This window comes from Helicoverpa armigera, chromosome 29, assembly GCF_030705265.1.
Source record: "Helicoverpa armigera isolate CAAS_96S chromosome 29, ASM3070526v1, whole genome shotgun sequence".
NCBI lineage: Eukaryota > Metazoa > Arthropoda > Insecta > Lepidoptera > Noctuidae > Helicoverpa > Helicoverpa armigera.
This window is the reverse complement of record NC_087148.1, coordinates 1,759,207-1,903,385: the sequence shown is the minus strand read 5'-3', so window position 1 is coordinate 1,903,385 and position 144,179 is coordinate 1,759,207. Positions and strand designations below refer to the sequence as shown.

At 37.0% G+C, this 144,179-nt stretch overlaps 5 protein-coding genes across 14 annotated transcripts; 3 read left to right on the top strand and 2 right to left on the bottom strand.

Annotated features, from left to right (window-relative positions):
• Positions 1-5,571: 5,571 nt before the first annotated feature.
• Positions 5,572-14,302, top strand: LOC110378526 (uncharacterized). 2 transcript variants are annotated; one of them, XM_064042690.1, is made up of 7 exons: positions 5,572-5,875; positions 8,343-8,475; positions 8,880-9,009; positions 9,436-9,530; positions 10,023-10,046; positions 10,608-10,844; positions 11,598-14,302. In XM_064042690.1, exons 1-7 carry the CDS (start codon positions 5,808-5,810, stop codon positions 11,691-11,693), a joined length of 783 nt encoding a protein of 260 aa, XP_063898760.1. In that variant the 5' UTR covers positions 5,572-5,807; the 3' UTR covers positions 11,694-14,302. The 2 variants fall into 2 exon arrangements, with proteins under 2 accessions (XP_063898760.1, XP_063898761.1); XM_064042691.1 differs by lacking the exon at positions 10,023-10,046.
• Positions 14,303-19,502: 5,200 nt separating this feature from the next.
• LOC110378518 (sphingolipid delta(4)-desaturase DES1) lies at positions 19,503-42,051 on the bottom strand. 6 transcript variants are annotated; one of them, XM_064042763.1, is made up of 8 exons: positions 41,769-42,051; positions 31,007-31,183; positions 25,631-25,770; positions 24,665-24,878; positions 22,440-22,505; positions 21,905-22,050; positions 21,207-21,370; positions 19,503-21,160 (listed from the first exon to the last, which is right to left on the bottom strand). In XM_064042763.1, exons 1-7 carry the CDS (start codon positions 41,848-41,850, stop codon positions 21,230-21,232), a joined length of 966 nt encoding a protein of 321 aa, XP_063898833.1. In that variant the 5' UTR covers positions 41,851-42,051; the 3' UTR covers positions 19,503-21,160; positions 21,207-21,229. The 6 variants fall into 6 exon arrangements, with proteins under 6 accessions (XP_063898833.1, XP_063898832.1, XP_063898836.1 ...); XM_064042762.1 differs by having other exon boundaries at positions 19,503-21,370; XM_064042766.1 differs by lacking the exons at positions 24,665-24,878; positions 25,631-25,770; positions 31,007-31,183; positions 41,769-42,051 and adding an exon at positions 24,383-24,488 and having other exon boundaries at positions 19,503-21,370.
• Positions 42,052-43,584: 1,533 nt separating this feature from the next.
• Positions 43,585-48,796, top strand: LOC110378513 (small ribosomal subunit protein eS1). The gene is made up of 7 exons (XM_021337799.3): positions 43,585-43,746; positions 44,051-44,147; positions 44,780-44,865; positions 45,603-45,698; positions 46,539-46,686; positions 47,930-48,091; positions 48,630-48,796. Exons 1-7 carry the CDS (start codon positions 43,685-43,687, stop codon positions 48,771-48,773), a joined length of 795 nt encoding a protein of 264 aa, XP_021193474.1. The 5' UTR covers positions 43,585-43,684; the 3' UTR covers positions 48,774-48,796.
• Positions 48,797-59,745: 10,949 nt separating this feature from the next.
• LOC110378521 (scavenger receptor class B member 1) lies at positions 59,746-89,653 on the top strand. Its single transcript, XM_064042633.1, has 12 exons — positions 59,746-60,087; positions 67,120-67,211; positions 69,380-69,543; positions 77,078-77,216; positions 80,806-80,921; positions 82,012-82,111; positions 83,331-83,458; positions 84,682-84,802; positions 85,292-85,442; positions 86,575-86,725; positions 87,347-87,443; positions 87,786-89,653. The coding sequence occupies exons 1-12, from the start codon at positions 59,838-59,840 to the stop codon at positions 88,002-88,004; spliced, it is 1,728 nt and encodes a 575-aa protein (XP_063898703.1). The 5' UTR covers positions 59,746-59,837; the 3' UTR covers positions 88,005-89,653.
• A 1,788-nt stretch (positions 89,654-91,441) lies between these two features.
• Positions 91,442-130,678, bottom strand: LOC110378514 (anoctamin-4). Of its 4 annotated transcripts, none has more exons than XM_064042675.1 (26): positions 130,404-130,678; positions 115,252-115,538; positions 114,593-114,723; positions 113,379-113,528; positions 112,699-112,731; positions 109,310-109,480; positions 108,806-108,913; positions 108,287-108,421; positions 107,646-107,822; positions 106,651-106,802; positions 106,047-106,149; positions 104,864-104,971; positions 104,076-104,281; positions 103,353-103,519; positions 102,927-103,003; positions 102,509-102,649; positions 101,796-101,960; positions 101,202-101,345; positions 100,412-100,581; positions 97,647-97,786; positions 96,983-97,142; positions 96,437-96,482; positions 95,890-95,995; positions 95,218-95,393; positions 94,147-94,327; positions 91,442-93,545 (listed from the first exon to the last, which is right to left on the bottom strand). In XM_064042675.1, the coding sequence occupies exons 2-26, from the start codon at positions 115,526-115,528 to the stop codon at positions 93,430-93,432; spliced, it is 3,540 nt and encodes a 1,179-aa protein (XP_063898745.1). In that variant the 5' UTR covers positions 115,529-115,538; positions 130,404-130,678; the 3' UTR covers positions 91,442-93,429. The 4 variants fall into 4 exon arrangements, with proteins under 4 accessions (XP_063898745.1, XP_063898746.1, XP_063898747.1 ...); XM_064042676.1 differs by having other exon boundaries at positions 114,602-114,723; positions 130,404-130,677; XM_064042677.1 differs by lacking the exon at positions 112,699-112,731.
• Positions 130,679-144,179: the final 13,501 nt, after the last annotated feature.

Genomic DNA, 144,179 nt, shown 5'->3' with positions numbered 1-144,179 from the left:
ATTAAGAATAGATACGCATGCTTGGCAAAACCTTTTGATGCTAGTAATATATTGCAGTCAAAGTGACTTGAAAATGCGAAGTATCGAATTTACGGACAATGAAAATCAAATCCATTGCCACTACGAAATACTAGGCAGTATGGTCGTAACACTTTAGCCTGCCCTAAGGGCAAAACAAACAGGCGCGTTTTTTGAATTTGGAACATTACACCGCTCCAGTAATGTTGAATGACAAAGCAAGTTTATCAAATACTTTATTAAGTGAGGTAAATATTATTAAAAGTATTTAATCATATTTTGTCTTTCAAGAGGCGGAATAGCCATAAATGTGTTTGCCTACAGAGGTTTAATTTAAAGATCAGCGGCAAAGCTGAGAACTACCTATTTATCCTGATTTTTATTCATATAACATGGTCACCCTTAATGGCGACGTCCTAAGGAATATGGAAAAGATGATTTTTTATCAGATATTGAATACATACAATTTTCATTTGTGCATGTATATTTAGTAGAAATTTATACTAAATGTTAGTGTCTTTATTTTGTTTATTCCGTTCCGATTTCAGGTAACTCAAGCATTTTCTCATTTCAGAAACGTCAGGATTGAGGAGCCACTTAAAATACCTTTTTTTACAAAATTCACTCAGTTTTACTACTTTGTTTATGTACTACAAATTCAGACACACTTACTACTAAATGTTTATGGGGTGTAATTTGAATTTGCCACTTACGATTCATGGGCATGGGCGTAGCCAGCTTTGGGTTCAGGGTGGGGCAGCAGTCAACTTATCCCCGGGGGAGGGCGGGGGCCCTCCGATTTTTTGTATCTTGAGCCATTTTTTTATTATTTAGCAACAAACTAAAATTTACAGATTTTAATTTAATGAGATTTTTGTGACTGCATTCTCTTTACTAATTTCTGAATTTTTGGTACAGTACTACTCAAAGCTAAACACATGTCGGCAGTTGTTTAGATAAGCAAATGCAAAGAAAGAAAAACTTGCCTATGCGGTTTCCAAATACGCGAGCGAAGCGAGCGCGAAATTTTTATCGGACTTAAACCAAATACATATTACGTAAAAGAACAATGTCAGGTTTCGGCCCACCCAATCAACTTTTAAAACTAAATTCTCACGGACACAAAGTTCTTTACTACAACAATTTAAATATAAAATACTAACTTCTTATAAAATATTTAATTGTTATCTAGAACATTTCCAAAAAAAAATATCATTTTGTTTATCGAGTTCAGGTTTTTCGTTCGAATAATTTGGAATAGTTAGTTTTGAGAAGTTCAGTGCAAAAGTGGAAAACATAGAAAAGTTTCTGACATTAAACTACACAAAAAACTGTAAGAATTTTCACTTTACATGAAATATTTTTATTGAGCCTAAGTTACTATGGACGTCTGACATTGTTCTTTAGCCCAAACGTACTTAACTTTTTGTTTGTTGACAAATGCAAAAATACGGGCATATAGTTTCTGAATACGCGAGCGAAGCGAGCGCGAAATTTTTATCGGACTTAAACCAAATATTACGTAAAATTTAGCAAAAACATACTTAACTTTTTGTTTGTTGACAAATGCAAAAATAAGGGCAATATAGTTTCTGACTACGCGAGCGAAGAGAGCGCGAAATTTTAATTATTTTTAAGACTCAAAACCAAAATTACGTAAAATGTAGTAAAATGTAACGACACACCCGATAGGTATACATACGTCCATGCAAAAACCCCCGCTCGCATAGATAAGTCGATAAAAATAAAGTTAGATAACGTATAGCAACGTCGCGAAGCTAAGCTTTGCGGACCACTTGGAATGCCTCTAGGGACCACCACTGGTCCGCGGACCACCGGTTAAGAACCATTGTGCTAAACGATCGTTCTATTGTACAAGGGCCCGATTCCCCGAAATTTTGATCACATATACCAATTCCATCTCTTTCAATGCATTATTTTTTGGATTAGATGGACGGCTCGGCTCGCTACGCCACATAGCACCTATTCTTTTAGGGAATACGGCTCGCTTTCAAATGACGCGCGCACCGCGCACGTCCGGGAAGTCGAGCGTGCATGTTGTTTTGATCGCGCACTTTTCAAAGTCGACAATTTTTTTTGTGCAATAACTTACGGATAGTACACATGATTGTTGATGTTGTTAGTTACAGTTAGTAAAAAAAACATTGTTTAATCAGACACCTTATAGGTCAGAGCCAGGACCCAGGGTGGGGCAAGTGCCCCAGCTCGCCCCACCGTGGCTACGCCCATGTTCATGGGAATTCACACTTTCATTGTATGGGTTAAGGTGCCACATTAAAAGTATTGTATCTTCTTAAATATTAAAGGTACTAATCAATATTAATCTATAATAGGGAAATATTAAAACTAGGTATCAAAATATTCATCCGCATCGTTGTCAGCTGGGATCGTGCCCAAAAGGCTGGCTGCATTGCCACGCTGGATGGCAATGCATATCCTTTGACCGAAGTATAGGCCAGCCCTTTGGTCACGAGTGGACTCCACTAATCGCTTACTAATTTCTCGAAATAGTCTGTGGGCACTTGGGCCCCATGGTCCCAGGGTTTCAACCCCAAACGGCTCAAAAATGCAATTGCCGGTGAGGTTTACATATTTGTGCCGCTTGAGGTTTTCCGCGGCCGCAGCAGCTGCACCGACACAGCTCGCCGTACTGGGAAGGTGGGAAGGTGCAAGGGTGTCGACGCAGGTTGCGTCCCACACCAAAGACCTTCCCATCTTCCAAGGCATTATAGACATCCCGTCTGGTCTCTTGCCATCGTCGCGTGCCAAGCCTCTGGGTTCTAAAATGGCTGGCACTCCGGCGGTGACGAGAGCACGACGGATAATGTCATTTATGCTGGCGTGTCGTGCCATGCGACCAGCACTTTTGCTACAGGAAAGACCATGGTGCCCAAGGCGGTCCACAGATTCACCGCACTGGCAGCGATGCGGAGCCGCAGTGGGAGCGCCGAGGCGTAGGCATGTAGCGAGCCGGAATGTAGTGTCACCCAGCATGGTCCCAACGCTGGGTGACGGCAGTGCGTGAAGCCATAGCCCTGACTCCCACTCTCCCACAGCCAGTAGGCGGGCACGCTCAGCAGTATTGACAGATGTTTCAATTAGTTTATTTCTCGTCAATCTGCAGAGCGGTTCGTCCCACTATCTCTGGGAAGCCGGGTTTTCAGGGAAGGCTGTGTTTGGGCAAGCCACTTTCCAGGCGTTCATGCCATCAGTCAGACACGGCACCTCAGAATCGACCAGTGAAGGGGCTAAAATTTTTCTGGTCAACTCCTTAGTGCCGCAGACCGAGGATAGGAACGCCGGCAGACTTAAACTGGAAATTTTGCGGACACCGAGGCCACCGAATCTGATCGGAAGGGTGGCTTGAAGCCACGCTCGGTCGTCCAAGGCCAAATTAAAAACAGATGTAAGAGTAGTACGGATAATTTGGTCAATTCTGTCTAAAAGATGTGGCTGCTTCCATAAGGGAGAGGAGCGAAGGTTGTATATAAATTTTGGGCCAAAACAACAGTATTTTACTAAGGTAAAAGCCGAATGAAGATTAATTTTAAAAAGTCTATCCGAAATGTCATTAAAATTTGAAATTTTGTTATCTATGAATGTTGTGAAACTTTCTTCCAAAATAGGTGAACCTAGGAGGTGCAATGATGTTTCGTCCAGAATTTTAATTTGAGGTGCTATGACATTAAATTTTGATATGATTGTCTGTCTGTCCGGGATGTCAGGAACAAAAATTTCACATTTTGATAAATTTAGATCCAGTCCAATCGAATGAAATTTTTCTTTTAGGAATATGAGGTCTTGGTAAACAGTTTCACTATCTCCTCCTAGGGTCCAGGAATTAAAGGTACTGGAATTAAATTTTTAGTACTCATTGCGCTCAATTACTACTAAATCATACAAAATTTTCAAGAATGTACATCGTATACTTTCTGTGTTCCAACGTGGCTCCTCAGTCCAAATATTTAGATTGAGGAGCCACCCTTGTGTTCATATAACTTTTGAACTATTATACTACAAATTCCAAGATTGAGCCTACAATACTTTTTAACTTACTACTAAATAAGTACAAAATTTCATTAAGATACAAAAAGTGGCTCCTCAATCCTGATGGACATCAGTTTGAATGCAGTTGACACGACTGCAATAGCTAAACTGCAAAACGTGCAGTCGGCATGTGGACTACTTGGCCACGTTCACACGGCGATTATTTTCCCGTATACCGTATACGAGTAGTAGTAGTGACAACAGAATATGTGAAAACTTGAAATTGTTGCACGGCGTTCATACGGGAAAATCCCGTGTTCGAGAAATATAACTTAAAATCGTATACGTGAAAAAATCGAATCAAATGGTCGCCGTTTGAACGTGGCTTTGAAATTGATAACGTGGATTGCAGTTGACATGTGGTCCGTCTGTCTAGCTAGGCTAGACTCTAGTCTAGAGCTTAAACACACCGTCACCAACACGAAAATAATTCAATAATATACAAGACATTTTTATTACTTTTCGAACATTACCATTTTTACATACTTTTGGACAGAAATACTCTCAAAACTTAAAAATATATCTTTTGTGTCTAATCTTCTGGATTCTCCCTTTGAATCTCTAGCTTTGTTATGTCTCCGGAACAGTCGGTCTTGCTGGGCGAAAATATGTACTTGTAGAAACAATCGGTGCAGAAGATGTGGCCATAGTAGGTTCTTGAGTGAGAAGGAGGCGTATGGCACACACCTGCGAAATAAAATAAATTATTTTAACACTGCTCCTATCCTAAACTATAATAACTAAAACTAAATAAACTATAATATATGTGTATTTGTATTTCTATGGGCCCTAGTTGCCTGAAATAAAGGAATAAATAAATAAACCTGTATGTAACTTCTGTAAGTTGTAAGAAGTAGCTTTATACTTATAAATGAAAAGCTAGCCTTTCTAAATGCAAAACTGTCTATCGCGCGTTCATACCCATAGTAAGGGATAGCGAGGTGGACTGTAGACGGCGAGAATGTTTCACGTAATGATTTTGCCGATTTTAAATCGATCGATTCACATCGTGCACAATCAATATCTTTTTAACCACTATATGTTGATAAGAATACTAACAGCACAATCCACAATTTGTCCTATAGTTATTATACAAAATCTTATCATCCTTTTCATTTTTAGCATTGCATCGTACGTCTTGAGAAGTTATTTCTTCCATTTTACTAAAAAAATATAATCTGAAAAAATGCTTTCGCCCAGCAGTTTGAAAGTTGATTGACAGTTTAATTCAAATTGTCAAATTAGCGTATTTTTTATTTAACAAAATAAAAATTAATAAACGGCTTGTAATACCTTTAAAGCATTCTTCACAAATCAAACTTTTGATAATTAACGGTTTGGTCATTGCTATCTTTATAAACGTTTGCAGTATAACCCTACTAATTTGCGTGAACAAGTTCTATTTCGGACTTCTCTCTCTAACTTATGTATCTTCCATTACTACTAGCGCCAATTATTTGAATCTTTCTTCCGATACGTTTTGTTGGGTAATATTCTAAGTTGACAACGGAAACTAGCAACAAACAATTTTCAGGCGTGGCTTTTTACAAGAAAACAGATAATTATGAATTAAATCGTGTCTTAAATAAGTCATAAGTTAGCTATTTTAGCTGGATATTAAACTAGGATTGTTCTAAATGGTGAAAACACAGTGAAACAAGTGCCTGAATACATTAATAAATAGGGCGTCGACTGCAGTAGTAATATAACGAAAAGTAAACATGTACGGAAGAAAAACGCCTTCGACTTATCGATCGACCCCCTCGGTATATTCACATTATACCGGGAAGTAAGTATTTCAAGTTAAAAGTTACTTATAAGATACACAAAAACGTCTTATTAGAAACTTGCTCGGTTCGTAACGAATTTGTCATAGTACGACAGCTCGAGTTTGTTTTGAAAAACTTTCCTACAAACTTAATAAAAGTTTCGTACTGCATCAAAATTATAATAACTGTTATTAATTACCGATATTATTGGTACAAATATCGTAACTTTTTAACTATTACGAAGGTTCAATGAACTCTTTATGTTGTCATTTTACTAATTATTTTGGATGTAATTTACTCTTTGCCCTCTTAATATAAATAGGTATATTACTTACCCTTCTTTCAGTAGCTCTAAATCTAAGCAGGAAGTAAGTTATCTATAAAGCTAAATCAACAGTTTCCAAAGATACAGGCAACACCTAGTTTGGGGACAATTGCCATTACTTTAATCATAAGATTTCTTAACATATAATAAAATTGTTGATCAACAAAACTCTTATCATCTCCCAAGCCTTTTCACAACTATGTTGGAATTAGCCTCCAATCTCATTGGATGCAGCTGAGTACAACCCGTGCCGATAAAGAATGGGATTAGAAATCGCAACAGCTGTATTCAACTCTCGCTCATGTGCTATAGTGTATGAGCAAGAGGTAAATACAGCTGTTGCGATTTCTAATCCCATTCTTTATCGGCACGGGTAGTACCAGTGTTTTACAAGCAACTGCCTATCTGATCTCCTCAACCCAGTTACATGGGCAATACAATACCCCTTGGTTAGATTGCTGTCAGGCTTACTGGCTCCTGACAACCCGAAACTTTTGCCAAGGATTTTAAATAATACCAGGACCAACAGTTTAACATGCCCTCTGAAAGTCACAGTCATTGGTGTCAGAGATATTCTTAGAAAGTACATACAAACTTAGAAAAGTTGTATTGGTACTTGCCTGACCTGGAATCTTACCTGCACACTCATACTTGAGAAGTTTCTTTACCCACTAGGCCACCACAACTCAACAAACTTGATTGTTATTATAAAAACAAATGAGTGTTCATTTGTTTGTAGTATGGCTTTATTGTAGTTCTAATGAAGAATAAAAGAAATTCAATTGTTGTGATCATAATGCTAAGTATTATACTTAAATAGTGATAACAGGATGCCTTATCTTCATTTCAGAACAAATACAAGTAAAAAACACGTTTTCTGTGTATATCGGGTGTGTCGTACCTAATCACATTAAATCCTATCACATATACTTTATGATATTCTATAGCGAATTGTAAAAAAATTAACCTAATCCATTCAGTGGTTTAGAAAAGTCATTTTTCGTTTTCATAATTTACAACATCATGTGTAAATCAGAGATAAAGTTAGGAGTATTGAATGTTTTGACCAGTTGACAGCTGTCAGTTTTCAAGGGAGAATTTCAGTTGTTTGTAATGACTGACTCTTATATGGTGTTCTAATTCTTGCAGATTGTTATTCTATTTACTTTGTTTGAAAAAATTTGCTAATCGATATATTAATCAATATATTAATGTATTTAATTTAATGTGATTAGGTACAACACACTCTGTATAAACTTCTTCTTATCGAGCGGGCTGTAGGTTTCATCACCTAACAAGCCCTGGTGTCAGAGTTTATCTACAAAACAAATAAAATATAAACTTCTAAAACAGTTTATTATAAAGAATTGGAATTAGTATCTTGTTTGTATCCAAATCCGTTGGAACCATTTGAAAAATCTTTCACTTTTTGAATATGTCCCAGTCAATGGATAACATAGACTATTATATTTTATCCAGGTATGGTAAATACTCAGCATGTAAGAAAAATCGTGGAAAACAGATAGTTTGTTCATATATGTAATTGAAAATATTTCATACCATTCTTAAATTTTCTTCCTCCTGCCCTGGGGTTGGTGCAATATGACATCCTCTTCCATTTTCCCTATCACTCGTCATACTGACACTCACTCCCTTCCTATTCATGTCATCTTTCAGGCAATCCATCCATCTTTTCTTAGGTCTTCCTCTTCCTCTCCATCCATCTACATTCATACTTAGCATACCATGCTTAAATCAAGTGTAATTTTTATAGGGTTTAAAAAAATGACACACAATACAGTAGTCTTACCTACTTCCTCAAGGAATTACTTACTGCATACAGAAGAAAAACCGGCCAAGTGCGAGTCGGAATCGCGCACGAAGGGTTCCGTACCATTAAATAGAAAAGGAGCAAAAAAATAACATTCGTTGTATCAGAGCCCCCAAAATATTTATTTCTCCCAGTTTTCAGTATTTGTTGTTATAGCAGCAACAGAAATACATCATCTGTGAAAATTTCAACTCTCTAACTATCACGGTACATGAGATACAGCCTGGCGACGGACGGACGGACGGACAGAGGAGCGAAAACAATAGGGTCCCGTTTTACCCTTTGGGTACATAACCCTAAAAAGTAGCCTATATCTCTATTTTTGTTTCAGATCTTCAACAAACCTCCGTTCTTCGAAGTCAGTGAGATCGCTAAGATTGCCGTGGTATCAGAAGCCTATACTCCATGATGCGTTCTTCTTGGATCTTCAGAGAGGATCGCTCCTTACTGGATTCTTTACTCTGGTAAGTTTGAAAAAACTTGCACTTTTAGAATAGGTAGAATATTTTTATTGGCATTGAATTTAGGGATATAAGTTATAGATTGTTACAAGATTGGTTTATTCCCTAGTACAATCTACCCTTTGGAATGCAAAAGATAATATAGTTTTGTAAATATACATCATCATTTGGTATATGTTTGGATACTATTTCATTTTATATAATTCAAATAATTTATTTCTTGTTACTCCATATTTATAGTATTGGTACAACTTAGCCTATATTACCTAGGAAGAGTGTAGCTTTCCAATAGTGAAAGAATTTTTCAAACCTGTTCATTAGTTTCGGAGTTCAGATCGTTAGGGTTCAGATTCAGGATATAAAAGTATTATTGAATTAAAAATTAACATAATTTATTTATATTCCAGTTCATGGCCTTATTCACGTTTGCGGAGAGCATCTTCGATTTGTACTGCTTGTACATGGCAACACCGGGGTTCACTCACACCGGGTATTATGTCATCAGCTACCAATTTGTCTACGTTGGAAGTCCACCTGGTAAATATATTAGTTTTCATATACCTATATTAAGTAAGCAATAGAAAAAATAAAATTTAGGAATATTCATACAAATATGAATAATACTATATTTATATATTGTTTGCCGAGCCTTTTTCCAACTATGCTAGGGTCGGCTTTCCTGGATGCAGCTGAGTACCAGTGTGCCACAAAGAGTGACTGCCTATCTAACCTTAACCCAGTTATCTGGGTAAAATTTGCTTCACCCACATCCCTGGGTAACTTCTTACCATACTCATTAAAAATATAGCTTGTTTTACTCAGGGATGGTCTAGTCTAGTTTTCTAACAGTGAAAGAATTTTTTAAATCAGTTCTATAGTTTGGGAGCGATAAGGGTACAAAAATTTTCTTTTTATTAGCTTAGATATGCAATGCAGTTTATTAATTTTATGTATTTTTTCCAGTTCGCAACGTTCTGATAATATTCGCGCTGTTTTCATGGCTTGGTTCCGTCGCTGTTCTCGTTACAAGTATAATACTCATCAATGCTCTTAGAAAGGTAATTATTTATTTAAAAATAATAAAAAGTACATAGCAATTAATATTAAAGGTTATTTCTTGACAATAACTTACACAATTAATTGATTCTTTTTGCAATTTTCGTGTCACTCTAAATGCGAGATTTCACCGCAATTTCGTTATAAAGATTAATTCAATATTTATAGTTCTCGCCAAATTCAATGGCGGTTCGCAGCTAAATTCCGAGAAGTGCCTAAAAGTGGTTTCTGCGTAGCTTTTGTCCGTGACGACATAAAGTTTAGCGAGAACTATAGCTGTCAATGTGCAATCATCATAGCTGTAAAATTTTAATTACTTATTGATTATATATTTATGTAGACAACTAAAATAAGCTTATTTTACTTATTTATTTTAAACATTTTTACTAAAACATATTCATTTTTTTTTTTTTAAATTGTAATCTTTCTAAACGTTTTCATCATTCAATCACTAATTCATTGATTCGTTCACCATTCATGCGGACATCCTGTAGTTAGTAATGCAAGGTAAAAATAAGGTAAGTTCAGCACATAACTCCGACTTTTCTTTCAATTTAATTTTAATATTTCTCGATATCTTTTTAATGTGAAAATATATTTCTTGAATTGTAGGAACTTTCAGAGTTAAATAAAGTCCTCAAAAATAACTGTTATTTATTTCACCACGCCTCATAGTATATTTTAGGTAATTTTTTCTTTCTCATTTTAACTCTGGTAAAACAAGCTATTAAAAATATATGTAAAATACATTAACTACATATTTGAACTAGATTCCATCAGCGGTTTCACCCGCTTTCGGGTGTAACTATTTCCCGCACATGGATAGAAATAGCACTAACTGGGGTATCTAACTTTGGAAAAAAATCAAAACAGTCCCTGATAATTTCAATAAAACAAAAAAAAAAAACTGAATTTTTATTACATAAGCATAGAAGAACAGATTTAAGCTTGTTTGAAAGAATTTATTGTAACGTCTTAGATAGCATAATTCTTACTTTATTTACAGTAACTAACTATACCTATAGTAAACCTATTATTTACTCACACACATATTATAAAATATTTTTTTCTCTTTACAGGAATACGAAAAACGCATAGTACCCTGGCTGTACACTTTCGGCGTATTCATTATCTTCCGTCTCATAGCGTTCATATTCGCCTCCATAGTGAACGACATGATTTTCGCTTACAACGTTATAATGTGTCTGTGCTGGATTATTTTCTGTGCCGTCGGCATGTATGGCTGGGTGCTGGTATATAGCTTGTATCTAGAGCTAGCCGATTTAACCAAGCTGGAAGATTTGGCTCATTTGAGGGTAAGTTTGAAAATTTTATTATGTATTTTTAACCAGACAAGCAAGCGCAGCGTAGGACGTCCACCAACTAGGTGGACAGACGACCTTATAAAGGTCGCCGGAAGACGCTGGATGCAGGTCGCCTCTAACAGGTATCTGTGGAGATCTAAGGAGGGGGCCTATGTTCAGCAGTGGACGTCCTATGCCTGAGATGATGATGATTTTTAACCGATTTCAAAGAAAGGTGGTTTGTCTTTTGATGGGGTGTCATCAAATGACTCCCGTTGTGGGTGCAGCGTGAGGGAGTGTCAGACTCTTACTGACTAAAACCCATCATGTTCCTTCTTAGGCCTTTTATGTACCAGGGTCGCGGTAACTCGCGCGAACAATCCCGGTGTGCAAGGAGCAAGCAGTAAAAGCTAACTAACTAGCTTCTGCTATCGGTTTCATCCATGTCTTGTGAGAATTTGAAAGCAGCATTCTTTGATTTTAATGGGCTATGTGACACTGGAACAATTTTAACATCTGAATTATTAATAGTTCCTAAGATTAGCGCGTTCAAACATTACATAACGTTAGTATAGATTATTATAACATAATTCAAACTCTTATTTTGATGTTTTAAATTTAAATTTTCTATATCAGAGTTTTTGTTTGTTCCATGTATGTAATGCTTTAAAATACATATAAGATTTAAAAAAAATCCTTATTAGTTCATAATTGTTTTACCTATCATAATTTAACAAATAAACACCTGCCTATTTTCTTTCACAGATGGGTACAATGGCATCTCTAAACGCGTCCCTCGCGGGGTCTCGGCCCACGACCCCGCACAGCACGGTGTCCACCATGCCGGCCTCGCAGATATGATGCGAGGCCCCGGACCCCCCGGACGAGGCCACGCCCCTCGCACACGCGCACGAGGGGGGCCTTGAGACACCCGTGTGAATTCGAAAAGATTGGTATAGTTTATTGGTAAATACTAACTAAGATTAGGCAGATTTTTTACTATTAGAATCGCTCTAGCAGGCAGTAAGAAATTGATAAACATCTTTGTGCGCGAACACAATCATGCTAGCTGTGTACTCGCACGTTTTTTATTTATCTTTTATCTGATTGAAATATCTATTCTTTTCTATGTAAAATTTTCAGCCTGTATAAAAATCAGCCCTTAAAAAGTTATTCAGTAGAAAATTTATGTACGCCAAATAACTGTAATGTTTGCCTTTTATAGTAGATCTTGTAAGTCTACAATTTTGTACTTTATGTATTATTTGCATCCAAAAATATAATGTCTAACCAACTGTCGCTCGTCTGAAAACACTAAGGTGATCCCTAGACGATCTACTAAATTGCGCAATGAATTTTAGCGCTTAAATGCACAAAGTTATTTTAGGCCTAGTGGCCGACTAAGTTTGTAATAATTTCAGTAAAATGCAAATTATTTATGTAAAATGCTATTTTAGTAACAAAAAAACTTTTTTAAACTAACAATTCGCTCGGATGTTTTAAGAGGGGTATTCAATGGTCCAAACATGGCAACTTAATCTTATAATAATTATAATTCTAGTATAAGCAAAGAAAACCTTAAAATTATGATCAAAATATACTCTATGTATGAATATTGTCAAAAAATACTATCTGTCCCGCTTTCAAGGCAAAAGTACTGAACCGATTTAAATTAATATTTGGTACTCAGATAGCCGAGAGCCTAAAAAAGGTGATAGGCTACTTTTTACTCGACAGCGGGAAGTAGCTACCTGGGACACGAGTAAAACCACGGGTAACTGCTAGTTAATAATTTTTGGGTTTTAAAGGTATACCTTTAAAACACCGAAGAAATATATTTCTGCCTTTTAAATTAAAAAAGGTATTCTGATTATTCATTGATAATTCATTGTTTTTTCTTAAAAATGCCCTTATTTAGTATAGATTTTCCGTCCTTTCTATATTTTATAATTAGTTTATTTTTAGAGCCGATTTCTCAAACACCAGATAACTTTTATTTGAAGAATAATGTTTGACGTTTTGACAGCTTTTATATAGAAATATATATTCCTCATATATTTTGTATAGAAATATATATTCTCCATATATATTCCTCAGATATAAGTTAAGTAATTATTGAAAAATCGGCCCTCAATCGAAATATTTTAATGTTAAGAATCTCATTATTACTGATGTATATTTTAGTCTTTATGTGATGTTGTTTATATATATCATTTTATTATGACTCAATTTTATATTTGTATAAACATAAGAAATACATTTTATGCAACGCGTATGCATGTTATTAATAAGCCTTTAATAAATTAAGATCTGTTTAAAACTAAGGAATTTTAGAATCACATTTTTGCGTTGTAGAATGAAAATGCAATGACTGAAATTATGAAATCATGCAAGATTAAAGATTAGAAATACTTTATAAATGCAAAATTAACTCATATCATGAATATTTTTAAACTGATCTAGAGCAAAACTTGTATTTTTAATAAGCGATAAGATTTATATAGAACGCACCTTAGCAATACAATAATACTACATTTACGATGAGTTGCACCATTTAATTATAACGATAACCGAACCATTTTCAGTTGTCAAATCGCCGATGTGACCAATGGGCGGCAAGTATACGGCTGGTTATGGTTTGATGTATAGTATGATCAAATTCGCCTGATCTCTCTCCGGTGGTGCCGGATTGTCGTCCCATCGCGCTATGAGAGTGAAGGAATAGTGAGTGCACCTGTGTCCAAGCAAATGCTCGTGCACTATAATATTTCCTGCGCAGTTGCCTGATCTCCTTATATGAGAACAGCCGCCGATAATTGGCTTGTTAAATGGTGCAACTCAACTTATATTACATGTTTAACTAATTAATAATAATTTGTGTATAATAACGACTGCCTCTATGCCATAAAAAGAAAAGTATTACAATCACTGTGTGTGCCTTTTTATAGTGCCTTGAATTTAAGCACAATTTTTGTATATGTATTTTGAAAAGAAAAGTATTTTGATAGAACGACTGAGTGGTGACTAACAACCAGTTTCTTCATCAAAAGTAAAAGCCAAAGTAAAGTCATAAAGTAAAAGTAACGGTCAAATTCGTTTTTTCAAGGCTAAAGTGACAGCAAAACTAGTAGAAAGAATGAATTTGACCGTTACTTTTACTTTAGACATTACTTTGAGTTTTACTTTTGATGAAGAAACTGGCTGTCAGTCATTGTAAACTTATATTTTCACTAGAATTTTACACATAAGTTCGCTGCAATTAACCTAAATAATAATATTTCTGAAAAACCTGAATTTATTTCGGCTTATTCTGGCATCAAATTGTAACATAGCCTATGCATTATGTAACATTTCTGACTAACTTAGTACGTAGAATAGTTGACTCAGTTCCGTCCAATGAGCATTTTTTACTTTACTATAAATAATATTGTACCTACATATTGTGTGGAATAAATTTTTAACTAAGAACTGTCAGTTTTTCTTTTACTACTTTTTTTATTCAGTACTAATTTTTTAATCACTTTGGAACTACTGTCCAGATAAAATATAGCCTATGTTACTCGGAAAGAGTGAAGAAAAAATTGCGCATCGTTCACGCCTTTTTTCCATCTCAATTTGCGACAGTGTTTTTTCATACTGAAACCGGAGGCCCCATAGTCATTATCATATATTCAGTACCTATTTCCTGTAACAAATTAGATGAATCATTACCATAGGATGGTAAATAAAACAAAAAATAATGAAATATATATTTATTACAACAATTTACATAAATTCACGTTTAGAAATATAGATCTTTTTACAATAGGGATTCATGCAATCATTTGCGCTTGTTTACGTCAATTTTCAATTTAGATTATTCGTTTTAATTGATTATAAGGGTCAATTCACACTGAAAGAGCAGCGGCCGGCAGCGGCCGTAAGAGCACGGAAAATGTAAGAGCGCGGCGCGATGCGGCGCCGCGCGGCGCCGCGCGGCCCGCCGCGCTCGCGCTCAATCCCTTGCAATTACGGCCGCTGCCGGCCGCTGCCGGCCGCTGCTCTTTCAGTGTGAATTGACCCTAAAAGTATTTAGAACATAACTAGGCTGACTAAAGTAATATTTTACACAGAAAGTAATATTTTTAGTACACAGAAATGGCTAAAACAAATTAATAATTTCAGCAAAAAGTATAATTCAATTCCATTTGAAAATTAATTCCAAGTACACCAACAGCATACACATAAATTTTTTTAAAACAACTTCTAACTGAAAATCGTACGTAAAAATTGATAATAAACAGTTGTTTTAAGAAAACTGACGTTTATGTTGTCGGTATACATAGGATTTAAACTTCCCTTTTCTTTAAAAAAAAAAAAATAATATCTTAATTATCACACAAATAAAATTCTTCATAGTACAAACTTTTATCTAATGCATTTTCCCGTTTCCGTGACATATCCAAAAATTCTTATGGCAGAGAAATATCATGTATATGTCATCTGTCTAGCCTTTGCTCAACTATGTTGGGGTCGGCTTCCAGTCTAACCGGATGCAGCTGAGTACCAGTGCTTTACAAGGAGCGACTGCCTATCTGACCTCTTCAACCCAGTTACCCGAGCAACCCAACACCCTTAGGTAAGACTGGTGTCAGACTTGCTAGCTTCTGACTACCTGTAACGACTGCCAAAGATGTTCAAATGACAAAAATTGGGAAAAGCTATATGAAAAAGATTTTAAAATAATATTATTAATACCTCAGTTGACTATTCAGGTATTTCGTTAAATGCTATATATTTGGAATTGATGATAATATAAAATTAGATTAACTTATGAATAATACTAAAATAATTTGTGTTACCATACCAGAGAATGGACTGAGCAAAAAGCACGAAATTTCTATATACCCAGTTTAAAAGATGTGGGAATCCGGGGCTAGTCCTAGTTGTCATCATCATCGGCCTATGTTGGGGTCGGCTTCCAGTCTAACCGAATGCAGCTGAGTACCAGTGTTGTGCATGGAGCAACTACCCATCTGACCTATTCAACCGGGACAACTCTCTTATTTTTTTACTTAAGAGGGCTATCACAAACTTTCGAGTTTTATACGAGTTTTGATGCGTCATTATGCTTTGGATATAGTCACAAAAAAAAAACAAAAATAAGATTAAGAAAGTTTGATCATTTATCTTGGGGCTGTTTTCAATAAATATTTTAATTTGTCCACGTACATCAGTAAAATCTTTGTCTCTGCAAAGGATGTTTCATAAAATGTTGCTTTTGGGGATCTTTTGATGCTTCAGTACTCCGAGGATATAGCAATTTAACCATTTATAAAAATGTTCAAGATACAACTATATCTTGTACTTGTGCTTGCTTACACCAATTTATTACAATTCATACAGTAATACACCAAAAATAATTCTATAAAACTGAGAGTTACTGACAATTTTCCGTACAAAACTATATTTTTTATGTATGAAAGTATGATCCAAATTCAAATAAAAAATATTTAATAATTAAGGTGGTATTGTTATAAAGCTTGAAAAAAAAATGGCCTATTTAAAAGTAAAACAATATTTTAAAATAATTTTTGTTTGCAATGCAAAGAATCAATATAAATCTTGTGACGCGCGGTGTTCAACTTTAGTCAGCGCCAAGCGCTTACCGAGGAGGGCCGTATCGCTCGTTGTTGCGCCGCGTAAACTCGCCGGAGTTCGAAAAATATAGCGCAACCTACGCATCTAACACGTTTTGATACTAGTGAGTTTTTAATTTATTTATTAGTTATAATGATCTGATTCAAATGTAATATACATAAGTATTAGCCCATGATATTCTAATGCGAAAATGTTATAGATTGGGTTCTCTTTTTTTGATGTTGGTTATATAGAAATATGTACGTAAATGTCATCGTCGTTAGTTTCGCTGCTATAATAATATTATTGGATATCTTTGATTCTTGCAGGATAATGAAAACATATTTAATTCAGATTATCAGACTCAATCGGATACAAGTACAAATAATATGAGAAGTATTTTTTGTCACTGGCGACAGACATATTTGTTTTAATAAACTATTTACATTCCTAGTTTTTATTGTTGCAGGAAAATGAAGATACAATACATGGAAGACGAATTATAGATTTTAGTTTTTTTATAAATCAATTACTTATACCTAATTGATAAACATGGTGAAAAGTTTGGTTGTCGATTAAATAATTTAAAAATTGTAAACGATTATTTGTTTATTGTAACTCAATCGAGCTATTCTAGGTTATAAAATTCATCAGTACAAATAATATTTCATAAACTATAAAACCAATAAACTATTTCGGAAAAAAAGTGGCAAAGTCTCAAGTTTGTTTGTGCCGCGTGGCGGTCCGCAGGTGTGCGTTGCGTATTTCACTAGACGCACACGCGCGCAAGTGCTGCCGGCTATCGTCTAATTTACCTAAACCTGAGCGATTCGATTTTGTAATAGCGCTCTTAAGTTTCCTGTAAATTTCGGCTGTTACCTTGCATTACTCAATATCTACCTTCCCTAGATAGCTTTTTCTCCGGTCGAGCGTCAATTCATTAAGGTCAGTATTGCGCAGTCCGTTCTCTGTATCGATAAATTATGTTTAAAATATAAAAAAACGACATTATAGTTACCTAAGCATATTACATGATATCCTATGAAATCTATTTGTGAAAAGCAATAAATGTAATGAGGTTTACTTTATTTAGGAAATGCGATTTCAAAACATTCGCGCTTTAAGAATCTATCATGTACACTAAGAACGAAAAATTATGAAAATATTTACAAAAATATAAAAAAAAGTGAAAGCTTAAAAACAATTGGTTTGCGGGGTCACGGGTTACCCCATCAAAAATCATCAAGTTAATACTATAATATATATTTTTACATAGTTCTGTATATGTATAACAAGTTACAATATCCAAATGTACAATTTTATTATCACTGGGGTACTTTAATACCCATATTCCTGTAGTATGCTAATTCAAGGATATTCTAAGCATGGTTATAAAAAGCTAACTTGTTAGGGTAAGATATACCCCCGTACTTAATTCTTATATGGAAGGGAAATACATGAAATATTGTAGGTATTAGAAATTATATACACTCAGCGGCACGGAATTTGGCCCAAACAAACACAAGTAGATATCAGCCCAGATAGCCGTTGTAAATTCTAATTTCATATGACATATTGTCAGTAATTTCGTAATTGTTAATTAAAATACAGAAAAATGTGTGTCTGTTTAATTTTTGTAACACTAGAAACAGATTACGTTGTTGGAACACAAAGCAGAAAGTTAAGTTTAAATTCAGATAGAAATTACCGAAGAACTAAGCACGTTCCAAAAAAACTAATGATTATGATCGTTTTTTGTTTCTCTTTTATTCACAATTTGATCTGAAAATTACCCTTACTGCAGCTCAAGTTGCTCAAGTAGTGTTGCTAAGACGCCAAGGGCGTACGCAGCGGAAGATGGTTGAAACTTTAAGTGCACCGCGTACATGTAAAAAATATGCATAGAAAATGTATGACCAGACTGGCCTTTACACAAAAAGACCAGAAAGTGGCAGTGTAAGGTGTTCGTCGGCGCACGACGACCGATTTATCGTACGTGCAATAATGAAAAATCGGTTTCTCACTGCGTTAGAGATACGCCAGCCTTTGCAAACAGCAAGAGAAGTCAACGTCCGTAAGCACACAATAAGAAGAAGGATGGAGGAACGGGATCTGCGTGCTCGAAGACCAACTCGAGGCCCGGAACTTCTCCCGCACCATCGCATAGCCAGACTTAGGTTTGTAAGAGAACATGCAAATTGGACGCATGACCAATGGAGTAAAATTTTATGGACCGATGAATGCAGAGTCGTCTTAAGAGCTCCAGAGGGCCGTAAATGTGAATGGAGAATGCGCGGAGAATGGTTTCTTCCAACTACCAAGCAAACAGTCGGTTTTCATGGTGGGTCCATCTTGGTTTGGCGAGGCATAAGTTCAGAAGCCCGTACTGATTATTGGTTGTCGAAAGTCGTCTGACAACAGTGCGGTATATTGAAGAGATCCTTCAAAATCATGTTTTACCCTGTCAGGGATTCATAGGAAGGGAAGAATTTCGTTTAATACAGGACAATGCTCGACCTCACACAGCTCTTTGCGTAATCGATTACTTGTTCGAGGTCGGTATTCAAAAATTGGACTGGCCTGCAAGAAACCCAGCCTTGAATCCTGTAGGACATGTTTGGAACATGCTTAAAAAACAGGTCCGAGCAAGTCGTAACCACCACGAACTCTCAGTGAACTGAAAACGGCGCAGGTGGCTGCCTGTGAGGAGATCTCTCAGGTGGAGATAAAAAACATCATTCAGAGCATGCCAGATCGTATGCAGGCAGTCATCAGATCAAGAGGAAGAAACACCCATTATTAAAATTCGATAACTTTCTGTTTTGTTAAAAATGTTGAATTTAAAAGTTTATGGTGATTATTGCGGTAAAGGACTTTGTTTTGTAACTCAATGAAACTTAATGAAAATCCTCACAATTCTGTTGTTTGTTAGTCATTTTCTTTTGGAAAATGAGTAAATTAAACAATTTTAAAATAAAAAATCAGATTTTTCATTTAAATAATGGTTATAAGGCCCAAATGTGCTTGGGCCAGATTCCGTGCCGCTGAGTGTATAATATATATTTTTACATAGTTCTGTATATGTATAACAAGTTACAATATTCAAATGTACAATTTTATTATCACCGGGGTATTTTTATACCCATATTCCTGTAGTATGCTAATTCAAGGATATTCTAAGCATGAATATAAAAAAGCTAACTTGTTAGGGTAAGATATACCCCCGTACTTAATTCTTATATGGAAGGGAAATACATGAAATATTGTAAGTATTAGAAATTAATGTAAAATATTTTATACACAGGGTCTGTCGTTCACAATCACATTAAATCCTATCGCATATACTTTATGATATTCTATTGCGGATTGTAAAAAAAATAACCTAATCCATTCAGTGGTTTAACCACATGAGTCATTTTTCGTTTATATAATTTACAACATCATGTGTAAAGCAGAGATAAAGTTAGGAGTATCGAATGTTTTGATCAGTTGACAGCTGTCAGTTTTCAAGGGAGAATTTCAGTTGTTTATAATGACTGACTTTTATATGGTGTTCTAATTTTCGAACACTTTTATACTATTTACTTTGTTTGAAAAAATCATTTTTTTATTTCTACGTATATATTTTTTTTATTTCTGTCAATCGACATATATTAACCAGTATATTAACGCATTTCATATAATGTGATTATGAACGACACACCCGATATACATATACTAGGATAAAATTAATATCATGTAAAACATGGAACATAATCTAATAACAAAAGTACGTTTTCAAAATATACCTTAACTTTACAACAGTTATTTTAATTTGTTCAAATAGGTACATAAATGCTTTCAATTTATATCTATAATTTTTTTCTGACTCCCAAAATATTTATTTAAAATTGCCCCCAAATTTTCAGTTCATATAAAAATGTGAAAAACACCCCAAGCCCACAGATTTACAATAGTAGAAAAATAATAATGATAAGTTAATATCCATAGTAATTCTACCTAGAAAAAAACATTGTATTCTTAGAAGAAAATTCTGCATAATGTTATGATTATAAAAAAACAAATGTATTTCTATACAATTACAACTTACTTTAAAATAATAATACATAGCGTTCTAATTAAATCCATAATTTAATAAAAAAACAAGATCAACATTTAGAATTACTGTTTGTAGTTCATAGGTGGCGCTTGCGATGCGAAATACACATAAAGGTGTTTTTGTTAAGTTTGTGTGTAAAATAGTTGATAAAAAAAAAAACGTTTTATGTATAAGCTACATACTACATGTAATAAAATTATGCCTTACCACATCTGTTTGTTAGTGATAAGCTCAAAAACTACTACACAGATTTTCATGCGGATTTGATCATTAAGAAGAAAAATTCAATGTTCGCTAAGAACTTTTTCAGACATATTTGTTCAGGATATACTCAAAAACTACTACATGGATTTTCAAGCGGCTTTCACCATTAAACAGATGTAAGATTTATAAACCATACAGTTTCTATACCTTGTAGACTCAACACAAAATTTTAAGAAAACTAGCATTTGTATTGCAAACAATGTTTTTTTGCCGTAAAAGATACAAATTCCCACCAACAGATGTCACTATCCTAAAAAACATCGCAAGCGTCGTCTACCAACATCAAAAAACAAAACACCACAGACTACACAAGTGTTGCCAACATAACAGAATTAGTGTTGCCAACCTAACAGAAGTAATGTTGCCAACTTAACAGGAGCAATGTTGCCAACCTAACAGAAGTAGTGTTGCCAACTTAACTGTCGAGTCCCTTGTGTTTTCTCTTCATTCGGGCATAAGGTCCGATATCAGGGTCCATTACGAAGTCGTATAGGACTTTGGACCAGCTGTCGTGGTGGGGTAAGTTGTCGTAGAATTCCGGCGCTATGCGGCGTACCTGAGAAAGTGGGAGAAATATGTTAAAAATGTGGGGAAATAGTGCTATGTGGCTATGTTTTTTCAGGAAGGCATATAGATTGTTTCATATAGATTTTCTTTATTTGGCAACCAGATAAAAAATAATCATAATGACAGATTTGAAGATGGCCGCTCAACTTTACCGATCGATATATGTATAGATATATTCTTTATTATGTACTCCAATTAAAATTACAAAGAAAAACTAAATTTTTAAAACTCCTAAACACAACAGGCGATTTATGTAATTCGCCTTATTCTCTATGGAAACATGTTTTTTTTTTGGTTAGTGGATAAAATGTACAAAAACGAAAAAATTACCATTTACTTAGTAATTTCATAATTCTTAAATTTTGAAATTTATTTTTCATCACTTGTGTGGCGAAAGAGAACTGGCCTTTGAAAAATAGAACTAGCAGGAAAATCATCGATCAATTAAAGCCCTGCAAAATTACGAAGTTTATCATATGTATAGCCAGGTAAAACCGAGCTTAATTACTATTTTAACACGTACCTCAGGTAATTTACTGCCAGGCACGGCCGGGAAGTCGTGGTGCTCATTGTGGTAGCCCACGTTGAAAGTGATCCAATTCAGCGGCCCGTAGTACGAGTAGGTTTCATAGCCTTTCTTGAACATGTAGTGTTCGGCAACGAAATGGCCTGGAAGAATATATAAAAATATTTATTGCTAAGAAATACATAGGTACGTAAAACTATGGATTACTTTATTTGAAATATTTATTGGTACTTCTTTTCCTGGAATCATATTTTTGAAAATTGCTCTATATTACTACGTTTTCTTTGGTGTTCTATTAACTAGTTAGTTGAGTACTAGTCTATCATAGTCGTTAGGTAAATCACCTTAAAGTAATGTATGTCACTTTAATTTTTATATGGTTTCATGTATAACACTTCATGTGAAAAATTTGCTTTTTAGCACAATAAAAGTATTGAGTTTCACTATAAAATTACCGCAATTTACGGGCCCGTGACATTTGCATTTATTCATTTGAGTTTTATGGTACTTTTAAATAATATTTAATACGAACCTGCGACTGGATGAACGCCCATAGCCATCACAGCACCAAATATAAGATAGCCAAGTGCTTTCCATCCTGAAAATAAATGGTACAAATTGAAAAAAAAAAATTAACTCTTAAAGTTGGGTAGGTTTATTTCACGAAAGCGGTTGAGCTACACATGTGTGTGTAAATGTTTTTGTAGGATGTGGGTGTTGCTCTATTGTTATCAGTGTCTTCATTTTTCACCTACAAAACATCGGTCACCGATTTTATTGGATATATGACTCGGCGATTCGGCCACTACTGAGCGCTTCCGAGCTTACGCATACAAATACAATGAGAATGTACTATTACACACACAGAGGTATGGCTAACCCGCATCTATACAATATACAGTTTTCCCTAATATAAGTAGAATATTATAGGGATGCTATGAACAAAGATAGACATCAGATTGATACCTAGAAATCCCACATAGCAAAACAGACTTATCTGGGAAACAAAAAATATCCGGAATTGATGTAATATCACGTTAAACTACATTAAAATAATTGTTTAGATTAGATATTAGGAGGAAAACTTTTCCTTGTTATACCAAAATGTTGAATATTCTGAAAGTATTTATTTGGTAGGTTTTACCTATACCTAGTAGTCATTTGATTATAATATGTATTTATTTGATTAGGTATTATATAGGTATCATTCTTGACACGACTATTTACACAAAAAGATACTAAACAAATACCTACTACTTAAAATAATGATTCATTGAATTATATAAATTCAATGAATTATATATAATCAGTAATTTGTTTAGAAACTGAGATTTTAAATAAAAAATCAAGATTGTGTATCTTTAGCTAAGTGCTTATTCAAAAAAACGTAAAAGTAATACCGATCTTTGCAGCCGAGTAAAAAAAGACCTAATATTGCAAAAAATACGCACCAAACAGCTTAATGATAATAGCATCGAAGAACAACTGTATAACCAAGTTGATGAGCTCCATAGGCGTGGGGGGCTTAGGTCTGACTATCAGAGGTCTGAAGCTGTAGAAGAACGGCTGTAAGAACAACCACGCCAGCTTGCCACCGGTCGTGCAGAATAACTTAGCTTCTAAGAGCGTGGGGGGCTTAAGTATGAGACCGTCTTTTTAAGTATGTACTAATAGTCCAAAATATACTCACCAAACAGCTTAATAATAATAGCATCGAAGAACAGCTGTATAACCAAGTTGATGAGCTCCATAGGCATAGGGGGGGCTAAGGTCTGACTATATTATCAGAGGTTCGAAACTGCAGAAGTACTCACCGAACAACTTAATAATGATAGCATCGAAGAACAACTGTATAACCAAGTTGATGAGCTCCATAGGCGTGGGGAAGGTCTGACTATCACAGGTCTGAACCTAGAAGGACCTATTTAACTACTAATATTGAAAAATTACTCACCAAACAGCTTAATAATAATAGCATCGAAGAACAACTGTATAACCAAGTTGATGAGCTCCATAGGCGTGGGGGGCTTAGGTCTGACTATCAGAGGTCTGAACCTAGGCCCTGTTTAACTTCTAATGTTACAAAAATTACTCACCAAACAGCTTAATAATAATAAATAGCATCGAAGAACAACTGTATAACCAAGTTGATGACTTCCATAGGCGTGGGGGGCTTCGGTCTGACTATCAGAGGTCTGAAGCTGTAGAAATACTCACCGAACAGCTTAATAATTATCGCATCGAAGAACAACTGTATAACCAAGTTGATAAGCTCCATAGGCGTGGGGGGCTTAGGTCTGACTATCAGAGGTCTGAAGCTGTAGAAATACTCACCGAACAGCTTAATAATTATCGCATCGAAGAACAACTGTATAACCAAGTTGATGAGCTCCATAGGCGTGGGGGGCTTAGGTCTGACTATCAGAGGTCTGAACCTAGAAGCTTTTTAACTACTATATAGTATAAAATACTTACCGAATAATTTAATAATGATAGCATCGAAGAACAGCTGTATAACCAAGTTGATGAGCTCCATAGGCGTGGGGGGCTTAGGTCTGACTATCAGAGGTCTGAACCTAGAAGCTTTTTAACTACTATATAGTATAAAATACTTACCGAATAATTTAATAATGATAGCATCGAAGAACAGCTGTATAACCAAGTTGATGAGCTCCATAGGCGTGGGGGGCTTAGGTCTGACTATCAGAGGTCTGAACCTAGAAGCTTTTTAACTACTATATAGTATAAAATACTTACCGAATAATTTAATAATGATAGCATCGAAGAACAGCTGTATAACCAAGTTGATGAGTTCCATAGGCGTGGGGGGCTTCGGTCTGACTATCAGAGGTCTGAAGCTGTAGAAGAAAGGTTGTAAGAACAGCCACGCTAATTTGCCACCAGTCGTGCAGAATAATTTTGCTTCTAATAACGTTGGTAGATCAGTGTCTATGACTTCGTCTCCTTGGTACTGAAAAAAAAAGGTTTTTATTATTAGGGGGAATTGTTATTTTATTTTTGTATATATATTGTAAGTGTAGGCTTTTATTTATGGTGACAACTGTATCTTGCGTAGCAGGGAAATACATTAGAGTTCTCATTAATTTAACCTACAACATATTTTACATAAATATATATAACTAGCGACCCGCCCCGGCTTCGCACGGGTGCAATGCAAAATATACCTATTATCAGTGTTTCTCTACTATATTATGCATTTATTATACATACAAACCTTCCTTAAGAATCACTCTATCTATTAAAAAAAACCGCATCAAAATCCGTTGCGTAGTTTTAATCTAAGCATACATACGGACATACAGCGAAAGCGACTTTGTTTTATACTATGTATTGATGACAAATTGAAATTATAATAGCGAGTTTCATTCCAGCTTGGGGAAATACCTTTAACTTTTCTAAATTAGTTCTTTCTAAGTATATCTTGGACACCAATAACTCAGGAAAGGTGAAGGAAAACATCTTGAGGAAGCCTGGAGTTTGGAGTCCAGTCATTAACTAGCTGATTAAAAGTTCCTTCTCTGTACGAGAAGATTCCAAAGCCAACACGTGAGATAATAAAAAAGGCTGAAGATGAAGAATTATATTTATTAAAAAATATCCTTCTGAAAAGTAGACATGATGAAAAGCCTTTCTCAGCCGTTATACCCATAAGAAGTAACAATTTTTCTCTTGAATAATTAAGAATGGTTTTAGGAAACTTACCCTATGATGTTCTAAATGATATTTCTTAAAGCTGATTGAAACTGGCAACCCTATGGGGAGATTAGCGAAGAAGCCAAATAGCCTGTTGGCTAAAGGCCGGTTGTGACCGAAGGCTAAATTGTGGGCTATCTCGTGAATTGCTGTAACAAATAAAAAAATATTTATTAACACTTTTGCATACATCATCATTATCTAAGTATGCTTTTCCCAATCTATTTTGGGAAAAAGATTTATAAAACTTGTGTGTAAGTCATCATCATCTACGTATGCTTTTCACAATCTATGTTGGGGTCGGCTTCCAGTCTAACTGGATGTAGCTGAGTACCAGTGTGTCGCATGGAGAGACTGCCTATCTGATTACCTCATCCCAGTTAACCGGGCAAACCGATATCCTTTGGTAAGTTTTCAGATTCTGATTACCCTTAATGATTACCAAATATTTTCAGACTTCTGGCTGTCATTTGTAGACAGTAATAAGGCTGATCATAATGACTTAATGACGTAACTGTGCTAATCGCATGATTGTAGTCCCACTAATATTATAAACGTGAAAGTTTGTATGTATGTTTGTTGTTGTTTGACGGATGTTTGTTCCTTTAACACTCAAAAATTACTGGATAGATTTTGATGAAACTTGAAAGTACTAATAGCTTATACTGATATCAGAATAACATAAAGGCTACTTTGTATCTATGAATGAGTAGTTCCTGCGAGTAAAACAGCAAGTATATTATAGTTCTAATTATGAACTGCGGTTGGAATCTCCTTCTAAAAATAAATCCATTAAACACACAGTTTACATAAAAAAACCTTATTGAAAACTCAAACTCAGAATCATTTATTCAAACTTGGCCACAAAACAGCACTTTAGAACGTCAAAATTTACAAAAGACAGCCCCCAAAACGCCCACCCTTCACCACTTCCTATGTGTTTTTGCTGGGAAGAAGAAGTGGTGCAACAAACTCCCCAGCAACGCATGTCTGTCTATCTATAGGTTAGAAGATCAATAATGTTTTATGACACAAAGGTATGCAATGACTGCATTTCTATATTAATATTATAAAGGGGGAAAACTCAGTAGTTTTCTTTGTTTGTTTGCAATTAATTAACTCAAATCTACTGGAACGATTTTAAAAAATCCTTCACTGTTTGGAAAGCTACACTCTTCTCAAGTAACACATAGGCTAGAAGTTATCCCGGTACGAACAGTAGCTCCCACGGCCTGCGGACGAAACCGCAAGAAAACGCTAGTCTTACATAAAGATATACAATGACTACTTTTCCTTAACAAAACAAACTTGTAAAAACGTTACACACCATAATGAGTAATTCAAGCGACCTTGTAGCGACGTTTGCGCTAGACGAAAGCGTACGTACTAATTCACTTCGAGATGTCAACAGTGGAAAATTTTGTAATATCAGACGTTGATTTTTTTCAGATAAATTGAATTGCTGAAATTGAAGCGAGAAAGACTCGCTCACGATATATTTCTGGGCATATTTAGATGGTACCGCCTTAAGAACGGACAAAAATCATAGGTATCTTATGTAAGAAGCCCTCTCAGATATCTATTTAATTCTAGATTTCAATATTTGTTGTACAGCGGAGGCAATAAAATTTTAATTGTCTAACTATCACGGGTATGAGATATGGCCTGGTGACAGAGGGGCAGCGAAATCTTAGTTAGTGTCCCATTTTATTGCGGAACCCTAAAACTACTGATCAGATTGGACTGGAATGTGCCTGGATCAATTCGATGAACGACGAACATCAAGTCCATCATCATCATCCTCCGAGCCTTTTCCCAACTATGTTGGGGTCGGCTTCCAGTCTACCCGGATTTAGCTGAGTACCAGTGCTTTACAAGAAGCCACTGCCTATCTGACCTCCTCAACCCAGTCACCCGGACAACTAAATACCCCTTGGTTAGACTGGTGTCAGACTTACTGGATTCTGACTACCCGTAACGACTGCCAAGGATGTTCAATGACAGCCGGGACCTACAGTTTGACGTGCCTGTAAAAACAGTCATTGGTGTCTAAGATACACTTAGAAAATACATACAAACTTAGAAAAGTTGCAACGTCAAGTCCATAGTTCCATCCATCCATCATCAGCCTATTGCAGTCCACTGCTGGACATAGGCCTCTCCAAGTCCATAATTCCCATGAATTAAATCAGGATATGAGTAAAATAGCAAGTAAAAACGGTGCTAACGTGACTATTTCAGTAGTTATAAACACTGATACATACATATTACTAACAATAGAAATACGATAAACTGCTGAACTTAATGGTTTCCACGCACGAAAGTTACTAAGCGCCCTTGAAGAGTCATGGACGGTTGTATTACATGCATAATGAATGAGTACTAGACTTAGGTGTACTAAGGAGCTTGTGGCTAATGGCTAAGTAATAGCCACATAAGTCGATCGATCACAAGGTTATGCAGCGGTCAAAAAGTGACCATCTTATCATGACGAGTCCCACCGTGTTTTTGAAGGCACGTTGAATTGGTAGGTGTCATTACTGTCATTTGAACACCTTTGGCAGTCGTTAGGCAGAAGCGAGAGTTTAGCACAGGTAACTGGGTTGAGGAGATCAGATAGGCAGTCGCTCCTTGTGGCACACTTGTACTCAGCTGCATCCGGTTAGATTGGAAGCCGACACCAACATAGTTGGGAAAAGTCTATGCACAGATTCTACGTACTAATGGATTGTCAGTCTTATGGGACCAGCGGGGTCTATTTTTAACCAAGATGGGTCTTTTCTATTTATATTTTAATAGTCATAGAAGAAGATAAATTAGCCAATGAATCAACAATGTATATTGTGTTAAGTGTGGTCGTCAATAAGGCCGTATATAGATAAGGCTATCTATGAACACCTGGTATCCTTGGAAATTCATCATTGATTTGATAATGAATCACACTATGAGTAAATGATTGACATGGTTCCTAGGCTTACAATCATCATCATCATCATTGCCCTTAACCCAATTTTATTAGTGGTCGGCGCAGCATGTTTTCTCCTTCCATACTCTTCTATCTGCCGTCATCTCACAAGTACCATTCTTTCTAGCCATGTCGACTTTCACACAATCCATCCATCGTTTCTTTGGTCGTCCTCTTTTACTATATCCATCCACATTCACGCTCATCACCTTCCACATACCATGGTCCTTATTCCTAGCTCTCTTCAACTTCAGTGGGGCCCGCCAGGGCCAAAGCCTGCCGGGGCTGCGGGATTGTTCGAAAGAGTTACCGCGGCCCTGGTACATAAAGGGCTTCAGAAGAAACATGGTGGGTTTTAGTCAGTAAGAGTCTGATACTCCCTCACACTGCTAACCTACAGCGGAAGGGATCATTTGAAAATTTCCCATCAAAAAAGGCTATGCTCACTCATCAGAAAAACAAATGATTGATGCCAAAATTTTAAATTGTCTTGATGAGGTCATACTACGGATATGTGTTAGTAAGAGATTTTGACATCTTCAAGATTGTGAAGACATATAAGCGGATACAGACAGATTTCAACAAGATACGTGCACGTTCAAGATTGTGTATATTCACAGCGGATATAGATTTCAGATGGCTGAGATAAATATGAGATAAGGGGCAGACACATACTATGGATGAATATGACTTTTTTTAGCACAGAGTCAACAACCGGACTCAAGGTCAGCCTGTTAGTGTCAAACTTGCTGAGGAATTATTCCAAGGCTCCAGGAGGAATATGGATGGGCTTTGACCAGCAATGACACATCTCAACACCTTACGGCTCAACGAAAGATGCTATTTCGTTAATATTAAATCTATACGTCTGGTATAGGCTCCCAAACTACAGAACCGATTTGATATATTCTTTCACTGTTGGAAAGCTACACTATTCCTAGGTGACATACGCAATATTTTGTTCGGGTACAGTAAGTAGTTTCCTCGGGATGCGGGTGAAACCAAGGGAAACAACTAGTGTAAAATACGAGGCACTTTTCATAGACCATTAAACCCCTAAGACTTTGTGTGCAACCACATTGTTTGCCCATAACGTGCAAGTTACACCATAGGGTTCCACTTAGCTGATAAAGTCATCGAAATGGTTATCTGTAGTACGCTTGACATCGTTCACTTGAAATAAATATATATTATTATCAGAAATGAAAACACCTGCATAACAGCGGTTTCAGACTAGCCGATCATAAGGTTAAGCAATGCTTGGCCCGATAGGTACTATGTCATGACGAATTCCTCCATGTTTCGGAAGGCACATTAAATTGATGGGTCCCGGCTGTCATTTGAACATCTTTGGCAGTCGTTACAGGTAGGCAAGAAAGTCTGACAACCAACCAGTCTTGCTTAAGGAGTCGTGTTGCTTGTGTAACTGGGTTTAAGCAGTCGCTCCATGTGGCACACTGGTACTCAGCTGTATCCGATTAGACTGAAAGCCGACCCCAAGATAGTTGGGCAAAGGATGGGCAGATGATGAATAATATCATCACCATCATCTATGACAGCCATAGGAAGTCCACTACGGAACATAGGCCTCCCCCTTAGATCTCCACAGATACCGGTTGGAAGCGACCTGCACCCAGCATCTTCCGGCTAATATAATATACTTAGAGGTAATTCTTAATACTTCCTGAGGACATCATAATATGTATATCATTACTTATTTCAAGTATTTTGAAGCAAATACCATCATTATCATATTTTAAAGTATTCATTCTGCTTATTTCCTCTCCACACGGCACAGATAAGATATGGCCGGTGTTTCACTTCAAGTGGCATGATTACCACAATTACTTGATTACGAATGAAGTATGAATATCTAGTCCTTTGCTAATGGGAATCTTCATACTTCAAGTGTTTTGACTCATTGCTAATAACTTATGGACACTCAAAACCTGCTTTCAACCAAATACTGACTAGTCCACTTGTGTCTTTGGGGAACTACCGAGCCAAACAACAACTTTAGGGGTATGATATAACCGTTTTTTGATGCAGTTAAAACAGTCAGACTGTGCCTTTTTTACTGTACTGCACGGGTTATTCTATACAATATAAATAAGTAAGTTGCTGAGTTCCTTCCTCCTAGCATAAACCTCTTTCAAGGGAGGTGATGAAGGACGTGGATTTTGGGGTCTGTCTTTTTTGTTTCCCTTAAAAAAGTAGATCCTACCGTTTCGGCCTACTTAGTACCAGTTTGCAATACATATCTTTCCATTTTTGGAGTTAGCCCTTGGTGTTAAGGCGTCAAATGGTAAACACCAACCCGCATTGAGCAAGCGTGGTGATTAACGCTCAATCCTTCTCCGTGTGAGAGGAGGTCTGTGCCCAGCAGTGGGACAATAAAAAGGCTGTAACAGTAAACTTACCTAACATAAGTGAATGATTAATAACTCCTCCGAAGCAGTATGCTACGACCAGCATCACGGGCCAGCTGAGCTGAACCACGAAGGGTAGCGAGATGATCTGAATGAGCACCATGGCTGTCACCACCCATTTGAAGTTCGGATCGTAGCCAAACAGCTTCTTGATCTGTGGGTATTTTTCTGTGGACAAATAAAACAAAAATTGGTTACTTTATAGACCAGCCATGTAATAGTTCTTGTAAATGGTGGATCCCGTCTGTCAATAGCATACTTTGGTAGACGTGACTGTAAACCAAATTATTTTCGTCTTAGGTCCTGTAGGTTGGGGGCTGCGGGTTGTTCGAAAGAGATACCGCGGCGCGGCCCTGGTACATAAGAGGCCCACGACGGAACACGACGGTTTTTAGTCAGTAAGAGTCTGACACTCCCTCACCACTGCTAACCCACAGCGGGAGGGGTAATTTGATGATTTTTGAAGTCGTTAAAAAAAATGGTCCTGTAGGTTTTTAAAACATCAATGTTTTAGGTACCACGAATGACGGCAAACAACTTTTTATTTCTAAAGTGAAGTATTTCCCATTACTTTGGGCTCAATTTTCTACAGTAAATAGTATTACCTGCCTAGTGCCTAGCCAGAAAGTCTGATAACCAGTTTTACTAAGAGGTATCTGATTGCCCAGGTAATAAGGTTGAAGAGGTCAGACATCCAGCCGCTTCATGTAAAATATTGGTACTCGTCTGCATATGGTAAGTCAACCCCGATATCATTGGGAAAAAGACAGGCAGTTGGTTGAACACAAGATTTTCCTACTCAACAACAATAAAAAAAGTTACTATCGGTATTTTCCATAAAATATAATATAACGTGTATATATAACAGCCTTGCCATAAAAATACTATAAACCTAGCATTTTATGACGTACTTTATAGTCCAGTCAAATTAGACATTTGAAGTTACATAAATTCACAACAAGCTGCAATTTACCAATTTTCAGCTTCTTGTAAATAAATGTAACTTGACACTCATGTTTAGGGTTCTGTACCCAAAGGGTAAAAGGGACCCTATTGTTTTAGGTCCTCTGTCCGTCCGTCCGTCCGTCTGTCACCAGGCTGTATCTCATGATCCGTGCTAGTTAGAGAGCTGAAATTTTCACAGATGATGTATTTCTGTTGCCTTTACATATATACATACAATTACATAGTCTCGGGTTCGATTCCCGGGCCAGGCCGCTATCGCTGTATGAGTTTTAGAAACTTTCACAAAGCAGCCCGGGGCCTGGAAGTTGGTGATTGATACACCCGTGCATCGGAGAGCACGTAAATGTCAATCCGGCTTGTGATCTCTCTCCGGTGGTGTCGGATTGTCGTCCCATCGGGCTATGAGAGTGAAGGAATAGAGAGTCCACTTGTGTCTGCGCAAATGCTTGTGAACTATAATGTGCTTCGAAGCTGGTTGATGACAAGTCAATAGTAAATCTTTCCATCAAACATTTGGCGATCACCAACCTATTAGTTGTCGTGTCCTGTAATTGAAATGACCTACTTTACCCTCTATAGCACATTCCAATGGTACATGAACTGTTAATAAAGATAATATTTTATACGATAAAAGAATTACATAATGTTGGCTTTGTAAAGCTGATATGGTATATTTTTGATGATACAATAAAAAAATATTTGATTTATCTTGTGGGAGCTTTTATTCGTAAATTAGCCCGTGGGTGTTAGGTTTTGGTCCAGGGTATTTGCTAAATCTACGGCCGACGTCCTAGCCGATTGTCGGCCACGGTTGTTCTCTTATAAGGATATCAGACAGCTGCGCAGGACATATTATAGTGCACAAGCATTTACTTGGATACAGTTGCACTCACTATTCCTTCACTCTTATAACTCGATGGGGCGGCTCATCTGCCTAGCCAACTATGTCGGGGTCGGCTTCCAGTGTAACTGGATCTAGCTGAGTACCAACTGTTCAAGGAGCGACAGCCTATCTGATCTCCCCAACCCAGTTACCAGGGCACCCTATACCCATTGGTAAGACTGTATTTCAAGAACTAAGACCCATATTTGCATATTTGACGCCAATCTGTCACATGTTACAATCGACCCCTGTTTCAACGTACACCTTTGTCTCTTAACAAAACATAATAAGTTAGCATATTTCTCGTAGCACTACTAATTACTTGAACAGAATACTTCATTACTTACTACAGTTACTTTAATTGTCCTAAATGAGAATCAATTAGCAGAATTTAAGTAGTAGAATCTTTGACTGAGCAGTATTTATTTGTTTGTAGAAGCTTACAACGAATCTTAATTGATGGAAGATCGTCAATGCGCGAAAGATATGTCCTTATGTAGCACTAGCGGTTGGCCCGAGGTTTCACCCGCGTCCCGTGGGAACTACTGCCCGTACCGGGGTAAAATATAGCCTATGTTACTCGGGAAGAGTGTAGCTTTCCAACAGCGAAAGAATTTTTCAAATCAGTTCATTAGTTTCACTGTCACCGCGACTGTTCGCGTCACTCAAAAACTGCTGAGCATTTCATGCCTTTTATCACTATTATAGTTACCGGCACGGATATTGAGCTCTCGGCGGAAGAGTGGGGATCGCTTTGCGCACTGTACACATAAGGCAATAAACTAATAAATCGCTTCTGCGCAGGTGAAGGTCAGGGCTTAATACCCGTGCCGATATCTATACTTACTCATGCATGAGGAAGTTACCTATTTATTATTTAAATTCAAGGAAAAACCGGTATCTCGAGTCATTGTTGTCACAGCTTAAAAAGTCTACTTCTGGACTGCTACCTTCCCCAAGCTGGGGGGATTTGCGCGTACTCACCGCGCTGGTCATGCGTGTTCTAACTACTGTGTGGACTTGTTCTAAACTATAAATCTGGTTCTTCTAACCTAACAGACAGACATGTGTTGCTGGGGAGTTTTTTGCGCCACTTTTTCTTCCCAGCAAAAATTATAAATTTAAAAAAACCCCCGACCCAAAAAAACTACGCAATAATTATGACAAAAGGTTAAAAACGCTAAACCCTATAAAAAGCAAAAAATAACTTTTAACACTACGTAAACTAAATTTTGTCGTGTCGGGGGACCGCTCTAATTCATTACTTTAGATACGTGTTTTTTTTTTAAACGAATGTTGTAATTAGGTAGGTACCATTTGATTTATGTAAGTATTTATGAAGGTAAAAAGCGGTCCCCCGACACGTCAAAATTTAGTCTACGTAGTGTTAAAAGTTATTTTTTGCTTTTTATAGGGTTTAGCGTTTTTAACCTTTTGTCATAATTATTGCGTAGTTTTTTTGGGTCGGGGGTTTTTTTAAATTTATAATTTAATTTTATTTCACGCTTTTTAAAGGAGCTAATTAATTTTTCCTTCTTTCATTTAATTTATTTTATCTTAAGAAGGGGTCGCTATATGCGATCTCGGCTAAAGGAAGCTGTTTAACAATCCTCATGACAAACTGGCTCTGGGAGAATTGCACAGATTGAGAAACAATAAAGATTAACCTTTGGACATTCTAGATTTTCAGCAAAAATATAAATCGGTTTATCCGTTTCATTCCGGCATTCCAGGGTTTCATCCGCCACATCCCATTTCCAGCATCAGGTTCTCGTCAATCAGAAACATGAAGAGAACTCGTCAAGACAAATTCAACGAGCCCAAACTCGATGGGTTTACTAAAAGGCAGTTCAGGGTTACGTCTCCTACCTTCGTGCCCTAACAGCAGACCAGCTCAGTGGTTCCAAAAGACATTAGTGTTTCAAATTTCAGATCCCACATATACTTGCAAGTAAACTGAGCGTGTAACATTCCTATCACATCTAGCAAACGAGCTGATGACCTTGAAGACCTGAACCGATTTCCACCAAACATAGCTAAGAACACTCCTGACTGACATACCTTTTAAACAAAAAAAACCGCATTACAATCGGATCATCCGTTTGGGAGCTACGATGCCACATACACACACACACACACACACACACACACACACACACACACACACACACACACACACAGACACGTCAAACTTATAACACCCCGTCGTTTTTGCGTCGGGGGTTAAAAACAAATAGGAAGTGGTGAAGGGTGGGCGTTTTGGGGGCTGTCTTTTGTTTTTGACGTTTGAAGTTCTAAGCCTAATTTCAATAAATGTTTTCGAGTTTTGTGTATCCTGAGTCATGAGCGCAGTGCGGTATATTCTAGGTTTGCCTAGTAGTACCTATCCACTTACCTATCTCAATAGATAATTATCAGGTGGTATTTAATTGTTGTAGAAATGCTTTATCGAAACGTGACTGCATATCTTCTGTATCAATAAATAATTAATCACGCGTTTGATAAACTTGGCGCATAAATGACGTTATCAGTTTTACGTGGTCTAATTATTTTTTCCCTAAACCTACTATCGGACGAGACTGACCTGTAGGTCTCAGTGATTGCAAGCAATGCCTGGTTTGGGGTTTCTGGTCGGACCGTAAAGCATAGTTTTAGAATTTTTCACAAATCAGCCCGGAGTTTGGAAGCTCGTGGCATTACATGTCATGAAAAGCCGGCGTCCCCGAATGCTTATGCTACTCAGTAGCAGTCGTTACAATTCCACGTCGGAGGCCGTCAGGCGGATTTGAGAAAACTCTGACACTAGGGCTTGTTAGATGGTTACCTGCAGCATTTTTCGAACCTATAGTAGCCAATACTATTTCATTATCATCTACCTTGCCATTTTCTAACTAAGTTGGGATCGGCTTCTAGTCTAACCCTTTGCAGCTTAGAACAAGGGTGCGACAAGGAGCGACTGCCTATCTGACTTTAATTGAGTAACCCGGGCAACTTAATACCCTTTGGTAAAAGTGGTTGTCAGACTTTCTGGCTAGGCAGGTAGAAAATTGAGCCCAAATCAGGAGAAATACTTTATTTCAGAAATGCAAAATTTACCGTCAACTGTACCTAAACCAATGATGTTTTAAAAACCTACAGAATGTCGAAAATAATTTGGTTTACCAGACATGATAGCTTATTAGTACCATCATAATCTTAAAGATAATACTTATCAGTTATTTGCCTATGAGTCATAAAACCATCGCACCTGCGTGATATCTATAGTTAAGTCGTAAATAATAAACATACTAGTGGTTTTCCTGTGAAAATGTCTGATTAATCTACTCAAAATATGTCCACGAATAGTAGGTAGGTACCTATACCTACTATGATATAAACAAAAGTGATAATATTATTGTTGTTAACTGTTTTGGTTACCTATAATATGTCTGCGTCATTATGATGATACTACCCATTTTCCGTAGGTCAGGATCTGAACTTAACGTTTCGGCATATTTTTTTTATATTAAAATTCAAATTGATAACCAATATAATAAAGAGGAAACATTTTTTGTTCCTTAGAAGCTCTGAAACTACTAAACTAATTTGAAAAATTTTTCACCTTTAGAAAGCTACACTCTTCCCGAGTAACATAGGCTATATTTTATCCCGGTACAGGCACTAGTTGCTACGGGGCGCGGGTGAAACCGCGGAAATGGCTAGTATTGATAATAATACATCGAAAGACTAGAGGCGTGTAAATAACAACAAAATAATAATATCGATAAATGTCTACGTGATTGATGACACGTTAAATAACCAATTTCGATAAAAATCGGATAAAAGTATTAACGACAATAGCGTAATAGGTATATATGTATATTTGATTGTGTTACTACATACTTAGATCAAAGAAAACGCGTCATTTTGTTCCAAATTTTAACAGACGAATCTTGAGCTCTGACCTTCACCTGCGCAAAAGTAATTTATTGGGTCCCTTTTGTGGTATGAAGTGAGGCGCGGGGGCGGGCTAAAGGGGTGATTGGCCCGCAGTGCATCGCGTCATAGCCGTCACTCGGGATTGGTTCTTTGCTAATAAATCACTTCTGCGCAGATGTAGGTCAGAGCTCAACATTCGTGCCGATAACTATACTTAATCCCAGTACGGGCAGAAGTTCCCCCAAAAAACTGCAGGGAATTGAATGAAGTCAGAATGTGAAGATAAATTGATCCTTATTACTAAGAAGTCAATGTACCCCAAGCTACAAATAGCATGACTAATGCTATTACTCCACATTTACTAAGCACTTACTAACTGGTTAGCTGCTTGTAACAAGTTAATATAAGACAATTTAGAAGCCAACAGCTAATTAGAGCATTATTCACAACTATACACATGAGATGAAATGTGTATGACTGTGTTGGATGGCACGTTAAACTGTAGGTCCCGGCTGTCATTGAACATCCTTGGCAGTCGTTACGTGTAGTCAATACTCAATACTCAATTCTTTATTGCATTCCACAATGTAGGTTTAGGTGGTAAACATTTGTAGGTAACAATTATGGACCCTGTCGGGCACAGCAAAAGATATTCTTAATATACGTATGTGGAGAGGACTTTACATTCAAATAACTTAAGTATAATTACAATTCAACTTAGTAGTCAGAAGCCAGTAAGTCTGACACCAGTCTAATCAAGGGTATTGGGTTGCCGCGGGTAACTGGGTTAAAGAGGTCAGATAGGGCAGTCGCTCCTTGTAAAGCACTGGTACTCAGCTGAATCCGGTTAAACTGGAAGCCGACCCCAACATGGTTTGGCAAAAGGCTCGGAGGATGACGAATCACAGCTATACATGTTTTACCAAACGAATGCGGATGAGCCATGCTTGTGTGTGTGAATGTGTGGAGAACAGTACAACAACCTGCCTCAATCTGCCAAAAGAGATTGGGTGTTTCTGGGCTATCGGCGGCCAGAAATGAAATTAGTATCAAACAATAGCTCTAGTAATAAGGAATAACTTTTACCATGGACGTTATCCCGTGGGACAATTAGGAATATAGATATTCGCATGTTTGTGCATCAAAAATGTATGAGGTAAGACATTCAATTATGGCCGCTGATAGCCCAGGGTTCATAGAAATTTGTCCTTTGTCGTTTCTTCAATCTTCTACCAGGTTGTTCAATTGGTAACATTTTACAGTGACAAGTAAGTTGACCTGCTGGTGTCTGCACATGCATACCGTCTTTGTATGAATAGGAACCTCAACCACTACTCCTGAGCTTTATATTTACACACACAAGTAAGCCTCACTGGCTTTCATGAAATAAAACATCTATATTTAAAAAAAAAATAGTGTATGTTTGGTGGAAATAAATAAATAAATAAATATTGAGACTATATGTATATCTATTGAACGACTTATCTTTAAAATGTAAACACTGTAAACTTGAGATTTCTACAGAATTTTATGTACTGTATCAATCCCACCAAAAACATTAAATGTAAAAAAAGCCAATCCTCTACGCAATTCCTCCACCGTAAAAAGTTTTGAGATCGCATAGAAGCCAAGTCCTGTTCAACTTTATTTGTAATAATAAATCAATATTTTGTGACCATATCAATAGTTTCGTTCACTTTACAATAATATTGACTTGGCCATGAGCACAATAAACTACAAATATAATACAGCATATCTTGGAGAGGTGAAAGTCAATCATGAAGTTTAATATCACAGAATTAAATACTTTTAGTTTTTTCAATTGTTACTAAATGACCGACAGTCAGTATCATCCAAAATCATGAACTGCACATTTACTATGGCGCATGTTTGGTCCATGGTGATCTCAAATTCCAATCAGTCCAATCGTAAAATCATGTCCATATAGAATGTATCAATTCAATGGTATTTGCACATTATTTCAGGGAGCGACTATTAACTTGTGCTCATGGCCAAGACAATATTATTGTAATGTGAACAAAACTATTGATATAGTCACAAAATATTGATTTATTATTACAAATAAAGTTGAACAGGACTTGGCTTCTATGCGATCTCAAAACTTTTACGGTGGAGGAATTGCGTAGAGGATTGGCTTTTTACATTTAATGTTTTGGTGGGATCTAATTTATTTTTTGTAGGTCTCCTTCTTCTCTAAGTATATAACAAATTAAATTAACTTACATGCAACTAACTAAATATATAACAAACTAAATATGTAGACCTAAACTAGCACGTAAACAACATTTTTTTTAAATAAATTAAACAATTTCGAAATTGTCGAATTTTTTAATCGAATATCTTTTAGAATAAATGAGATTTATTTCAGAGGTAGGTGGCGCTATCACATGAAATTGTTTTTTTTTTTTAACTAAAAACCGTAGCGCGATTTAGACCAGGACAACGCCATCTATCGAGCGAGCATGCAGTATTTATCGCACTGCATTAATATGAAAGATTTTATCATTATTCATTTTATTTTAATGTAGCTTTTTTATTCATATGTATGTATATTTAATACATAGTAACAATATACCACACTACGTAACAATAAAACAAATAGTAACATTTTGTACATAAATAAATAACAAAGTTATCAATGCAGTCAAAATTCATACACAATGTTCTTGAAAAACCGCAAATATAAATTTGTTTCCTATTTTTTTATTAAGTTTTAAGGTTTTTATAATTTTCCCTTTATATGTAGCTAATAACCTATCTTGGTGCCAAATTTAAAGGTTCTAAGTTTGCTAGAAGTACCTTAGACTTTTGATGATCGGTCAGTGAGTGAGTCAGTGACAAAATGGTGTAACTTTGATCGCTCATAACTCGTAAACTATTTATTCAAATTGCTTGTAATTTTGGGACTGAGCTTGTTCTAATACTTACTCTTGGTCATCGAAAACCTAAACTCCTAGCTTTGTTCACATGGAAGATACAGGGGGCTGAAATAGCCGCGAAACGCTTCGAGAAAAGATGGTACGGCCGTGCCCGCTTTGCTCGAGTCTTGGCTGGGGCACTGCCGTGCCCTCAGATTGTGAGAAAAACTACATGATTCATTTATTTTTTTACTTCATTCCTAAGGCTGTCATTTCTAAAAATACTGAATTATAAATAATTTTTCTGTGTGAAATTGAAATAGACTACCGAATATCATTTTAATTTTTACTTATTACATATAGAGGTTAAATGTGTGACTTTGAAGCTGAAATTGCTGAAAAACCGGCCAAGTGCGAGTCCATTATTTACAAAATGAGCAAAAACATTACGTTTATTATATACGAGCCCCCCAAAATATTTATTTTATTCTTGTTTTCAGTATTTGTTGTTATAGCGGCAACAGAAATACCTACATCATCTGCGAAATTTTCAACTGTCTATCACAGTTCATGAGATACAGCCTGGTGACAGACAGACGGACGGCCAGAGGAGCGAAAACAATAGGGTCCCATTTTACCCTTTGAGTACAGAACCCTAAAAAAGAATGAACATCTAAAATCAACTAAAATTGTTCTTACATACTGAAATTACTAATATAATAATTATGTGTTCAAAAACCAATGTTTCCTATAATCTAATCTACGCTTGTAGCCACAGTCAAATTGTATGTAAATTACTGGGATAATATAGAGATATCTTTCTTTATTGTTAATTAATGTATTAGCATAGAATTGCTTGGCATGGAGCCATATCTTCACTTATTTGTGAAATTATGTTTATCTATTTTTTACAAGTTCAAGTTTAATAGCTGAACTGGTTTTGATGTATTTGGTAGTACAGGTCTTAATTGGGTTTAATTTACAACTAATTAAGTAGTGATTAACTACATTTTGTACTATAAGTAAGTAAGTGTTTAATTTTATCATGAACAGACAGACAGACATGTGGGGGAGTCACTAGTGTATTAATATTTTATGCTATAAGCTTAAAGTAGCTACAGAATTAACTATATTAATAAAGTGAAGAAGAATAATTTTTTGTTTGTCTCAGAAAATACTGGACTGATTTGAATATTATAATATTCACTATTGGAAAGACTCTTCCTGAGTAACATAGGCTGCATTTTATCCTGATATGGGCAGTAGTTCCCACGTGGCACAGCTATAGATGTATACTAAAATAGACATTTAAGAATCATTTATAGAAGGTGATATGGAAGATAGTATCTATTATATTTATGAAGTAGTTGATAATATGTAAATGATGTTTGTCTCACCTCTATGGTACAACAAACCTGTTTGGTCACTTTAAAACATAGACTATTGAGATAGTAAGATGAGTTGTGAATTTAATTTCATAAAAAGACATGAAAAAGTGTATAAAAAATTATTGGTAAAAGACATGCAATGATGTGTAAAGCAGAGATAAAGTGTAGGAGTATCGAATAATCATATAATATCAACAAATGGATTGAATATTGAGACTGGCTTAATAGCCATACTACCATTACTGGCTCAACTATCAAACCTAAATGCATGCTATCACTTTTGTTGCTATCCAAAATGTATTCAGGACATATTAACACCTACATATTTATTTATTTCACATGAACAAAATTCAGGGTCAAAGTGATAAAGAATATAATTGTATGCAAACTATTATGTCAATATTACACAATGTTTTATCAAATTAAACATCGTACGGAACTAATTTTAGTCCACATTTCGGCAAAGGGGCGTAGCTACCGTTTGTAAAATTGTTATTGAACGTTTAGTTTCTAATTTCAAATGCATTAGAAGTAAATAAACTACGAAATATTTGTAGCAAAAACTGTTGCTGACCAAAATTTTAGGCCGTGACCTTTTTTTTCGTAGATTTCGTCAACTGCCTAAGACAACGCCGGGCAGCCTAGTAAGTCGCTCATTATTACTACATGTACGTGCATTCAAAGAGTTTCTATATATGATACGTGACGTAATAACGTACCTAGGATTATTTTCCGGCGGCTCGCATGAGGTTCCTCCGTGTAAACCCACTCGAAATCTGTTCTGGAAACCCGGGCACCCATTTTTGATACACTATTTGATACTGTTGCTTCTAGAACTTTAGTTTGACATCACACCGCGCACGATTTTAAGCGTCACTCCCTATTAATTTATAAGGAGACGGTTTAACACGAAATTATAGCTTTTTAACGAATTAAATTCATGCGACACGACAGCTCTCTGTCGCCGCGGTTGATTGATTGAATGAATTGATTGAATAGTACAAGAATGATATGCGGAAATGAACGAACTGTGAAGAGCGAGAGCGAGCGATGTCTAGAGCAAGGAGGTGTTGATGGGGAAATAAATCATCGATAAGTCTTTATTTTAGTTTATCCTATCCACATTATAAACGAAAGCTTATAATTTCGTTTAGAAGAAGAAAAAACACATTAAAAACGATGTATTTATCAAGAGAAATAGAAATTGGTAGTTGACATTGTGTTGAAACGTAGTGTAGGACGTCCTCAGGCACGGTGGAGTGATGACTTGCGCAAGACGGCTGGCAGGGGCTGGATGCGAGAAGCCGAAAATCGATCTCAGTGGCGTGCACTTGGAGAGGCCTATGTCCAGCAGTGGACTGCGATAGGCTGATGATGATGATGATGATGAGTTGACATTGACAACCTTGACAACGGTGCCATGGGTCATGGTTTTGTGTCAATAGGTCGATGACCCTGGATGCGATCCGTTATTTTTCGCGTTTATACCGTAAAATAATAACTTTCCTTTGCAAAAAGAAAACTTTTCAGTCTAAAAGTGGGGGTCTAGTGGATGCATATATGTTTATTTAGCCACCTACTTCTATGCAAGTAAAGGTATTTTTTGTTTTGCTTTTCAGTGCTTTTTGAAGTCTTTTTTTTTAAGTTAAAAATTGTCAGGTTTGTGAGTCGGTTAATGTAGCTACCTATAAAACTTTAGAACTGACAAATAGGATATGAGGAATAAAACAAAAATCGATTCAGGCCAACGAGATAATCACGTACACAACATAGATGGAGGTCGAACTGCGAACCTCCTTTTTTTAAGTCGGTCAAAAAGGTTGATTATGTACCTACGTTGTAATTAAATCCTCTTTTGCAGGTATACATGCTACTCACTGACCTCTATATTTACCACTGGACAGGCTGTTGTCAACGTGCTTTTGTGCCCGTTTGATAATTGCCATTTTGGCGCTGTTAGACGTAGCGAGTGTTCGTGGTACTAAAATTATTTTACAGTGAACCAATGAACAAACACGTCTCTCACAGCCATTTGAAATTATACGTCAAAATTAGTTCTGTGGACACTCGCTTAGACGATATTGGCGCTTCAAATGGGCACAAAAAAATTTCTGTCAAACGTACGGAACAGCCGGTCCAGTGTGTAAATATAGAGGTCAGTGATGCTACTGTTTTAAAATAACAGACGTCATTACGTCAGTCATTGATGGGATTCATTGATGCATGGTGTAAAAATACGATGAAAACCTTAGTTCTGTAAGATTTTCTTATTTATAACAAGTTCTGGTAGATTTTCAAGCGTGAGAATGCAAGGTGAGATGTTGTCATGTTGTTATTAGTTTTTACGACTATTGTAAATTTTGTAATTTTGTATAAGTAACATTCAATACTAAAGTTAACTACATGTTAGAATGTTAGAATATTGGTATGTTACAAAGAATTTTCTCCGTTGTCACGAAAATAATTTATTTTCCACTTAAAGAATCGTAATTCGACTATTACTTTGAAAAAGAGTAGTTGAGCAAAACTAAATCGACTAAAACCATTGAGCACTCTATATTGTCTTTGATGCTCTAGGACTCGCATTCGCGCATCCATAAACAAAATAAAGTCTTTCTAAAGTTAGATAGTGAACATGGCGGTCGGTAAAAATAAAGGCCTCTCGAAAGGCGGTAAAAAGGGTGTTAAGAAGAAGATGTAAGTCTACAATAAACCTCAAATTAAGCACGCAATATATCAATCTTTCGGTTAAAATTATTTCCAGACTTGTGTTAAATGTGATGTTACAAATATTTTCGGATATAAGTTCCATGTCTCGTGTCAGGATGTTTTCATATTACACCGTGGTTTTATTAGTGGTGCACTCATTACAGTGTATTTCTTTAGTTATTGCTCGTGTTGTAAAGAAAATGGCATGCAGTAATATATATTTCTTGTACAGTGTGGTGAGTTTTTTTAGTTGTATAGTTTGAGGTTATGTTAAATTGTTTTTCGTTTTCAGTGTCGATCCCTTCACCCGTAAAGACTGGTACGATGTCAAGGCACCGTCTATGTTCACCAAGAGACAAGTGGGAACCACCCTTGTCAACCGTACTCAGGTATGTAAACTTTTCTAACCTCTTGACCTAGGCTGTAAAAGTTCATGCCTTGTGCTGTTACCGGTGATGAAAGTAAAGTGCTTAACTGTGGTCGTTTCGGCGGCAAAATCCACGTTTCGTGCTCTAAATCGAATATTTTTGTATGTATTTAATACCACATGTGCTTGAAAGTTTTGAAATGGTTCATATACCTTAAAATCATGGTATCACCTCATCCTTTTATAGTGCATAGTCCCCAAATCTATAAAAATTACTGAATAAAAAGTGGATGACCAAGGTTCTCAAGAAAAACCGGAAAAGAGGTGTGTCCATTAATTTCTCAAACAAAAAGGAATTGTTATTGTTTTATCAACCTAAACATGTGGTATTTAGCATTTCGGTACAACAAGTAACAATATAATTAATAGCAACCTCAAAACGCCAGTGTAACAGCTCAAACATGTACTTTTACAGTTGTAAAAGACAAAAAATACAATTTAAAACCTATATGATGATCCACCTAGCTCGCAATGATAAATATCTGATGAAAACTTATGTTCCCTTTTGATTTACTTCTGAAAATTCTAATCACACTTTCCAAAAATTTAAATATTGTTAAAATTGTGCTAAAGTGTATAATAATTTTGTTTTAGGGAACTAAAATCGCCTCTGAGGGTTTGAAGGGCCGTGTTTTTGAAGTCTCGCTGGCCGATCTTCAAGCTGATACTGATGCGGAGAGGTAGGTACTTATTTGTTACCATATCTGTAACTTTTTGATTTGCTTATGGTAGTATATAATCATTGGCAAGGATATTGAGCCCTGACCATCACCTGTGCAGAAGTGATTTATTGCCTTAATTAAGTGTTCAGTGCGCAAAGCGATCCCCACTATTCTGCCGAGAGCTCATTATCCGTGCCGATAACTATACCACTGTATAAGGAAACATTTGTGAAAGGGTCCTTCTAACCTAGTCTGACATGTGTTGCTGGGGAGTTTGTTGCACCACATCTTCCCAGCAAAAACATAGCTCTATGTGCTAAAAGTGCTGTTAGTAGCCTAGTTTGAATGAATGATTTTCAGATTAGAAGAACACTACTGATTGACTAATATTTTCAGTCTTTATTAAAAACCATAGAGGAAAATCATATATTGTAGGTATTGTTAACTTGCAAGAAGTACAACAGATGAGTTTCAAGTCTAAAATTGCAATTACTCACAACTTCTTGAGTTAAAATTACTGCAGTCCAGCTATATGAAGGAATACCATATGGTCTTCATATCGTTTTAGTCTGCAGAAAGCATATGCTGCCGCACTAAAGCGCCTCTGTATTTTATATACTTTGGTACCTTGTGTCGTTGCTACAAACCAATAATTCAAGACCGCCAGGATAAGATGCAATTATTATTATTAGTGAAACAATTATATGTGTACAACTTTAACTATGTACTATAATTTTAACATTATTGTTTGTCAGGTCTTTCCGCAAGTTCCGTCTGATTGCTGAGGATGTTCAGGGACGCAATGTGCTCTGCAACTTCCACGGTATGGACCTCACCACTGACAAGCTCAGGTATGTATCATTTTTGTCCTCCTAGCTACCACCAGCAGTTTCACCCGCTTTCCTAGGGTACTGATTTTTGTATCCAGACAGAATTGCCTATGTTACTTGGGGATTGTGTACCTTCCCAAGAGTGTGAAATAATTTTTCAAATTGCTTCAGTTCTTTTGGAGTCTATAGTGGGGTACAAATGAATAGTTTCCAGTTAATTATGTTAGTATAGTTTGATATCAGGGTTCTTTGAACGAGTTGTAATTTATACCAACAAAGTAGACTATTTCCATATTCACAGTTTAATTTTTAAAGTCCTTGTCAATGATAACTCAGAAATTCACGCAAGTCGCTGCTCAGAAGTTATTCGTTATCGCCATTAAGTTTGGCGCGTAATACTGCAGTCCAGCTATATGAAGGAATACCACATGGTCTTCATATCGTTTTAGTCTGCAGAAATCATATGCTGCCGCACGAAAGCGCCTCTGTATTTCATATACTTTGGTACCTTGTGTCGTTGCTACAAACATCTATCGAGAATTCCTGTCAAATTTCAGATAAATACGAGTTCTTATGAAATGTGAATAGTTAGGTGCACAGTTCAAAAGCGTTGTTCTCATGGAGAAGAATCATTAAAAAGCCAAAATTAGACTATTTTCTGCCCCCGAAATGGCCGCTCGTAGAAAATGGCATAGTATACAAAGTTTCGGAGCAATTTTTAAAGACAAGGCCTTTCTAGATGCTATCAACACACATCTAAAAACAGTCCAGTAAATCCAGGGACTACCCCTTATAACCTCATAAACTTTGCCTCTTTACATCAATAATATTAAGCAATATTAACAAATTCCTCCTCAACAGATGGATGGTCAAGAAATGGCAGACCCTCGTGGAGGCCAACATTGACGTGAAGACCACCGACGGCTACCTGCTGCGTGTCTTCTGCATCGGATTCACCAACAAGGACTCGCTGAGCCAGCGCAAGACCTGCTATGCTCAGCACACTCAGGTTGGTTGAATCATCAGCATTTTTACTGTCCCACTGCTGGGCACAGGCCTCTTCTCATATAGAGAAGGAATTGGTGTTTATCATCACATTTTTGAGGCGTAGTCTATGCTCAAATGGGGTAACTAGAATCAACAATTCATTGAGTAGGCATTTACCTGAAGGTTCACAATCTTGACAGGACTTTTTTACACAAATACATATGTTTAAAAATAATTACTGCTTTAAGTAATGATTGAATTGACAAAGTAATTGTTATTACTGTATTTACATAGATTTTTAGCTACATGTTATTTTTAACATAAGTTTCTTATTAAAGAGTGAATTGACAAAGTAATTGTTATTCTATTTACATAGATTTTTTGCTACATTTTATTATGTTTCAACTGAGTTTATTAATAAAAAGTCATATCAATATTGTTTTCCTTTAGATAAATGCGTACTCAAATGGAGTATACCTTCCACCAACTGGTTTCACCCGATATACCTTGAAATACCTTTGTCTTTGCCTTTGTCGTTTTAATGCTGAAATATTTTTTCAAATCGGTCCAGTACTTGCTGAGATTATACAAAATCTTCAGCTTTACACAATATTAGGAGGATTATATTAGCACATTGAAGCAAACTCTTCACAATTTTATGAGGATATTTTCGCAGTCTGCACTATAAAGGGCCTAGGTCGCATTCTTGCTCTTTATATCTGCATCCCGCCGCTGCGTACATTATTGGGGCTTGCAAGACCACGATCGCGGCTTTCGGGTCTGTCTGTCTGTTGGCTATTCGTGGTCTTGGTACAAACACCCTCAAATATATTGTGTTATATTGTTTTTTGCATGCAAATGTGTCTTGTTTTATAGTCTTGTTATGTATATGATATGCCTATTAAGTATTTTTCATCTTTAAAAAGTGCTAAAAGGAGGGTAAAGATCCAGATAAAAAGGTAGAATTGAGCTACCATTTACGACTGGTAACTTTCTGTGTTAAACTCAAAACTAAAACTTCAAAAATCGAAATATTTGTAATGTTTAACAAAAAGAGTTTCTACAACAATAAAATCAGCCTGTAAAAGTCAAACCTGTAAAATTCGCGATGAGACTGCCCATATTATGTCACATACTTAATGTAGTTTCTTAGGAATCAATCAAAATTGTAGTACATAATGTTATTTGTACATACAATTTTTCATTATACATACACATAATACAAAAACCCAATTATTAAAGCATATTTATCCCGTTCTACCCAGGTCCGTGCCATCAGGAAGAAGATGTGCGAGATCATCACCCGGGACGTGACCAACTCTGAGCTCCGTGAGGTCGTCAACAAGCTCATCCCCGACTCCATTGCCAAGGATATCGAGAAGGCTTGTCATGGCATCTACCCGCTCAGGGATGTCTGCATTAGGAAGGTAGGTTGCAGTAACTATTTGGAGTATTTTCGAAGGTTGTGTTGGGTTGATAAGTTGGCATTTTTTTTGTAAATTTATAGATAGTTTTGTTAGAAATTCTTAGGACATTATAGGGGTATTTTGTCAATGCAAAATTTGTTGATTTTTGTCACGCGTTTGCGATATTGGGATTAAATATTTATTTAAAGATGTTTGTCTATTAAAATTTTTGTATTATGCTTACAAAATAAACTCGTTTTTCTGTACAGTATTATACAATTTCTAGTAAAGCCTAAGGTATAAAAGTATCGCCTGTACTGACTATCGTTCAGTTTTATTAGTCTATAAAGTAAAAAGAAACTGCTTTATTTTGTAATCTGCAAGACTTATCAACTCAACGAACACCATATTCAACCACAATGATGATCCACCTAGCTCGCAATGATACACACCTGATGAAAAATCTTGTTCCCTTTTGATATTATATCTGAAAACGACCCCCCAACTATTAATCACCACTACCACTGATCACCAGTCTAAAGTAACTCTTAATCACCAGGTCAAAGTACTGAAGAGGCCTCGCTTCGAGATCTCCAAGTTGATGGAGCTGCACGGAGAAGGTGGTGGTGGCAAGAGGGGCGAGGCTGGTGATAAGTCAGAACGCCCCGAGGGCTACGAACCTCCGGTCCAAGAGAGCGTTTAAGTTAATATACGTTAAAAACTGAATTTTATGCGTTTTATTTCACTGTTTGCTATCTGTAGTCGTATTGGCGGCCATGTTGGAAAAGGTGAGCATTTGTTTTTTTGTTGTTCTTTTTTTGAATTTTGCCGCCAGAATTTTGTGACTTGAAGTATCCGCTACCAAAAAGTTCTAATTAGCTTTGCAATAGACGATTTTTGATTGTATCTCCACGATTCCTAGGAAAAAATGCTATTTTTTATTACTAGTTTTCTTGAGTAGTTTGAAAGAAACTATTTGTAAAATTCTGGAGGCAATTAAAATATCAAATATATGTTTTTAATATGAAATTTTTATAATGATGATCCACCTAGCTCGCAATGATACATACCTGATGAAAAATCTTGTTCCCTTTTGATATTTTGACTGAAATTATTTCAATAATACATGATTGTTAAAATGTACCAGTATCACTTTTCTTAACTTATTATTTTGTTTTACAGGAGGATATGGTGCCAAAGCTGCTATCACAACTCTTTAGTGCTTCTCAGCTAAAAATGTCTTATCTTCAGTTTTTAAATGAATATATCTTTGAAATTAAACTACTGCGTTTTTATTTAAGTAATACCTAGAGAACGTTTAGATAATTACTATTTTCAACCGCCTAAACAGGGGTATTGTGTAAATACTTCGACCATCGGTGGCAGGCCCCTTTCAACCACAAAAATGCCCTTTTCTATGAGCCGTTGATTTGTAGCCGGCTGATCTTGTCTGAACTTTGCAATGCAGTTCTTGACAAATAGCCTTGTCTGGGTGTTCCGAATGCCTCTGGTAGATAGTAATTTGACAATCACAAAGATACCTAGGTATCTACTAGTAGCTGTCAATTTTTTTGAGGTGCTTGTGGCTAAAATGCTACAGGAATAAATACATAGGTAACTGGAGTAAATATATATTTGTTTAGATTAAGGACAGGCAAAGTAAATAGGGGTGCGATCGAGCGTCAAAAGTCTAAAATAGTAGTTTGGCTACTCGACAATAGATGGCGCTGTTAGATATTTTTTACGCTCGCGTTTTAAAGTTCGGCATCTCTGTTATTTAAATGAACAGTTTTCCATGGTTTACTTCCATTATGGGGTTAAGATTTTTTTCTATAAAAAAATCTTATATAATCCCGGATCCCGGTTTTCCGTGTTTACAATAATTACCAACCAACCTCCATAGGTACAATAATTATTATCTGCATGCTAATAACTAGCTACCTATTCCTCGGTTATAATTCAAATACTTTTTTATAGAAAATAAATTGATTGTCAGCTTTCCGTGTTTTCAATTATTAAATAAAATACAATAGCTAATAATTATATCTTTGCAAGTGTGTATTCCATTGTGGTCCACTGATAAGAACTCGATATTAACATAAGTATGTCATTAATAAGTAGTCGGTAGTTGTCAAGTTTTAATTGGTTAACTTAAGTGTATAATTGAACTTAATGCTCATCACGCATTAGCTTATAAAAACAACCCTACACTACATTTGAGTAGGAGAAATAATCTTGATAAGTACGACTTTTTAAACAAATAGATACATATTAAGCAAATGAACGACCACTTAAAATAATTATACAACTGTTATCAATGTCATTGATTTTTAGACACAATTTATTTTCAAATAAATCGGCGCTTTTCGAACGACAAACGACAGCCCCCAAAACGCCCTTCACCACTTCCTATGTGTTTTACTGGGAAGAAGAAAAATAAAATTAGAGTCCTACATTCATCGACTCAATAAACAAAATAAAAGATACCTATAAGCTAGCTATATATGTTATTAAAAAAATAATAACGATTTGTCAAACAAGTACCTCATTACGAATTATCCGCGTTTTGCTAAGACAGACAGATATTACAAATTGTCGCATATCACAGGGTCTAAGGAGGTCAAATTATTTATCATTAATTTATCTGTTCCACGCAATTATAATCTGTAGTTTGTAAAAACTATCATCCGACAATTCGAAGAAGTATTTTTTTAGGAAATCACGTTTCCTATTTATTGTTTTTTAGTAAACGAAAGATACTTTACAGGTTATTAAACTTGAGTTTTTCTGCGGTAGTCAGAGACAAAATGAAAAATATATCACTATGGTTGAAATGTTATGATATGCCCCTTTTCATCATCATCATATCAGCCAATTGTCGTCCAATGCCGAACCTAGGCATTATACAAATTTGGGCCTACGAATGACATATCCTTAGAAACCTTTAAAAAAAAATCACGTTTACGAGTTAATTAAAATCTTCCTTAAATTAATTATTTACACCTTACGTCTTAACTAATAGTTCATTTACAAATGGATGTTTGTTTATTTTGCTTTAATCTATGAAAAAAAAGTTGCTCTAGCTAGGCAGTGATAGGTGCACAAATGTTCAGAAGCCTGTAAGTCTGACAACCAGTCTTACCAAGGGGTATTGGGTTGCCCGGGTAACTAGGTTGAATAGTTCAGATAGGTTGTCGCTCCTTGTGGCACACTGGTACGCTGCATCTGGTTACACTGGAAGCCAACCCCAACATAGTTGGGAAAAGGCTAGGCAGATGATTAAGGGAACAAACTAGAGCAAAAAACATATGTCGTCAGGACATCATTTTGCGTTGCAAACTTCTATTTCTAAACTCACGTGGTGACACGTGAACTGTCAAAAAAATTAACAAAAACATTGTTTTTCTAGCTTCCTTTATTATTGTCCTATGTTACGACCTCTGTTAATAATAAGTAAGCGAAAATACCACGTAAATACTAATTAGTTATTCGTAGTAAGTGAAACCAAAAAGTAGGTATAGGTAAGTATGATTTCAGAACGTTAAACTTAAGCACGTGATTGTTAAAGCTGCATTTACATTACATTGGCCTGGGGCCCGATTCTCCTAAGTTAATAAAATGTCAAAATCGAATAGAAATTGAATCGCAATATGATCGCAATAGCAGTTTTAACCATATCGGGCATTCTGCTATTAATAAAGGACCAATTAGTGAATTATTTTGGTGATTTCGGTCTATACGGTAGTTTGCTCTACAATCATATTGCAATCGTAAATCATTTGCAGACAAAATGATTCATTATTGAATGACAGAAAAGGATAAAAACCGTTTATTTCAAATGCCACATACGCATCAATCGTAATTGAGTCGTGATTGGATCTCCGTCGAATGTGAATCGTATGTCGCTTAAGTAAAATTAGGAGAATCGGGCCCCAGATCTCTCCCCGGTGGTGTCGGATTGTCGTCCTATCGCGCTATGAGAGTGAAAGAATAGAGAGTGCACCTGTGTCCAAGCAAATGTACGTGCACTATAATATGTCCTGACTAATCTCCTTATATTAGAACAGCCGCCGTGGTTGAAATCGGCCTTGGAGGTTATTATTATTATTCAGTAGGTACACATATGAGGATAATATATTTTTATATTTACGTATAAAGGCAGGCTTTATTTTATCGATACCTATGTAGTAAATAGTTCCCGCGGAAACAGTTTATGCTACTCCCTGTAAAACTATTTAGAGAACTTAACAAGCACCCCAGCGGGGCCCTGTAGGGCCTAGGTCTGCCGGGGCTGCGGGTTGTTTGAAAGAGATACCGCGGCGCTGGTACATAAAAGGCCTACGACGGAACACGACGGTTTTTAGTCAGTAAGAGTCTGACACTCCCTCACCGCTGCTAACCTACAGCGGGAGGGGGCATTTGATGATTTTTGACGTAGTTAAAAAATAATAAAAAAAGGCCTTAACAAGCATCTCTGAATTTCAAAAATTCGCGAGGTTACAATATAAAATCATCTTAAAATGATTACCTAAACGTTTAAGTTTTTCATTCATTATGTCATATTATTAATACTTAAGTTAAGAGTATTGGTTTTGTCCGCGTCATCATAGAAGAATTACGTCTCAGTTTAAAAAAAGCGGCCAAGAGCGAGTCGCAATTTCGTGTTTAGGGATCTGAACAATTAAACAGTTATCTATTAATGGATTTACACGGCTTTAACAATCAATGAACATAGGTAAGTCTTAGAAAAATAAAAGATAGCCAAACTTGATATAACTTTTTACTGAAGAGATCAGCTTAAAAAGAAAATGTGGCAAAACATTTTGTCAATAAAATAAGAAGAATAACTGAATTGAATCTCTTTTTACAGACCCATTTCAGGCCCATTTTTACCGACAACTTTAAAGTCTGATTTTCGTAACGTTTTGAGGCCCTTTTCTTAAAACAACTGTTCTAAGAAGTTATATTTGGGCCTATGCAGCAGTTCATTTGTTTACTATGTATTTACGAGTATGTAAAAGTCCTATCAAGATTGGTTTTCTTCAGTTAAGTACTTACTCAAATGGAGTATAGGTAGAGGATGAGAGCTCTTCTAAGTACATCCGATGAAACTTCACGGAACCCCAAAAATTAACAACTTCAAGTACACAAACACGACATAAGAAATACACAATAGTTAATACGTAAGTTAGTAAGAACTACTCACTAATAATAGACCACATGTTCTTATATCAGACGTATTTGACCTTCAGGTCGTTACGGGTAGTCAAGCCAGTAAGTCTGACACCAGTCAAACCAAGGGGTATTGGGTTGCCCGGGTAACCCGGGCAACTAAACTCCTTGGTAAGACTGATTGTCAGACTTTCTGGCTTCTGACTACCCATAACGACTGCCAAATAAAAGACAGTTACAATATTATTTTTAAATCGTCTCAAAATAGTGAGACATATTGCATAAGTGCTTATTTCTCATACTTAACCATTAATAGCGGTGTAATTTTTACAAGGTCCAGTAAATTTGTATCGTCATATCCGCTTATTAAGCTAAGTCAGTCCTTGTAAGTAGTTATCACGTAGAACTGATTATTTGCCATCACTCATTGAAAACAAAACTGAAGATTTTTTCCAATGGTTGCTAACTAATTATAATATTGAACTGAGTACCTACCTAAGTATAATTTTTAGGGTTCCGTACCCAAAGGGTGTTTTCGCTCCTCTGTCTGTCCGTCCGTCCGTCCGTCTGTCACCATCCTAATGATATACAAGAATGACAATGATATAAAGACAATGACAATGAAGGCTGTAGGTATCTCATGAACCATTTTGAACTATTTTGTTCATTAGTTACATAGTCATCATCATCATCATCATCATCATCTCAGCCATAGGACGTCCACTGCTGAACATAGGCCTCCCCCTTTGATCTCCACAGATACCTGTTGGAGGCGACCTGCATCCAGCGTCTTCCGGCGACCTTTATAAGGTCGTCTGTCCACCTCGTTGTTGGACGTCCTACGCTGCGCTTGCTAGTTAGCTTTAGTTACTATGTAACTAAAGCTAAAGAAAGAGACGCACATAATTCCTTTTGAACATACATAAAGACCAAAAAAGAATTTTAATCCGAAAAACTACCGGGTATAGGTACCTCAAAACGCATTCTACAGCCCTGTAAGCCCTAAACAAACATCAATGGGTCCCAACAGGGCCAAGGTCTGCCGGGGCTACGGGATCATTCGAAAGAGTTACCGCGGCCCTGGTACATAAAAGGCCTACGACTGAACACGACGGTTTTTAGTCAGTAAGAGTCTGTCACTCCCTCACCGCTGCTAACCCACAGCGACAGGGGTCATTTGATGATTTTTGACGTCGTCAAAAAGCCCTAAACAAACAAATTAAAATCTACAGAAGTTTTGTACCCTTTTAAAACACAGCGTGAACATAATCATCCGATGAATGAATGACGGACGAACCGACAAATGATTAGATAACACTTCGGAAGTAGCCCCTCTCTCAGTCGATGTCAGGGCGCTCGCTACTTATGTGTAAACAAGATAGAATTGTTATTATAAACTAGTATGTTGAAATTATAAGAGTTAATAAATAATCTATGCTTCTAAACTGATATAAGTAATGAAGAGGGAACATTTTGTATGTTTGTGGCTTCGAAAAGATTGAATCGATTTCAAAAATTCTTTCGCTGTTGGAAAACGACATTCTTTCTGAGTAATATAGGCTATATTTTAACCCAGTTCGGTCAGTAGTTCCCACGGGACGTGGGTGAAACTGCTGGAAATATAGAAAAACGAACTAAAAAATAGAAAATAATTTTTAATGAATTTAAATTAAGAAAACAGTGTTAAAAATAGTGTGAATACAAAAAAAAATATATTAAAAAAAAAGCGTGGGGTGCATGGTGTCAATAGTTACAAATATTTTATTTATTATTTATAGTTATAAATATTTTTGACAGATATGAGTACAGTGATCTTCATTTCGATAATATCTTAAAAAGCACCCCACGCTTTTTTTAAATATTTTTTTTTTGTATTCACACTATTTTTAACACTGTTTTCTTAATTTAAATTCATTAAAAATTATTTTCTATTTTTTAGTTCGTTTTTCTATAAAAAGCGTGTTTTTTAGTTTTTTTAAACTATTATTTATTTTCTACTTTTTAGTTTGTTTTAAAACTATTATTTGTTTTGTAGAATTAAAATTCTCTTTAGTATACAAAAATTTGTCAATATTAGAGAAAACGGCTAAAGATAATTATTGGAAATGAAAATTATCATCGAGTCCTGCCTTATCGACTGTAGAAAAAAATTCTAGAAAATTTTAATTAATTTTCTTACCTTATCGACTATAGATGAAAATTATATAAATTAACAAAAATCATATTTTGCAAATTGAAAAGCCTAGAAGTCGGTGTCTAATGGATGTTACTAAGTTAATTTTGCCACTGACTTCTAGGCCGATGCACCTAAAATTAGTTTTTTGCTTTTTAGTGTTTTGGGAAGTCGGTTTAATTTTTTCGTAAAGGTTATTTATTTAAAGCTTTACAGTGATACGAATAGTTGTCACTATCCATACAAGTGGGAAGTTCTTATCAATACAAAGAATATAAGTCCAAACGAAGTATTTTACAAATTCAGTTGTCGAGTTCCCTCGACTTTCTCTGGTCTCCATCATCAGGTCAGCTCCAAACCTTCACTGTTGCATAGGTCTTGTCAATACGAATAATTTAAGCCCAAACACGAGGTAGTTTACATATTCAGTTGTCGAGTTCCCTCGACTTTCTCTGGTCTCCATCATCAGGTCAGCTCCAAACCTTCACTGTTGCATAGGTCTTGTCAATACGAATAATTTAAGCCCAAACACGAGGTAGTTTACATATTCAGTTGTCGAGTTCCCTCGACTTTCTCTGGTCTCCATCATCAGGTCAGCTCCAAACCTTCACTGTTGCAAAGGTCTTGTCAATACAAATAATTTAAGCCCGAACACGAGGTAGTTTACATATTCAGTTGTCGAGTTCCCTCGACCCTCTCTGGTCTCCATCATCAGGTCAGCTCCAAATCTTCACAGTTGAATAGTGCTTTTAGGCGTACACCTGAGTGTCAAGTTTTTACCCTATGTATGCCTACAACTTTTGAAGGTTGCCCTCGATTTCTCAGGGTTTCCATCATCAGATCCTGACCTGATGACTATGGGACCAACTGGCATCTATTCCGAGTCGAACAAAAAAAGAATCACGTAAATCGGTCTATAAACCTGGGAGTAATCGATGTGTATGTGTAACCTCCTCCTTTTTGGGAAGTCGGTTAAAAATGGAATAATTTTATCAAATTAGTGTATTGTCATCGGTCCTCAATAAATCTACAAAGTTTGAACGAAATCTGGCCGTTTAAAGTGGGTCAAAATCGCGCCCAAAGAAGTCGGTTACAAACCTACAAACATACAAACATACAGGTGAAGCTAATAAAAAGCGTGTAAAAGAGATAGTCATTAGTAATCTAGTAAATATAAATAAAACTCTGCCTGTCTGTTGGCTTTCACACTAAAACTCATCATCCTCCGAGCCTTTTCCCAAACTATGTTGGGGTCGGCTTCCAGTCTAACCGGATTCAGCTAAGTACCAGTGCTTTACAAGAAGCGACTGCCTATCTGACCTCCTCAACCCAGTTACCTGGGCAACCCGATACCCCTTGGTTAGACTGGTGTCAGACTTACTGGCTTCTGACTACCCGTAACGACTGCCAAGGATGTTCAATGACAGCCGGGACCTACAGTTTAACGTGCCATCCGAAACACAGTCATTGGTGTCTAAGATATACTTAGAAAGTACATACAAACTTAGAAAAGTTGCATTGGTACTTGCCTGACCTGGAATCGAACCCACGCCCTCATACTCGAGAGGTTAATTCTTTGCCCACTAGGCCACCACGACTTTTTCACACTAAAACTGCTGACTACTAACTTAGGTACCCAGATGACCTGAGAAGGGAGAAGCTACTTTTTAAATAAAACTACGGATTTTATCGCGGTTATATTAATATTATTTAAAAGAAATCGAAAATATTTTATGTAAAGCCACATAGAAACAATAGAAACTATTTATTTATTATTCAAAGCAAAATAAATCATCTATTGTTTAAAGGAACTGGGCATGATATTGGTTACCGAACAACTAAGGTTACCGCTAGGTCTAAAACCGTGAAATTTGGCACAAATGTTACTTTTAAATAGCTTAGATAACTTCACTACGAGGGACTTTATAGAAATTCCCAAGGGCACTGCAGTCTCCTTATCGAGTGAGCTGCAGGTTTAGGTAATCACCTAACAAGCCCTAGTGTCAGTGTTTTCTCAAATCCGCCTGACGGCCTATGACGTGGAATTGTAACAACGACTGCTACTGAGTAGCATTCGGGGACGCCGGCAACACGTGCCCTCCCAGGCACGGGGGTGTAGCATCACCAAGTTCTAAACTCCAGCCTGCTTTTCAAAAGTATCTAAAACACACAAATTTGGGTTGCAGGATCGGTCAGGATTCATGTTTTCGGAAAGCACGATAAACTGTAGATCCCAACTTTTATTTGAACATCTTTGGCAGTCGTTACGGGTAGTCAGAAGCCAGTAAGTCTTACAACCAGTCTTACCAATGGGTATTGGGTTGCCCGGCGAACCGGGTTGTGGAGTTCCGATAGGCAGTCGCTTCTTGTAAAATACTGGTACTTATCTGCTTCCAGTTAGACTGGAAGCCGACCCCAACATAGTTGGGAAAAGGCTAGGCAGATGATGAGCCGTTTTGGCTGACAATCAGCCGAGACGGTATTACAAACTCAAGTAGCGGTCAATGCCCTAATGACCACAGCCACGCATTGGTCTATTGCAATGCACTAGGCTAAATTGTTACATCCTGTCAGTCGGTTCTAACCACTAATATCTAGAAATGCACCTAGATCAATGATTCTTCAAGTTAAGAAACGTCTCAAGTGTGAATCTAGACAAGTACGAGTTAAATCTACCAACAGGTTCGTTTTTTCAAACTTTCAGTTTTACTTTTTGGACGCCAACATTTTCAAAAGGCAGCCCAAAACGCCTTCACTACTTCTGTGTTTTTGCTAGGAAGATGAAGTGGACAAAAAATCAACCTGGGTTGATTCCAGTTTAGGCAAGTGCCTTCAAATGTAACTTTAAGTTTTCAAATCCATAAGTAGTTATCTATCTAATTATTAGATTCTAATATAGTAAAAAGGAAACATTTTGTTTATTTGTTTGTACCCTAAAGGCTTTGAAACTACTGAACCGATTTGAAAAATACTATCACTACTGGAAAGCTCTTTCCGAGTAACATATGCTATATTTTATCCCGGTGCGAGCAGTAGCTCACACGGGACGCGGGTGAAACCGCGAGAAAACGGCTAGTATTGTATATGTCGATATGGGAATTCATGCCTGAAATAGATGGATATTAATAAATAGATAAATAAATAAACAACATCTAACGCAATTACATTACCTGAAATAACGACCCAAATCTGTGTATTTTTTCTATTAACAACCATGGTCCGATTTCATGAATAGACTTATCTATTCGTCACCGAAAGGTCATAACAAACGCGTATTTTATTTGTTATTTACATTTATCTCATTGTCCCAAAAAATTTTAATTAACATGCAAACTGACAAAACAATGGAATTATCTTGTGGATATTTTGACGTTAAGGCATCATTTAATAAAATATGTTCACTATTTCATATAATAAACATGAAGAAAAAATGCTTTAGCCATCATCATCATCATCTCATCCATAGGACGTCCACTGCTGAACATAGGCCTCCCCCTTAGATCTCCACAGATACCTGTTCGAGGCGACCTGCATCCAGCGTCTTCCGGCGACCTTTATAAGGTCGTCTGTCTACCTTATTGGTGGACGTCCTAAGCTGCGCTTGCCATACTCCATAGAAAAGAAACGTAAACTAAGGTGCATTTTTTTCAGTGTGGGACAACCCATCCTAAGTTAGTTTGGAAGAGATCACTAAGACAAAATCAAAATGTTAAAATCCATCTTCTGGTCTACTCGCTGTAGCAAACAGTAACAAATTGCGTGCGAACATTTCTAAAATGTCAACGGAATTGCAAACCTTGTTCGCGAACAATTATAACGGAATCTCGCTCTCCATAATATAATATTACACACATATAAATATTTATGGAGTATAGCTCAAGAGATAAAGTACAAGAGTGCAGACACAGGTGCACTCTCTATTCCATCACTCTCATAGCTCGATGGGACGGCAATCCGACACCACCGGAACAAACTCTTCGTTAGCACAATATTGTCTTGATAACAGTGGATGATTATTACTGCCTTAAAATACAGAAACTTTGTAAAAACACTATCCTTTCAAGACAAAAGACCTGAAAATCAAACCCAGACTCCTCTCGCCAAGAGCTTGCGACAAACACAGCAACAACATTTGCGTACTTAAACAGAAATTTTCTTACACCTAACTTTTTCAGCAAAATCCCCAAAGAAAAACACATGTCAAATCAACATTAAATACTTAGCTAAAATTAAGTTACTTACAAAAATCTGTACAAAAACTCCCGCGCACAGATAACCCATTTAAATCGTTACAAAAAATAAGTAAAGTTTACACATTGATAACCTAACTGTTTGACCCTTTTATCGCCAGTAGCTCTCTAGCCTCCGCCGCGAACACACGCCTCCCTATTAAAAATAATGTACTAAAATTAATCGCGAAAAATGGAACACAATAATTTAGATAAAACGATGTCTTCGACTCCTATGCTGCCTAAAGAGAATGGTGATGAAAAAATGGTGATTATTACTCCAAGTAATGGGGTAGGGAAGATTTTGATAAGAGAGGATACAATTTTGACGAATTTGCACGGCTGTGCGGGATGTGGTAGGAGTCAGTTTACTTGTGGGGGGGTGAAAAGCCAGTGGTCGGTTCTATGTTGGGGAAAACAGCCGGAAAAGAAGTATTATTGTTGTAAGTATGCTTTTGTTTTTAGTTTATAATTGGGGTTGTGAAAATTGGGTCAGTTTTAATAGATGTTAAGTTTTGTGGTGTAAAATGTCAAAGGTTTTGGGTTCCTTAGCAGTTAACTTACCGATTTTCTAACCAATTTGAAACAGAAAGAGTTTCTTATTTTTAACTGTGTTTCTATCCAAACATAAACCATTGAAAGTTTAAGGTCCGTATAACTATAATACTCAGCTGAAAATCGCATCAAAATCGCTTCAGTCAAACGTGAGATAGTCGCACAGAAACTTACTGGTCAAACTGAGAACCTCCTCTTTTCGAAGTCGATCAAAAATTGCCTGTAAACCCAAGAAAATTATTGGAATATTGAGAAAACTAGATTCAACCAATCAAATAGGTCCAAAACTATTAACATTACCAATATTCTAATCTATTGTCTTGCTTATTAAATATAGGAATTTGACATTAGATACTTGTATCATATCGGGTGTGTCGTTCACAATCACATTAAATGAAATGAGTTAACATACTGGTTAATACATGTTGATTAACACAAAGAAAAAAGAATATACGTAAAAAAATGAATTTTTCAAACAAAGTAAATAGAATAAAAATGTGCGAAAATTAGAAACCATGTAAAAGGCAGTCATTACAAACAACTGAAATTCTCCTTTGAAAACTGACAGCTGTCAACTGATCAAAACATTCGATACTCCTAACTTTATCTCTGCTTTACACGTGAAGTTGTAAATTATGAAAACGAAAAATGACTCCTGTGGCCAAACCACTGGATGGATTAGGTTATTTTTTTTACAATTCGCCATAGAATATCATAAAGTATATGTGATAGGATTTAATGTGATTGTGAACGACATACCCTGTATGTGACTAAAGTCAAAATTCTATCTTCAGTTATCAACTCAATAGATAGATTAAATATTGGAAGCGACCATAACACGAGAAACATCGGGTATCAGTCAGTATAACATATCTAAGTGAACCATAAGTAGTTATATTTGACCCTAATTTATTGCCAGCAAGTGTACGATATTATTATTAGGTCTTAGTGTCCTTATTGGCGATACAATTATACAAAGTAACATTAAAATGTTTCTTAGGCATCAAATTAATCTAACAAATATTAAAGAGTAACCATTTTTTGTTCATCATCATCTCAGGCATAGGACGTCCACTGCTGAACATAGGCCTCCCCCTTAGATCTCCACAGATACCTGTTGGAGGCGACCTGCATCCAGCATCTTCCGGGGACCTTTATAAGGTGCTGAGATTCCTTTAGATACCTTTAGAAGGTACGCTGAGATGATGATGATGATGATGATGATGAACCATTTTTTGTTAGTTTATACCCGGCTTCAAAATCACTGAAACGATTTGAAAAATTATTTCACTGTCAGAAAGATACACAATGAGAAAATATGCGAGGCAGATGGTGGTAGGTAATAAGCAAGTCATATTTCAAGTACCTAAAACAATTAAGATCATTAAAAAACATTTATAAAACATAACCTACGACAATCAAATACTAAGTAATAATGTCGTGGTTTTAAAGCACCAACCTTTCAAGTACGAGTGTCTTACTTAAAGTATTTTGTTTTATTTCAATTAGGCCTATGAAAGCTGTTTCGAAACGTCAAACTAGTTGCACGGTTCCAAAACGTTGGTCTTGTGAAGAAGAACCGGCAAGAAACTTCATAGACAGTCTTTACAAAAAAAAAAAAAAAATATAATAGTTTTCAAGCTCAGTTGAGGAGGTCAGATAGGCAGTCGCTTCATGTAAAGCACTGGTACTCAGCTGATTCCGGTTAGACTGGAAGCCGACCCCAACATAGTTGGGAAAAAGGCTCGGAGGATGATGATGAGTTTTCAAGCTTTTAATGATAAAGTTCTAGGTACAATAATTATGATATACTCTTTATTATAATGAACCTAATATGAGGAATATACAAGGGATTTCCCGACGTTTCAGCACTATTCACACGCAAATTGGCACACCCTGTTACCTGCTAAGTTTCATCAAAATCCATCCAATAGTTTTAGCGTGAAAGAGTAACATTCATACCGACTGTTCTCGTTTATAATATTAGTAGGAAATAGGAGAAGCATAAATAATCAGAAAGATTATGACAGTTATAATTTCAGGACCTATCAAAATTCATTGCCTGTTTTATTAAGTTGGTTTTTATGACAGCATTTTATGGTCACAAAAGCTTTCTGTTTTGTTTAAGTCTTGTACATACTTATATTCGCTTGCAGTAAGATGTCTAATAACCTATATCTACATTATATTCATATAAGAGTCGAAAGTTTGTTTGTTTTCTTGAACTTGCTCATCTCCAGAACAGTTGGATTTAACAAAATCTTTCAGCATTAGATAACCCATTTATTTATGAAAAGCTAAAGCTACTTTTTATCTGGGTACATGAAAAAGTTCGCACGGGACGCGGGTAACCCATTTATTTATGAAAAGCTAAAGCTACTTTTTATCCGGGTGCGAAAAAAAGTTCGCACGGGACGCGGGTAAAACCGCTAGTAATAAATAATAATGTAGATAAGCAATGATTTCTAAGTACAAGTTAATTATATGCAAACGTAAGATAGCATAGTAGTTAGAGTTAACTATAGCAGATTGGGAGGTTCAAATTCCGTTCGAACAACTCTGATGAAACGTGGGAGAAGAGAAATAGAGATAGATATAGTTACATCTCTTTTTAGGCTTTAGAATGATTCACTGAACTTCACTACTTGAACTAACTCAATAGATATTTATGTGGTTTTCATAAATATAGAGTTTTATGAGGAAAGCTTAGATGTGCTTGTCTATAATTGTTTTGTTGAACGTGTATCTACTGTAAGACGACTGAACCGATCAGGGTGGAATTTTCTAAAGGTTTTCGCACTTAAGTAACTGCTTCCTTAGGGAAAAAACCGTCTCCTTGGTGAAAAGTATCTCCATAAGACATAACATCTTAATTGATTCATCCGTTTAACCGTAAAAGCGTAACAAACTTATATTGTCACTGATGTATCTTGGCAATAACATATTCTTAAGCTGATCTATCAGAATAAATAAGGCAAGGTACTCTTTATCCATGTGCGGCCAATAACTTGTTCCCCGTGATTGCTATAATTAGTAAAAATAATAAGGATTTATTAGGGTAATCCTGACCGATTGTAAATTAACGGTGATTTATTTAATCATGCATAATGTTGACAAACAAAGGAATTAGGTTACTGTGTAATCCGAGCTAAGTATATGCAGAACAATATTTAATTAGGGTTGCCATCTTCACTTATTTCGCCAATTCATTTTTATTGTAAACTAGCCGTTTTCCCGCGGTTCCACCTGCGTCCCGTGGGAACTACTGCCCGTAAGCCGATAAAATATAGCCTTAACTATTCGGGAATACCTTGACAACAACAACAGATCGGTTCAGTAGTCTCCGAGCCTTTACAAACAAACAAAAAATGATTCTTTTTTATTATATTAGTTTATAATTAGGTAAATGCGAAAGGAACTCTCCCATTATGTAAATAAATCTCGCTAAACGGCTGTACCGTTTGAGACTTGAGATGAAATAAGACAGAGAGATGTAGCATAAACTCAACTACGTACTTACTTTTATTTTCAAGAAAATATTTTTTTTAGATATTTGAGTTCCTCATATCCAGTGAAATTAAGACAGCCCTAAATAAACTGCGTTTGCTTATGCTAAACATGATCTTTGACATACCACGTGACGAAGCGATGTCAATAAACTCCAATTACTTTATTTTTGTAATGCTTAACTATCAAAAACATAATAATGTCAATATTTGTGGTTTCATGAAGTTTTACACGCGTTTTGAGAGACTTCTTTCACGTTCTCGGATAAATTATTACCTTTAATAAATTATAAAGCTTCGGCGTCCGCCCGCGTAGAGTTCGGTTTTATCGCGTTTCCAAGAGAATTCTTCAAAGTCCAGGGAGAAAAACTATCCCATGTTCTTTCTCAAGGTCAGCTCTATCTTTGTACCAAATTTTATTAAAATCAGTTCAGTGGCTTAGACGTGAAAGCGTAACAGACAGACAGAGTTACTTTCGCATTTATAATATTAGTAGGGATTAGCGATCCGTACCAACATTGCTACGTATAAATGAAGAACCACTCGACCGATTTTGTGCAAACTTCACATAAATCATCTACTAAATAGTCCAAACAAAGCCTAAATATTTGGTTTGGATAAAATTACAACGAAAAGTGGCATTAATTTTGATATATTTAGATATTACTCGAGGATAGTACCTACAGCTTTTAAACAGTGAAATAATTTTTCGAATCGGTCCGGTAGCTTCGGAGCCTTTAATGTACAAACAAATAATATAATGTTTCCTCTCCATTATGTTATTAGTTTTGATGAATACTAATTTCCGCTAATTTAAAGTTATACTTTAGATATAATTATATCATGAACTCCATACAAGTAATATCAAATCCCAATCTCTAGTAATGAAAACAACATGTCTATAGATACAATATTGGATCCAACGGTAGGTATATGAGTTTTCTTAGCGCTGATAAAAACTGTTGCAAGTAAAATAATCGTAACAAGCGCCGTTAAATAATAACAAAATTAAACAATATTACTTACAAACAATAATTATCTACCTAGTATTTTCCCAATTATATTGGGGTCGGCTGCCAGTCTAACCGGACGCTGAATACCAGTGTTTTACAAGGAGCGACTGGCTATCTGACCTCCTCAACCCTGTTACCCGGGCAACCTGATACCCCTTAGTCTGGGTAATTATAATAACTTATAAAAACAATATCGTACGACTATTTTTTATCAGCTGAAATGCTGAAGGTCAGAATATGTGTAAATAATATGATTTGTATGAAACTTTAGTCCGACTTGCTCTTTGGACACTAGATTATAATTTTTTGAATACTGTTCCGGGTTCTAAAGTAGGTAACTATATAACAAAATGATAAGTAAAAGTAAAAATTTATTTCAAATAGGGCTATGAGAGGGCTTTTGAAATTTCAAGCTAATTGCACGGTCCCAAAGAGTGGGTCTCATGGAGAAGAAATGAACATTAGAATCATTATCATTTGTAGAAACACAGCTATGATAAGATGTTCCATCATGAAGTTCCAGTTCATATCTTCCGGCTCCATCATCAGATCAGTTCAACAGTACCATATTATTGTACAGTCTACAGTCTACAGAACTACATGTCGATAATTTCATGACGCTACGATCCTTGGAAGATGACTGAATTAGTTACCTAATAAAAGCTGGTTAATATTTAGTAACCTTCAAGCAAATAAACAAATTCGTCAGCTTTTTACTAACAACCAGCGATTTTTCCGCATTTTCACTCGCATCCTGGTGTGATTTTTCTCGTACTGGGATAAAATATAGCTTAGTCAAGCATAGTGTAACTTTTCAACAGTGAAAGAATTTTCCAAGTTTCGGAGCCTTTAGGATAGCAACAAACAAAAAATGTTTGCTCTTTATTAGGTACTAGCTTCTGCCAGCGGTTTCACCCACATCCCGTGGAAACCTCTGCACGAACCCGGATAAAAAGTACCCTATAGCCTTCCTCGATAAATGGGCTATCTAACACTGAAATAATTTTTTAAATCGGACCAGTAGTTCCTGAGATTAGCGCGTTCAAACAAACAAACAAACTCTTCAGCTTTATAATATTAGTATACTTAGATATGTATAAGTAAATAGATTTAGTAAGATGTGGTATTGTTAATAGATATACGAAGTATATCATTTTTTTCATTACTGTTTTTTTTAACTATGTTGCTGTCTATATGGGTCCATAATTGTACTGAAGCTTTAAGCCTTGTATACCATCATAACACACATTATGGAATGCAAATAAATTAATATGAATAGGTAAGTCGATAACAATTAAAGCTCTTGTTTGTGTGTTTTTCGCCTTCATAACTATTAAAAGTCAAGTCCAAAGTCTTACCCCATTTTTTAAGACAGCTTAAATACCAGTTAATTTGGGTTTTTAAAATCCACTAGCTGAGCTGTTATTCCACGGTATGAGTCACACTCAAAACAAATAGTTCGACCAACACGGAAATAATCTTTAGTTCCTAGTAGGTACCTAATAATATAAATGCTATCTGCAACACTTTTATGCTAAAGCAAAACAAAAGAAAAACACTATAACTAAAACGAAATAATTCATCCCCATCGCTGTCAACTGGGATCGTACCCAAAAGGCTGGCAGCATTACCTCGTTGGATGGCTATGCTGATCCTTTGTTCGAGATAATAGCCAGCCTTCTGGTCACGAGAAGCGTCAACCAGCCGCCTAGATAGATCTTGAAATAGGGTGTGGGCATTCGAACCCCACGACCCGAGGATCTATGAAATGACATTTGGTACTCAGATAGTTTAATATCTGAGAAAGGTCATAGACTCCTTTTTAACTGTGATTCTCCTAAGATGTGGGTGAAACCACGGGGTACAATTAGTACTGATGATGATGATTCGTGGTGGCCTAGGCCCAAGCAACCTCTTAACTACGAGTAGTTACTTACGTAATTTCTATGTACGTCTTAGACACCAATGGCTGATTAAAGGATGAAAGAAAAAAAATCGAAGAAACCTAGGACTATAAAGTCTAAAATCAGCAACCCGCATCTCTCGCATGTGGGGATCAACGCTCAATCCTTCTCTGTGTGAGAGGAGGCTGCAGCCCAACACTGGGATGATAAAAGCCCTATGTTCAAGATGATGAAATATCTATGGACATATGGAATTACCTTTTTTTTTTTTTAACGACGTAAAAAATCATCAAATGACCCCTCCCGCTGTGGGTTAGCAGCGGTGAGGGAGTGTCAGACTCTTACTGACTAAAAGCCGTCGTGTTCCGTCGTAGGCCTTCTTATGTGCTAGGGCCGCGGTACCTCTTTCGAACAACCCGCAGAAATGGAATTACCTGCATTCTGACTTTATGTAGGTGATGGACATATTATTTAATATATTAATTTCTTTGTTCCAGTATTACTGTTAATATCTACAACGTTCGTGCTGAGTATGATCGGGACGATATTCTTCTGTTTTACGAATACAATCAACGATGCTATTTTGTCTGTAAGTATGTCTGATTATTAAAAAGCTTTAGCTTTAAAGCATGAATTCATGTGGATAGATAAGCGGAAAGAAAGGTTGGGCGAAGGAAAGCTGTATGGATTACCTGAAGGATGACATGTTTAAAAAGGCTATCAAAATAGAAGGTTAGCGTCCATTCACGGTTTCATGTCCTAAAAGAACTAGTTCTCAGACTCGGATAAATATGCTATATAATATATAGCCTATGTGCTACTGTGATACATAAGCTTTAGGCCTGCTAAATTTCATCAAAATCCGTTCAGCCAAGGAGTAATACATACACATACATCCTCACGAATGTTATCCTTCGTTAAGTCTAGCTTTTTCCCAACCATGTTGAGGTCGGCTCCCATCCAACCAGAAGCAGCTAATTAATTATTTTAATACACACTGATACCACCACCTCAAATATCTGACCACCCCCACCTCGTCATCCTTTTGCCCCTTCGTATGACTATCCAGCTTCTGGCTACCCATAACGCTTGCCAAAGACATTCAAACAACAGCCAAGACCCACCAATTTAACCTACCTTCCGAACATAACAAATAATAATAATAATAATAAGCCCCGCAGGGCATCTGAGGCGGATGACGGGGAGTAGCGACCCCGCGGGGCTATATATCCGAGTGCTCCAGGGAGAGTATACTGTCCCCCATCTCCGGCTTGCCGGAGTGAAGCATGATGGGGGATAGGTCTCCCACCTCTTGGCTTGCCTTCATCGGCCGGTCAGAGTGGAGTCGCTAGAGCAAGGTTAGTCCTGCTCGGAGGGTAGGTGCCTCGTGGTAAGTGGCGAGTGGGCCGGTGATGCTGGACCCACAGGGAGCGCGTGATCTGCGTTTAAAGTCCGCCGAGGTATCCTCACCCTTCTCAGCCGCTCATGTACCTGTTGCCCCCTTGTTGCGATTTAGCGACTGACTCCCGGGGGCCCAGTAAGTGAGTTGGCGAGTCTCCACCTGCCATTTTTACGTGTATTTATTACATTGTTATCGGCAGGTGCCATAGTTCCCGTAGTTTCCCCATTCCTAGTCCATTAGCATCCCATCACAATAGCCCAAGTAGTTTTCATCCATAGTTAGCAATAGTTTAACCCAGAACCGGGGATTGTCCTTGGGTACATTTCTATAGTGTATACAGGGATAATCGTCGGTTTTGTGTCACCATGTCATTAAAGTTGTCTCAAAAAGGCTTCAGCGTGTTGGCTTCGGCCCCACGTTCGCCTCCCAAAAATCCGGGACTCTGTAGTCCCGAGGTCTGGAAGAGACATACATTTATAATAATAATACCTGTTGCCCTCTTGTTGCTTTTCAGTGACTGATTCCCGGGGGCCCAGTAAGTGAGTTGGCGAGTCTCCACCTGCCATTTTTACGTGTATTTATTACATTGTTATCGGCAGGTGCCATAGTTCCCGTAGTTTCCCCATTCCTAGTCCATTAGCATCCCATCACAATAGCCCAAGTAGTTTTCATCCATAGTTAGCAATAGTTTAGCACAGAACCGGGGATTGTCCTTGGGTACATTTCTATAGTGTATACAGGGATAATCGTCGGTTTTGTATCACCATTTCATTAAAGTTGTCTCAAAAGGGCTTCAGCGTGTTGGCTTCGGCCCCACGTTCGCCTCCCAAAAATCCGGGACTCTATAGTCCCGAGGTCTGGTAGAGACATACAAGATAATAATAATAAAGTTTATTGATCCACAGTTACATTAATGAGTCACGTTTATAAAATTAAAGTAAATTATTACAAATGTTCGCTGTAACTTCTCTATTGGAGACATTTTCATAGGTTCTGTGGTCCCCAAACTAGGCGCTGCCTGTATCTTGGGGACCTACGTTGTGATCACATGACAGTTTATACAATTGAGTTTTTCTCTAGGTCAGATAATGTTTACTTTGTAATGTAAGAAGTGGACAATCAGAAGCTTATAAAACTATATAACGAATATAAAGTGAGATCAAAAACTTAAACATAAAAATAGTTGTCTTTCTCTGAACAATTAAAATTAAATTAAATGAGATCAAAAACTAAAAACATAAATTGCTTTTTCATGCAAACAAATTGTGTCTCTCTGGACAATTAAGTACAGGATAGGAAAAAATCTTAAAAAATAATAATAATCAATAAAAACCCCTTTTCTATTCTTTCTCCAGAGCATGGTAATCCGAAACAATTCACTGGCGTACAAGATCTGGAGGCGGCCTGATGTCCAGCCGTTGATGAAGGTCTACCTCTTCAACTATACTAACTGGGAACAGGTGAAGGATCGGGAGGAGGAGAAACTGAAGGTTGAGGAGGTTGGGCCTTATGTTTACTCGTGAGTATTTGGTTATAGTTTATTGTGTAATGATAAGGATCAAATTTCACTCGACATATTGCAGTTTGAAAGAAAGATGACATGAATAGGAAGGGTGTGAGTGTCAGTATGACGAGTGACAGGAAAAATGGACGAGGATGACATATTGCGCCGACACCAAGTAAAATTGGGAACAGGGCAGGAGGAAGACGATAAGGATCAAGTTTTTGATGGTCTTTATTAGTTTTAAGCTGTATATCTGATATATTCTTGCCAAAGATAATGGGGGTTGAAAGATAGCACGATTCGAGGGCCCAAATTCGCTGACAAACATAAAAGTCAGTTTTCTTAAAACAACTGTTTACGGGCTGCTGGGGACTAAAGACTTTTTTGGTGAGGTTTGGGAAAATTGAGAATTTTTTAACGGTTTCACCAAAAAGAACCTTGAATGTGCTCCATGAGAAGAAAAAATTGAGTCCTCTTATCATACATATCTTATCTTATATATAAAAATGAATTGATGTTCGTTAGTCTCACTAAAACTCGAGAATGGCTGGACCGATTTGGGTTATTTTGGTTTTAAAATGTTCGTAGAGGTCCAGGGAAGGTTTAAACGATACGAAGTTTGTTGGGTCAGCTAGTCTACTAATATTAAAATACTGAAAGTTTGAAATTGCCGATTTGAAAAAATCTATGTTGAAGAAGGCTTTAGGCTACTTTTTATCCAGACTGCCAGAGCCTTTAGGTAGCACGAGTTTTTTGAAAGATAGTAGGTATAATAGGTATATGCAGTATATAAAATAGAATATAATAACAACAATTTCTAAAACATTGATAACTACGTAAACAAAGCAAATTAAAACAAAAAACATATGTTCAATATTAGCCTTGAAATGAGCCATATCGAACGGAAGAGATATCGCAATTTCCCGGGTTCGATGCTTTCCCAGTGTAAAGTCCAAGCAATTGTGCCGAGATTTTTTTCAGGCGATATTTTGTATGGTTTTTAAATTGTCATTAAGTAAGTAGTGTTTTGCAGAATACGAGAACAAAATACTTTTCAAAAATACCTCTTTCCAAAATTATGTGCTCATTGACAGAACATTAACACTTTTCAGTGTTAAAATAATTAGTTTGAAACCTAATTATTTTCAAAATAAATAGTAGTTTATCATCGTCCCAAACATCCCCTCCGATTCATACTATTAAGCTGAAGAGCTGGTTTGCCTGAATGCACTCATTTCAGGAACTAGGTATAGGACCGATCTGAAAAATTTTCTCAGTATTAGATAGCCCATTTCTCGAGGAAGGCTATAGGATTCCTTCATTTCCTATTTTTATCCAGGTGCGCGAAGTAGTTCCCACGGGATGGGGCGATGCCATGGGACAGCGCCTAAGCTTTTGCAAAGCAAGAATGACGTTTTCAAAATATTAATTGCATAAGTGTTATTTTTTTGTTCTTCCAAAGTCTTTAGATAAACTGAATGTCAATTACTATCTTAAAATATTTTAATTAATATTAAAAGTAATCAATTTTATATAAACATATTTATTTTTCTTTTATCGTCAGACAAGAGAGGTGATTGTATTTTTCAGCTAGACAGTCTATAATACCTATTTATAAAGATAGTCTTTATCTAAAACAAAAGGTCTTTACCACGCCCAATTTTCAGCATTTATTTGTACTAGTAGGTATTTTTAAGTCAAAAGAAAAAAGGAAAGTGGCGCCGGTATCAGAAAAACTGCGTGGAAACCGGCTGTCATTGTATGGGCATGTGATGCGGAGGAATGAGAGTCATGTTGTGAGTAAGGTGATGAGTATGAATGAGGACGGATATAGTGGAAGAGGAAGACCAAAGAAACGATGGATGGATTGTGTGAAAGTAGATATGGTAAGAAAGAATGTTACTTGTGAGATGACGGCAGATAGAAGAGTATGGAAGGAGAAAACCTGCTGCGCCGACCACAAATAAAATTGGGAAAAGGGCAGGAGGATGATGATGATGATGAGGTATTTTTAAGTCGTGGTGGCCTAGTGGGTAAAAAACCAACCTCTCTAGTATGAGTGTGGGTTTCATCCAGATCAGGCAAGTACCAATGCAACTATTCTAAGTTTGTATGTACGGTAGACTGCACATCAGTGGTAACTGTCATGCACCTTAACTCAATAGTAATAAGTACGATTTTCCTATAAAACTGTTACCACTGACCTGAAGTTGACTGTACTTTCTAAGTACATCTTAGACACCAATGACTGTGTTTCAGACGGCACGATAAACTGTAGGTCCCGGCTGCCCTATCTGACCTCCTCAACTCAGTTACCCGGACAACCCAACACCCCTTGGTTAGACTGGTGTCAGTCTTACTAACTTCTGACTACCCGTAACGACTGTCAAGGGTGTTTAATGACAGCCGAGACCTTTCTAGTCTATTTAAATAAAAATAAGTAGGTAGGTACATTTTGACTTCATGGTTTTTTAACCTATACCTATCTCAAATGCAAGGACCGAAATTCTAAGAAGAAATAACAAAATATTGTGCAATAGATATATTCCGCATGACGCAGCTTAATTTAGACAAAAAATAAAATTTTCCGTTAACTATACACATATACTATAGGTACCTGTCTCTATTTCAGAAACGAGTTCAAGAAATGCAAATCATGATTTAAAAAATCACTGCAACTTATCTTAATTGTTATTAATTAAATTAGGTACCTAAAAGCGAGCGGCCCGGGATTCCATGTATATTAACTAGTAGCCGAAACCCATGTTTCGTGGGAAGTACTTCTAGCATACGGATAAGAAGTAACCTATAGCCTTTTTTATTGACTTCAAAAATCATCAAATGACCCCTCCCGCTGTGGGTTAGCAGCGGTGAGGGAGTGTCAGACTCTTACTGACTAAAAACCGTCGTGTTCCGTCGTAGGTCTTTTATGTACCAGGGCCGCGGTAACTCTTTCGAACAACTCTCAGCCCCGGCAGGCACCCACCACCATACTTAAGCCTTCCTTGGTAAATGGGCTATGTAGCACTGATTTTTTTCTAATTGGTCTCATAGTCTCACAGATATTAGAGAGTTCAACCAAACGAAGCGTTTGTTTATAATGTTACTAGCGACCCGCCCCGGCTTCGGTAACAGTATTTTTATACAATTTAATGGATGTTATTATACACATAAACTTTCGTCTTTAAACATTTGTCTGATAAAAAAAAAACGCATGAAAATCGGTTGCGTAGTTTTGAAGATTTAAGCGCACAAAGGGATATAAGGACAGAAAAAGCGACTTTGTTTTATACTATCTAGTGAAAATTAAACCGTATCACTCCTTAAAAAGCACATGAAAACCAGCTCAGCAGTTTGCAAGTTTATCGCGAAACAGACAAACGTGGCGTAGCTTTGTTTTACAATACAATAAGTATCTACCGTCATTATTGACAATGTATGTGATCTCCAATCACGCATACATTACATGTTTCGTCTCATTTCGATAAGAGTTCGAGATAAAGTATTTTTTTCACAAGAATCACGCCATTTAGTTTTATTTGTTGGCAAACATTTATTGGCAATGTCTTGACAGTTAGTAGTTTTTTTAACGACGTCAAAAATCATCAAATGACCCCTCTCGCTGTAGTTAGCAGCGGTGAGGGAGTGTCAGACTCTTACTGACTAAAAACCGTCGTGTTCCGTCGTAGGCCTTTTATGTACCAGGGCCGCTGTAACTCTTTCGAACAATCCCGCAGCCCCGGCAGGCCTTAGTCCTGCTGGGAACCGCTGGGAGACAGTTAGTAGCTTAACTGTAACTTGCACCATTTAACGATAACCGAACCATTTACATTTGTCAAATCGCCGATGTGACCAATGGGCGGCAAGTATACGGCTAGTTATGGTTTGGTTATCGTTATAGTTAAATGGTGCATCTCACTCTAAAAGTCGGGGGATTTTTTTTGTCAATGTGACAATGTCATTGCCTGCTTAGTGGATAAAACCAGCCTCTCAAGTATTGGGTATATAAGGGGTCGATTCCAAGTTAGGGGAGTACTAATGTAACTTTTCTAAGTAATAAGTACTTTCTAAGTACATTTTGAACACTAATGACTATGAGTGAATATGAAGGAAAACATCTTGAGGAGTTTTGATTGAGCGTTAATAACCACGCTTGATCAATGCAGGTTGCTAATTTGTTTGTGATGCACGTTTTTCTTATTTTATGTCCAAATTATTGTCTTTCAGTTACTTGTTCATATTTATTGTTTTATTTTTATTTTTCTTTTGTGTGGTCTATCAATCATATTCTTTTAAATAAATGTATTTTCTTTCTCTCTTTCGTACTTAGTTTGATAAAAAGTGAATGTAGATATATATGAAAGCACGCGTATAGTTAATTGACCCAATAAACATTCGATACGCATATGTACTTAATGTTTTCATTCATAAATAAGAGATTCTATTATCTACGAACTAGTGAACAAAGTCTACAATTGTTGCTAGTTTTGCATTTAATTCTAATTAAGTACTTTCATCATAATTAATGTTACGTCATTTAAGTATAAAAGGATTTTCCAAATACATCATTATCATACAGAGAAGGATTGAGCATTAAAAAGTCGTTGTCTCTTAGTGGGCAAAGAACCAACCTCTCGAGTATGAGGGCTCGGGTTCGATTCAAGAACCAATGCAACTTTTCTAAGTTTGTATGTACTTTCTAAGTATATCTTAGACACCAATGACTGTGTTTCGGATGGCACGTTAAACTGTAGGTCCCGGCTGTCATTGAACATTCTTGGCAGTCGTTACGGGTAGTCAGAAGCCAATTAGTCTGACACCAGTCTAACCAAGGGGTATTGGGTTACCCGGGTAACTGGGTTGAGGGGGTCAGATAGGGCAGTCGCTCCTTGTAACACACTGGTACTCAGCTACATCCGAATCCTTGGAATCGAATCCACACACTCGTACTTGAGGCTAGGGCCAACACATTTCCAAATTCTTTAGTGACGTTTTTGTTCATGTAATTCATCATCTGCCTAGTCTTTTGACAACTATCTATATTGGGGTCGGCTTCCATTCTAAACAGATGCAGCTGAGTACCAGTGTGCATATTTGACCTCCTCAACCCAGTAACCAGGACAACCAGATACTTCTTAAATTTCCATAAATTGGAAAGGGAGTTATTAAATAGATTTAAGGCTAGGCAAAGTAAGGTGCAGGAAAACATCTTGAGGAAACCAGGACTATAAAGTCTGAAATCAGCAACCCGCATTGAGCAAGCGTGGTGATTAATGCTCAATCCTTCTCCGTGTGAGAGGAGGCTGCAGCCCAGCAGTGGGACGATAAAAAGGCAGAAGATGATATGGATGATGAGGCTAGGCAGATGATGGGTTTTTAATTATTTTTGCAACACTTTGTAAACAATACGTATTCTTACGTAGTACATAGATAGGTAAGGTGCACGTCGTTACGTCAATTTTAAAGTCTATCCTAGGTAAAACGTCAATGTCTAGTCTGGTGACGTCACGAATTCAAAGTGTAAACTTACATGATAACACAAATTACTGGATGTAAACATTATACCTTGTTAATTATCTAGATATTAATTAAGCGTCTTCCGTGTTTCGAATGGCACGTTAAATTAGTGGGTAGTGGCTGTCATTTGAATATCTTTGGCAGTCGTTATGGGTAGACTGACAACCAGTCTCACCAAGGGGTTTCGGGTTGCTCCGGTAACTGGGTTGAGGAGGTCAGATAGACAGTCGCTCCATGTTGCATACTGATAGGTATCCATTTGCATCCGTTTAGATTGGAAGTCTACTACTCTAGTACTTTGGAAAAAGCTAATTAGATAATGAGTAACGATTTTAATTAAGTCTAGCCTGAAAGAAATTCAGTACCTAAGTATTAAAACTACAGGTTACCTACTACAGGTATTAAAACTGCGAAAACGTCAGTTCATATAGAGCTTAAGGGATACACGTACAGCAGTTTTATATTTATACCTTCAAAAACCTGACACTCATCCACCTGTGATAATTTCAAAGTCAAAGTCAAAGTTACTTTTAAGATCTTTATTTACCCTTGTACAATGAAGACTAATTGACTTCGAGTTTCATTCAGGGTTCGTCGCTCGAAACTAGTAGTAGTAAAAGTCACGCCTATAATGTGCGTTCAAAACGCTAGTCTGAAACAGTTCTTACAATCAATAAATTCGGCCTCCCGCCACGCAATATACCCCCACAGATGATCAACTTTATGGCTGCTATAACAAACATTATATTCGGCAGTCTATTATCTCCAATAACACTCGAAATAACGATATATTGGTTATTTTTAGTACGCACTGAGTATCATAAATATATATAATTACTTTTTATGTGGAGAGTAGGGACAACGAACCTTAAGTGGCTTATGTGTCAAATTCTTACAAAAACTAGGTATAATGTAAAACCCAACTTTGCCTAAAGGTACGTTTCGAATGCTAGCGGCCGCCCGCACATGCCGCGACTGCATGAAGTCGGCCGGAGCTGCACTACCGGTTTGTATGTATTTACATGAAACCGTTTTGGATCGAAGCGGCAGCAGCATGTGCAGTCGCCCTCAGATATCGACCGATTTCATGCAATCGTTGCAAATGCGGTCGGCAGTTTTAGTCGGCAGCTAGCATTCAAAACGCAGCTTCACTCCTTCGGAAAAAAATAAGAACGCTTCTTTATTTCTGACCTCTGTATGTTCTATTTTATCCGAGTGAAAGAAGAAGGTTCCGTGTGACGTAGGTTCATTAACTATTTATTAATAAGTACATTATTTTAATCAAAATCAAAATCTTTTTATTTCGCATAGGCCTGTGCAGGCACCTATGAAACGTCACATTAGTTGCACGGTTCCAAAAAGTTGGTCTCATGGAGGAGAGCCGGCAAGAAACTCCATAGACACTCTTTTTAAAAAGTAATACAGTCACAGTACAAACAGTCTATTTCATAACATATAATTGTAAGGACTTTGGATACAAAATAATGACCTACCTGAATTATTTATCTACATGCCACCATGAGCACGCGAGCTTTTGATTTGCAACCCCTGTCATTGTTATTGGGTTGCCCGGGTAACTGAGTTGAGGAGGTCAAATAGGGCAGTCGCTCCTTGTTAAGCACTGGTACTCAGCTACATCCGGTAAGATTGGAAGCCGACCCCAACGTAGTTGGGAAAAAGGCTCGGAGGAGTATGACCTAGGGACTTTTGAAAACGGTCTCTTTATAAGGAACCATAGCTCCGTTTCAGCTTTACGTTATTTTTGTATATGTCGGCGTCAGGATCCGACATCGTTAAAAAAAACAAAGGGGTTCTCACACAATCACTTGGTTTATTCCAATTAACACAGTATTAGTCACTACAATTATTTATCCCGAATTTGTGGGAGGTGTGCACTCGGCAACGGTCGGCGAACGAATGACCCGAGTCGTGCGCCGCTTTATATAAGGTCCACCGTTGACAGATCGACGGTTGACACATCGACGGTGGCGCCATCATATATATATACATAACACTATATTTCTTGTTTCAGACAACAGTTAGAGCGAGTAAACATAGAATTCAACGGGGACAAACTAAGTTTCCAAGAGAGAAATCATTTTCAATTCCTAGCTGACAAGAGTAATGGCGCCCATTTTGACCGAGTCGTTGTGCCAAACCTGCCTTTATTGGTAAGTTTTAATCCTTATTTGCCTAGCCTTTTCCTTAGAATATAAGTCTTCTTTTAGATTCCGCCGGGGTTGCGGGACTGTTCGAAAGAGTTACCGCGGCCCTGGTACATAAAAGGCCTACGACGGAACATGGTGGATTTTTAGTCAGTAAGAGTCTGACACTCCCTCACCGCTGCTAACCCACAGCGGGAGGGGTCATTTGATGATTTTTGCCATCTTTAAAAAAAAGGATTCTTTCTAGAAGGGTGCTATTAGATGACCCCTCCCGTGACATCCTGTGGGTGCAGCGTGAGGGAGTGTCAGACTCTTACTGACTAAAACCCATCATGTTCCTTCTGGTCTTTTGTGTATCAGGGACGTGGTAATTTTTTTAAATAATCCTGCAACATCTGTTACTAACGGCCGGTTCACGGCCGGTTCACACATGTCTCCGTTTTACTGTTCCGTTTTATCGTGTACGTTTTTTTTTCGTCGATGGCGTATGTAGTTGTATGAGTGACTTCACACATGGCACAGTATTCTGTAAACAGTAAAAAATATCGTTCCGTAAAAAAATTACATTCCGTTTTGTCATCGAATACTGCCCTGCGATTCTATAAAATTCGATCAACAACTCGCATTTCACTTCGATTCGTAATGTCATTTCATACTTTAGGGGAGGTAGGGGAGGGATGGGCACTTTTTCACATTTATTGCATAAAAAATTCAGATTTTACAGATAATCAACTTTTATTGTCATTTCTTATGTTTGGCTAGATAAAATCAAAGAACTATCCTAAAAATTACAATCAGTTTCAACATTACGAGATATTTAAACGGTTTCAATAAAACCGTCGACACGTCAAAATTTTGTTTAGTCTGACATGCTTTAGTTGGTACTTACGTAGTGTTTAAAGTTACTTTTTGCTTTTTATAGGGTTTATCGTTTATAACATCCGTTTGGGAGCTACGATGCCACATACACACACACACACACAGACACGTCAAACTTATAACACCCCGTCGTTTTTGCGTCGGGGGTTAAAAAGAATGGTTTGCGACGGGAAATTCTTAAAGATTTAATATAACGAGCAATACAAGAGGTATCAAAAGGTTAAAAAATAAAATTAACAGCTGATAAATATGGAGTCCCTAGATCAAGTTGGCAACGGTACCTGAAACAAGATTCTATAAAGGATTTTTAGCGCAGATTTATAACCTCACAAATTTTCACTGAAGAAGAAGAACAAAAATTTACAAATTATACATTACATGGTATGTCCAAGCCTCCCTACCATAGGGAGCATTGGACACTTTTGACTTAGTTTATAAAAAAAAATCGGTAAAAAAACTTAACTAAAACGGTTTTATCTTATGTGCACTGAAAACTAGAAAATAAAAAATAGTTACTTACCTGTCAACCTACGGTGGTCCCGGTCATATTAGACTAAAATAAAAACGTGGGGCCCATTAACTATTGCTGTAGTACCTCTGCTAGAGGTATAATAGGTGTGGATTGCATCGACTTACTATAATCGTAACTGGAGATTTTGACAATCAATCATTAATAATAGAAAATACACATACCTTTCATTAGTTTTCTCTTTATAACGATCCGAAACCGCAACAAAATATTTAAGTACTTTTACGAGTGTTTGTTCTTGACAACTCACAGAAATGACAGAAAGTCTATGGATGAACACCGTTACCAGTCGGTAACGTAAACTACCCAATAAAAAAAAACTATGATCAAATCAGAATAAAAGGACCCCCCTTTTATTCTGATTTCATCATGTCTCCCAACTGCCCATCTCTCCCCTACCTCCCCTATAGATAGACAGATTTTGGCAGATCTGTCAAAATCTCGACTTTAATTTAGTTCAACTTGTCAACACGCTCGATAGTGAAGCGCTAGTGTAGTTTGACAATGTCAATCACGAAACTTTAAGGTAGAATTCCGTGGGTCGCGATTGTCGCAGCCGCGCGCGACAAAAGTCAACCTATGAAAATGTATGGCACCGCTGCCGAGGGACGCGACAGTCGCGCGCGGACGACGAATTTCGTGAGCCGCTCGCGGCCGTACGCTTCTCAACATGGTCTAGCGCTTAATAACATCTATAGAATTTTAGTAAAACCAGAATTAAATTGTTGACAATGCCGCTAGCAGCTTACGAAATTCGTCGGCCGCGCACGACTGTCACGGGCCTCGGCAACGGTGCCATACATTTTCATAGGTTGACTATTGTCGCGTCCACGGAATTCCACCTTTAGATCGAAGTCGAAGTGAGAGTGATGTCGAAGTGAGTTGTGATATTTTATAGAATCGACATGCTGGACGACGGAACAGTAAAAATATACGGATACGTAGAATTTTAACGGATAGATACTGTGTGCGTGGCGGGCAAACTGTAAGTAGATCTTTGGGCCATAAGTGGATGCTGCCAATATAACGATAGTACCAATACAACGTTGTATACCACATAAACTCGCAGTATACCGCCGCTATTCTACAAGGATGGACGGTCCATCCTTGTAGAATAGCGGCGGTATACTGCGAGTTTTCTGTTCACACATCGCATCCAGTAATGACGGCAATTCGTTGAACGTTATACGGTGCCTATGTGTGAACAGCGCATAAATTTATGACGTATCCGTTAAAAACGTACCAGTAAAACGGACTCCCATGTGTGAACGGGCCGTAACCTGGCATCCAGTTTGCTACTTAATATATCAGTATTTTACAAGAAACAATTGCCTATCTGATCTCTTCAATCCAGTCACCTGTGTTACCCACTAGCTTTATTTGTTGTCAGACATACTGGCTTTTGACTACCCGTAACGACTGCCAAAGATGTTCAAATGTCAGCTTTTAAGTAACAAGGATAATTCATTCCAGATATTATAAATACTCATATACTTATAGTAATTTTTACTGAGCAATATATAGCCTATCTTATCAGCTGTGTTGTTAGCGAAAATAACACACGATATGAAAGTTTTTATTACATAAAAAACACTACTAATTTCACGCTGTCTTACCCACGTCCTGGTGGTCGAGAAACGAAACTTCATCGAAATTGGATTGGCCATTTTACATGCAAAAATAATGTAAGACCCCCGTGCCTGGGAGGGCACGTGTCGCCGGCGTCCCCGAATGCTACTCAGTAGCAGTCGTTGTTACAATTCCACGTCAGAGGCCGTCAGGCGGATTTGAGAAAACTCTGGCACTAGGGCTTGTTAGGTCATTAAACCTGCAGCTCACTCGATAAGAAGACGGACTTATTACGGACGGAAGATATTTATAAATGACCGATTATCTTAAAATTTATCTACCTTTACCTTGCCTTTTGTTCCTACTATGTAGCCTAGCCTTCCAGTCTAACTGGATGCAGCTGAGTAGGTACCAGTGTTTCACAAGGAGCGACTGCCTGTTTGATCTCTTCAAACCAGTGATCCTGGCAACTTCTTGGGAAGACCTACAGTTTATCGAGTCTTCCAAAACACGGAAGACCTCGTTATGACAAGATGGTCGTCACCATGGACCGATTCGCGCTGCTTTATACTGCTATAATTTCCATAAGGTTGTTGTAAAGCTAAACTTCTGTTTCAGGGTGTAATCTCGAAAGCCGTGAGCATGGATATAAATAGTATCGCTCAGATTACTCTGAGTTCTGTCATGAGCTATGCCAACCACCCCGAAGCTTTCCTGACTCTTCCAGTGCACAGGTGATAATTTTCTAGGAGTTTTCCTAAGACAGCCGCTTTGGAAACCACGAATCTTGAGCTCGGACCTACATCTGCGCAGAAGTGATTTATGAGCAAAGAACCAATCCTGAGTGACGGCTATGACGCGATGCACTGCGGGCCAATCACCGCTTTAGCTCGCCCCCGCGCATCACTTTATACCTCAAAAGAGACCCAATAAATTACTTCTGCGCAGGTGAAGGTCAGAGCTCAAGATTCGTGCCGATGACTTTAATAACTATACCCGTTCCTTTTCAAGACCTTTCTTATAACATGATCCTCATTCCTTCACATCACATGATGCCTGATCATGATACACTTAATATTTTATTCACCCAGGAATTTTGGAGTGGAGCTTATATATATGTATAATGTGATACTTCTAGCTTCTAGTATCTACCTATGTATTTGTTACTGCCTCGTTGGTCTAGTGGTCGCAAGTGCGGCTGCTGTGCTCGAGGTCTCGGGTTCGATTCCCGGGTCGGGCCGAAATCGCTTTGTGGGTTTTCTTAAACTTTCACAAAGCAGCCCGTAGTCTGGAAGTTGGTGATTGATTCACCCGTGCATCGGAGAGCACGTAAATGTCGGTCCTGCGCCTGATCTCTTTCCGGTCGTGTCGGATTGTCGTCCCATCGGGTTATGAGAGTGAAGGAATAGGGAGTGCACCTGTGTCTGCGCAAATGCTCGTGCTCTATAATATGTCCTGCGCAGCTGGCTGATCTCCTTAAATGAGAACAGCCGCCGTGGCCGTAATCGGTCGTTGACGCCATTATGTATTTGCTAGAATATACATTTTCTATGTCCTATACTTTTCTGTGGTTAGAGCAATGGTCACCGAACCACACTGTCAAACTAATGGTCCCGATTTTCCCAACTAAGTTGGGGTCGGCTTCCAGTCTAACCGCACGCAGCTGAGTACAGTGGACTGCACATCAGTGGTAACTGTCATGCACCTTGACTCAATAGCAATTAGTACGATTTTCCTATAAAACTGTTACCACTGACCTGAAGTTGACTGTACCAGTGTGCCACATGGAGCGACTAATCATATGAAGTGTTTGTTTTTATCCAGGTTTCTTTGGGGGTACGATGACACCATCATAGACACTGCGAAACCCTTCCTAAGTCTTGGAGGACAGCTGAAATTCGAGAAGTTTGGTCTTCTTGTTACGGTAATTTTATTTTATCACTTACCTGTTTTTTGAGAGAAATTCTTTCCGGTCTCAAAAGTCATCATCATCCTCCGAGCCTTTTTCCCAAACTATGTTGGGGTCGGCTTCCAGTCTAACCGGATTCAGCTGAGTACCAGTGCTTTACAAGAAGCGACTGCCTATCTGACCTCCTCAACCCAGTTACCCGGGTAACCCGATACCCCTTAGTTAGACTGGTGTCAGACTTACTGGCTTCTGACTACCCGTAACGACTGCCAAGGATGTTCAATGACAGCCGGGACCTACAGTTTAACGTGCCATCCGAAACACAAAAGTCTGCATATATATTCTGATGCAGAGACTATATTATGCTCAAGTTTCATCCAAAGTTTAGGCGACAGAGCTACATTCTTCTTTAGATTATCTTTCAAAATCGATGGGTCCTGGATTCGATTACCGGATTGGGCCGAAATCCGTTTTTCATGTTCAGAAACCTTCACAAAGCATTTTGGAGTCTAGAAGATTGCCTGGGCACACGATGTAGCCCTTCTTGTCATATGCTACAGAAACTTTCCAACAGTGAAATATTTTTCATCCCACCATCTCGGAAAGAGTAGTTTTACCCTTTGATATCTGAGCGCAAAAGTCGTTTTTATCCTCTAGAGCGGCAAAGTGATTTGAATTTAGAACATCGTGTGCGATACTACATTTGTGACAATCTTGATAAGACTTTTCAAACAAATACATATTTAACAAATAAAATACTGCCTAAAATAATTATTCAATTAATTAAGTATTTTTTATTATTGCTTTTACACAGATTTTTAACGTCGTTTCATTTTTAAAGTGAGTTTTCAAATATATGAACTTTAATAGGTACATCTTTTTAATTTGATACTCGTATGTGCGCGCCATTTTGTTTTTTTGCATTTAGTAATTTCCTCGATGAGGTGGGATGAAAAGTTACGTGTTGCACTCGAGTGCAAAGATTTTTCACCTTGTGCTGTTTTGATTCCCTCGCTATCGCTCAGGATTCTAATTATTGAAACACTCGCTACGCTCGTGTTTCAATTTTAGAATCCTTCGCTTGCTCGGTCATTAAAATTGAGCCCGCGGTTAAAAAGCAACTTTGCACTCTTGTATAACAAATAACTATTTTCACATCGATTCAGCAGTTTCTAAGCTCCTTAGCGTACAAACAAACAAGCAAAACTCCTCATTATTATCTTCTTTTTTTCAGAAAAACGGCACTGTATCTGAACGTTTTACAATCAACACTGGTGAGAATGATAAAGACAGGATGAATATCATTGAAGAATTTGATGGCCACGACCATCTCTCATTTTGGGGAAGCACGGAATGCAATAGGTAAGCTATCTTTATCTATATTATACCCCAGACTCCATTAACGCAGAGTGGAGTAGGTTTTAAATAACAAATAGTATTTTTCCACTGAGGAGCACTTTAGAGTCGACGAATTCTCTCAATTTGATATAATTATTTACTATAAGTAATATACTTAACTGACACCAATGGCTGATAAAAAGGTGAAGGAAAACATCTTGACGATACCTAGACTGTGTAGTCTCAAATCACCAACCCGCATTGGGCAAACGTGATGATAAATGCTCAATTATTCTCCGTGTGAGAGGAGGCCGCAGCCCAGCAGCAGGACGATAAAAGGCTGTAACAGAAATATACTAAAAATTCTGTCAATGTTTAAAGTCTCTTTTGAAGTTATCAATATCCAGCGGAAAAATCACATTTGTTGCATGGGAGCTCTCTAAAATATTTGTTTCATTTTAGTTTTCTGTATTTGTCATAGTGATGATATGAATAAATACATAAATTGTGATTTCAACTATCTTTCATGGAAATTCAGGGGATTTTCTCTTATTTACTTACTTGAATTAAAGAAAATCCCCTGAAATACTTAATTAACAGGATTTTCTTGTGTATCCATATAAATGTGGCAACTTTGAATCATCTAAAGTCAATGACTACTAGATATACATGTTAATGAGACTAAATAATTACGACTTATCAACATTTTGTAATGCGCATACATCTTCAAGTCAATGGGTTATCTGAAACGATAAGGCAAGCGCCTTTAGCTCCTCTCAGACTTTAAAAATATCGTGTAATTTCAATAATTGTTTAATTTAAATGGCTTATAATTTTCCATGACCAAATAATCTATACCTTACCTACTTAATATTATTTGATTTTTGGTTGTTTGTTTGCACCCTAAAGGTTCAGAAACTACTGAATTGATTTGAAAACTTCTTTCTCTTTGGGAATATACATAATTTATTATAAGCTATATTTTGTACGGGTACCTACAGGAAGTGGTTTTAACGGGACGCGGGTAAAACTACGGGAAACGGCTAGTAGAATTAGTGCGTGCAAAAAAATAAACTCTTCAGTTTTTTGTATACATATGTATATACCTAGTTATTAATGTTCTAGAGTATATATAGTGAGTGTTTGTCCATTTGTCCTCTTAATTTAATTTATAATTTCAATGTATATTATATACCTACTATAGATTTTAAATGTAAATTAATAAATAATTATGTTTTTTATTTCAGTATCGAGGCGTCAGACGGTTCAATATTCCCTCCTTCTCAACTGGATAGGAATAGAACTCTGCACGTGTTCTATCCCAACCTGTGTAGACGGCTGCCTTTCCAATACGAAAAGACCGTTGAGGTAAGCAAAACTTCGAATTGTAGATTAAATAGGTAAAGTCAAAATTAAAGAATAGATATATGGAAAATTGGAGACTATAAAAACATACCTTAAATACACGCTTGTTTACACCAATAATTATCAAAGATTACCTACTTAGCTCCCGCCGCGATTCCAGCCGCGTGCCCAGGGAACTACTTTCCGCAAAAGGATCGTTTAAAACTGTTCATAAAAACAATGCAAAAACAATTCTGTCTATATGTCGCGTTTTTCATCAAAACTACTGAACTTATATTTTTGTATAGACGGAGTCTCAAACCTGAAAACGGACATGCCTAAACTAGGTACTTACTTACTTTTTACGCGTTTGCAGAGTGTTTTTCTGCTAGGATCAGTTAGTGCTATATAATCACAATCATCAATAATCTAATACAACTAATATTTTGGCCTCTGAGAACTAATTAAAAGTGTATGAAATCACGAACTAATCAACATCCTTTCCTTCCACAGATCTCAGACGGCATAGAACTCTACCGCTACAGAATGCCACTCGACGTGTTCGACGATCCGGAACACAACCCTGAGAACCAGTGCTACTGTGAAATAGACACGGCCACCTGTCCTCCTAGGGGCGTCATTAATGTGACTGATTGTACTATGGGTAAGTTTATAAGTCTGAAAGAATGTGGAAAATTTTGTACAGCGCCATCTGTTGTTGAGTAGCAGAACTAATAGTTCGGATGAAAGCTTTTTGTGAGAGATGAAACGTGGCAAAAAATTGCTTAAAATTGAGTTTGCAACTAAAAAGAATTGTATCTAAATTGGTTCTGCTGCCTTAAAATTTAGGTGCAAACAGACGCACGTACCTACCTACTCTTTTGGGGGTGTCTCAATTTCTTTAGGAATTTGTATGTAGTTTTTGGTGTGTGTTATAGTTATCGGCACGGATATCGAGCCATGACCTTCACCTGCGCAGAAGCGATTTACTGCCTTATTGCCTTATGCATACGGGTGCGCAAAGCGATCCCCACTCTTCCGCCGAGAGCCCAATATCCGTGCCGGTATCTGTACTTGGAGATACTTGCTTGCTTTGCTTACTTTTTTTCAACACCAACACTTTTTAATTTTACGGGAACTTTATTTTTTCAATTTTATTTGGATTAAAAAATCTATCTATATAATACATAGTATAAAACAAAGTAGCTTTTTCATGCGGTTTTGTTATCAGATAGAGTGTTTCAAGAGGAAGGTTTATAATGTGCAATAACATACATCAAATAGTGGGGAAATAATGTTACACCGTGCGAAGCCGGAGCGGGTCGCTAGTAGGTCATCATCCTCCTCCGAGCCTTTGTCCCAACTATGTTGGGGTCGGCTTCCAGTCTAACCGGATTCAGCTGAGTACCAGTGCTTTACAAGAAGCGACTGCCTATCTGACCTCCTCAACCCAGTTACCCGGGCAACCCGATACCCCTTGGTTAAACTGGTGTCAGACTTACTGGCTTCTGACTACCCGTAACGACTGTCAAGAATGTTCAATGACAGCCGGGACCTACAGTTTAACGTGCCATCCGAAACACAGTCATTGGTGTCTAACATATACTTAGAAAGTACATACAAACTTAGAAAAGTTGCATTGGTACTTGCCTGACCTGGAATCGAAGCCGCGCCCTCATACTTGAGAGGTTGGTCCTTTATCCACTAGGCCACCACGACTTCTAGGCCACCACGGGTCATCACGGGTCGCTAGTAGGTACCTACATAATATTCATCTCAACGTTTTCTCGTTTCAGGAGCCCCAGCACTCGTATCCTTTCCACACTTCTACCTGGCGGACCCTAAACTCCGCGAAGATGTGATTGGTCTGAAGCCTGACCCTCTCAAGCATGACTCCTTCATTGACTTGCATCCGACCCTCGGCATCGCTCTTAGTGGAAAATCTAGGTAAGATATTTTACACTACACAAGTTGTTCCATCCGCATCCAGTGGAAAAATTTTCCTGTACCTGGATAAAATATATTATAGTCTTTCCTCCCCACTCAGAGACATTTAATGATTACTTAAGTCACTCCTTAATGACGGAATGTCATACAAATCCTTCACTAAGGAATGGCGTAAGTAATCATTAATATCTCTGAGTGGGGAGGTTTGTCTACCGGGTTTAGTGTTGATTCTGAGCAGTGAAAGATTTTTCGAAACAGTTCAGTAGTTTCGAGTATGTTGTGTATAAACTATCGTCTTTGTACCTTCGGAACTTCTTCAATTCGATAAATGGGCTATATAACACTGCCGTTTTTCAACAAACGATCTGATATTAAGTATCATCATCATCTCAGCCATAGGACGTCCACTGCTGAACATAGGCCTCCCCCTTTGATCTCCACAGATACCTGTTGGAAGCGACCTGCATCCAGTATTATATTATATTAAGTATCCTATGACTTTAATTATAATTAAATTCTTATGTTCAGAAACCTCTTCGTCTCTTATTTGGTGGTCTAGGTCTCTATCCAAGTTTCATAGTTTATAAACATTCAGTTAACAAAAATGTATTTCTTTGACAGCATTCAAATCAACATACAAGTGAGGAAAAGCGACATGTTTTCATCTGTGAAATATCTCGACCAAGGACTTATATTGCCTGTGGCTTGGATTGAAATGGTAAGTCACACTTCTTATCGCTAGATGGCGTTGTTACAAGATTACGATAACGTTTCTTGTGTCTGTAACTACATTTGTGAAAATAGAAGTCGCTTTAGTGAAAAGCTTCTTTTTTTCAAAAACCAAGTTATACTGCACAACAGCAAAGCAGTGCATTATAGTAAAATCATATAATTTGTTGACATAAAAATGCATTCATGTATATGTTATGGCATTGACGCTTAATTTAAACACACTTTCACACTTTTGAACATGTGACATCGTCTATTTATCAGTAAAACACATTAAATTATTTTAATAAATTATTTAAGCAATATCTAACAACTGCCTCCTCATTTCCAGGGTGTAGAAGAGCTACCAGAAAGCCTACGTTCCCTTGTCTACCACGGTACATACTCTACAGCAGCCGCCCAACTAGGTCTCACAGTAATATGCGTAGTAGCTTTCATAGGCTCCGGCATATGTCTTCTCTGCACCTTCGCTCGTAGAAAACAGAAGCCTTGCGCTACTCTAAAAGTTAAGATACCTACGGAAACTGAGTTAAAAAGTCAGGCTTCATGAGATTGTGAAAATTTAAAGTTTGTACTAAGTGTATGAATGAATTGCTGTTTCAAATTTCGGTAGCGGCCGGATTTTAATATCATATCTATCTAAACGTGGATTTCAATAACGGATCCATCCATCTTGGTTCAGTAGAAGGTTGAATTTTGTCATTAACTTCATATAAATGTCTTCAGTCTCTATTAGTAAAACGATGGATAGATCGGTTATGAAAATCTTTAATTAAAGATAGGAATTTTTACATATTAGCCCCTTTCTAATGTCAAATTTCTATCTCAAGTAAGCGAATTCATAAATAGATATGTTATTGAAGTCCGCCATGAAAGATTGTCGTGGCCATATTGAATTATCACTTGGCGCCATTTTTGACGTTTCTTGCGCTTTAGTTTAAATAGTGAATATATGTCATTAATTAATGTTTTTTTGCGATTTATTTACTACATTGCTATGGTAAAAATGTTGATAGTACTAATTTTACGGTTTAAAATAATTACTATTGATTTAAAAGCATATATAACGTCCACGAAGGCCGTCAACTCGAGTGAGGTAGTCAACAGCGAGTCTTTTTAATTCTAACTAATATTATAAATGCGAAAGTGTGTTTGTTTGTTGTATTTTTAAGAGAAATAAATGTGAACAGATTTAGTCCCATACAACTTAGTGTACTGTACAATTTATATCTCTAGTTTGTTAAACAATAGATAGATACAACATTGGGAATGATATTTAATAGATGTTAAATGAGATTCTGAAGCCAGTCATAGACAAGTTTTTTATTCTTCTGGGAAAAAATCATCAGAAAAAGTTTTGGTTAATCCGTGGGAAACGAAACAGCTCTTAGAAAATACATATTATATATATTTTTATTTATTACAATCAAATTAATATTAATGTTTTAATATTTTCTTTATCAATAGCAGGCATATTATAGGATTATAGGTATATTTTATGTTTCTATATCTGAAGTAGATCTGTTTTCATACCAAAACATTATGATAAGATTTTTTTTATAAAATGTATATTTTTATTGGTTAATAATAGAATATTGTATCTACATTAAATTAGGATTTAAGTGAACAAAAATGACATATTTTTATATTAAAATAACAATATTGCCGTTTATTTTGCTTAGTGAAATACTTTTATATTAGATATATTTATAGTTTTGTTTGAAATGTAAGAACTTATGTGATCTGATTGTAAATGATTGAATTTAATATAAAATAGATTTTAGGCGGGACAGCTGAACGTTTACTATTAAGTTTTATTTTTTATATAAAAAAAATCGTTAAGTTGCATCATTCAACTATAACGATAACCGAACCATTTTCAGTTGTCAAATCGCCGATGTGACCAATGGGCGGCAAGTATACGGCTGGTTATGGTTTGGTTATCGTTATAGTTAAATGGTGAAACTCTCTATGTAGGCATAATTTTTAAGGATTTGAATCTCCAGACAAAAGTAAAATCATACAAACGAAAATATACCTTTAGATAACAAATATTTTGTGAGTTGACAGCTGTCAATTTTGCATTTTTTATACTAACTGACAGGACTGTCAACTGCACTGAAAAACGGTAAGACCTTATATTGGTGTATGATGTATAATAGTTATGCTACTCACCACTGGATGGCACTGTTTTCTACTTATATTATTAGTAATGACTAGGAATTGGTACACATGTTACCGGCCGAACCCGATTTTAGGGCAAACCAGTTTTGCCTAGGCTCAACTAGTTCTTCCTATAAGCGTTAGGATTAACTAGTATAGCCTAGTCCAAACTAATTTGTCCTACAAGGACGGACCAGTTTAGGCTAGGCAAAACTAGTTGATCCTGATATAAGTACGCACACTCTAGGATAAAGTGGTATTGCCTAGTCAAAACATATACATATCTAAAAGTCTAAATAAATAGATGAACTAAATAAACTACTCCGTGTTTAGAAAAATAATCATCTTTATTAAACTATGATTCGTCGTTATGGATAAATTGATAATACGAACAATCATACTACATATATGTAGCAAACTAACAAATAATAGGTAAGTATTTTTTTTTAATAGAAGCAATAATCAAATCTCAAATTAAAATTGTTGTCGCTAAAAGTTATGGTAATACAAACAATCACACTATAACAAATAGATAATACTGTTTTTTTACGAGTATTATGTTAATTATTAAAATTGTTATTTATTTTTACTCGATTTGCTTTGGTGGCACTTAGAATTGCAGAGTATCATTGCCTTCTTGCACTGGCATCTGTTTATGGAACAGTTCTTGTTGCAGCTGAATCTCACAAAACCTTGGCCTGATCCAACAGAATGTTTCGTAGCTGCAGTTCTCAACGATATTTCAGAGTCTTGGTTAACATTTGCTACCTCTAAAAATTTTTGACTACAAATGCCGAATTCTGATCTAAAAAAAAAACATATTAGTTACTTTAAAATATCATTAATGATCTACAAAGATAGATAAGTAATTGAGAGAAAATAATACCTGCAATATAGAGGTAGTTTCTGAAGTACACCGTGTTTGGTGCCAACTTTGTATAATTCTTCATCATTTTTCTGAAGAATAACTCCAATGATGTTTCTGAGATCACCTTTGTTTATTGTTTTGACTAGGCCATACCAGTTTATCCTAGAGTGTGCGTATTGATATTAGGATCAACTAGTTTTGCCTAGCCTAAACTGGTCCGTCCTATCGGGCTTAGGACAAATTAGTTTGGACTAGGCTATACTAGTTAATCCTAACGCTTACAGGAAGAACTAGTTGAGCCTAGGCAAAACTGGTTTATCCTAAAATCGGGTTCGGCCGGTAACACATACATTTAAAACGAATCATTATTTATATTTTTTTATATAAAGCTAGCTTGTTGTTACCGTTTTGTACTAATAAATATACAAACAATAATAAATTTAAAAAATCAATAGTAGTTGAAAATTAAGTCATATACTTTTTGGCTCAATCTCTTTTTTTTAAATAGAAAAAGGTAAAATATTTCATTACCAGTAAAAGTCCATAGGTGAATGTTAGTATTTTGTCATAAAATATTTTGTAAAAATTAATTTAATTAGGATAAAAATTAATTATTTGTAATGTTTTAAATTGATAAATGAATGAGAATTTTTGGAGAAAATAGATATTTTTAAATATAATGCTGACTTTTATTTAATTTTTCCTGACCTCTCTCCGGTGGTGTCGGATTGTCGTCCCATCGCGCTTTGAGAGTGAAGGAATAGTGAGTGCACCTGTGTCCAAGCAAATGTGCATGCACTATAATATGTCCTGCGCAGTTGGTTAATCTCCTTATATGAGTTCAGACTTCAGTCGCCGTAGCCGATAATCGGCTAGGTAGGAGGACATCATCAAGCCACGGACTCAGTTCTTCGACACACATGTCATGATATGATAATCTGAATAAAAACGACATATTGGAAACAATATAATTTAATAAAGAATTGAGTATTCGCCCACAGAAAGATTAACAATAAATCTATACTTAAGTAGAGATTCTCTTACTGTCTACTGAAATAACTAATATCACATATATTTGGGACATTCACTTGATAAATTATTTCTTAAGTATCTAAGTCAGAATATTTCAGAAGGTGACTATTTGACAATTATGATTTTCTATCCTGAAACCTGATAAAAATAGTTTTTTGAAAAATATTGACGATATAAAGAATAGTAAATAAGTATCGTAAAGTTTTCGGATACACATTTAACAAAATCCTCCAGTAAATAAATAATGATTTATAAAATAACCAACGTGACATTTTTCAAAGGATCGCGTTGTCATAGACCCCAGAAATGATCAGAATTGCCAGTAGAATGTTAACAGCTCGTAAAACCTTTCTGTTAAGTTTTTTCTTTTTAATACCTATTTCAATTTAATTAAAATTCAATTGAGTGTTTGCGCATTTATCACGTTGTATAAAAACTGTACAGATTCCTTTTCATGACGCTAGGTGGCGCCATTGTGCACGTTCAATATGTCACCATATATATTTTTTCTCCTTAATAACTAATTTATCGAAGCCAAAATTAATGTCCAAAAATATATAAGAAAAAAAAATTGTTTAACTTTATTAAAGTTTAACAACTTCTTTTTGCAAATGTTATATTTTTCAACGTTAACTTTGGCTTCGATCTTAAATGACTAACTTAAGTTTATTTAATTTAATTATAAATAAATTAACTATCTAAGACTATTTTCAGGCTAGTATGACCTTACAGTGTGCAAACATTTTTAATTTTTTCTTTCTCAAATCGGATAAAAGATATATTATTTTTGATCCATAAAATATAATTTAGAAATTATCCTTGCCCGATATTGTTCATAAGTGAGATTTTAAGAAATAAAAAACAATATAATAATAACAATAAGACCAATATTTTTGGTAATTACATTTTGTTATATTTAGGTGTATATTTTTAATTTAACAATAACAGTCATACTATCCTACTAGGTAATTGGACCCTCAAAAGTGCCTTGTCTTAAATCTCTGATACCCGACTAAATCCCTACCAACTATAATAAGTCAATAATAGTAACTCGATACAGATCCATTTAAATGCGATTTTTCATTTTATTCTTAACAACTATTCCATATTTTTCACACGTTTTCACTAAGACTCAAGTTCAAAGATGGCCGAAGCATTCGTAGTCGAAGCCCCCGATTCGGTTAATTACAAGCAATTTTCGGGGACTTCAGCTACAGGTGCTTCGATCATTGGGGGCCTAAGCCACGGACAAAGTTCACCGACAACATAAAAGTCAGTTTTCTTATAATAACTGTTTATTTATGAAACTTGAATGTTTTTATAGTAAATTGTTTATTGTTAAGAAAACTGACGTTTATGTTATTGGTGAACTTGGGCGTAAGTGCCTACACATTTTTTTACAATCAAAAAGCATTTCATAATGTTACCACGAGTAGGTAAATATATGTTTATTTAAACATTTCATGTCATTTACTCAAGAATTACTAAGTCAGTTTTTATCTTTGTTAGAATATTGGACACTTATTTTTAATTTTCTTTTATAAACTAGAGTTCTTGATAACTTCAATGGCGGTCACAAAATTTTAGCTACATCTCCCATACTTTCGCTGCCGCCACTAATTGGTTTCTGCGCAGGACTTGCGCAGTGTTCCGTGACGACAAAAAGTTTGGCGAGAGCAGACGATACTGCGGGTTCCCATTTTGTATGATTTTGACATTTTTGTAAAGAATTTTCTTCAACTTCTTGATTTTCTAGTATGTTTAGTTACTTTGTAAAAAGTCTGGCTACTTTATATTTGTCTGAAGTTTTATTTTTCATCTGCGTTTTTCTTTGGTGTAAGACTTTAGTACTTATCCAATATACTTATATATGTATTTGTATATAAATATACCCCATGTACATAAGCTACTGTCAGTGCGTGATATGAGGCGACACGGGTCGTTGCGCGACGGCAACGTGCGCGTCGAGCGTGTCGGACGCGCGCGACGTGCGCCGCAGCCACGCGCCGCCCACGCCGCGATCCGGAACTGAATATACGAAGAATTATTAAAAGGTGCCATCTATCAATACTCTATTCGTTTAGGTTGGTAAAAAAAGGCAAACAATCTTGATATGACTTTTTGTATAAAAAAAAACTTAAAAATAAAATAGGACGAAAATTCTGTTGACACAATAGTTATTGCCACTATGTATCTGTGTATCAAGATTGTATACCTTTTTTTGTGTTAAGAGACAATTAAATTCCGCAATATTACAATTAAAAAAATTGTGGCTAAAAATCGAGGACAGGTTTTAAAAAACGCAAAGCAGCCCGGAGTCTGGAAGTTGGTGCATCAGAGATCACGTTAATGTTGGTCCTGCTTGTGATCTCTCTCCGGTGGTGTCGGATTGCTGTCCCATCGCGCTATGACAGTGACGGAATAGAGAGTGCACATGTGTTCAAGCAAATGCTTGTGCACTATAATAATATTTCCTGCGCAGCTGGCCTATCTCCTTAGAGAGTACTACTGTACTGCCTTGGCCGGTCTGGATGCCATAATTATTACATATCTTCTTCTACATTAGCTTTTCTATTTTAATACACAAAAATGGATTAAAAATCTACAATTAATGACTTTTAACCCTTACCTGGTCCACTCTCACTCTTCTGAGTAATAAGCTGTCTATATTCAGTAGACAGCCGTCTTCTTCCATGTTCATACTTAGCTTCCTTAGCTAACAACGCTTCTCTCTGCATCTGAGTCCTCAGCTCACTTGGTACGTCGGGAATGAAGAGTTGCATCAGGCCTGTTAGGCCGAATACCACGTGCTGTGAAGGTAAGAAAGAAATATACGACTTGCCTAGCCGTTTAGCCAAAGTATGTTGTTATCGGAGAGCACGTTAATGTCGGTCCTGCTTGTGATCTCTCTCCGGTGGTGTCAGATTGTCGTCCCATCGCTATGAGAGTGAAGGAATAGAGAGTGCACCTGTGTCCAAGCAAACTTGCGTGCACTATAATATGTCCTGTGCAGTTGGCTAATCTCCTTACATGAGAACAGCCGCCGTAGCCGATAATCGGGTAGGAGGACATCGTCAAGCAACGGACCCAGTTTGATCGACACACGTATGACATGATGATTGAATATGTCGGCGTCAGGATCCGACATCGTTAAATAAAACAAAGGGGTTCTCACACTATCACTTGGTTTATTCCAATTAACACAATATTAGTCACTACAATTATTTATCACGACTTTGTGGGAGGTGTGCAGTCGGCAACGGTCGGCGAACGAATGACCCGAGTCGTCCGCGCGCCGCTTTATATAAGGTCCACCGTTGACAGATCGACGGTTGACGCATCGACGGTGGCGCCGTCAAATATATATATATGATAGCTTATAGATCTGGCAATAATCGACTAGGATGGCATTATTATTTTTTAGTGATCGGTTTCCAGTTTAATTGTGTGCAGCTGAGTATCTGAGCACCACATGGAGATACTCCATTTTTCCATGTGTATCTTAGACACCAGTGTAACTGACTAAAAGTGAAGGAAAACGTCTCGCCCGTGTTGATTAACCACTGAGTAAGGAAGGAGATGCCATAATGCAGGTAGGTCAGGTGCCTCCTATCCTACTAGGTCCAATGGATACGTAAGGTAGGCATGACCAAAACGATCTGTTACGAGTAAACTACTGAGGAAAGAATATCACACTTACCTCAAAAACAACCACAAACGCCAGTCTAGCAGCGAACACATGCCAGTAATGAGGAGACAAGCCGTAAGGGTCTGCATGGTCAGGAGGGTTCCTGTAGCCGCGATACGCGCACACCGGAGGGTCTTCCTCATTCTCATCAGCTCCCCAGTCTTCGCGGTAGTCTGATGTGTTGAATACTAGGGGATATCATGGGATATGTTTATTTATTTATACTCCTTGCACCATGTACAACCTTCACACCTTAAGCATTCTCTGTCAGTTTTTAAATGGTGGTGGGGAAATAGATTGATCGGTGCAGCTCGACAACGTAACAGTAAAGACTCTTGTAGATCACTAAATAGTGTCTCTCGAGTCTCCTTGGAATCGTGCCCCTCGTTTGAATTTCCACAAGAAAAGGTCTTAGGTCTAATTAAAATATTTTTGTTTGATATTTACTAAACCCTAACAAAACTCTCTACACGAAATTACTCTGCTAAACGAAATTCTTATTTACATAGATATTTACATTACTGCTAAACTACGTTTCAAAAAAAATCTTCACATTTCAGAAAACAAGTAGGTATAGTAAGGGGTTGTTACCTTTACGGAAACATGTACAAGAACACAAATGGCTGACAGAATTGAAAAAAACCTGCAGTTTATTAAAGATAAAAAGACCAATGTTAAACTTACATGATAAGGAATGATCGATGTACCCTGCTAACGTGTTATCCGGTGAGTACACATATTTGTACACCATGCGCGGAATAAAATCACTGGTATACGCTATCACGAATGCCTGTAAGGAGAAGAAATAACAAGAGATATAAAATCATTATTTGCCTAGCCTTTTTCCAACTATGTTGGATTCGACTTCCAGTCTGACTTGATGCAGCTGTGAACCAGTGTGCCACATGGAGCGATTATCTGACCTCCACAACCCATTTACTTGGGGCACACGATACCCCTCGGTAAGATTGGTTAACATTATAAGGATTTTTTTTGTACTCCGAAGAGTCAAAAACTACTTGAATCAATTTGAAACATTTTTTCACTATTGGGAAACTACACTATTCCTGGGTGACATAGGCTATATTTTGTCCGGGTCTGGGTATGGGAAGTAGTTTCCACGGGGCGCTGATGAAACCGAGGGAAACAGCTAGTATAATAGTTTAGTTAGGGTCTAAAAACTGGTTTTATTTAACTACTACAAAATGGTTGTGCATAAATTACCACTTACATTTGAGACGACTGCTGCATATGTTATTCCTTTCAGAATGCCGTACCTGAAATAAACAGTTTTGAAATCTACAGTGAGACTATAATAAAATATGTGGTTTGAAAACACGCTTTTATAAATGCACGTCAAAACCAGAAAGTTCCAATTCAAATCATCCGGCTCCATCATCAGATCAGTTCGACAGTATAATATTATTGTATTATCATCAGAACTACATACAGCTGCCAATTTACATGTCGATACGATCCTTGGAAGATGGTTAAATTAGTTGCCTTAGATTCCATTACATAGTTACATACATATCAACCTAAATTAATTCTAGTTTCAGTATTTGTTGTTATAGCGGCAATAGAAATACATCATCTGTGAAAATTTCAGCCCTCTAAGTATCACGATACAGCTTGGTGACGGACGGACGGACAGAGTAGCGAAAACAATAGGGTCCCGTTTTACCCTTTGGGTACGGAACCTTAAAAAAGATCCTCAAAAATTGAGAACGCCCGTTTTGGGAATTCGGTTAGAAAGGGCCGATGATGAAGTACTTACCAAGCGCCAATGTCTTCTACTCTTTCAGCGAGCGGCCTTCTTGCTTGAGTGACCATCTTGTAAGCATCCAGGCGTATTTCAGCAATGTTGTTCAGGAGAGCGAAGAGTGGTGCTAGGGGGAACGCCGCCACGAAGAGAGTGACGAAACCGTATTGGAGGACTGGAAATAGATGGAGATTTATTTGGTTAAATTACTAGCTTCAAATCGCAGTTTCATCTGCATGTCGCAGGAATTACTTCGCGCACATGGATAAAAAGTATTTTATTTTTATGTTATGTTTCTTATGTATAAGCTGTATTACTACCAAGTTTTATCAAAATCCATTGAGCATTTCTCCGGTTAAATTGAAATTTCGCGTAAAACAGCATAGCACTAGCTTTCTCCAGCGCCATTTACCATATTGGGATAAAAAGTGTCCTATGTGCTGTTTTTAAGCCATACACACCATAGCACAAATTTTCAGCCAAATTGCAGCCGTTCTAAAGTTATTGAAAGAAGTACTTATTTGTGATTTTTCTTCTGAATTAAGCTTTTACTTGTAAACCCTTTTCCTTCTCTGTATAATGTGCATATAAGTAGTCATTCACACAAACCAGTAAATCAAACATATGTATTTACTGATTTCGACTTAAAGAACTTATACATATACTTAGATATACTCACTCATCTCCAAATATTCATCGAACAGTGCCAGTCTTCCAGGGTCTTGGAGGTGGTAATCCTGTTCCCATGCCATGTGAGGCTTGCTCAGGTCTCTGGTCACAGCTCTGTGAGACCTCTGACGCCACCAGTTGTGGAATTTCCTGATGATGAAGAGGATCTTGGGTTAATAGAAGGTAAATGTAGTAAAAGTATAGGGGTCCGAAACTATTGAATTGATTTGAAGAATTATTTTTACTGTTGGGAGGCTACAATATTCCCGGGTGATGTAGGTAGGCTATATTTTATCTGGGAACTGGAAATAGTTTTCACTGGACGCGTGTTAAACATATAACCTCCCGCAAAACGTAGTAAATGGAGTAAAACGTAAGCTATGTCCTTTCTCAGGTTTTAGGCTATTTATGTACAAAATATTTAAATCGGTTCATATTTTTTGGCGTAAACACGCAACTGATAAAATCACTGTTGCATTTGTAATAATTATTTATTTTTTATTTATTTATTTGTATGGAATGTAGGTACAACAATAATGGTCTTAGCTTAAAAAATATAGTTCCAGTACATTCTGCCTGTTGGCATACAAATTTTCTTACAATTATAGATTAGAGAAATCTTAAAATTCTAAAGTAGATACTTACAATTAAAAATAAGATCATGAAAACTAAATTATAATAACTGAGAAGAACAATAGGTTACAAGTCATCATTTAAAAAATCTGTAACGGAATAATAACATTTCTTAGTTAGCAGCGCGGACAGGAGGTTTTTAAATTTTCTCAGGGGCTGATCTTTTATGGAATTCGGTAACTTGTTAAATATAGTAGGTGCCATACCAATAATGTTTTTCTTAGCCAATGTAGTGTTATACTGGCCTTTGTTCAATAGATTCCTATATTTTGATCGCATGGCTGTAGTTCGTGTTCTCGTGTTACTTAATGTAGGAAACAAATCGGTGTTAGTTTTAACGAAAATAGCTACTTCTAAAATGTAAAGGCAAGGAAAAGTTAAGATATTGTGTGTCTTGAAGATAGAATTAATAACGATCATACCCAATAAGTGTGCAGCAATTTTTGTAAAAATCACACTTGATAGTTTTTTGTTCTCCATAACCCATATTTATGAACTTGCACGAATAAATTAATATAAGTAAATGTTCAACGCGCGATTAACGGTTTCTGTCTGCAGACGGAAAATAAGATCGAAATTGTTTTTATTGGTCCATTGTTCTTGTACAGTCGGCCAAACAGATTTATAAATCTAAATGTCTACAAGAAATGGGCAAGTTTCTAAAGTGTATGCTTGTTCCGCTACTTCGTTAAAACGACTGATTAAGGTAAAAAGGATGGATATTTTTATCAAAAGCTATACGAAAGAGACAGTTTTATGTTACTCGGGACAAAATATATAACCTATGTTAGGCTATATATCCGTTGGACTATAATATATCTGGCTACGGTGAGAAGTTTTCTCGACCGCGGGTGACATCCACACGTCATCTTATCAAAAGAAAAATAACCCGCAATAATATAAGATCCATAAATTAAAATTTAATAACCTTTAAACTTACTTTTTTTGCTGATAAACTACTGGCCAAAACAATAGACACCTTTGTTTTGTTTGAACATAAAAATAATAAATATTTTGATTGGTTTGTTTATAAATACAACAGCATCCTCAAATATTGAGCATGGGAACGGATTCGTTTGTTTGTTTATCACTTTTTCAGAGATACGGAGATAGGCTTATCAAGGGAGTGGAAGAATTTTATTTCCCTCGGGGCTTGGGTAAACGGCAGGGAACAGAGCAGCCATCAAAAAACGTATTGCTATTAATTTAATGTAAATATATATTTAATGTAAAGGTTATTATGTATTCCATTTCACCTATTTAAATGCGATTCACCTACTAAATCATTGTTTCACCCACAAAGACTAGTTTAGTTCACCATAAAGTGTTTCATCCACTAAACGCATTTCACCCACTAAAATGCGTTTCAGATACTGCTGCCTAAGTTAATGCTGAATTGGACCTGTTTGGCACGTTTTTAAAGCGTTTTCCCCCCTTTTTGCATTTGTCCCTATATTTGGTGTTATTTTCTCTCTTAGTTTCGCTAGTATAGAGACACACACGCACACACACGTACGTACGGGTATCCGAGCTCGACGAAGTTGTTGACGAATTGCTTGCCGATCATGATGATGGCTAGTTGTATGCACAGCTCGGAGAGACACCCGGCCGGGTCGCAGATATCGCCTTTCAGCTTCAGGAATACTGATCTTCACCCACTTCACCCTCTATAGTGTGTCCCACCGGTTATAGTGTGTTTCACACGCCATAAAGTGTTTCACCCTCTAAAGAGTGTTTCACCCAATGTAGAGCGTTTCACCCACTACAGTGTGTTTAATCCACTACATTGTGTTTAATCCACTACATTGTGTTTCACCCACTATAGGGCATTTCACCTACCAGTTTGTTTCACCCACCATAGGGCATTTCACCCACCAGTGTGTTTCACCCACCATAGGGCATTTCACCCACCAGTGTGTTTGACCCATTATAATGTGTTTCACCCGCCATAAAGGGTTTCACCCACTAAAACGCATTTCACCCATTAATAGTAATTTCACCCGCTAAAACGCTTTTTACCTATTGCTGTCTGGTTTATGATTTTATATTGATTTTTGCTCCGTATTTTCGCGATTTATATTTGTCGATTGTTTTTCTTAGTTTCGCTAGTATAGAGACACACACGCACACACACGTACGTACGGGTATCCGAGCTCGACGAAGTTGTTGACGAACTGCTTGCCGATCATGATGATGGCCAGTTGTATGCACAGCTCGGAGAGACAGCCTGCTGGGTCGCATATATCGCCTTTCAGCTTCAGGAACTCTGATCTGCGAGCTTGGTCGTCGCCTGGGTAGTCGTAGAAACGGCCCTGGAGAGAAAAAGATTGGTTTGTGTTTGTTGGGTGGTGTACATAAGTATGTAGGGTGAGTAAATAAGGGAGAATACCTCTACATACAGGGGTGTACAAAGGGTAGTACTTATACATGTAAGAGAGTACACAGGGGTCCTAGATAAGGAAGCACATGTGCAAATAAGAAAGTACATAGGGGAGTAAATAAGGGAGGTCATACGGAGAGTAAATAAGTTTATTAGAGAGTATACTCCTTTAGGAGTAGGTACATGGGGTATCTCATAAGGAAATATTTAAGAGGACTACATAAGAAGATTTAAAGGGGTAGTAAGAAGTAGTATAGAACATAAAATAGAACATAGAGGGGAAATAACCAAGTAAGAACATAAGGGGCTTTATAAGGAAGTACGAGTACATCGAAGGAGTTCATAAAGTGTTTAATAGAGGAGTATAAGGGAATGTTCTGAGTAGTGTATTAGGGAGAGTACATAGAGGTAGAACATAAGGAAATATACAGGGAGAGTACACAAGAGAGGTCATAAGTAGTTTTAAGAAAATTAAAATTAAAAATATACAAGAAGTAGGCAAAAGTTATCTTATTCTAGGACCAAACATCATCTGCAAATATTTTGACTCACCTTAAAAAACGCTATGTAAATAAGAGAAGAATAGAAGTTCATGAATTCAAAGAAGAATATTTTGAAAGTGTACGAGTCTTCATACTCAGTCTGAGTTCGTGGGTTCTCCATATTGGTTAGATATACAGCTACTTTTGCGTATATCTGAAAAAAAAACATAGAATAAAATTGAAATTGCTAGGAAGACACGGTTAAAATAAAAAAAAGTCTGGTCGAAGTCCTCTGGTGCTGAAATAACTTTGTAGGTCTCGTCAAAACTACTGAAACCAACAGTCTAGTCTAGACTCTGGGAGAAGACAAAGAGGAATGAAAAAAATTTTTGGTCAGAAAGTAGAAGAAAGTCTAGAATCTAGATCTTGAGAAAAAACATGGGTTACTTTTTATCCGGCTATGGAAAATATGTATTTCCCACAGGCCGTGAGCGGAACCGATATTTTAACTAATTTACCATCAGATATGTGCATGACCTCATTATCATCTCTTTTTTTCAGTAAATCATTAAATATTTCGCTTTTTCCTCCCCCCATTTTGGAAGTCACTTGAAAGGTATATCACTGAAATTGTTGATAACATGAAATAATATATGCGACTTACCCTAGTCAATATCATAATAATGATTAAATTGATGATAGCAGCAGTCATTGTCGTAAATATCTTCGTGTGCCGTTGTATGAAGAAGCCAGTACCACCATAGATGACTGACACCATAGATATTCTGTAGATAATCGTGCCTAACACCGCTCCCATTACTATGGCTATCTGAAAGAAAAAAGAAAATAATCATCTGCCTAGCCTTTTCTCAACTATGTTGGGGTCGGCTTCCAGTGTAATTGGATGTAGCTGAGTACCAGTGTGCCACATGGAGCGACTACCCATCTAATTTCATCAACCCAGTTTCAGGCAACACTGGTTGTAACTGGTTGTCAGAATTTCTGGCCTTTGACTACCAGTAATGACTGCCAAAGGTTTTAAAAATGACAACCGGGACTCATAAATTTACGGGACCTACCGAACCACGGAAGAACTCGTCATGAATAGATTGTCGACTTGATTGTTGTATGTAACTTAAAATGGTATTTAAGGTTAATAATTTAACCATCTTTCAAGGATCGTAGCGTAATGGAAATAGGCAGCATAGTTCTGATGAAACTGTTCAGAAACTGATCTCATGATGGAGCCGGAAGATATGAACTGGAACTTCATGATGGATCATCATATCGTAGGAACTAAGTTTAAAAGTCTTGTAATGATTTTAAAAAGCGTGTTTTTCTAGAATATTTAAACTATGAATTAATATATATTCTTACCATGAACAGTACTGCAGAGCTGCTGGCTACATATTTCATAGTTTTCTGCCAGGTTGGTAAATAGGGTTCCTTCTCTCTGGTTACTGGGTTGGTCCTGTATGTCTTTACTGATGCTTCGAACTCAGGTCTTGGGTCTTCATCCTGGTGGAAATGAAAGGTTTTGGAGCTAAGAGAATTTAGAGGTAAGAAAAGACCTGGGGTCTCTCCAGGCTATCGTTAACTGACAAATGGCATTAATAGATTCTTCTTTCTGAACCAACATCAGTCCTTGGATAGATAGTTCCCAGATAGTTTCTTTCAATTTGGTGACTTCAGAAAAGTAAAAAAAAAAAAGAAATAATCTTGACTAAACTACTGTATATATGTTATGTGTAACCAAGAGGAATAGAAGTGTAATAAATTAGGAAGAAGAAATTACCTGATCAACTCCGCCCATATCCCACTCCCATCTTAGGACTGATTGCTTTCGTTTCCAAAGCTCTAGGAATGTAGTTGCTGAAAACGTAATACAAATTTCAAGTCAGTCAAGATTTTGAACATTAACATGGATGGCTAAGAAGAAGGGACAACTATATAAACGATGGATGGATTGTGTGAAAGTCGATATGGTAAGAAAGAATCTTATATGTGTGATGAAGGCAGTAAGAAGAGTATGGAAGAAGTCATACTGCGCCGACCACAAATCAAAAAAATATAGTCTACGACATAAAATGCAATGTGGGTTTTTAATGGCTTTCAGCATTTTTAGCCAGAAATTAACTCTTTAGATTCAGTGGTAAAGTTTTACAAAGGTGAAGTTAGTTAAGTATATAGAAAAATTACATGGACTATAAAAGACACTTACCCCAAAAAGACATGAAAATAGCGAAGAACACGGTAGCCGGATTGTCGAATAAATACGTGAGCTTTGCAAACAGGCAGGAGTCTGATAAAGTCTGATATTTACAGGCTTTGTCGCAAAGTGGGCAGAGTGTCGTGTTGCCGGGTCCTTTGGAGTCACAGATCTCTTTGCTGAGGATAAGGGAGAAGTTTAAAATCGTTATTTTTTCTTAAAAAATGGAGGTTCTTTTGACTTGTATGTGTGGTCTTGGAAATCTTGGTTCTAAAGGTCCTACAAAAAAAATTTGTTAGTCATGTATTGTCATCAGATCTCAGAGCGTGTGCAAAATTTCATCCAAGTCGAAGACCGGTAAGTGAGTTCAATTAAGATTCTAAGATTTTCTTACCATAGTCATAAGCGTGTTAAAAATATAATTGTGATAAAAAGGTTTTGTCGACCGACCAAAAAATTAAGCGAAGTTTGGCGTACTGGTCTTTGGATAGGGTCACCATCTTATCAGGACGAGTTCCTCCGTGTTTTGGAAGACCTGTACCGTGGTGTATCCCAGTTGTAATTTGGACATCTTTGGTATTCCTTACCAGAGAGTCAAAAAGAAAGTCAAAAAACCAATCAAACAAAGGGGGTTAACCAGGTAACTGGGTTTTGGAAGTCTGAAAGGCAGACTGGTTGCACTGGGAGTCGATCACATAGTACTTATGAAATTGCTAGATAAAGTCACAAACTTACCTAGGTATATTATCCTGGGAATCCATACTGGCTAGGCCGTATAGAAAGCAAAGGGTCCCAACTATAGCCGGGGCATATAACATTTTAGTGTAAAACCCAAGCCAGCAGAAATATAGGCCTATTTTATCACCGAAGTACCTTCTGACAAGCCAGAGAGGCTGCTTTTTGTACCACTTGCAGGGTCGGGCCCATTCTAGGTATAGAAGCTGGAAAAAATATAATAGTTTTGTTAGAGAGATTTTATTCCACATGAATACGAAATTGTGTATTGATCGGTTCGGTTTTGATCAGTCAAAAGGACAAAATGTAAGCACTGAACGCTGAATATGCGTAAGGCCATATACAGAAATAAAGCTGGAAGAAGCTGGAAACTTATAAGCGCTTATTGGCGCTTGATAACCCGCGCAGGAAAATATATGAACACGCGCCGATAAGCGCTTATAAGTTTCAGCTTCTTAAAGCTTTCTTTCTGTATACGGCCTAAGGCGTCACAAAGGCGGCAAAGTAATTTCACGAGAGTTTTAGTTTTGATGGAATGCAGGATGAAATCTGATACGTAATTTCAATTTAAATGGCTGGACTTTTCTGTTGTTGTTTTTTGGTGCTGGAGAAGACGATTGGCTTGGATTCAGCATAATCATCGTGTCTTGTTTTCTTTCGGCTCAAAGGGATCAAAATTCTATGCCAAAATAGATTCAAATTCAACGATGAACTGCCCTTAATTCTAAAAACTATTCAGAAATAAAATTTCTATATATGTCTAAAGCTTAAGTACATGAGCCACTTACTCTTCTATCAGTAACACTGCCATCAGACATGTCGACTTCATATCTCCCTTCGTGTAGAGGAAAACACGCGGTATATGTACCGTCGTTTAGCAGTCTTCGGATACCCATCTGAAAATATTAACATTGATGTTAGAAGACCTCCTTCTTAGCACAGTCGGCCTTTAGAAAGGTATCTATCTTGTCATGACGAGTTCCTCTAAGTTTCGGAAGGCACGTAAAAGGAGATGGCCAAAAAAACACCCAGAGTCGACAGGAACTTCATATGTATGATTGGATTCAGTATAATTTGTGGATTTTAAAAAGTATTTCAAATCATCTAAAAACCATGGGGTTCTCTTTTTACAACGTTTTTTCGATCAAGATTTTAGTTCACAAAAAAGTTTACTTTTACTGTTTGATGTTCATTAGAAGTTGAATGCAGGCTCGTGATTGGACCGTTTTGCATTGCTAAGTCATTTGTTATATTTGACAATGTCACATGGCGCGATTTTCAAAGACAATTTCTGAAAAAAACGTTTCATAGCCAGTTGTGAAGGTTGCATATAACTGCGAAACCTCTCCAAGTAGGTAAGGTCGGTGCTTAATCGTATCTGGAGTGGTTACATACAAGACCTTTTAATCACTAGGCCAACTCGGAAACCATGGGGTTATTACTATTGGTTTGTAAAATATTAGTTTACTTTGCTTTTTTATGTTCCTTGATGTTAATAATCTTTAAAATAAACATTAATTCAACATAACCTATTTTAACTATATTATGAAATAGCTCCTATACCCCATGGATTTCAGGCTGGATTTTTTGGCACCATCAAAGGTCTATCATAAGGAACCTATTGGTAACCATTTCATTGCTGTCGAATCTGGGTTTTTTTCTATGAAAATTTGGCCATCTCCTTTGTGGGTCCCGGTTTTCGTTTGAACATCCGTGGCAGTCGTTACGGGTAGTAAAACCAGAAAGTCTTACTAAGGTTTAGATTCCAGGCCAAGCAAGTACCTGTACCTAGTATGTAACTTTTCTAAGTTTTATGTAATTTCTAAATATATTTTGGACTTATAATTGAGTAAAGATGAAGGAAAAAATTAAGTTTGAAATTGTCAATCCGTCTTGAGCAAACGAGATTATTAACGTGCATTCCTTCTCCTAGCGAGAAGAAGATGATGATGATGACCAACTTGAACATACCTTAGTTTCGTTGTTATCATATTTAGCTCTGAGCAAAATCTGCATGACTAGTAAACTTCTTTGTGCCGGTGAAAATTGTGTATGTCTGTCTTTTACTAAAAACCTGAAAATAAAGAAAAAAAACCGATGAATTATCGATTAGGAACCGAGGGTTCCATGACGGCCAAGGCGGCTGTTCTCATATAAAGAAATCAGCCAGCATCAGGCACATTTGCTTGGACACAGGTGCACTCACTATTCTTTCACTGTCATAGCGCGATGGGACGACAAGCCGACACCACCGGAGAGAGATCACAAGCAGGACCTACGTTAACGTTCTCTCCGAGGCACGTCCGAGGGTGTATCAATCACTAACTTACGGAATCCGGGATGCTCTGTGAAAGTTTCTTAAGCCACATATTTCGGCTCGCCCCGAACCCGAGACACCGAGCACAGCAATCACACACAGACAGACACACACACACACACACACACACACACACAAACACTTTAGGTGTCTGACAATGCCTTTCAGCCAAGGCAAAAGATTTTATTCACGAGCCCAAAGAGTACCTAACGGGTTGTTTATAAATAACTTATCCTCAAAAACTTTACATTTACTTACATTTCCTCTCTCCTAGCACCTCTCTGATCAGTAGCGCCATAGAAGGAAGGTTCGGGTCCTATTCTAGAGTGTTCATACTCGTACAGCTGTTTCCACCGTCGACGCCATTTTGAATGCCAGCGTTTGTCTTTTTCTGCTTGTTTTTCGTCGCTCTGTAATATTTTAGCAATTTCAGTTGATGAATTTGTAAATGCCTGATACATTTTGTGCAATAAGAAGAAAAATAAAATATTAACCTTAATACTCAAACATGGGTGTGCTAAGTATATGTCGGCGTCAGGATCCGACATCGTTAAATAAAACAAAGGGGTTCTGACACAATCACTTGGTTTATTCCAATTAACACAATATTAGTCACTACAATTATTTATCACGAATTTGTGGGAGGTGTGCACTCGGCAACGGTCGGCGAACGAATGACCCGAGTCGTGCGCGCGCGCCGCTTTATATAAGGTCCACCGTTGACAGATCGACGGTTGACACATCGACGGTGGCGCCGTCATGTAGATGGATGGAGAGGAAGAGGAAGACCTAAGAAAAGATGGATGGATTGCCTGAAAGATGGCATTAATAGGAAGGGAGTGAGTGTCAGTATGACGAGTGACAGGGGAAAATGGAAGAGGATGACAAATTGCGCCGACTGCAAATAAAATTGGGAACAGGGCAGGAGGAAGAAGAATACTCAAAAATTACCACAGAGTAAGGAAAGATGCCATAATGCAGGTAGGTCAGGCACCTTCTTCTGCGACAAAATACATATGGTGGGCATGATAAAAACGATCAGTTACAATTCAGGTTCTTTGGGGCATCTCAACGACTTTTATTACATAAAATGATCGGGTCCAAAGAAGGCATATAAGGGCGAAGACTTTTATGTTCCTCGCCCCCTCTCATCTGCATTTTGGAGCGCTACTTTTAAGGGCATTTTCTGTTATGGCACCTCCGCTAGTATTTTTGTTCTTTTTATACAACTTTCTACATTTAAAGGTACTCACCCAAGCTCTAACAGAAATAGTAATAAATCGTTTGGTGGGTAGTTTCATGCCGATCACCTCCGCTAACCTCATCTCCGTCTTCCAAGGTATGTGTATCTTCAGAAACCAGGTCTTCTCGTCGAAAGACAGGCATTTGTTCTCTAGTTCTAATTCTAGACCTTCTTTTACTAAGTTTTCCTGGGAAAGGTAAATATAATTTATTTTGTGAGACATGACAAACAACTGTAGAGGCAGTCTTAGAATTAAGTGGGTCCAGAATTTCATTTTTTGCCATTGTTGTATTACAAAAATTGAAGAAGTATATATGGACTCTAAAAATATATATTTAAGAGAGAAGACATTATATCATCATCTGCCAAGCTTTTTTCTATGTATGTTGCTTCCAGTCTATCTAGGTGCTGTAATTATTAGCTGTTCCTCGCAGTTCTATCCACAACCCGAGGATGCTACCTAACGGAAAAAGTAACCTACAACTATAGTTAAGTCTATAACGCTAAAAGATCTCTTCTAGTTTTTTATGTTGAGCTTCAAAACAGTGAAAGAATATTTCATATCGGTTCAGTACTTTAGGAGCCTTTGGAAATATTTCCTCTTTCTTATATAAGTATACATAGATTAGTAAGTATATAAGGTGATGAGACCTGGAATGTTCTTCTATGTTCCCGTTTCCTCGCTTCATTTTCAGTCATAACTCCATAATCCTCCTCTTCATAAGCTAAGACCATGTCTATCCTTCTTCTGCCGTCTCTGAATAATAAGGATTCTGGCTCCAGACCCTGACAAAATATCAACGAATAACTTCTAATATTCATGGTACTTATCTTGATCTTATCTGACTAGCTTTTCCCCAAAACTTGTTGGGATCGGCTTCCAGTCTAACCGAATGCAGTTGAGCATTTGAAGTCATTGTCCCACACGGAGCGAACGCCTATTATGATGACTACGATATCTTGCATATAGTTTTTACTATATTTAGGGCTAGCACCAGCGGTTTCCCTCGCATCCCGAGGGAACTAATTTGTACATGAAGATAAAAAGTAAAATGGACTACCACTGAAGATTTTTATCTAATCGGAACAGAATTTGCAAAGATTGGTGTGGATATACAAAGAATTCTCTTCCTATAATACCTAATACCTGTTAGTATTATAGATACATACCTCAGGGCTTGTTTCTCCCACATTTTGATCTTTTTCATTCTGGTAGGTAGGTAATGAGGGTTTCTTATCTTCTTTGCCATAGTCAGAAGTCTTGCTATCAGTTTTCGACTGTAACATATGAAAAAGTTCATTCATATTTATACGTAGTATTAAGTTCTTAATAATATCATGCGTTTCGCCCTTTCCCAACTATGTTGTAGTCGGTTTCTAGTCTAACTGTAGGAGTTCTGACTACCAGTGTGCCACATGCATGCCACATGGAGCGACTGCTTATCCTGCCTCGTCAACACAGTAACCCTGTCAACAGGTATTTGTCGAATGACTCTATCTCCCATGCATTTTGAAATCAATCGCTGGAGCTGCAAAGCTATTTGCAGCACATAACAATCATTATAAGTCTTTTTATTGTCTCACTGAAGGGCACAGGCCTCTTCTCATATAGAGAGGTAGTGACCACAATACTTAATCATGTAATATTTACGGTGAGAATATAACTATATCTACCTGAAAGCTCGGCTGTGGAGTACCAGGTAACGCAGTGGCAGCATCCTTAGCCTTAGCCGTGAAGGCACCTGCTGCTGACGTCACATTTCTCACGAACCTCCACCCTCTAGGCCGCCTCTCTTCGGAACTGCTGTCTGAGCGGATGGATTTGATGTCATCTCGAAGATGGATCTGGAAGTAAAGGGGAAACTGCTTATTAATGAGCTCTTTTTGAGAAATGTGGAATTCATTATCATCCTCTTGCTATTCTTAAAATTTTATTCCGGGGTCTTCTATATAAATTTTGTCGCGGTTACATTCCTGTTACAGCCTTTTTATCGTCCCACTGCTGGGCACAGGCCTCCTCTGACACGGAGAAGGATTGAGCATTATATTAATATTACTTAATCCCGAAGTTTCGGATACGAAGGAAAAAAAATCGCACAAGTGTAAGAAATCAACGGCGTCTACCTACTATCTTAAAATATCTACGCTCACCAACACGCATATCCAGCAATGGGGAGTAAGTAGGTAAGTCGATGGTAGATATATATGTATCTATCTACGACGAAAGACCTATTTTAAGTAAAACCTATTTAAATCAATTTAAAAAAGACCGCTGTCAATTTTACGTCAAACGTCAAAAAATCAGACAAATTATCTACGTAAATTGTAAATTGTGCAAAAAATCTATAATAATTTATAAACATAACCAACATGATCAGTTAGTTTATGAAAGAGAACACAAATAAACAAATAAATACAAGAAAAAACATAAAAAATTGAAGTTACAAGTGTCAATAATGTAAAAATCCGATGACTGAAGAACCCGCTTCTACAAAATTCCGTTTCCTAACTTTGGTTATCAATTCATGTGATTTTGCAAACGAGAGATACCATGAGAAAAGCTCAAAGTATTCCATAACGCACGATTTAATATCACCAACTGCAATCTTCTTTCTATACATAAGTCTTGGGATCTTTCTAGTCGGAGCGAGCATAAAAAGTTACGCCTCAAGATTTCTGCAACTGTACATCATTCTAATTGGCTTGATCTTAGAAATTTCTCTCTCTGTTTCCGTTTTATCAGTACATGTTAGTAATAATTCGCCAGATACTATAGTAAATGGTATGATACCTATGTTTATAAGCACTCTATTAGTGGCTGACTTAATTGTGGTGTTTTTTTCTATCAAGCAAGTTATACCGACTACTCGGCGTAGAGATACGTTACCGAATACTGATGTCGAACTGCGGTCAAGATTGAAATCTTTGTTATATTAATGTGTCTATATTGTAATTTGTTTTGTTTGTAATATATGATTGGATTGTTATTTCTTTAGTTTTCTTTTATCACCCTTTACACTTGTTTTTTTCGTAAGTTTTAAGAATCTCAAAGAAATAATATATAACTGGTCATGTGTGAGTCAGACTCGCCCGCCTCCCTAATTTATTTATTATAGGTATCCTAGTTTTAAGTATTTTTATTGTTGCGACAACGGACACTGATTGGACAAATCTATGTGTATTTACATAGATTTAGGATCCTACTATATCTATATGACAATATATTAACTGTGAAAATTTCAGCTCTCTGGCTATCATGGTTTCATTGCATTCGTATCTCTACAAACATTCTAAAACCAAAATAAGCCAAATCGGTCCAGCCATTCCGGAGTTTTAGTCAGACTAACGAACAGCAATTCATTTTTATATATAAGAAGACTAGCTGACCCAACAAACTTCGTATCGTTTAAACCTTCCCTGGACCTCTACAAACATTTTAAAACCAAAATAAGCCAATTCGGTCCAGCCATTCTCCAGTTTTAGTAAGGCTAACGAACATCAATTCATTTTTATATATGTATAAGAAGATAATAATATGTATTCGTAAGTTATGTATGTATGTACAAGTTATGTACTTAAGAAATAATCCGTCCGTTTTGTGCGTCGTCCGGTTAGTACGACATAGTATCGTCGGTCCCTTGAAGGTCGTTATATCGGGATTCTACTGTATATATGTCGGCGTCAGGATCCGACATCGTTAAATAAAACAAAGAGGTTTCACAATCACTTGGTTTATTCCAATTAACACAGTATTAGTCACTACAATTATTTATCACGAATTTGTGGGAGGTGTGCACTCGGCAACGGTCGGCGAACGAATGACCCGAATCGTGCGCGCGCGCCGCTTTATATAAGGTCCACCGTTGACAGATCGACGGTTGACACATCGACGGTGGCGCCGTCATATACAAACTTAGAAAAGTTGCATTGGTACTTTCCGATACCCCTTAGTAAGACTGGTTATCTGACGGTTGTCTTATGATAGTATCAGATAGGTAATGATTAGATACATACCACCCAAAAGGGCCCCGTTCTCACCGCACGAACTTTTATTTCATCAATGTGTCTTAATTTCACTGAAGTTATTAACTTATTTTGATTGCAATCAGTCATTATAATTTCTAATAAAGATATTTTTCCAAAACTAAAAAACTTTGCAGTGTTTTTTCTCGTGTTGCGAGATTGAATAACTTTTAAAGACTGACCAAAAACTAAGCTGTAATGTAACTGAAAGTTGGTCAATCGTTTCAGGAATGGTTACATTTGCAAGGCCGTTTTTAGACATAGTGCACACTTTTGTGACCTAAAAAAACGAATTCAACCTAGTTACTCGGGCAACCGGGCTACTTAATAAGACTGGTTGTTAAACTTAGCTTCTGACTTCCCGTAACGACTGCCAAAGATGTTCAAATAACACCCGGGACCTACCAATTTATCGTGCTTTTCGAAACATGGAGGAACTCGCCATGACAAGATGATAACCTATCTATGTATGTGTCGACCGCACCAATCGTTGCTTAACCTTATGATCGATCTACCCGTGCGGCTGTTACTTAGCTAATTTGGACTTTTTTCTATGGACATATTTTTTTAGTTATTGTGAACAAAGCTTTAAAATTGTTCTCATTTGGTCACGCGATATCACATTTCTCTCATTTTAGGTCAATATCGGTATTAGAGATTATTTAACTTATCCAAAAACCTACTTATTAGGGATCCTAATTTAAAAGACAGATTTGTAAATTACATTGAGTCTGGATAAATATAGTGCATCAAAAAGAGTGGAAAAATCCAAAACTTTTTCGTATTGGATTTGTATTTGCAGTAAAAAAAAGCGTGGTGATTATAACAGCCTTTTCACACTAGCAGCTAATCACTTCTGCGCAGATATAGGTGAGAGCTCAAGATTCGTGCCGATAACTATATCATGCTACGTACGACTGTAAAAGTGTGAAAGCGCTGTAAAGCTCATACTTTTAATGTTTTCTAATCAGTTATTGAGAAGTGAAGACTAGAAACTAAAAAATTAGGTCGATGTTTATAAAAAATAAACGAAACAGTACCTTTTTCTCATCGTAGCCACCAAACGGCATATTCTGAAAATATTGAATAATTATTTATTAATTTAAATGAAAAATAAAATATGCTCGGCTTATAATCAGAAAAAGGTATTGAAAAGGAGCGATTTTTTTTTAAATTAAACAGTACCAGTACCTGTGTATGTTTCAAGTACTACACTAACTTACGCCCGCGGTATCACCCACGTTTCGTCGAGACTACTTTGCGGGTAAAAACAGCTTAATATTATTTTTAGATACTTAAATGGGCTAAAACCAAAAGATTTATTTGACTGAAATAATGGTCAAATCAGCAACTTCATGAGTTGAAATGGTTCGGTTAACGTTATAGTTAAATGGTGCAACTAGGGCTGCTCTCGAATTTCTCCAAACCCGGACAAACATTAAAAAAACCCGGACATTTGGCGTAAAAAGCATTTTTTCCACGAACGAGTACGATTTTTTTCAAACATAATAATACCTAATTTGTAATCCATTTACTATTAACATATACTAAAATTCAATGAGGTGCTTCCTTACATGAAAAGTGTCCGGGGACACTTCTTGAAACCCCGCCCGGACGGCCCCCGGACGGCCTTCAAACGAGGACAAATCCGGGGAAACCCGGACGGATGGCAGCCCTAGGTGCAACCCATACTAAAAATCAGGATACGATATAAACTAACCTTATTAGCAGGACTCTCCATGATATCAGCTAAGGATGTTCCGAAAGCCGACTCAGGCACGAGACTGTCAGCTGACTTCCATGGAGCTTTCTGATGTAGAGGAGTGCCTGGTAATGCTGACTCGTGGCTTCGACGACGGGCCTTTGTGGTCTGAAAAATAGGTGTAGGTATAGTTATCGGCACGAATCTTGAGCTCCAACCTTCACCTGCGCAGAAGTAATTTATTGGGTCCCTTTTGTGGTATGAAGTGAGTCGCGGGGGCGGGCTAAAGCGGTGATTGGCCCGCAGCGCATCGCGTCATAGCCGTCACCCGGGATTGGTTGTTTGCTAATAAATCACTTCTGCGCAGATGTATGTAGGTCAGAGCTCAAGATTCGTGCCGATAATATTAGATTGGATAATTTGCCTAACCTTTTTTCTAAACGCGTAACCGACTTCTAGTGTAATCGGATGTAGTTGAGAGCCAGCGTGTTACATGGAGCGGCTGCTTACCTAACTTCTTCGACCCGGTTATGTGGGTAAAATGAGACCCCTTGGTAAGAGTAAGACTGGTAGTCAGTCATTCTTGCTACTGACTAACCGTAACGGCTGGCAAAGATATTTAAATAACCGGCACATTTTGACATCCTTACGTATGGTTTTCGTTTAATAGCTTTTATTAAGAAAGTTAGCTATTATTGACTTAACCATAGTCAAAATGTACATAAAACACTGGCACTTTCGTCAAATAACTTTGCCGCTCTAAAGTCAGCCATTTGATGCTTTGCACATATGCAATACAAAAAATGTGTTGTTTATACATTTTGACTGAAGCCAACTTAACCACAGTCATAAAGGGTTTCAGGAGGAACATGATGGGTTTTAGTCAGTAAGAGTCTGACACTCCCTCACGCTGCACCCACAGCGGGAGGAGTCATTTGATGATTTCTCACCAAAAATGGTGGCAAATTACTATAATGTTTTCTTCTATACCTCTCTATATATACTTTACTATTTATATATTCTATACAACTTGCCAAGACCTGTATTTGTTGGAGCCAGAAGTGTTAAATATTAAAAGAAAAGACAGATCACAACGAACTTACCTCTATATAGTTTTTAGAGCGCTGTGATGGGGTCATCAGGAAGGGTCAGGGTATGCGAGCGCTCGCTTTTATAGGCGGTGGTGGGGATCGAAACTACCCTCACAAAGTTTGGCTTACAGTATACATTACCTTACATACCTGATCCTCCCCTCCATCAGAGAGACTCAGCTCGGTCCTCGTGGTAGATGTCGAGCTGTTCAGCTCGCCCCAAGCGTTGAAGTTCGTCACGTTGGCTGTGGGCGGCTCTGAGCTGGTCCCATCTGAAATTTTTGAAGAGGTTGGGTTGAAAAAAAGTTTAAGGATGCATAATATGATGGTTTAAGATAAAATATGGTTCATGATCAAGTGTACCTACTAAATGTTAGGAAGCTGAAAGTTTGTTACTTTTCCGATTTGAAAAAGTGTCTGAATGTAAGATGGTATGTTTACCGAGGTAGGCTTAAGGATACCACTGGAAGAAGCTTGGAGGAACGTAGCTTATGTATAACCCCTTATATTGTGCGCAGATCTACACGAGACACAATGGATTTTCTATTGTTCTCTAATTAGCGGCATTCAAGAGGTTAAATGGATAGAATAATTTAAATTAAATTAAAGTAACTTTGTCTGTGGCCCTTTTACGGCAAAACCACTAAACCGAAGTCGTTCTAGCGGAACTTGAGTGAAACTACAGGGAACAGTTAGTATAGTTTATACAGGTACCAGAATTAGGTACACATGGAAATAGGTGCACCTCTTGTTACAAGCAATTTAAGTTAAAAACTCAAGCAGTTAGTTTAGGAACTTACCTCCTCTAAGTGACTCCCTCTTCGCTCTCCCACCATCATCACTATTCCGTCTAGAAGAATTCTCACTGTGACTAGTTTTCAGCCTCTCGCTCTCATAACTTATAGTATCAAGTAGAGGATTGGGCCCAACCTGGTCCAACCTTTGGCCAACTTTCTTGCCAAGGATTTTCAGATCTTCACCAAGTTGGTCCAAATGGTCCAACCTTCTTGGTGCACGGTAATCGAATAGGCTTGTGACTTTTTTAATCGGTGGTTCCTCGAATTGGCCATCATCCATGGTTTGATTCCTGGAATGTAAAAAAATGTTGTCGTTACTTATTTTTAAATGGACAGAAGAGGATTTGTTACACACTAGCCGTTTTCCCGCGGTTTACCCGCGTACCGTGGGAACTACTGTCAGTACCGGGATAAAATGCAGCCTATGTTACTTGAGAAGGGTGTAGCAAATCGGGTCAGTAGTTTTGAAGCCGTTAGGGTAAAAATACACAAAACATGTTTCCTCTTTATTATATTCATATAGACTAGCTGTTCCTCACGTTTTCACCCGGATCCAGCAGAAAATATTTCACGTACTTATCGGGATAAAATATAGCCTATGTTTTACGAGGATAGTCTAGCTTCCCAACAGTAAACATATATTGAGTGTGTGATGTAGAAAAATCCATCAAGAGGGTTTGATAAAACTGAAACTGAAACTAGGGCTTGCTAGGTTAGAAAATCTACAGCTCACACGATATGCATAGTGTATTTCAATTTGTCTTTTACATTATAAAAGAAAATAGTGTATCGGAAGAAGTAGTATCAATACGATGAAAATTCGATAACGAAAATCGATTTTTGAATTGAATCACACATCATAAATAAAAGTAAATCAAATCCATTGTTCTTGTTATATTTTTAAAGATTAGTCTGTTTTCAATCAACTTGAAAAATAAGGTTTTTAGCTTGACTTGTATCATGTACCTATGTTTGCGCGCATATCTCTCGTTTCGCAGAACCGATTTTAATAAGGTTTTAAGCATAGTATTTGGCATTTATTTAACTCAGCGTTTGTTTAACTTTTCTATATTAAAATGTTTGTCTGTTTGCCGTAAAGAATCCGAAACTAATGAACTGATTTGAAAAATTATTTCATAGTTGGGAAGCTACACTATTCCCGAGTAACATAGGCTATATTTTATCCCGGTACGGACAGTAGTTCTCACGGGACGCGAATAAACCTGCGTGAAAACAGCTAGTTCGTAATAACACCATTATTTTTTTGTTTTATTTATGACCTTCCTAATTCCTATTATCTTTCTATAACAATTTATTATTGTCACGATTCAGACATAGACATTATTTTCTTATCATGAACAAAACAATCAGTAAAATTATGACAAATGTTTGGATCTCAAATAACTGGATTTATTGGACTAGTTTCGTCCCACGGTTTCTCATACTTTTTAACACGGAATGCTGTGTTTCGGATGGCACGTTAAACTGTAGGTCCCGGTTGTCATTGAACATCCTTGGCAGTCGTTACGGGTAGTCAGAAGCTAGTAAATCTGACACCAGTCTAAGCAAGGGGTATTGGGTAATGGGTTGCCCGGGTAACTGGATTGAGGGGGTCAGATAGGGCAGTCGCTAATTGTAAAGCACTGGTACTCAGCTACATCCGGTTAGACTGGAAGCCGACCCCAACGTAGTTGGAAAAAAGGCTCCGAGGATGGATGCTACCTACTGTTGATCTACACTGGATATACGAATTGGAACATAATGATGGAACATCGTATCATAGTTGTGTTGGTTAGAAAAGTCTTGTAATGATTTTTATCGATATAAATTAAATTCTTCACGCAGATACCTATACAGTAAACCCAAGATATGAATTAAATTTTCACCTTAATGTTTCAAAGTAGGTAAATAGTAGAACATTGTTCTAAGAAAACTGACGTTTATAGGTACTGTCGATAAACTTGGACCTAAAGACATTTGAAAATTGAAAATGAAATACTATTAAATAAAAATAAATTGTTAGTACTTACTTACATAATTCAATTTAGATATAATAATATCTACCTAGGTATTAATCTGAATTGAATTATGTAAGTACTAAGTAATATGTTACATTAGTTTCAATATTGAAATATTAGGTAAAGGATAAATTGCTGGATATTAAATAAATTGACTTACATTAATACGTACTAAAATATTATAACAATTTTATTCATTTTCATTAAACCGCTATAGAAATATTATTTTCAGTGCTTTTTGAAGTCGTATTTATAAAAAGTTTTTATTTATTTTTGGCTATGTTAGCATAACTATGAGTTTTTTGACGCATAGTTTTTATTTTACCTTTTTCTTATTATTTTTGTAAATAATCTAAAATCTAAATAAGATTAGGAAGGATATGTAGAACTATCTAAATCCTTCTCCTTACCTGAAAATTACTGTGCTGAAAACCCCATCAAAATCAATTCACCGAAACTTGAGATAACCACGCACAAACACATACACACCAAACTCAGAACCACCTTTTTTGAAGTCGGTCAAACTCCAAAAAAAAACAGCCTTTTTCAAAGTCGGTGAAACAAAAAAATAGAAAATAAAAGCGACCATCACTCATTTGACATACGGCAATCTACGGACCGTTTAACTCCCAGTAAAGGTTACCACCCGATCGATACAGTTTCAATAATTCATAGTTTAGTCGTGTGACCGACCGCGTGTCTTTTTATTTGCTTTCGTACTAGTCGGTCAAGGGGTAGGCAGAATTCTTAGTAAGGGTATTTTTAAATTTAACCACTTATATAGAATTGTAAAGTGGGTAAAAAAGCAACCTCTTCTTTTTATGGGAAACTAGCTTCCGCCCGCGTAGAGTTCGGTTATATCGCGTTTCCAAGAGAATTCTTCAAAAGTCCGGGATAAAAACTATCCTATGTTCTTCCTCAAGGTCAACTCTATCTCTGTACCAAATTTGATTAAAATCAGTTCAGTGGTTTAGACGCGTAACAGGCAGACAGAGTTACTTTCACATTTATAATATTAGTAGGGATCATCAAATGACTCCCGCTGTGGTTGCAGTGTGAGGGAGTGTCAGACTCTTACTGACTAATACTCATCATGTTCCTTCTTAAGCCTTTTATGTACCATGGCCGCGGTAACTCTTTCGAGTAATCCCGCAGCCTCAAATTATCAAACTTTCAAGTATGAGTGTGGTTGATATTCTAGGTCAGGCAAGTATGAACAACTATTCTAAGTTTGTATGTACTTTCTAAATAAGTATATCTTGGACACCAATGACCGTGTTTCGGAGGGCACGATTAAGTGTAGATCCCGGCTGTCATTTGTACATCTTTGGCAATAGTTACGGGTAGTCAGAAGCCAGCAAGTGAACAGTTTTTTGTTTTTACCCTATAGGCTCGGAAAATTCTTTGACTGTTGGAAAGCTACATTTTCCCCGTGGTTATACCACCGGCTATATTTTAGTTAGAATACGGCAAAGAGTTCCCTCGGGACGAGGGAGGAACATTTATTGAATTACATAATATAGGTATGTGGGCCTGAAGTCATTAAACATACTTAGTTACTTTTTTTTAAACATTTTTTTTTTATTCAAAGCATATTTATTTACATAGTTATATACATAGATATTTACAACACAAACTTTCGCATTTATAATATTGCTTAGGATTTATCTATTTGTGATAACAAACTGGACATATGTCACGTTTGTATTAATTACAAACTGCATAGAAAGAAAGAACTACTTACACGCGACTTGGATATTACATATTTAGTTATCTTCTATTTAATTCCGTGTATCAGAGAGCACGTTAATGTCGGTCCTGCTTGTGATCTCTCTCCGGTGGTGTCGGATTGTCGTCCCATCGCGCTATGAGAGTGAAGGAATAGTGAGTGCACCTGTGTCCAAGCAAATGCTTGTACACTATAATATGTCCTGCGCAGTGAACTGACCTTTTTAGAGAGAACAGCCGTCGTGGCCTACAATCGACTAGGAGGACATCATCATCTGTTATATTTTAAACGTTTGTTACTCCAAATAACTTGGGAGTTTCCAAACCAAAAAGCATTCAGGAGGGAAGTGCAGACTCATTTTCGTTTCTCCTCATTGTTAAAAGAAATACTTAACTTGGGAACAGGGCAGAAAAATGAAGTAGAAAAAGTAAAATATATCTCTATCTAACTAAAAATCAGTCATGTAGTATCTGTCAGTCAGTAATTCTAGAGCATTCCATTGGTCTATTTTATAACAATTGCGTGCAAGTATTTCTTAAATGTACGAGAAACCGCAATTTTAGTGGAGCTTCATGATAATAAACTCGCAATATTGGAAGATTGTCTAAAGATTATTAATATATTTCAAGGATTAACGAGAAAGGACGTTTCTATGCAGACGTCGGACTAAAGTTATGAATTATTTATATCGAGTATCAAATATTGTCATTTAGAAGCATCCATTACAGTGTAAGAAAGACCAGTAATTTTAGAGTTGTTTATTAAATAAATACTTAATCATTAATTATGAACAAATATAATACGTAATTCATTTATAGTAACCCAGCAATTTACCCCAGTTTAGCAAAGGTGGGTATAAATTATATTATATACTCAGAGATACATAACAAATACAAGTAAATAATAGGTTATTAATCTGGTTTGTTACGGCTTAAACTGCTGAAAAGAAACAGTTAACTCGATAATTTAATACATAATCGTGGAAAACCACTTTATTTTATCAAATATAAAAAATGTCGTGATTTCGCCCATTCATGAAATAAAAATATTACTTAAGTAGTTAACTGTCTAGTACTTTAGAGGCATGAAAAAAAATCTTGATAAAATCAATCTATTAGAAAACGTCTTCATACTAGCTTTCACGTGTGGATTCACCCCCGTCTAGTGGAAACTACTCCTTGCACCCAGATTAAATGTAGTCTATAACATTCCTCGAAACATGGACTAGGTATATAACTATATGTAAAATATTTCCTCCTCGATAAAGGGCTATTTGACACTGAAAGAATTTTTCAAACACCACCAGTAATTCCTAAGATTAGCGCGTCCTATAGTTATCGGCATGGATAATGAGCTCTCGGCGGAAGAGTGGGGATCGCTTTGCGCACTGTACACTTATGGCAATAAACCAATAAATCACTTCTGCGCAGGTGAAGGTCAGGGCTCAATATCCTTGCCGATGATTATAACAAACTCTTAAGCTTGATAATATTTGTACGAATAATGTACACATTTCTTACAATCAAAAGACGGAACTATACACTACGCAAAGTCAGCTCGAACTTAACCACTTTTTCTAAGCATATAACTAAAGAGATTACTACTATTGAATAAATCATTTTGCGGTATGCATTCAATATGTATGAGTATGAAGATGTCACGGCAATTTCTCATACAAATTACATGACGAGACACGGAAAGCAAGTTAATGTTGTTTAAGTAGATATTTACGTAATATATAATCTTTACTATGTATAAATCATCGGCACGAATCTTGAGCGCTGACCTTCACCTGCGCAGAAGTAATAGGGTAGTTTCCAGGGTCGAAATAATGAAATAATATTTAGTCCGCTTTTTAGATAATCAAAAAATATTGGATACGTATTTTTTCTTTTTTTAATTAAACATAAAATGACAAAGATAATACGCTTCAAAAATTAGGAGTGGGGGCCTTTTACGTCACAGTGTGCTGAAAATTGTAGCAACTTGTGACGTCACACTCAACTTTAACACGCTATATCTTAACAAGTTCTGATCCAATTTAAAAAAGAAAAAATACGTATCGCTTAATTTTGGACAATCTACAAGACGGACTAATTATTATTTTTTAGGAAACTAGCCTATTTATTTGGTCCCTTTTGTGGTATGAAGTGAGGCGCGGTGGCGGGCTAAAGCGGTGATTGGCCTGCAGTGCATCGCGTCATAGCCGTCACTCGGGATTGGTTCTTTGCTAATAAATCACTTCTGCGCAGGTGAAGGTCAGAGCTCAAGATTCGTGCCGATAACTATAGTAAACGTGAAAATTGGTATAACCAATGGATTTTATTAAAATTTCGGCAGCATTATAGCTTAGGTATCTATCTGTACTCATCATTTCCCAAGCCTATTCCCAACTATGTTGGGGTCGGCTTCCAGTCTAACTGGATGCAGCTGAGTACCAGTGTTTTACAAGAAGCGACTGCCTGTCTGACCTCCTCAACCCAGTTACCCGGGCAACCCTATACCCCTTTGTAAGACTGGTTTTCAGTCTTTCTGGCTTCTGACTAATGTAACGACTGAAAATGATAGCCTGGACCTACAGTTTATTGTGCCGTCCGAAAGTTTTCATACAAATATTAAAGTGGTAAATGAAACGTACCAAGAATTCTTTTGTATTGCAAATAGAATTTTCACGATTACCAATATTTATTTGTTGAGTAAATAAAACTACGTATTTGCAGTCAATGACTTTGCTTACATAAGATTAAGTATCTCGTGGTCTTGGGTCAAGAGTTTTTATAGCATTTTTCTTATGGATTCTACCAAAATTGTACACCGATTTTTTTTGCAAACAAACACGACGCAGGACGTTTTCTTTTTCTATTTATTATTTCTAGCTATATCCACTATCACACAATCCCAAATCACATTAAATGAAATACGTTAATATGCTGGTTAATATATGTCGATTAGCACAAACAAAAAAAAATACATAAATAAATTAATTTCTTAAACTAAGTAAATAGAATAAAAATGTGCGAGAATTAGAACACCATATAAGCGTCAGTCATTGAAAACTACGGAAATTCTCCCTTCAAAACTGACGGCTGTCAACTGATCAAAACATTCGATACTCCTAACTTTATCTCTGCTTTACACATGATGTTGTAAATTATGAAAACAAAAAATGACTCCTGTGGCTAAACCGCTGAATGGATTAGGTAGGTAAGACACACCCGACATAACCAAAAACACAAGTATGGTATGATCAACATTTGTGTGATGAGCATGCTTATTGGCCGTGTTCTGGGTGTTATAATACCTATGTATTTATAATGTAGGTATACCTATATATGGTATAGAACTAGGTAAAGTATATATAGTTTATCAGTTGTGTTTGCACCCATAACACAGGACTCAAGCTTATAAATAGCTTAGGTACTATGGGGCTATCCGACTATGTATGAAGGTGTTGCGATATTTATTTATTTACTAGCTTCCGCCCGCGTTCGCGGTTCGGTTATATCGCGTTTCCAAGAGAACTCTTCAAAAGTCCAGGATAAAAACTATCCTATGTTCTTTCTCAAGGTCAACTCTATCTCTGTACCAAATTTTATTAAAATCAATTCAGTGGTTTAGACGTGAAAGCGTAACAGACAGACAGAGTTACTTTCGCATTTATAATATTAGTACCTAGTGATTCAATCAAAGTGTTGAATCAAGAGTTGTTTTGTGCTCACTTCCATTACTACAAATTATCGGCCGACTTAAAGTTTCCATTGTACGGGTACTTTTAACAGGAAAATAATTATGTTTTGATATGGGTTAAAGGTACAAACTTTACCTAGTTATTAACGAGCTGTCGATTACAATAACATTATAATAATAATTATTGTGTGTACCTATGTAATTTTACATTAGGTTTCGCGCAGCCGGATAAAATGTATGTAAATAGACTATTTTCAGCTATTTTAGGTTTTGTGTAGGTACCAAAATTCATTTACTTATATCGGTTCACTCCAAGGGACAAAGTTACTTTAGCTTTTATAATATTAGGTACTCATTATTTTATAATAAGTACATGATTTGTATTTGAATAAAACGTAATTGTTATTATAAAATGACGATCATCTATATTTATAAAAAGAAACTTAAAACTAATAAAGGGCGTGGAAAAATTGGTCCTCATCGCTGTCACCCGGTAGTGTACCCAAAAGGCTGGCTGCATTGCCACGTTGAATGGCAATGCTTAAAAGATGGGCGAAAAAGAGTCTGCTCTTGGGTCACAAAAACACTGGTACTCAGTTGCATCCTTTTAGACTGGAAGCCGACCCCAACATAGTTGGGAAAAGGCTCGGGACTCGGGAGATAATGAACTTCTTACAATGGTTTGACAAAAGAAGCAATTTTGTTTACGGGTAGACTGCCCGTGACCATGGATGCTGTAAAGATACGAAACGTCGAGATTAAATAATATATTATTAATATAACTCAATCCTTCTCCGTGTGAGAGGAGGCCTGTGCCCACCCGTGGGACGATAAAAAGGCTGTAACAGTGACCGCGATAAAATCCGTAAAAGTTTTATTTAAATGTCTAATATTCGAGAAATCAATAAGCAATTTTGTTAGTGATTTCTAAGACTAGTGCCAACCTAAGTTCGCCTCTAATTTTCAAAAAACAAACTAGTTAGACAAAACTGATTCTATTTTGGTTAACATAAAACATCTGTACGTAATAAAGAGTGCTATTGTTTATACCTATATTTAACACTTGTCTGTTTTCTGATTGATTTGTGTGACAGCCAGTGGTCGTCTTATGTTTCTCTGCCGGGGCTGCGGGATTGTTTGCGCGAGTTACCGCGGCCCTTTTACATAAAGGGCTTAAGAAGGAACATGGTGGGTTTTAGTAAGTAAGAGTGTGGTACTCCCTCACGCTGCACCCACAGCTGGAGCAGTCATTTGATGATTTCCCACAAAAAAATTTAGAGGACTGTACCTACCATCATCATCTGCCTAGCCTTTTCCCAACTATGTTGGGGTCAGCTTCCAGTGTAGTCGGATGCAGCTGAGTATGTTCAAGGAGCGACTGCCTATCTAGCCTCTTCAACCCAGTTACCCCAGCAACCCAATACCCATAGGTAAGACTGGTTGTAAGACTACTGGCTTCTGACTATCCGTAACGACTGCCAAAGATGTTCAATGACAGCCGGGACCTACAGTTTATTGTGCCTTCCGAAACACACATACTTTTTATGATATTATTCTTAATAGGTGATGATATTAGTATTTCTGCTTACCCCCTACCGATTACAGAGCAAGTTACGTTCACAATAGAACTAGGTATTCTCACGTATGTTAGAAACAGTTTAACCACTATGCTTGCGTGACTGATCGGCTTTATAATCCAGTTTAAATTGAACCCTGGTTTAACGGCCTGTTTTTACTATTACATATGCTTAAGAAGGTATAGACAAATGTGTAGTTATATGTATTTGTATGGAGGTTATGCTTAACCGATTTCCAAAGTAGGAGGTACTCATCATCTCCCGAGCCTTTTTTCTGACTACGTTTAAGTCGGCTTCCAATCTAACTGGATGCAGCTGAGTACCAGTGCTTTACAAGGAGCGACTTCCCTATCTGACCTCCTCAACCCAGTTACCCGGGCAACCCAATACCCTGGTTAGACTGGTGTCAGCCTTACTGGCTTCTGACTACCCGTAACGATTGTCAAGGAAGTCTAGACATCTGAACAACTGAAATACAATCACTGTCTAGAAAGATGGACTTCAACAACGACATTTTATTTTCTGTTTTCAGAAGTCTTTTTTTAATCAGACAAAGTCAGTTAAAAATAGCGTTAACTTATAGAATTAAGGGTCTAGTATTTCTGGTTGAATTATTATAAAATGGGGCCGTATGACCTTCGTACGTATAATCTGTCGGCTGATGCGTTAATGCACTCAAATTGTCTGCTTTAATTTGTTTGTGTTCATGGTCTGTGTAACTTTTATAGGTTTTCTAATTGAAAGCATGGTTTTTAGTGTTTTTTAAACTGTCAATTAAAAGAAAGCACTAGGAAACCATACTTTTATAAATACAACTTAATCATGGTCAAAGTTTATTAGACTTTTCTTACAAGTCCAGATAGATTTTTCTAACATAACCAAAAAGAGCTACGATACGATGTTCTACAATGAAGTTCCATTTCATATCTTCCGGCTCCATCATCAGATCAGTTTGACAGTACCATGTTGTATTGCCATCAGAACTAAATACAGCTGTCGATTTTCTTGACGCTACGATCATTTCTAGATTGTTAAATAGTTATCTAACTCAGATTCTATTACATAGTCAGTTCAATACAAGTCGACGTCAACAAAAGCGTATTTAAAAACGACTACCGAAATTAATGACTGAAATACGTCGGTCGGCATACAGTATTAATCGGTAATACATGAGAAACGATGTTTTTCATGGATCAACTGCCTATCTGACCTCCTCTACCCCAAAATACAAAAATTTTAGAGCGGATTTGCATACTGTTTTCACTTATGTTCCTAGTAGTATAGTTTATATAGGAATCAAAATTCCAAGTACTTCTATAAAAAACTTTCTAATTACTAAACCAAGTTGAAATTCATAATTTTCCACCATCTTTGGCAGTCGTTACGGGTAGTCAGAACCCAAAAAGTCTGACAGCCAGTGTTACCAATCGGTATTCGATTGCCCGGGTAACTGGGTTGAGGAGATCAGATAGGCAGTCGCTCCTCGTAAAACACTGGTACTCAGCTCACAGCTGCATGCGGTTAGACTGGAAGCCGACCCCAACATAGTTGGGAAAAGGCTCGGCAGATGACAATGACTCTTTTTCCCAAGTTTGCTACAATATGACGTAAGTATGTTTACCCATGTATGTAAGTGAGTCTGCGAACATTCTTGTATTTCATAATATTTGAAAAGAATCCCCATTATGTTTGGAAACACAATTGTCAATCGTTTTTACTGGTATTTTGTAAATGTATGTGTTTGACGGCTAAACAATGAATTACATTCAAATATTTTGAAGATAAACAAACGAATATCTTGGTTTTAAAACAATTGCTCAGCCTTTACTCAAGTTTGAGGTCGGCTTCCAGTCTAATCGGATGCAGCTGAGTACCAGTGTGCCACATGGAGCGATTGCCTATCTGACCTCCTCAACCCAGTTACCCGGACAACCCAAAAACAATGAAATTCCATAGGGTATTGTCCGGGGTATAATCCTTGGTAAAATTTATTGACAAAAAACTTGGTAAAACTGACTGTTTCTGTGTTCTAACTACACATAACGACTGCCAAAGAAGTTCAAATGATTGCCGGCACCCACCAATTTAACGTGCCTTCCGAAACGCCTAGGAACTCGTGATGACATGATGGTCATCCATCCACGGACCGACCGCACCAAGCGTTGCTTAACCTTATGATCGATCGACCCATGCGGTTGTTACTTAGCCATAAGTTTCTTATTATAAGGAAATATATAAATTACTTGTTTTAGCCCTTGAACTTAACTTTTTGTAACAAAAACCAGTATATTTATGTTAATAACTACCTAATTAAACAAAAAAAACATACATTAGCCGATTTCCCGCGGTTTCACTCTTGTTCCGTGGAAACTACTGCCCGTACTGGGATAAAATATAGCCTATGTTACTCGGGAAGAGTGTACCTTTCCAACAGTGATAGAATTTTTCAAATCGCTTCAATAGTTTCGGAGCCTCTAGAGTACAAACAAGCAAAAACATATTTCCTCTTTATTATATTAGTATGTAAGTTTGTAATAGATGAGACACAAAAACTATAAGTATGTACCTACAAGATGGGAACAAAAAATCTTTGTAATAAGTTAATTTACCTGTGTATAATTATTTTTTGCTCAGCTGTTTTATAGCGTTTTGAGATAATACTGCTCTTTGAAGCGGTTTAGCATGCTTTTCCTGCGGGTTTTTCGAGGAAACTTTAACTACATAGGAAGAAGTACTCTAGCTAGAATATACAACATTTAGATAAGTAATAGTGCTATTTTCAGCACATAGATTATCCCTACTAATATAATAAATGTGAAAGTAACTCTGTCTGTCTGTCTGTTACGCCTTCACCACTGAACTGATTCTAATGAAAGGTACAGAGATAAAGTTGACCTTGAGAAAGAACATAGGATAGTTTTTATTCCCGGACTTCTGAAGAGTTCCCTTGGAAACGCGATATAACCGAACTGGACGCGGGCTAAGCTGCGGGCGGAAGCTAGTATAATATAAATAATAGTAGGATATTATCAAACAGTGAAGATATAACCATTAATATCGTAGCGTTATTTATCGTTTCCTCATAACAAAATTCTCTAATATTCTTCTCATCGTAAGTACTAAGATTTAAGATATTTTTGTCGAAAGATCCCTGATATAAATAGTAGCTATATTTCTTACAGTGGGTGGTGTTACAGAAATACGCAAGATAATTACCTACTTATGTAAAGAGGATATTGTAAAAGAAAATTGTTTTTGGGTTTTTACATTTAAGAATTTTACAGGAAAAATTTGTAAGTATAATCATCGGCACGGATATTGAGCCCTGACCTTCACCTGCGCAGAAGCGATTTATTGGTTTATTGCCATAAGTGTACGGTGCGCAAAGCGATCCCCACTCTTCCGCCGAGAGCTCAATATCCGTGCCGATAACTATATGAAAGAAATGAAATAACGAATAAGAGTACCCAATCAAAGTTTTTCAGTCGTTCTGATACCGCCTAAATACCTGATCTGTGTACCTGTAATGTGCGTACTACCATTCATCTTCATACTGATTTATGAGCCCAAACAAACTATCGGCCGACTAAAATTTTGTTGAAAAAGTACCGCAACTGAGAAAAGCATAACCCTTCTGGAGAGTCGGTTAAATTAGTTCAGATACGATGATGTCCTCCTAGCCGATTATCGGCTACGGCAGCTGTTCTCATTCAAGGAGATAAGCCAACTGCGCAGGACGTATTATTGTGCACGCACATTTGCTTGGACACAGGTGCACTCCCTATTACTTTACTCTCATAGCGCGATGGGACGACAATCCGACACCACCGGAGAGAGATCACAAGCAGGGCCGACTGCAACGTGCTCTCCAATGCACTTTCAGATATATTGATCAATAAAGGAATTAATGTATATGTACTAGCTTCCGTCAGTGGTCTCGCTCTTACACACTTACCGTGGGAATGACTTCGAGCAACCGGATAGAAGTCTATAACAATCGGTCATCAAGTAGTTACTGAGATTAGCGCGTTTAAGAAACTCATCAGCTTTCTAATGTAGATTATTTTATCGTATCGTATCGTATGCCAAACATCCCCAGAGGGGCCCAGCAGGGCCAAGGCCTGCCGGGGCTGCGGGATTGTTCGAAAGAGTTACCGCGGCTCTGGTACATCAAAGGCCTACGACGGAACACGACGGTTTTTAGTCAGTAAGAGTCTGACACTCCCTCACCGCTGCTAACCCACAGCGGGAGGGGGCATTTGATGATTTTTGACGACGTTAAAAAAAAGGTATGCCAAACATTTGCTCCATCCGTGAATCGAATCCATCATCGACATCGACTAATTTAACTATACTTAATAACGGGGTCAAGTATTTAAGGATTTTTATTTTTAACCGACAATGCAGAAAAGAAACAATGATTTTCTTGAATTATCCCTACTAATATTATAAATGCAAAAGTAACTCTGTCTGTCTGTCTGTCTGTGATGCTTTCACGTCTACATGATTTTAATAACATTTGGTACAGAGATAGAGGTGACCTTGAGAAAGAACATAGGATAGTTTTTACACGGACTTTTGAAGAGTTCTCTTCGGAAAGGACGCGGACGAAGCCGTGGCCGGAAGCTAGCAGACAATAAAGGAGATTTATTTTATTATACAAGTTTTGCGGTTTTGCGTGGCTCAAAATTTGCTACATTATTTACCTTTTGAAGTCGGTTAAATAGGTGTTTATAGGTATGGAGTATTTCTGTAGCTAATTATTATTTATCATACTAATAATATAAACGAGAAAGTTTATGAGTTTGTTTAAACATAGATTTATGTTTATTGTATGTTATAATTAACATTTCACCTTCTCAACCTCTGATTATTATCAGATAAATTCTTAATAATCTTGTAAATGCGAAAATAACTCTGTATGTTTGTCGCGCCAGAACTACTGAACTGATATATGTAAATGGTGCGATAGTCTAGACCCTGAGAAAGGACATAGCCTACTTTTTATCCGGATACGGAAGGAAGTTCCCTGGGACGTGGGTGCCCGAAGCTACTGAAACGATTTGAAAAATTCTTTCACTGTTGAAAAGCTACACTCTTCCCGAGTAACATAGGCTATATTTCATCCCCTTATAGGTACGGGAAACGGGTGAAACTGCGCGAAAAGGGTACCCTATACTAATAAAATAAAGACGTTTTTTGTTAATTTGTTTGTATTCAAAAGGCTCCGAAACTGCTAAGCCGATTTGGAAAACTATTCCACTGTTGGAAAGTTACGCAAGTGAAACCGCGGGAGACACATGTTTTGTAAATATGTGTGTCATCATATATTGGCATAATTAAATAAAAACCGGAAAAATCATTGGAATTATATTACTAATGCCAGATCAAATGCATTATAATTCAAGATCGTTACTCACTATTTATTTTCACGGTCATTTTTGTAAACTGATAAAATGCTGGTTTTTGTGATTTTTACTTAGGTAGATCTTAATTAAAACCACTTACTACTTACTTTAGTTTATATGATTTTAATTAGAATCACTTAAGTTTATATAAATCATGATTTCACTCATGTCTCGTGGAAACTACTGACCTAACCGGGATATAGCCTATGTTACTCGGGAATAGTGTAGCTTTAAAACAGTGAAATATTTATTTGAAATTGGTTGAGCATTTCTGAGTTTATTTATTAAAAACGTACATACACTCAGAAAAATACAAATATTTCCATTTTATAATATTAATAGATTTTTTTACAAAACTAGTTGTTTTCCCGGGTTTTCACCCGCGTCCCGTGGGAACTACTGCAAGTACCGGGATAAAATATAGCCTATGTTACTCAGGATTAAAGTAGCGTTCAAACTGTGAAAGGATTTTTCAAACCGGTTTCGGAACCTTCAGGTTACAAACAAACAAACAAATAGATGATTATTCTTTATAATATGAAATGGTTTATCACGATTTAAAATAAACTATAAGAAAGGGAAATATGAATGATTTTTGTATAAAAACTGAATCACTTTTAGAAGTGTGACAAATTCTTTCTTATGTAAACAATCTTACATGAACCAGCGATAAGAATTTTTGCTCTCATAACTTCTGCAATTTTCTCAAAATTACGATTAAAAAAAAAAAACTTACCTAATTTGTTTTTAGTCCATTTAAAACACCACACAGCACCACTTATAAATATTTGACCAACAAATCATATTTTATAAATACACTTAAACCATTTAATAGGAATTTTATATTTATAAGTAAGTAAAATGTTTTTTTATTACGAGATCTCTCGCGCCATGACAGTAGCGCGCTTCCGCCGGCGTTCGATTTTCAAATAAACTATCCAAGATGGCCGCTTGAATGACAAGGTGATGTGTAGTGAGGTGACGGCGGGAAAACTATCGATAGATTTTCCGATATTTTTGTTTGGTTTGGCAGCATGAAAGTGTATTTAATTATGAGTTATATTCTCTTATATCCGTTATTTATCTTTGTATAAGTTCCGCTTTATGAATGTCTAATGAATATTTTTATGAATGTCAGCTAACAATTTTGGTTTTATTTGAGCATTAAAACTAACAGAAAAATATTTCAATGTATCGTTTACTTTCGTAAGTATAACTGTCACTATGTAATCATGTTCTGTTTGTATTTTTTTAAATATACAACTACTACTCAATAAATCGATAGCAAATACATATTACCTAAACATTTCAAAACAGTATTATTATTTTCATGGAAAACAGACGGCACAGATTCACGGAAAATTAACTGGTCACGTAAGATTTTTCATGCTCCATTTATCATTACTACTTATACTGCACATTCCCACTCGTTAAATTTTACACCTACTTTTAGAGTATGGGTAAAGCAAATCTGACTTGCTTACTGACTATCAACGATAAGCTGAAACTACTGGTACTTCAAGCGTGAAATTTTGCACGAACACTGCTGAAAAGATCACTGGAGATCAAAGGGGGAGGCCTATGTTCAGCAGTGGACGTCGTATGGCTGAGATGATGATGATGATGACTGCTGAAATGTCGATATTGAGTACTTCAAAAGAGATTTTTTTCGAAACTTCTGGTTTTACAGCAAGTTATACACCGCCTTTTTGAAAAAAAATCTTGGTTTTGCACTGCACACAGCTGGCCACAATATACAAATAGGTACATAATAATACAAAAGTCGAATAAACACGCAACTGACAGCCCAACATTCTCAAACGCACACCAATTTGGAACGTATCACTTTTTTTCAGTATCAAACTGACGTTTATTCATTCAAACTGTCGGTAAAACTACAGACTACACTCTTCAGAGCTGTTGTAGAAATCTGTATGCATTGAGAACAAAATGACTAGCGGAGATGTCATAACGGAAAATCTCCTAAGAAAGTAGCGCGACAACATGCGGGGGAGCGGGGACGAGGAACGTTACTGTCTCCGCCCTTATACGCCTTTTTTGGGCCTGAACATTTTTTTATGTATATAGGTATAGATTTTACCTTTTTTTTGGGCGGACTTTTTATTTAATCATACAATATTTACAACACAAAAAAATATCCTAGTAAAACAATAAAAAAAAACACTATATCTAAAAAGCGTCAAAAAATTCATCCTCATCGCTGTCAACTGTGAGCGTACCCAAGAGGCTGGCAGCATTACCTCGTTGGATGGCCATGCTGATCCTTTGTCCGAGGTAATAGCCAGCCTTTTGGTCACGAGAAAATTTTACCTAGTTTTAGGTACTAATTATATATGTACGCTCTACGAGCAGGGCATATTGAACTTTAATATTATGTATTAACACCTTGTAACCTATGATCACAGATTGACTTTGACTTTGTAATAACAAAAATCGTTAACAGAAGTCTCAAAGAATCGTAACGCCTCGATAGTTCACTCATAACTGATCTTTTCGGTCATGTCCAACGTACGGATTTGACCTAAATGAAGGCGCCTGGCCTACCTATATCATGGCATCTCTGCTAATTTCCTTACTCCGTGTTTGTACTTTATAAATCATTATTTATAGTTCTCTCTTTAGAAAAAAATTCACGGAAAAGTTTCGTACTAGCGTTTGTTTTTGTGAAATCTTCAAGGTCGTTACGGGCGTGCATTGAGAGAGAATTAAATTGTATTGCAAGCGTCGGTGACCTGTTTTATTTAAAATAGTCTTTGTTTACCTACTGTTGTATATTGAGATTTAGTAAGCACGTTGAATAAGTGGGTCTCGGCTGTCATTTGGATATCTTTGACAGTCGTCACAGGTAGTCTGGCAAACAGTCTTACCAAGGGGTCTTGCCCTGATGACTGGGTTGAGGAGTTAAGATAGGCGGTTTCTCCATTTACCTAATACAATGGTACTGAAGCCGTCCTTAATATAATTGAGATTATTCCGTTTGATAATGGTGTATAATTTTCTTCGTAACAACGAAACTAGGACAACAACATCGTTTAGTGATCTTCAAAGCATAAGTATGATGCGAGTGGCAATTATACGTTCTGATTACGTCCCGATCTTTCATCGCTGTTTTTATAAGAAATGGCTTTTTAGGACAGATCAAGAGAGATTTAAATAAATGTGTTTTCATGAAATGCACAATAGGTAGGTACTTTGCATACATACAATCAAATATGTTCAAATGACAGCTTGCGCCCAATTCAACGTAGGTACCCTTTGATGTATTATTTAAAATGTATTATATCTATGATTGAAAAGTGGGATATCCCACAAAACCAGAACGTTTTATAATATGTGAGGAATCATATCGAACCTTATTTATTTATATCCATGCACATATTTTCTATTCCATAAGTAGTTACAATTTATAATATAGTCACATGTCATATCAGTTTGTCTGTTTGAAATAACTTTCTATCTACTGGATGGTTCTTATAGATTCCGCACATACAAAACGAATTCGGAAGAAAATTAATGCATATTTATCATAATCTATACATAAATAGGTACTTATATATAAAACGGGGAATTTTGTCCTTTGTTTTCGTGTTGTATTGACCAATGCAAGATAGTGCATTTTAAGGAGGCTATAGGCTACTTTTGAACTGAGTTCGTGAAATAGTTCCCACGGAACGCGAGTAAATCCACTGACAGAAGCTAGTGCTAGATTTAATAAGGATGTTTACAATAATTGTGTTTGACCTTACAGCAATTATCTCACTGCAGATTAAAGGTCTTTGTAAACAATGAAGTGAACAGATTTCAAATCTCGTGTATAGGATTTCAGGTTAATTAAGTCTTAATTTTCCCAAACGTAGCTCACGCCCGTGACTTTGTCTGCGATAAAATAGGATTTGTAATGAAGAGGAAAACTAAATAAGTATGTAGTAATTAAAGGAATAAAATACTCCTTGTGAAAGTACTTAATAAAAAAACAGTCCGGACGTACCTAAATATAACCTTCCTCTATAAATAAGCCATCCAAAACCGATTTTTTTTATGAAATCAGATGTTCTTGAGATTACTTCATATAAACAAATTCTTCGGCTTGATAATATTAAATCTCTTCAAAGATGAGAAGAAGACATTGTTGTACCTACTGAAATGTTGTTTTGGCACCAAATATGTCTAAAGACTAGATACTTGCAAACGTAGGATACACACTGGTATAATGTAGCTTTCTATAATCATTGATTTTTTTTATTGCCTATTTAAGCACTAAATAAAATTTAAAAAAACAACTTTAACTAAAGAACACACAAAAGAATAATAACTGCCAAAATGTCTAGAACAAAACTGCCATAAAGTAATCACATTCATAATTTATCGATATCGACACCCACTACAACACTAAAACGTCGAGCACCGTGTAATTTGGTGACACGACACTAGCATCGCTACGTCCATGATTACCAAGTGCCGAACATACTCGATTTAACGCATACACAGATATATAATGTACTAACTTTATATATAGACGTATGTATAAACGAAAATCTTTAAATAGTTATGTGTAGTAATGTTGTATGTACTTTCTAAGTATATCTTAGACACCATTGACTGTGTTTCGGATGGCACGTTAAACTGTAGGTCCCGGCTGTCATTGAACATCCCTGGCAGTCGTTACGGGTAGTCAGAAGCCAGTAAGTCTGACACCAGTTTAACCAAGGGGTTGCCTGGGTAACTGGGTTGAGGAGATCAGACAGGCAGTCGCTCCTTGTAAAGCACTGGTACTCAGCTACATCCGGTTAGACTGGAAGCCGACCCCAACATAGTTGGGAAAAAGGCTCGGAGGATGATGTTGTAAAGCTGAAGAGATTGTTTGCTTGGACAAGCCAATCTAAAGAAGAAGTTAGCCCATTATTGGGCAATAAATGGGCCAATTTAGGCGGCCGAGAAAGCCTATTATATTATTTTTATCCGCGTGCGAAAAGTATATAGTTCCTGTGGGATACTACACACTAGATACTTCGGGAACATACTTGATTTAAACGCATACACAGATATATATGTACTAACTTTATATATGTATGTATGTAGATGTGTATAAAAGAAAATTTTTAAATAGAAACTACCTTTATGTACTAATATTGTAAGAGTTTATTTGTTTGAAGTAGGATCAGGAATACTTTTAGTGTTAGATATCCTATTTATTGAAAAAGGCTATTTAGGTTGCGTAGTGCGCAGTGTAATTCACATGGGATGCGGGAAAAATTTATATACGCTGGTGAAAGCTATAGTCTTAGTCTTAGTCTTCTTCATCATCATCATCATCATCTCAGCCATAGGACGTCCAATGCTGCACATAGGCCTCCCCCTTAGATCTCCACAGACACCTGCTGGAGGCGACCTGCATCCAGCGTCTTCCGGCGACCTTTATAGTCTCTTAGAAAGTCGGTAATAGTCTCTCTTTACAATAAAGTCTAAAACTTCTGAACGGTCTTTTGGAAGGAACATAAAGTGCACCCTGACTATCATTTCAACATCTTTGGCAGTCGTTAAGGGTAGTCAAAAGCCAGAAAGTCTGACAACCAGTCTCACCAAGGGGTATCATGTTGACGAGTAACTGGGTTGAGGAGATCAGATAGGCTGTCGCTCCTTGTAAAACACTGGTACTCAGCTGAATCCGGTTAGACTGGAAGTCGATCCCAACATAGTTGGGGAAAGGCTAAGCAGATGATCATATTGATCACATGAGGATATTATCGTTCTCAGATATTGATAAAGATAACCTGTTTACATAATAATGTTATCAAGATGAATACAAAATAAATTGTAGATTTGTGATTCATCCGTCACCGCAATACAGTATTTTCTGTGATTTTAAACAAAAGACAATCTTACCCTTTCGTCAAAAATCATCAAATGCCCCCTCCCGCTGTGGGTTAGCAGCGGTGAGGGAGTGTCAGACTCTTACTGACTAAAAACCGTCGTGTTCCATCGTAGGCCTTTTATGTACTAGGGCCTCCTCTTGCCCTCGGGTCTCGGAGAAACTTTTTCCCATCCGAATAAAATGTCATTTTTTTGTCAATTGACAGTTAGTTCGAGCTCATAAATCAGTATTCAATTGAATAGTAGTAAGCACATAACAACGGTCAGGTCTGACTGACTAAAACTTCTATTTATTCTTAAAAAAAGAATTACAACCATCAGCTCAACTGTATGGTTCAGTAATTTTAACACGAAAACACATAACTTTTCGCACAGTTAAAACACCAGTTGCTTTGTCCCAAATACCTAACTATATTTATCTACCGTGTTTCGCAGTAATATCCGAAAATACTCACTAACTATATTTGAAATTAGCTAAACTCATTAGACCAAGTGCTCACTGCTCAACTAATATAATTAAACAAAGTGGATTAATTTACACTAATAAAATAAAGAGAAAATATTTGTTTGTTTGTACTCTTAAACCTTACCTTTAACATCTTGAGGAAACCTGGACTATAAAGTCTGAAATCACCAAACCGCATTGAGCAAGCGTGGTGATTAACGCTCAATCCTTCTCCGTGTGAGAGGAGGCCGCAGCCCAGCAGTGGGACAATAAAAGGCTGTAACAGTACCCTTAAAACCTTCGAAACTACTGAACTACAGATTTTAAAATTCTTTCACTGTTGAAAGCTACACTCTTCCCTAGTAACATAGGCTATACAGGGTTATAGGTAAAACACTAACAACCTCTCAGGACCATATTACTAATATCATAAACTAAAACTTTTGTTCTATGACTTTTAATAATTCTCAGATTTTAGTTCATCAAAATTTTCACACAAAAATTAAAATATTTCAAGTGTACGCTCTAAAAGTTACGAAGTCTATGCGAAGCACAGTAAACAGTAGTACAAAAGACAGCGGAGGGGAGCAGGGAGCGGGCCTCGGGCGGGGGGGGGAGCGTTTGACCTATTTACGAGCGGCCGTCAGTCGCTTTTATGCGCCCGCGTCGCATCATACGTGTTCTTGTAGGGAAATTCGGTGGTGCGAACGTAATTATCTTTACAGTATGGCGTATCGATATTCAAATGTCGAGTACACGGAAATGGTGCGAACGCTGGCTAGGTGTGATGACAATGTTTCGGAAGCCTGTCGCCAATACGCCATACGATTCCCAAACATCCCTACACCTAGCTGAGTAACAATGCTAGCCGCCACACAGCGGTTACGAGATTACGGGCAATTCCGGCATGCCATCAGGGATAGTGATCGTCCACCGAGGCACACAGTACGTGAAGAAGACGATATTTTGTTTTTTTATTTTTTTTTTATTTGACCTTTTCGTAAAAAGGCGGGAAATCGTAGCGTAGCGAGTTACCAATCCAAAAGTATGACTAGGTACGAGAATAGTGCGCGGGAGGCGTAGGGTAGACAAAGATCTTGCATTTCATTCTAAAAATGCAAACTCTTCACCAAACGAATTTATTGTAATGTGTGATAATCTCGACTCGTCCGCACACTCTAAGGTCGACTAATCGCTCGACTGGTCTCGATCGGGCCTTTTGTTGGTGAAGAAATGGTAGGGGCGTGCTTATCACTATAGCAAAATAGAGTTGAAATGTGTTAGATAGAACAATGAAATCTTGTAGGTTTGTTTTTGGCAAATGTATTATGTTTTATAAAAAGTCATAGAACAAAAGTTGTAGTTTATGACTTTAGTAATACAGTCCTGCAAGGTTGTTAGTGATTTCCCAATAACCCTGTATATTATCCCGGTAGGGGCTGTAGTTCTCAAGGGACGCGGTTGAAACCGCGGGAAAACGGCTAGTTTACATGTTTTTCGGACTTTATAGGTGAGGTTTTAGGGTCAATAAACTTGTTTGATTTTATGTGTTTATGGGAACATAGTAAAAGTTGTGGTTGCCTAGTGGGTAAAGAACTAACCTCTCAAGTATGAATGTGTGGGTTTGATTCCAGGTCAAGCAAGTACCAACGTAACTTTTTCCCTCTTATTATAAAACGCGGTATTAAATAAGTATCGGCTTTTGTACTACCTTTAATCCACCTTTAAGTACGACCTTGAAAAAACGTTATTACAAAACGCAGTTTATCGCAAGTCCTATTACTATCTGTAGTACTAAAGATAAACCATCGAGCCCCCTAGTTTAACTGCAGTACTTAGTCGACAAACGTCAAATTCCGACATTATTTACCTTTGAGGTTATTTGTTTTGTGATGAAAAAAACGAAAGTGGATATAAATATGTGTGATTTAGAATACTTGGATGTGTTAGAATACTATTAAGAGTGTCCGGGGACCCAACAGAGTGCGTCATCGAGAAAATCTCTTCAAATTACCTGACGACAATTTTCGATATAAATATCGATTTACGTTTTTCGAAATAATAGTCAATTGAATGCATGATGATAATCCAGGTTGATCCTATGATGCTCAACTGGGCTGCGCCATAAAGTAAGTAGCCTTTACAGTGAAAGTAGGTTGCCAAAACATCCTAATTAATTGTAGGTATAAGAGTCAAAGTTTTTATTATGGATGTTTGTTTATGTTCCACGCAAAAACTACCACATAGATTTTGATGAAACTCCGAAAATATATCGGATTATCATACAGTCTACTGTTTATTTACAGATTCAAGACTATTTTGGCGTTTTGCACACCGTATCTCTGCCAGTAATATGCAATGTTTGTAAAAGACTGGAAGCTTGCTAAAATGTACAAAAATGCCTAGATGAGAAAGGGAACAAGATTGTGTGATGAAGAACAGTGTCCAACATGTTGCATTTGACTGTATAAATAGACATCGGAATAAAATATAATTTTCTACTTTTATGTTGTTTCAAATGTTTCATTTTCTTTTGGTAATTTAATGCACACGATATTCTGTGTGTAAGTTATTGTGCACTTAATTTTGAAGAGGTTCTAATTAGATGCACAACGTCTTATTTAATCATTTAAATCGGGATGAAAATAATCCAAATTATTTCTAACCTAAAAACAAAACATAACTCGGATACGCGCGCTGACGTTCCGTTATACGCGCAAACTCGATAGTTGTTTAAAAGAGAATAATTGGATCATGTATATCGTTAAAAGATACTAGAAATATAAAATTACCTTTAAATAATAAAAAGTAATATTTTCAACTGCAGAGATATTTTTTTTATTATCATAGTTATTTATTTTTCATCAAAATAGACTTAACAAAATAATGTAAAAAGGAACGGCGCATAGAATTCGGAACGATTGAACGAATGATTTAAATATTTGTTGCTTATAATCTGTGGATATTATTTGAACCATAGACAAATCGAAGTACTAGACAGTCTTCTCTTAGTCTACGTTTTGTAATAAGGATGTAAAGACTATCGTAAGTACCGTAACAAACCAAGACGTCTTCAGTCGGGTTTAAACCACTACTTGCGGCAGTTTTTATAATAAGAGGGTTTAAGTTTGTATGTATTTTGTAAGTATACCTTGAACAAAAATTGCTGATTGAAGGTGATGGATAACATCCTAACGACACATGGACTTAGTCTGAAATTAACAACCCGAATTGAGCAAACGTGGTGATTAATGCTCAATCTTTCTACGTGTGAGAGGAGGCCGCATCACACACGTGGGACGATGAAAAGGTGATCAGGAAAACAAGCCTAGATTCTTACAAGATTGACTATTGATAACAAGACAATAAGTTTTCATAACTTGAAGTTTTCCCCTGCTACTTGATATTATTAATCATGTATTGTATGATTGTAACACCTTCACATTAGATGTCTTTACGGATTTTAATAAAATCTGGCAGTATTATGGCTTATATATCTGAATAACAGTTAGACTACTTTTTATCCATGAGCGGCAAGTAATTTCCACGGGACATGGATAAAACTTAGGCAAAGCTATTACCAAAATCTATAATTGTCTTACAAATCAAACAGGCCAAAAATAAACCAACTACTCAGATGTACCTAAAACCAAGGGTGGCATGATTTGTACTAATTATTGATAGCTTTCGTGTATGATAGTGACGTCATAATGACGTCAGCGCTTGCAACTTTGATGAGCACCATACGCAGCTGAAGAGTATCTATGTATAGAAATAGATAGAGTATCTATGTATAGATATATCTATGAATAGATATTTTTTTTGAAACGACGTCAAAAATCATCAAATGACCCCTCCCGCTGTGGGTTAGCAGCGGTGAGGGAGTGTCAGGCTCTTACTGACTAAAAACCGTCGTGTTCCGTCGTAGGCCTTTAATGCACCAGAGCCGCGGTAACTCTTTCGAACAATCCCGCAGCCCCGGCATGAATAGAGATGGACTGCCTCGTTGGTCTAGTGGTCGCAAGCGCGGCTGCTGTGCTCGAGGTCTCGGTTTTCGGGTCGGGCCGAAATCGCTTTGTGGGTTTTCTTAAGCTTTCACAAAGCAGCCCGTATTCTAGAAGTTGGTGATTGATTCACCCGTGCATTGGAGAGCACGTAAATGTCGGTCCTGCGCCTGATCTCTTTCCGGTCGCGTCGGATTGTCGTCCCATCGGGTTATGAGAGTGAAGGAATAGGGAGTGCACCTGTGTCTGTGTGTGATATTTTTTTTCTACCAAAAATCGTTGCCAGATGCCTCAAAGAATCTGAACTCCTCGTTAGGCCACTCGTAACTGATCATTTTGGTCATGCCCATGGCACGAATTTGACCTAGGAGAAAGCGCCTGACCTTCCTGCGTTATGACATTTCCGTTAATCTTTCTCTTATTTTTAAGAATGAAGCTGTGCTTGTCCGAAGTTGGCTACCATTGGCCTAAACTGGATACCCTCTTGATCAGTTTTATACCAGAACACATAGGGTTTTATTATCCTGAAAGAAATACGCTAAATTGCAGGATCACTGGATGAAAAGCAAAGCCAAGTGCGAGTCAAGGTTTCGTACCATTATTTAAAACTAGCTATTGCCCGCAACTTCGTTCGCGTGGAATAGTGACTACCAGCAGATTTTTGATTTGACCAATAGATGGCGCTATATGTCCGGAATAATTTTATTTTTATTTTTTTGTAATAAAAACTATCCTATGTCCTTTCTCAAGTTTCAAACTATGTCTGTACCAAATTTCACACAAATCGGTTCAGTAGTTTAGGCGTGAAGAAAAGACAGACAGACAGACAGAGTTACTTTCGCATTTATAATATTAGTTTGGATGAGCAAAAAAATCACTTTTGTTCTATGGGAGACCCCCAAAATATACACTGTGAAAATTTCAACTCTCTAACTATCACGGTTCATGAGATACAGGCTAGTGACAGACGGACGGACGGACAGAGGAGCGAAAACAATAGGGTCCCGTTTTACCCTTTGGGTACGGAACCCTAAAAAAAGATCTTAAAATATCCAAACCACACACCATAAGGGCTCCGACAAAAACATCCGTAAGTAACTGTTGGGTATAACCACTTTAACGACAAAAATAACCATAAATGTTGGGTATAACCTTTATGAAAAGTTCTTAATTACTATGTTTCCGTATGAAAATATATCAATAGCCAGTGTGACTCCTGTTTACTTCCACATTCACGTGTTGAAGTATCACTTAAAAGTTTAATTATGTTAATAGGTACACAATATACTGGCTTATACCAGCGGTTTGCCCTGCCTCCCTTGGGAAGCATACATAAAAGCCCAGTACCTACTTACTTATCTAATTGATAAAAACTTTTCCGCTATGCTCCACCATGGTAAAAAATAAATCATCATCATCTCCCGAGCCTTTTATCAACTATGTTGTTTTCGGCTGCCAGTCTAACCGGATGTAGCTGAGTACCAGTGCTTTATAAGAAGCGACTGCCTTTCGACCTCCTCGACCCGGGCAACCCGATACCCCTTGGTAAGACTGGCATCAGGCTTACTGGCTTCTGACTACCCGTAACGATTGCCAAGGATGTTCGATGGCAGCCGGGACCTACAATTTTACGTGCCATCCGAAACACAGTCATCAGTGTCTAAGATACACTTAGAAAGTACATTCAAACTTAGAATAGTTGCATTTGTTCTTGCCTGACCTGGGATCAAACCCACGCCGTCTTACTCGAGATGTTGGCTATTTACCCACTAGGCCACCACGACTAAACATTAAATATTAAAAACATTTTTAAATATTAAAGTCGGCTTATCATTATTATTAGGAGGCCTAAATAAAAGAAAATCACAACTTATGTTGCATAGAAATAAAACATTACACATAGGAACGTTTAGTGTAGGCGTTGGATATACCTCTTGAAAAAGCTTTGAAGATAACTATCTACCACTGTGACATTTACGAACAATTACATAGAAAACAAAACCAAATAAAACCCTCACACGGAATGTCCAAATATTTAATTAGTTCGAGGCCTTATCGGATGACGACATCAACCTAATTTCAGTTTTACCAATCAATACGTATATCAAAGGGGTATACTTTATGCCTTGCGGAGCTGCGGGATTGTTGGCGCGAGTTACCGCGGCTCTGGTACACAAAAGGCCTACGACGGAACACTACGGTTTTTAGTCAGTAAGAGTCTGACACTTCCCCACCGCTGCTAACCCACAGCGGGAGGGGGGGTTCTCCCCTTGTGTACTCTCTTATGTACTCCTCTTATGAAGTCTCTTATATACTCATCTTATGTACTCTCTAATCTACTCTCTTATGAACTCACTTATATACTCTCTTATGTACTCCTCTTATATACTCTCTTTATGTTCTCTCTTATGTGTCAAACAATCAATCGAAAGGAGATGGCCAAATTTTCATAGAAAAAAAACCCAGAATCGACAGCAACGAAATGGGTACCAATGGGTTCATTACTATTGACCTTTGATGGTGCCAAAAAATCCAGCCTGAAATCCATGGGGTATAGGAGCTATTTCATATTATCGCAAAAATAGGTTATGTTGAATATATGTTGATTTTAAAGATTATTAACATCAAGGGATATAAAAAAGCAAAGTAAACTAACATTATACAAGCCACTAGTAATAACCCCATAGTTTCAGAGTTGGCCTGGTGATTAAAAGGTCTTGTATTTAACCACTCCAGATACGATTAAGCACCGATCTTACCTACTTGGAGAGGTTTCGCAGTTACATGCAACCTTCACAACTGGCTATGAAATGTTTTTGGAGAAATTGTCTTTGAAAATCGCGCCATGTGACATTGTCAATATAACAAATGACTTAGCAATGCAAAACGGGCCAATCACGAGTCTGCATTCAACTTCTAACGAACATCAAACAGTAAAAGTAAACTTTTTTGTGAACTAAAATCTTGATCGAAAAAACGTTATAAAAAGAGAACCCCATGGTTTTTAGATGATTTGAAATAATTTTTAAAATCCACAAATTATACTGAATCCAATCATACATATGACGTTCCTGTCGACTCTGGGTGTTTTTTTGGCCATCTCCTTTTAGTTTTTCGTTGATTTTCATATATAGTAGACCTCTTTACCAAACTATAGTTTGGTAAAGAGTTAACGGGTTATAACCCGTTCTAACTAGTTAATAAGACACTGACACTCCCTCGTAAATTCATATGACGTCAGTAAGGAGTCGTGACGTCATAGTTCGTTCATTCAATTGTTTTCTGAAGGCTTGCGTCAGAAAACATATGTGTGGTTTATTGCGAGTACGCTTCTTGGTATCAGGCTATATATAAATCATCATCATCCTCCTGTCCTTATCCCAATTTTATTTGGGGTCGGCGCAGCATGTTTTCTCCTTCCACACTCTTCTATCTGCCGTCATCTCACAAGTAACATTCTTTCTTACCATATCTACTTTCACATAATCCAATCCCAAAAATAGCGGAATGCCACATACGCTTCAATCGTAATTGAGTCGTGATTGGATCTCAGTCGGATGTGAATCGTATGTCGCTTAAGTAAAACAGCAGAATCGCGCCCCAGGAGTAGGTAGACTGGGCTGCGGGTTGTTCGAAAGAGTTACCGCGGCCCTGGTACATAAAAGGCCTTTGACGGAACATGACGGTTTTAAGTCAGTAAGAGTCTGACACTCCCTCACCGCTGCTAACCCACAGCGGGAGGGGTCATTTGAAGATTTTTGACGTCGGAAAAAAAAGGAGTAGGTAGACTGGAAGTCGACTTCAAAAGCTGGTAAAACGCTGAAGGTCATTCAGTGAAATCGAAACTACCTACAGCTTTAAAATAACAGTGAGGACATACCACTGATTAGGTACCATTAAAGTGCCAGCCAGCTGTTTAGTTCCCCAACGAATTCTAAGAGACAATCATTGGATCGATATTTTTTTATGAACCTTATAATATGTGCATGTAGGCATATAATTACGACCGTTTCGATCCAATTATGTACTCAAAGTTAATTTATTTAGAACGTCATGTGTTTTCCTGAGTTTTGCTACGGGAAATTGTGGACTTTTTTACACGTGTCATAAGGGCTGTGCATTCCATAGTTTTAACACGATTTTATTAGGTCGACCTGTATGTAACTATGTA

What these genes read in the sequence shown, in the direction of transcription:
- LOC110378526 (XM_064042690.1), top strand. Translation starts at nt 5,808, where the DNA reads ATGTACGGAAGAAAAACGCCTTCGACTTATCGATCGACCCCCTCGGTA. An exon ending in TCATCAATGCTCTTAGAAAG is followed by an intron (nt 9,531 to 10,022) that starts GTAATTATTTAT and finishes GACATCCTGTAG; the next exon opens with TTAGTAATGCAAGGTAAAAA. An exon ending in TAATGCAAGGTAAAAATAAG is followed by an intron (nt 10,047 to 10,607) that starts GTAAGTTCAGCA and finishes TTCTCTTTACAG; the next exon opens with GAATACGAAAAACGCATAGT.
- LOC110378521 (XM_064042633.1), top strand. Translation starts at nt 59,838, where the DNA reads ATGGAACACAATAATTTAGATAAAACGATGTCTTCGACTCCTATGCTG. An exon ending in TCAACGATGCTATTTTGTCT is followed by an intron (nt 67,212 to 69,379) that starts GTAAGTATGTCT and finishes TTCTTTCTCCAG; the next exon opens with AGCATGGTAATCCGAAACAA. An exon ending in AGTTTGGTCTTCTTGTTACG is followed by an intron (nt 82,112 to 83,330) that starts GTAATTTTATTT and finishes TCTTTTTTTCAG; the next exon opens with AAAAACGGCACTGTATCTGA.
- LOC110378514 (XM_064042675.1), bottom strand. Translation starts at nt 115,528, where the DNA reads ATGGATGATGGCCAATTCGAGGAACCACCGATTAAAAAAGTCACAAGC. An exon ending in GAGGGAGTCACTTAGAGGAG is followed by an intron (nt 114,724 to 115,251) that starts GTAAGTTCCTAA and finishes CAAAAATTTCAG; the next exon opens with ATGGGACCAGCTCAGAGCCG. An exon ending in GGTGCTAGGAGAGAGGAAAT is followed by an intron (nt 106,150 to 106,650) that starts GTAAGTAAATGT and finishes CTTTATTTTCAG; the next exon opens with GTTTTTAGTAAAAGACAGAC.
- LOC110378518 (XM_064042762.1), bottom strand. Translation starts at nt 41,850, where the DNA reads ATGGGTGCCCGGGTTTCCAGAACAGATTTCGAGTGGGTTTACACGGAG. An exon ending in CCGCCGGAAAATAATCCTAG is followed by an intron (nt 31,184 to 41,768) that starts GTACGTTATTAC and finishes ATTTGTCCACAG; the next exon opens with AAAAATACCCACAGATCAAG. An exon ending in TATCATTATTAAATTATTCG is followed by an intron (nt 22,506 to 24,664) that starts GTAAGTATTTTA and finishes ATTTATTTTCAG; the next exon opens with GATGGAAAGCACTTGGCTAT.
- LOC110378513 (XM_021337799.3), top strand. Translation starts at nt 43,685, where the DNA reads ATGGCGGTCGGTAAAAATAAAGGCCTCTCGAAAGGCGGTAAAAAGGGT. An exon ending in AAGGGTGTTAAGAAGAAGAT is followed by an intron (nt 43,747 to 44,050) that starts GTAAGTCTACAA and finishes TTTCGTTTTCAG; the next exon opens with TGTCGATCCCTTCACCCGTA. An exon ending in GCTGATACTGATGCGGAGAG is followed by an intron (nt 44,866 to 45,602) that starts GTAGGTACTTAT and finishes ATTGTTTGTCAG; the next exon opens with GTCTTTCCGCAAGTTCCGTC.